Source organism: Schistocerca piceifrons, unplaced genomic scaffold (assembly GCF_021461385.2).
Source record: "Schistocerca piceifrons isolate TAMUIC-IGC-003096 unplaced genomic scaffold, iqSchPice1.1 HiC_scaffold_1886, whole genome shotgun sequence".
NCBI classification, from domain to species: domain Eukaryota; kingdom Metazoa; phylum Arthropoda; class Insecta; order Orthoptera; family Acrididae; genus Schistocerca; species Schistocerca piceifrons.
This window is the reverse complement of record NW_025727774.1, coordinates 244,038-388,216: the sequence shown is the minus strand read 5'-3', so window position 1 is coordinate 388,216 and position 144,179 is coordinate 244,038. Positions and strand designations below refer to the sequence as shown.

At 44.4% G+C, this 144,179-nt stretch overlaps 1 protein-coding gene across 1 annotated transcript; it reads right to left on the bottom strand.

The window, feature by feature from the left end:
* Positions 1-61,454: 61,454 nt before the first annotated feature.
* Positions 61,455-110,467, bottom strand: LOC124741227. The gene is made up of 5 exons (XM_047248723.1): positions 110,148-110,467; positions 93,386-93,552; positions 80,911-81,038; positions 61,595-61,770; positions 61,455-61,503 (listed from the first exon to the last, which is right to left on the bottom strand). The coding sequence occupies exons 1-5, from the start codon at positions 110,465-110,467 to the stop codon at positions 61,455-61,457; spliced, it is 840 nt and encodes a 279-aa protein (XP_047104679.1).
* Between the last annotated feature and the right edge of the window lie 33,712 nt (positions 110,468-144,179).

Genomic DNA, 144,179 nt, shown 5'->3' with positions numbered 1-144,179 from the left:
TGAATTCATTGAGGACAGCTTCACAATCTGAACACAGGGATTGTAATACATTTATTATTTTATGTACATGTGTAGCTGTAACTTAGAAATGTAAAATATAATGTAAACTTGTATTTCTCTTAAAAAAAGTGAAAAAAGTTTCTTTTGTAAATCTTGACATGTCTCCTGTACATCAAATCAAATGATTTGAAAATTGTATGTAATGAGATGAATAAACCACATAACATAACTGGTTAACAGCATTGCTGGCTCTAAGAACAATTCCAAAAACTTTGTGTGTGCACAAGTGGTGGTTTATGGACTTGCTATATTGTCCGCAAGACTCTTCGATGGTGATTGTGCACCTGCACAGTTGCAACAGATGGCTGCTAGCCGTTTCTACAAGGACTACAGTGGGTCTGCATCCGTGATGGCCCACCAATACCATAATCTCTACCAGGAATACAGTGGCTATGCTCTGTGATGACCTACCCACCAATATTCTTCAAAACTTCGACTGACTCTGCTGTGGGTTTGCTCTGTTGTGGCCCATTACCTATCTGCATGTCAAGAGCCAACACTGTCTTTCCATTGGAAGGACAACACTACTTCAAGACTGCATGGAAATCCACTACTTCCCTGTGCATTTCCTTTTACTGCTCAGACTTCGAAAAAAACACTGCAATTTTACTGTAATGAATGGTCAGGACTGTCTTTATGGACTGTGAGAAAATTTTAGCTTTTGACCAACATTGTATCAATAAGTGTGTGCATTTGATATCTTTGTTATTGTAATTATGAAAAATTTTTTCAAATCTGTATTGGCCACTACCCAAAACAATTTGTAAAATTTATTGTGGGGAGCATGGGGGCTATGTAAGTAGGCTGTTTAGGTTTTTATATTGGTAACGCCACGTAGCGCTCTGTGTGAAAATCACTGTACAGTCTGTGGCTGTGTGGCATTGTTGTAATATTCGCTATTGTAGTGTTGGGCTGTTGGCTGCCAAAGCGCGTAGCGTTGCGCAGTTTGAGGTGAGCCGCCAACAGTGGTGGATGTGGGGAAGTGAGATGGCGGATTTTTGAGAGCGGGTGATCTGGACGTGTGTCCATCAGAAACAGTACATTTGTAAGAAGGGATGTCATGAACTGCTGTATATATATTATGACTTTTGAACACTATTAAGGTAAATACATTGTTTGTTCTCTATCAAAATCTTTCATTTGCTAACTATGCCTATCAGTAGTTAGTGCCTTCAGTAGTTTGAATCTTTTATTTAGCTAACAGTATTGGCGCTCGCTGTATTGCAGTAGTTTGAGTAACAAAGATTTTTGTGAGTATTGATTTGTGAAAGGTATAAGTTAATTTAGTCAGGGCCATTCTCTTGTAGGGATTATTGAAAGTCAGATTGCGTTGTGCTAAAAAATATTGTGTGTCAGTTTACGCACAGTCATGTATAATTTTTCTAAGGGGACGTTTCAAAGTCTGAGCGTATTTCGCCTGTCTCATGCATCTTGCTCACTAAATAGTAGAGTTTTGTCAGGACTGGCTCTCCCAAGGCTGTCATTAGTTCTAATGGGATGTTGTCTAGTCCCGGGGCCTTGTTTCGACTTAGATCTTTCGGTGCTCTGTCGAACTCTTCACGCAGTATCATACCTCCCATTTCATCTTCATCTACATCCTCTTCCATTTCCATAATATTGTCCTCAAGTACATTACCGTTGTATAGACCCTCTATATACTCCTTCCACCTTTCTGCTTTCCCTTATTTGCTTAGAACTGGGTTTCCATCTGAGCTTTTGATATTCATACAAGTGGCTCTCTTTTCTCCGAAGGTCTCTTTAATTTTCCTGTAGGCAGGAATAATTTCTTTACCCCTAGTGAGATAAGCCTCTACATCCTTACATTTGTCCTCTAGCCATCCCTGCTTAGCCATTTTGCACTTCCTGTCGATCTCATTTTTGAGACGTTTGTATTCCTTTTTGCCTGCTTCATTTACCGCATTTTTATATTTTCTCCTTTCATCAATTAAATTCAATAGTTCTTCTGTTACCCAAGGATTTCTACCAGCCCTCTTGTTTTTACCTACTTGATTCTCTGCTGCCTTCACTACTTGATCCCTCAAAGCTACCCATTCTTCTTCTACTGTATTTCTTTCCACCATTATTTTCAATTGTTCCCTTATGGTCTCCCTGAAACTGTACAACCTCTGGTTTAGTCAGTTTATCCAGGTCCCATCTCCTTAAATTCCCACCTTTTTGCAGTTTCTTCAGTTTTAATCTACAGTTCATAACCAATAGATTGTGGTCAGAGTCCACATCTGCCCCTGGAAATGTCTTACAATTTAAAACCTAGTTCCTAAATCTCTGTCTTACCATTATGGAATCTATCTGAAACCTGTCAGTAGCTCCAGGATTCTTCCATGTATACAACCTTCTTTTATGATTCTTGAACCAAGTGTTAGCTATGATTCAGCTGTGCTCTGTGCAAAATTCTACCAGGCGGCTTCCTCTTTCATTTCTTAGCCCCAATCCATATTCACCTACTACGTTTCCTTCTCTCCCTTTTCCTACTACCAAATTCCAGTCACCCATGACTATTAAATTTTCGTCTCCCTATACTATCTGAATAATTTCTTTTATCTCATCATACCTTTCGTCAACCTCTTCGTCATCTGCGGAGCTAGTTCGTATATTAACTTTTACTATTGAGTTAGGTGTGGGCTTCATATCTATCTTGGCCACTACAATGCGCTCACTGTGCTGTTTGTAGTAGCTTACCCGCATTCCTATTCATTATTAAACCGACTCTTGCATTACCCCTATTTGATTTTGTATTTATAACCTTGTATTCACTGACCAGAAGTCTTGTTCCTCCTGCCACCGAACAGCAGTAATTCCCACTATACCTATCCACTTCCCTTTTAAAATTTTCTAATCGACCTGCCTGATTAAGTGATCTGACATTCCACACTCCGATCCATATCATGCCAGTTTTCTTTCTCCTGATAACAATGTCCTCCTGAGTAGTCCCCTCCCGCAGATCCGAATGGGGGACTATTTTACCTCCGGAATATTTTACCCAATAGGACGCCATCATCATTTAATCATACAGTAAAGCTGCATGCCCTCGGGAAAAATTACGGCTGTAGTTTCCCCTTGCTTTCAGCCGTTCGCAGTACCAGCACAGCAAGGCCGTTTTGGTTAGTGTTACAAGGCCAGATCAGTCAATCATCCAGACTGTTGCCCCTGTAACTACTGAAAAGGCTGCTGCCCCTCTTCAGGAACCATACGTTTGTCTGGCCTCTCAACAGATACCCCTCCGTTGTTGTTGCACCTACGGTATGGCTATCTGTATCGCTCAGGCATGCAAGCCTCCCCACCAATGGTATGTCCATGGTTCATGGGGGGATCAATTTATTGAAAGTGTATATTTATGTTTTCTTCTGACATTGTATCAATTCTGTTAGTATTAGAAGTTTCAATTCATTTTAAGCTACTTACATATCTTGACAGCTTCCTTACTAAAGATCAGTGAAATGGTTAAACTCTAGTGCTCTAAATATATTTGTGACATCACATTTTCTGACATATTCCACACCTACAACCTACGATGAAACCCTCATTTTTGGGTTTAGAGAATGAAAACATGAAGCTAATCCAATGCAAAAAAAATTTGGCCGCACCAGTCCTACATATTATTCCACAAGTCGACATTCCTTTTCTGCTATTGAGAGCTGTCGTTACAAATGTTTTTAAACCGGCTTCTGACACCTTGTACCGATTTTGCACAAAAAGTTACCATTTGTGGAAAATTTTAACACTAAAGAAACTTCACTATGGCACATAAAACAGCAATATGGGTGCCCAATTTCATATCTATGTATTACAAAGATAACTTTTTAATCACAAATAAGAGACGTGACTCCCTTTTCATGTTATCTTCTTACAGACACCATTTTATTTGTTTTGAAGTACTTATTAACTGGATAATGCATATAGAGCATCGTTATAGATACTAACAGTGGCTACTGTGGAGTCCATCCATTACCTCTGCCTGTCGTAGAAGCCGGCCCTCCTAAACAAATACACTTTCTGAAGCGACAAACACATTTTGTCATTGTCACCTCTGATTGCTATTACAGCCGAACGTGCTCACAGTGAAGGGCAAAGTGCCTTAGTGACATACCAGGTAACAAGTGAACACTATGTTGTTGCCTATACATTTGGCATTTATTTACTTCTTTGTATTTTAGATTCTTATTTCTCATTAAACTTCTCTTCAGCTACAGATAAATGTAAATATTGAATCGAAAAAGAGACATTACGAGCAGCTGATGACAGTGAAATACTGTCGTAAGCAGTAAATTATGTTTCTCCATCTGAACCTGCCGACACTGCTTACATCTGGGTTGGGTCGTTTGAGGGAAGAAACCAAAATTGCGAGGTCATTCATCTCATCCAATTAGAGAAGGACGGGGAAGGAAGCTGGCCGTGCCGTTTCAAAGGCCGTCCCGGCATTTGTCTGGAGCGTTTTAAGAAAATCGGGATGGCCGGACGCGGGATCGAACCGTCGTCCTCCCGAATGCGAGTCCAGTGTGCTGACCACTGCGCCACCTCGCTCGGCGTTTACATCTGGTCTCACTTTGAAGTTTTTACTCCCCACTCTTCCCTCCGTTTCTAAACTGACGATTCTGCGACGTCTCACAGTGTAGCCTATCTCCCGATCTTTCCTTTTATCCGAGCTATGCCACAAATTCATTTGTTCTGCTGTTTGACTCGATACCACCCCATTAATTATTCAATCTAGCCAGCTAATTTTCACCATTCTTCTGTAACGTCACATTTCAAAAGCTTCTATTCTCTTCTCGTCTGAAATATTTACTGTCCACGTTTCACTTCTCTACAAAGCTATACTTCGGGCAAATTCCTCCAAAAGAGACTTGCCAACACTTACTGTTACATTTGATGTTAACAGCAGAAGAGGAGCTCTGCAAGTTCTGGCAGGAATTTTGCTAAGATCAACATCAGAGCTCCTGGAATCGATGACACCAGCACTAAGCTTTTTTTCCCCCCTCTGAATTGCAACCGTCGGCATCTGCTGTTTGGGCGATGACACTTTTCCTGGAATTTCCTCCCCCTCCCCCCCTGTGGCCGATGGCAATACGCATTTATGCGGAAATGATGAGCAGACCTAGGGCAGTAATGCCGTGCAAACTCGCGACACGACCCTCCCCCTCCCACCCTCCGACTTTGAGCAGTTTTAATTTTTGTAATTTGATTCTATAGCTGTCTGTATTTTGAGGACGGAGGAGCTCCCGTGCTCTTCGTTCGACTCTGTGCTCGGGTTATTATTTATCGATCGTATGACGCCGCTCTCCATTCGTGACCTGAGCTCTGTAGTGAACGGATCGGGTGCCGTAGTGAGACGCAGAGAGGAAAAAAAAAATAATAATGGCGAGGTAAAATACTTTGATAGTGTAGAATAGTGATGTTATAATGTAATCTAGCAAAAATGTTAGTTGAGTGGCACCAAATCTGGAAATTGGTAAAAATCGGTAGGGTACGCTAAAATGCCGATGTATCGGCCAAATAAAAATTAAACACTTTATGCCGACACGTATATGTGCCTACCGTGTAAATACAGAAAAAAAATGCACGCAATTGAACTATTAGCTGCACAACGTCAAGCGTAGTTTTTCGCGCAGAACAGCACTCGAGCGAGAGTTAATCGCGTCCCGACGTGGCCCGCAATTAAAAATGTCGAGTTATTTGCCATTCGTGCGTTGTCATTCTCAGCTGACGGCTGTCGGGCTCCACTGCTCTCGGACAATTTGCTCTCCACTCTCGGTCTGTGCTCCGTAGTGAGAGGACGAGAAGAGACCACCGCAAGTGTCCGAAGAGAATCGGTCGCATCACGGCCTCATACATCTGTAGTCACGAGTAGTGTGTTCGGGAAGCGAGTGTGTAACTTCGGCTACAAAGATGACAGTGTGGCAAGTTTTAAGAAGAAGTTTAGATACACATCCACAACAGTTAGAGTCGCTACACGTTTTAAAGCCCGGTGACGACAGCATACGGTACAACTTTCTGAGTGAAGAGTTGCAGGAGGAAAGCAACTTTTGTGATTGTGTGGTGTTCACTGACGAGGCAACCTTTCACAGAGTGTTACGGTACATACTCGTAATGTTCACATCTGGGGCTGAAAACATCCTCACATACTTGCACAATATCAGAGACATACTCCAAAATTACTTTTCTGTGGCATGTCCGGACATCGAGTGCGGGGACCATTTATTTTTTTTGCACGCGAGTCGTTTACCTGGGTATGTTGCGAGAATGGCTCTTTTTACTAATTGGAAGGTAAGCCTGAAAACATCATTTGGCAATGAGACAGAGCCACCCACTCCCCAGTGGCATCTCTCTGTACCAAAGTGGAAGAACATCAGTGTCCCCAACTGTCGGATCAGTCGTAGCAGTTAGTACGACAGAACTCTCATCCTGCAAGTACCTAACAATTTGCCAGAATCGTGACACAGAATTCGAGAGGCTACTGCTTCCACTACTCCAGAATTTTTAACCAAATTGTAGGAAGAATTGGATTTTAGTTTGGGCACGTTCTGTGTAACTGCAGGTTCACATATCGAACGTCTGGCAGATTAAATGGGTTAGTTTACCTCCAATTTAATGTACGGTTTGTTGTAAATAGTCTTAATTAAACAGTTATAATGTACCACTGATACTGCGCATTCATTTACGGACTCCCAGAAACGAACAGAAGAGCCAGACTCATTTCGTACTCGTCGCTCCCCATTTCTCGGCAGCACACACACCGGTGTTTCTTTCCGTTCCGACGACATCCGAGGTGCGGTAAGAACAACTGCTCAGTCTCCACGATCCCTTCGGGAGCGGTACGGAGTGCACTGTAGAACGTCCTCGGGTTCCTCACTTACCGTAGCGGTTCTCGAAATTTCGTTCCGACTGCGGATTCTCGGTCCGTCGATTACGGTGCGTCGCTACTCGGCACGTGGTGACGGCGGCAGGTGGCAGCAGGGCACATTTAGAAGTAGGCTGCCCGACATTATTCTTCTCTTTTTGCAGGTGAAGACACACACACACACACAAACACAGGTTAGCTCACGTGCGTCCAGCGTCTTCAGAGAGTGCTGCAGCGTCACACATTCTTGCGTGCTAAATGGCGTGTGTAGACCAGGTAATATGCTAAATAATTTCAGGTTTGGGTTTAAATAAAGAGGCGAAAACATCATTTCAGGTATAGTTTACTTTGAAAACATCAGTATGTAGTAGTGATAACTAGTCGCAACACTTTCTTTCTTACAAATGAAATAACAGTGTCGGCAAATGGTAACATACTTAAGTACGAATGTCATCTGGAAAGCACACTATTGCAAATTAAGTTTCCGTGCAGTCTCGGGAGATTTTCACTTGTCGTAGTAGTTCCAAAACTGTAAACAATTTTTACAAGTGAGTTTTGGCCCCAGCCTGTCAATTCGACATTACAATTGGCAGTATAAATGACATTTTTAATAACAGAATCCCGAAGAGAAATTAATGAATTTTTTAGAACATTAAGGAGCTCTCCGAGACATAACATTTCCTTCCAAACTCTTTCCTGTACGTATCTGAATCAAATTCCGGAAGGTAAACCAATAATGTGTTTACGCCCCATCACAGTCTGAAATGCGTGTCCTCCGATGCTGGAGGGTGAAAATTTAAAAGCGATCCTCGTTTACAAAAATCTGTATTATTTACAGCTGTAGTCACAACACGTCCGAAATGTTTTCCCCACATCACATCTCGATCTATACACAGCATTATTAGAACAACATACAACAGATGATATATTTAGGATAAAAGTCCATCACTGAGTTATATTTCATCTATATAATACGTATACATATAAAAATGAACGTAAGTGACATTGCCTTTGTAGAAAATTAAAAAAAACTAGTACAAAACCAGTAGTCACATTTACCGTATTTGTGCATCATTTTATACATGTAAGTCAGCAGTTTGTTCTACTTATCGATGGCAGGAATTTCTTCTTCTACGATTCAGAAATACATCCAGAGTACTGAAAATTGTCTAGGGATGAGGAGGAGGAGGAGGAGGAGGAGGAGGAAATTTTCTGGGATACAAATTCACATCACTAAGAGAGAGGGTAAGGGAACGGGTACCACGTTTCTCTCGTTCAATGTGTGCGGTACACCTGGGTCCAGAGGAGAAACGCCTACTTAGCTACAATTTTTACACGAAAATATATCACAAAAGTTCCGATACAATCTACGCGTAAAAAGGTGTCATTGATCCGGTACTGTCTCTGTATCGACAGCTACCGATACAAATGGCGATCCTTTTAGACATACATGACGTGTGTACATACAAAAAGCGGATTCTACGGCAAAATTTAAATTTAAAGTTAGAAGCACCGTCGTTATAAAAAACAGACTAATAAAAAGTCTTGCTCAAGTACGAGGCCTGTACTACTGTCCATACATATACATATATATATATTTTATACAAACAACTGGAGATCATTACAGAAAGTTTCCCTCAACTAGAAGCACCCAAAACAGAGGCACGGGAGACGAGAGTCCGAACGCACCACCGACGTGTAGCGTGACACAATGTTTATGCAGACTACCCATATATGTAGAAAAAAAAAGTAAGTGCTCAGTTGGTTATTTCAGTTCGACCTCTCTTACACGTACGATTGTTTCTCAAATTCTCATTTCACGAAAGCAAACTGCACCAGAGGACGTCAAACGAAACACATTTGAACCGAGTTGACTGCACAAACCTGCACTCGGAACAAGAGAGTGTTTGCGTTCTTCAGCAGCACTGAAAGAAGATTCCGAGTCCACGACTCTTGAAGACACTGAGCGAATATTCCAGTTTATTACTATGTTAGTGTGTGTGTGTGTGTGTGTGTGTGTGTGTGTGTGTGTGTGAAAGAAAGAGAGAGAGAGAGAGAGAGAGAGAGAGAGAGAGAGAGAGAGAACTTATGACAGGACACACATGTTAGTGTGCATCATTCGCACGAACAGTCCAACTCATTCCACCTACTACTGAAAAACAGTTAACATAAGAATTTTCCACTAGGTAATACTGTTACTACTGGAACGGTTAGTGACGTCTTCTGAATGATTGCTGGATTTCTTTCATATCTATGAACAATGTTACAACTTCTTCAGAAAGAGTCTCTCTCTCTCTCTCTCTCTCTCTCTCTCTCTCTCTCTCTCTCTGCTCGCCAGTGCTGCTTCTTCCTCGCTCAGTGCCCCCCTCCGTGTGACAAACCGTCCGCCATGTGCCGGCCACCCCTTCCGCGCGATGCCCCGGCCGTGTCTCGTGGCGAGAATGTCCAGTTCCGGTGTGGTGTAGCAGCCTGCACCTCACGCTGGTCTCTCGTTGCAGCAGTACACACCGTTCACTTTCTCGGCTCACGGGGCAGCACTCCGAGATCGTGCGATCTGACCGGGGACGAAATTTATTCTGGCTGACGCGGGGGAATGGAATAACGCGCCTCGGCTCCCTACAGCTGACGTCCGGTGCAACAGAGACCCATCGTAGACGAGAATTACAGACCCGTTCGGCGAGCTATTACGGACAGAGAATTTGGAGCAATCGGGAAATGAAACCTCGACTGTATTCGATGAACACGGACACTGTTTTATTTCGCAAAATAAATCTTCTGTACCTACAACTGAATTCTTTTCTCAGTTATCTATTCAAAAGCAGAAAATATAGTGGCACAATCGTCGGCTTCGTATTCACGTTCGGCAGGCACAGCTCCGAACACTCGGAAATACGACATACGTGGCAGGCGGGAAAAGTATCCCACCTCTCGAGAGTGTCCGTTACTTCCTCGTAGACCGACAGTGGGATAGCTCGGTAAGAGTGGGTGGGGTCTACGTGTCACGAGCGTCAGATCGTTCTGTCGTAACCCGGTTCGAAGCCGAAGTTTCGGTATAAAATTATCACCGACATCACAATCGTCACCACGTCCGTGCAGTGTTCACTACTCGGCGGTCCCTCGAGGGCTGTACCGTGGCGAGAAGCGTCCGACGATGGGGCCTTTACCCTCAGAACAAATAGATAGAAACCCAAGTGAATTATAACAGAGGAAGATTTATTTCCCGGAATATCGTCGTCAACTGTCGATCGATGAATTTTCTTTCTCAGAAACTCTGAAGCTCATTAAAATACAATTCTGCTGGAAACTAGTATACCCATGTACATTTCTGCACTGCAAAATATTCGCAGTAAAAAGAAAATGTCGGACAAGATACCGCCGACCGTGAGAACCGTTCTCCCCGCACACTAGAGGTTTGGCCGCCTGCCGATCCGTAGCTGCGGCACAATATTTACAAAAAGTCACTCCGACACCGAGGGCTCGGTCCGACCGCCGTAGGGACGGTCCGACTACAGCTGTCGTGCGGTGGCGGGTCCCTCGGCCACCGTACGTGCGAAAAAACTTTGGCAAACGGTAGTGAGGTTACCGGAAAACCAGAGTGACCGCCCCGCAACTCGACCGTCGAGTCGTCCTGTTCGTCACAGTTTCCGAAGACCGCAGACGTAGAGACGGGCGTCCCTCCGAGGCGCGCACTTCCCGTGACCCCGGCGCGACCCCGCCGGCCGTCAGGTGAGTCCGCAAGGGTGGTGGCGGCGGCCGCGGGGACGGCCGGGGGCGCAGCAGCTCTACCGGCCGTGGGGGCGGCGTCAGCGCGAGGGGTGCGGCGGCGGGGGCGGCGGCAGGGGCGTCGTCAGCTGCGTCGTCTCCGAGCGCTTCGGGGGCGGCGGAGGCGGCCTCTTCTTGGCGGCGATGGCGGCCGCCACGCTGTTCTGACGGGAGAGCCGCGAGCCCGGAGCTGGACCTGCGGAAGGCGCGTGAAACGTCAGCCACTCCCAACTGCAGCTCTCGTGAAGAACTCCAACACGAGCACGCGTACTTCAATCTCGTAACTTGTCATTTTCGGGTTTTACCGACAATATATAATTCCGAATAGACAATTAGCATTTTTAAATAATAATCTGAGTATTTTATTTTTTTCTAGCATAACAAAATCAGCAAAGCTAAAATTGTGTGGTGCGAGCAAGCTAGTGGCAGGTACTTTATTGTTTTTACATCTGCTTGCAAAACCACAATTTCTCGTACAAAAATAAGGGAACGGTACGACGCAGAGTGTGTACGGTTACAGGGGGGTCAGTAACGAGAGGGGACGGTACTGACGATTCTGAACGTAAAACTTTGAGTGAACGTATGCCGTTTTCTTAACCGTATCCGACATTCGGCTGCTCGAATACCGCAGGCGTCGGTCACACTACGTACTGTCACCTTTACTGCCTCCCGCGACATCTCACGTACTTGCGGCACGACTTAGCTCCTACGCCTTCTGCACGGCCAGTGACACAGTACGTCACTGAAATGTATCCTGGGAATCTGATTTTGCCACTGTGGAGTCATTTCTAGGCCACCGAGGTCACCCGACCTCACTCCACCGTACTACCGTCTTCGGGGGTCAGTTCGAGAGCTACATCTGTGAGCACAGAGTTCCACAGAGGAGCAACTCCTCGCTCACATTGTACGTGCACGTGTTCGAGTAGAAGACTGTACGAAAGAACTTAGATCGGCAACAGAGCAGTTGCCTACGAGAGTAAACTGCCTACGAGAGCTGCAAAATGCATTGCAGTTGACGGTGGATTTAGTGAGGATATGTAGACAATCAAACAAAAGATTAGTTCACAATGTTTTGTTTACTATCACCTACATTTGTCCTGTTCCCCACTGTTTGAACTAGTTTCTTCAGAAACTGTTAGGATCAGGACATGTGTCGAAATTTCCTGGCAGATTAAAATTGTGTGCCGGACCGAGACTCGAACTCGGGACCTCCGCCGTCCGCGGGCAAGTGCTCTACCGACTGAGCTACCCGAGCACGACTTGCGCCTCGTCCTCACAGCTTCACTTTCGCCAGTACCTCGCCTCCTACGGTCCAAACTTCACAGAAGCTCTCTGGCGAAGCTTGCAGAACTAGCACTCCTGCGAGAAGGGCTATTGCGGAGACACACGTTAGCCACAGCCTGGGGGATGTTTCCAAAATGAGATTTTCACTCTGCAACAATACCGTTTCTTCCCGGGGTGCTACTTCTGTAAGGCTCAAAGGAGAGCTTCTGTGAACTTTGGAATGTAGGAGACGAGGTACTGGCAGAAGTAAAATTGTGAGGACGGGTCGCGGGTCACGCTCGTGTAACTCGGTAAGTAGAGCGTTCGCCCACAAAAGGTGAAGGTCCCGAGTTCGAGTCTCGGTCCGCCACGCAATTTTAATCTGCCGGGAAGTTTCTTATCAGAACGCACACTGCTGCAGAGTGAAAATTTCATTCGGGACATACGTTCGTATGACTTTTTTCATTAAGAATCACAAATACTATCACTCGTCCGAGGACATACCTTTCCTCCTGACTCTGTATGTAACGTAAGAAATATACAAGGACATTTGACGAGGCATAAGCTGAGCAACAAATTTCACAAAAGACCGACAATTTGTGGACTGTATGAAGAACATCACATTTTTGTATCAGAGAAGTTAAATTTGTAGAAGAAGGGATTCACAAATTTAGATAGAAACACTAAATAAACTGTCTGTTAAAATGGTTAGAGTGTGGTAAATCGAATTGTAATAGCTTTTAACAAAAGAAGAATTATATCAATTGTTGAAAGTTTATAAATAGGTACGCGGCTGTGAACTCGGATGCTCATTGTGGTCTTACTTTTACATATATATTTGTCAAGTGTAGTATTTTGTGTGTTCCACGATGTAATAAGTAATAAATTTTGAAGTTATTTGCGGCACAATTTTTTTTTTTTTTATTTATTTTATTTGCGTCTTAAGCAACGCACCAAGTTCCTGGGACGAAAAATCACTCCCTCGACTGAGCTAACTTTCTTATTAGCTTTTCGTGTGCTGCAATATAAATAAATTTAGTGACCTAGATCAGCAATTACTCAAATTTCACTAAAAAAAGCTGAATTTAAAAGTTCAGGATACAACTCTGCATACGTTACACAGGGAAGCTCGTTCACGAGACGTGTAACATGATACCGAACACGTAGGAGACAGACACGCCACATCTACTGGAGTTTCACAAATGGTGCAGGTATTACAATGAGACAGCCAGTGCCGAGTAATATTCCAGAACATGAAACACCAAACTACTGCACAACCAGATAATACATACATTTGATATTCATAGTACCTCTCTTCCATATTTTGATAAAATCTTGGCTTTGTATAGATAATTATTATTTTCCAGTGAATTTTTATTCATTTAAAACTGGAAAATGTTCATTAGCTACAGTATTAATGTGCACTGCTTGCACCACTGACTGGCAGCTTTGTCAGAAATTATATTTACTGTAAAATTAACAGGGTACTTGGAGTTATGTGAGTGTATTTTAAAGCCCGAAGTAATGAAAGGTGGGCACACGAGAGAGAGAGAGGACGAGAGAGAGAGAGAGAGAGAGAGAGAGAGAGAGAGAGAGAGAGAGGAATGTTGATGAATTAGTGTAACATGTTAGTTAACGAATGTGAAGCAATTTATTACAAGGAAACTGGAGTTGTAATTGTGTGTCTATCATTAATCTAATTACAACTGAAGTCAAGACAAACACATAAAATGAGTACACTGTCAAAGAGTTCTAAATGTCACCACTGCTGCAACCACGAGGGTTTCTGTCCCGCTCCGTGTGGCTACGTGTTTACACTGAGGTCACTTTGATACACAGTCCATCCTTTTATTACTAAAATGTCTTGTATTAGTGTACAGTTTGGTTCTTTTCTCCTGCTGCAACAAACAGAACACTTTAACCAGACTGTGTCTTTTTTTGTGTTGTAGAAACCCGAGACAACTCTAACAAATCAAAGAAATCAGGTAAATAGTCAAGTGGTCACTTCTAATGTCACTACTTCTGGTAACGAGGCCTGCCTATTTGCTACAAAAGTAAACCGGTTCACGAGAATTTTTGTTAAAGTAACTAATTTTCTATGTATGTCAGAGTAGTAATACACTAGAGTACATCGGAGCACACCCGTGTTTCTCGAGTGCACGACACGTCTCCGGCAGAAGCTGGCACCCACCTGCTCGGTAGTCCACAGCTGTCGGGGGCGGTGCCCCGTCCGGGTGCTGGTGCTGGGGGTGGGGGTGGTGACGGTACGGCAGGCAGTGCTGGCCGTTGACGGCGGGCGGCGCGTGGGCGGGTGACCCGCCGCCCCCCACCAGGTAGACGTTCTCGTAGAGGTTGTACTGGTGGGGCGCACCGCCCCCGCCGCCCCCGTAGTGCTCCTGCACCCAGTCCAGCACACTGTTCTCCCGCCGGACGTCCGGAGGCGGCAGCGGCGGGGGAGGCGCGTCGCGGAATCCGAGCACCTCGTGCGGTGTCGTCGACAGGTCCGCCTTGCACTTCTGTGCGACCTGCAGTGGACCGGCAGAAAAGTGTTACACTCTCACATTACGGCACGGTCGCATTACGTTCCCCGAAGGCATCCGTGGCATTTGTACGGGTCCCCCACTGAAATGTGAGTAAAATCCTTGGCAAAATATTCCTCGTTATTTGATTGTAAGTATTTTAAATGACACAAAGTCATACACACGGCAGGTTTTAATGAAAACGACACTGTCCCTCAACATTATACATTTGTGTGAGGAGCAGAATCACTGACGTATAATACAGGTGCGATGTATATTTCGTATTTGAACCTCCGATAACAAAAATATAACTTATATATAAAATTCTCCTCCTCTTTCTCGTGTTATTAGACATTTGCCTGTTAATCCATCTCTGTTCAAATTACAGATCTTTCCACCTTTTCTTAGCTCCTCCCAAACACTATCTGTCAACTGGGTAATAATTCGTCATAAACCCTCGAGCAAAATTGTTTTGCCTGTTCTGTTGTGGTTTTGCAACTGCAAGCACATACCTATTCCTTCACTATTGCTTCAGCTAACACAACGATAACTTGTGTTGTCTTACGTCCGAGTGAGTGGCAGCAATATAAAATAAAATGCGAGTCAGGTGAGACAAAATTTATGATTGGTGCACAATCTCAGTCATCTACGAGATAATTAGTTATCGAGTAAGTGGTTAATTCGGATCCGATGCAATTGCACCGTTATAATGCTTCGAGTGGGCCATTACTGCATATTAACACCTGTCTGTAGCGGCAGACTGATATAATGAAAGTTGATATCATTATTGTTTCATTAAATGGTGCGCCTGCTCGCAATACAAAATGCAGCGCATGCGTCGGGGCACCAATTTTAACACTGTGTCGTCTTTTACTCTATTGACACAGTTCTTCTGGTCGTTCCCATGTTTCTCGGTAAGCTAACTCGAGCTTTGCACTCCCATTTCTCCTCTGGTATCTGCATTCCCCCTCCTGTCACAGAGTGTGTACCCTGGTACTCTTCTTAGGAATCGCATCTCTGAGCTCCTAAGAAATACTTCCTATTTCCAGATTACTTTTTATTCCTCTGCCAATATCTGTCTCCTCGCCCCCGAAAGCCCCAACTTTAGGTTTCTTTGAAGATATTACTGGATTACATAACTCGGTTGTTGTGGATAAAACACGAGCACCTGTTTGCCATCAATACGAATTGTATCCTCGTCTTCTTCCAAACTTTGCCGGGTTGCAGATTTTCCATTTCCTGTGACAGGAATTTCTGATCCTCGGTACATACCATTTACTCGAAATTCTAATATCAAAAAATAAAAACCCACCCAGTCAGTCAGAGGGTGCCTTGCAGTTAGAAGTGGATTCTGAACCGCAGTGTAACTCGGCATTTTTCACACTGACGTACACTACAGGAAGTGAAAGAAGTGATAAATGACAGATGAAAATCCTAGGATCGAACCCAAGTCCTTAGGATTTTACCTCTTCACTACGATAGGGTCTACAGCTGTGACGAGTGCTGCCTTCGGCTGACATTTTCTCTATTCGATGTAGAATCGTACAATTTCGGCCTATGGCCATTTTCTAGAATCCAAAATGGAAGCATTACACATCAGATGCATTAGTATCACTTACAAATTTATGAAAGGAACAAGTCGTAAGCCAAGATACGCTAGGAGAATTATAACTTACTTTACAGTCGATTTTGAACGGTACATTATGCCGTGTTCGTCTTTTCTCCTACGGCAGGACGTAATTGTCACAAAATAAATTAGAAAAAGATTTCCTCGTTTTCGAGCAGTCATTGCCAAGCTCTTACATATAAGGTTGACATTTTTAATGTACGTACTTTAGGAAGATTATAATTATTTTAGAGAAATTTCTTAATTGAGCTCTATATGTCTTTGTTCTCAATTATATTTAATTATTGTTTGTGATCAGAGTAAAAATAACTGTATGTAATATCTTTAAAATAACTCGTATATATTTGTTCTACTGTTGTGTGAGTGTGCCATTTTTGGAAAGTCATTACAAAGATCTACATACAAAATCAATAACAGTACTCTAATGAAATAGTACTGAAAACCGTGAAAATCGAGTAAAATCTTTCACTACCTTTTTTACGGTTGCGGGATCTTTCGCATTACGCAGAACTGGTAGGCCTAAAAGTTGGCTAGAATTCCCAATTTTGCAGGTCGTTTTGTTCATTTAAAAGCGTATACTGTCTTTGAGATTGATGCACATTTCAATTTCTTTCTTCCAATCCGTCATTTTACCTTTCTGTAACGTACAAAATATTTGTAGTGATTTGTAAATAACAGGTATTTTGTAGCGGTCATCTCAAGTGTGTAGCAGAGTTGGACGGGCTACTGTGGATTACTGTCACACGTCCTTCAAATCGCGCGCCGCCTTTCCTCCGCGTTTATCACTCTGCCGGTGAGCCACACTTCACCTTTACATGAAAAGGAAGTTGTCAGTTAAAACACAGCTCCTAGCGGCACACACCTGCCACTTCTTCTTCATGACCCTCTGCAGGTCCTTCAGGAAGTCCTTCGGGGGTGGGGCCAGCTGCTGCGAAGCCGGCAGCGTCGTCAGCCGCGTCGACTCCGACCGGCGGGGCGGCGGCGGCTTGCGGGAGGCGGGGGGCGGCAGGGACCGCGTGCCGTCCGCCCCCGGGCTCTCTGCCGGGATGGCGAACGAGATCTTCTTCCCTGCACAGGTCCGCACTCCGGTCAGTCGGCCGCATTCCGTACAGTGTATCGTCGTTTACACCGGCAGGGATGGTGAGTGGAGTGTGTTCCCCCCCCCCCCCTCACACACACACACACACACACACACACAACACACACACACGCACACACAGTGCTCACTTCTGTGACTATTCTAGCGCATCGTAATTAATGGCAAAACGTGACACGGGCGAAAGTAATCTGATGCACAATTCCGTACGGATATGACAAGTTGCTTAGGCCAGTATTAAACTATCAAATTTCTTTGTCAAAGATTTGATCAAAGGTGTGATCAAATATTCTGTCAAATATATTGGACAAAGATCTTTGACATAGCGCTAGAAGGGGTATTACACTGTCATCAAATTTTTCGTCAAAGTTCAAGATGGCCGACAACAACTTGTTATTAACCGCAGCACTTGCACGTACCGCAATTGCATTGTGTGCACATGCGGAAAAGAAGTGGGGGAAAAAAAGGAACCGTACATACGAGGTTGACAGTCTTAAATTCCTGGGATTACAACTTGATAATAAACTCAGTTGGGAGGAGCACACCACAGAACTGCAGAGACGCCTCAAGAAATCTGTATTTGCAATTCGAGTGTTAGCTGACACAGGTGACATAACAAATGACAAAGCTTGCATACTTTGCCTACTTTCTTTCCATAATGTCATATGATATAATATTTTGGGGTAATCTTCAAGTCAAACAAAAGTTTTCAGAGTTCAAAAGCGCGTAATACGTATTATTTGTGGAGTAAATTCACAGACACCCTATAGAAACCTTTTCAAAGAATTGGGTATACTAACTACTGCCTCTCACTATATTTACTCCTTAATGAAATTTGTCCTAAATAATGTATCTCTTTTTCCAACAAACAGCTCAGTTCACACATACAATACCAGGAACAAAAATGATCTGCACAAAGACTTAAAAGCCCTTACTTTAGTTCAAAAAGCGGTCCACTACTCCGGAACACTCATCTTCAATAATTTGCCAACAAATATAAAAAATTTAGTTACAAATAAAGATCAGTTTAAAAGGGGCCTGCAAGACTTACTAGTGGCCAACTCCTTCTACTCCACTGACGAAATTTTTAATAGAAACAAATGATGTATTGTATTTATTCATACCATTAGTAGTGTTATTTAAGCTTTAAAAAAATGACATGTTCCACATCCACGAGGATCTCCTCAACACAGATCTATGGAACGAAAAATTAATCTAACCTGGGGGAAGTCGTGGGTTTTACGACAACACAATAAAAGCATTCAAAAACTTGTTACGTGAGCTTACAGTGCAAGACGTCAAGTAGTGCATTACATCAATTACTTAAGAATGGATGAGCATACATCTCTGTATGTGCTCAGTGAAGTGTATCCTCGTATCACAAAGCACAATATTCACTTAAGAACTGCTACATCTTCAGAAGACAGGCTCACTCCAACACTCCGATTCCTTGCTACAGGAGAGGGTTATGTTAGGTTAGGTCAGGTCAGGTCAGGTCAGGTCTCCAATCTTCTTAATCTATTTTTGTGTTCAGGGTGCCTCACGTTGTAGAGCGTCTCATCAGCTCCATACACCTCTATTAATTTTGTAGTTGTCGGCACACACCAATTGTATTTATCGGCAATGGTTATAAAAACACTACAGACGACAGAACGCTGCAGCGATACTAGCGCTCCATGCAGTGACATGTCACACTGCAGTGAACAGAAGACAAGCAACTTCTTTGATCAAATCTACAGCGAGGCCCTAGATTTGATCAAATATTGGACAACATTTGATTACTATTACACCATCAAATATCTTTCACAAAGATTTTTGACAAAGATATTTGAAAGTGTAATACCGGCCTTACATGTGTTGCCTAACAATATACACCTTTTTGGACCAAAACAAGTGACTTTAAATCTTTGCAACGATTATCCTTATTTTCAGTGTCGATTACATGAACTTAGACGTCAGTTTGAGAAAAGAGATATACTTTTAAGTGTCAAATTTTATTAAGTAGTAAATATATTTGTAAGTGGTAATTAATGTACCTAGTTCCTTAAACAGAGCTCTGCAGGATATGCTAGAGTTCAGACCACAAATAATTCTCATTACACGTTTCTGGACCCAGAAACTATAGCTCGGCTCAACGAGTAACCCAGAAAATAATCCCGTACGACATCACGGAACGAAAGTAAGCACGGTGTGCCACCTCTTTTATTTTTACGTCACCTGCGACCGACGGCATTCGTGCTGCAAATAGAGATTCGGTTTAGCCACTTCGGCAGTTCTCCTCCCCGTCAAATTTATTATCGAGATGTAATCCCGAGAATTTAACAGTCTCAGCTGCTTCTCTCCGTTCGTCGTCATACTTTAGGCACTGAGTGGTGGAAAACATCTGTGTGTGTGTGTGTGTGTGTGTGTGTGTGTGTGTGTGTGAATTACGAAACTAGAATGGGATGTACATACCAAGTTACAGATCTTTTACTTAAGAGTTCAAAACTGTGTAAATCTGGCACCACTCGGTTCTTCAAAAATTGATATTTTCACCTTTCACTTTATCGTGTGTTTACTGCTGTACTACATTCACATTCGGGCACCGACGGTTGAACCCGCCGGCCGGGTTAGGTCGAGGAGAGAGGGGAGGGGAAGGGAAGGGAAGGGAGTAGAAGTGGGATGCCGACTAACCGGCAGTGCGCGACCTGTGCTGCGTCTCGGCGAGCGGCACGGGGCTGCGAGGCGTCGCCGGGGGCGGCGTCGGAGGCGTCGGGGACCCGGGCCGCCTGCTCGCCAGCGGAGACCCCGGCTGGCCGCACGGCGCCGCACCCGCCGCCTTCAGCTCCGCCAGGTACGGAGGCGCCGAGTACACCTGCGACACGGGACGGGACCAACTCTGAGGTGGCGAGCAGTACCGTAGGATGCGATTCGAGGAACTGAGGTGTACGTACATTTTACGTCTGTAATCTCTCTCTTCGGTCTCTCCACGGTGTTAATTTTTCATAGCCAGTTTTCGAGTCCGATACCTCGTCAGAGCATTTTCCTTCATTTAAAAAATTGAATCTAGTTGCTGGCCGAACATATAGTGCCTCTCAAAAATAAGGACATACGGAACAGCCCACCGTTCACGTCAAGTAAATTTTGAGCCCTTAACTTATACCAGAATGCAGTCATTCGGTAAATTTCATCAACGTCGCCTTCTCGGGTTATCGACCAAGTCGCAGTGTCGTGTCGTCACGACGAGTTTACGAGTTTCCCGTCTGTCGGGTTCGTCTCCAGTTCGTCCGTCCGACGTGCCGAACAGTCGACTCCTCTGCCGAGGGCCCGACCCGTGTGGCAGTCGCGGTCTCACGACCGAAGGTGGCAGGTGGGCGGAGGGAGGTCCGGGTGTCAAATCTCAGAGCTGCTAGCCTATTTCGTCTGCGGCCTCTGCCCATTTCACATCGGACTCTCACCGACACATATTTGCCGACGCCACATCCCTCGCATAGCTCGGTCGTGAACTAATGTCCCAGGTGATGGCACCGTGTGCCGTTCGGTCGTCAGACAGGTCGTATAAATACGAGTACGCCACTATCTCGTCAACTCTGACAGTGTTTTCCGACTGAGATCCACACGGTACTCGGCATTAGCAAAAATACCTCCACAGCACCGGGATTCGACGCCCAGAACCCCCAGGCAGCCCCACCACCCCTCACCAGAAGTGACGTCCTCCGAAGGCACCCCACCGTCTACCCGTCCGACCCTCGACGGAGGAATCTGCTATCCACCGGCTACAGTAGGAACGTCGTGACGACGTGACACCGGGGCTCGGCAAATCGACTGAGAATATTTTATTTGTGAACAAAGTTGAAAGTTCATTTAGAGGCAAAATTAATTTAACATTCCAGCCTCCAAGCACCATTTATCACTACCCGAGAAATTTAAAAAATGGGCTCCCGAGTGGTTCCTGTCACCCCGATTTGACCCGAGTCACTTCTGCTCCATAAACATTCTACAGGTGAGATGGCACAAATATTTCCTTATTTAAAAGAACTTTTAATACACTTTGCTGTCATCTTCAGGTCTAAAACAATCTTTCCTTTACAAAATGTGTTCCTTTCATGTCTGACCTCGTTCCGAGTAGTCGTTCGGATAAAAAGAACAGCACATTATAAATGTTTCGTCATAACAAAAATATTCGAAAAACACCTCTCGCAAATGACTGCGTACGTACATCACTCGTCCGTTCTACTTCTACTCCTAGGCGACTCAGATCCCCCGGGTACTTACCGGAGGGGGGGGCAGCGAGCGGCCCCCGGCAGTCTGTCGGGGCGGAGACGTCCGAGGGCGGCGCGGGCGTCGGTGCCGGTGCCGGGGGCGGCGGGCGGTAAGGCGGAGGCGGCGGGGGCAGAGAGGCCAGGCTCAGCCGGCTGCCCGACAGCTCGGCCGGCTGCGGCGGCGGCGGGGGCGGCAGCGAGTCCAGGCTCAGCGTGCTCTCGAACATGTCCGGCGGGGGCGGCGGCAGCTCCTCCTCCACCTGCCAGCAGCGTAGTAGTAGTAGTACGCAGTGAACGTCAGTGCCAGAGACACGTTCTGAGGCTACGCAGATGTAGCTAGTTAGTTAAATTGTAAACTCGAACTGGGTCGGGCAGTCCAACAGTACGTGCGGAACGGTGCGTCCGTCGGGTTCCGACAGTGCCCGACCGTCTCTGAATTGTGCCACGGGGCTTCTACTGTACGAAGGGAAGAGTCGCTGTCCGCTCCGTTCGGCACACCCCGTCTGACAGACCGTGAACTTTCCGGCACTGACAGGTAACGATAATTTCGCTATCGTTGCCCGATAGCCTAATACCGGTACAAAAATGTTGTGTTCTATGCACAGCTGCTTACATTTAATGTGATCTGGGTAATTACTTAACACAAAACTATGTAAATCTTTCTTACAATAAATTTTGTTAAATTTATGTAAAAAATACGTATCAGTTAATCTAACCGATGTCTGTCAGTGACACAATCGATTAAACTCTGTGGCCTACAAATGTAATTGCATATAGAGAGAGGAGTAGTCGTGAGAGGGAGTCTCACAAATCGAGTCCAAATGGACGGACAAGTTTTGTGCAGACACAGTAAGCAGTTAGAATTTTGTAGCTCATTTGAGAGGATAAATATCGTATTATGTGGAAGATGGGTGTTGTATATTTTAGGATTTACAGATTCCTGGTTGAGAAACAAGCACTGACGAACAAGTTATTATTATTTCATAGTTGAAGTTACTCGACAAACCAAATGGTACTGGAAAATTACACATTTTTCCATGCAGGAAAATACTGAGACCGTTGTACCTCACAGAAGAAGGCAACAAAGCCAGCAAAAGAATCAGCTAAGTAATAAATTTTTGACTTTACCAGTTTCACACGAAAATGACAACGGTCCACACAGGAGTGGATACACCGTAATGGATAGATATTCAGCCAGCACAGTATGCAACTGGCCGCACTTCTGTTATTTGGTGAGTCATTACTGTTACTCCTAAACTATCTCTATGTAATACTCTTTCATCCCTGTTGAAGTGGTTCTCGAGTATTTCAATTTCTACAGCTCTTCTTCTCATCCTGGTACGGCAATGACAGCGTGTCGATGAGCCACACAGTCTGAACTGAAATTGGCGGATCCCTGGCCCCGGTGCATACCTCCTACTCTGTAACTGTCTGTGTAACATTATTAACGGACGTCAGCTGTGCGTAATAGCAGCTTACAGATGAGGGGCATTTATACTATTAATACACCCACTGTCATTGCAATACTTCATTTTTCCGTCTGTGTACAATGCATTTGAAAGCTACAACTTCGTTTTCAAATACTACAATTTTTGAGACTGCACCTCGTCCATGTCATCACCAGGCAGAAAATGTGTGACATAGCTGTTCCCCCCCCCCCCCCCTTCATCTTCAGAGAAATGTTTCTGTAACAATATTAATAAACCAGTAAAGCATTACATTCCTTATATCTTAATACATAAACAAAAATAATGTAATATTTGGTACTTTACTACACCTTTGAACCACAAATTGTGCCAATTTGATGACTTAATTTAGTCATAAACATTGTAAATCAGTTAAAGCGTAAGTAGGATTGGGCAAGCTTGCTAACCAATAGCAAAGACAATCCACTTATCAGCAAGTGAAAATAAAATTTCATTAATTAAAAATATACGAGACGGTTTTCTCATAAAACTGAGAAATACGTACTCCGTTTACTGCCAGGCCGTAAGCTGAAGCACGTACAGAGCCCAAAAAAAAAATCAGACAATACAGTCCCGGAAAGTGAACTCATAGCTCCAAAACGTGCCAGACTCTATCCCAAGTGCAAAATTTTGTGGCCTAGGGAACAAGTCCCTGACGTCTGCAAACGTAACTCGAGGAGGCTGGAAAATCGGCGAATGTGCGAAACGAACAGACCTCGAGCAATTTCAGAGTACTGTAGAAAAAGATAACCCAGATGGCAGATCTGCATCGGTAACTGTTCGATTACAGATTTGTTATCTCAACTACCTCAGCATCCGTAACCTCGGTCTGCCGACGCAATACGATAAACAAAACAAAATACGAGTTTGGAGGTAGGCACCTCAGGAGGTTTGCTCACGACGTTACCGTAATTTTTATTAGCCTGCAACTGCCAGTGCTAAATTTGTGCACTCTAATAATTTAGCAAGGCCAATGAAGTGATGCAATTTCAGTGAGTGGACAATGGGGAGGGGGGGGGGGGGGGAGGTATTATGGTGACTGGCTTTTGAGGGAGTAAACTTTGTGCTGATACCAGGATCTTTTATCAACCCGGACAGCCTTAACACACACACACACACACACACACACACACACACACACACAAAAAATCAGGGCTCTCTCTAGGACAGGGTGTGCTACGGTGTTATGCGACATAATGGTGGCAGGCAGATAAGCTGTGTGGGTGGCGGAGGAGGGGGAGGAAGCGAGGGCGACGCAGGTGGCAAACACTTTCAGGAAGACGGCAGTTGGAATCGCCGCCTGGCCCCGGTTCGCTGTAGATTCCCAAATCGCAAGAGGCAAATGCCAGGACAGTTGCTTCGGATACGGCACTACTTGCAGAAAGGTAGGTCATCACCTTTCTTACTCCATTCCGTAATTTGTTTGTGTCGGTCAGATGAAAATGGACCAGCAGAGCAGCCAACACCAGTTACATTTAAAATGTAACAGAAATTTTCTAATTTTGCCCGTCTTATTAGTCCGATTTGCGCACTTGATTCCTCGTTCTGTTAACACACGGGTCTTAGAGGTGTCTGTACAGTGTTACCCGGCCCGGCTATTTAGTCTGTCGTCAGCTGTCGAGAAGATAATACATGTTCTGACAGTAGCTGCAACTGTCTATTTAGCTTAAAAATGGATCAGAGAATATGTATTAAATTTTGGTGTAAAAATAGAATTAAACACAGAAAAGTCATAGAAATGTCAAACATTGCTATTGGTGATTCTGCTGCTAGGAATAACACAAGGGTTTATAAATGGCAGAAGCATTTCAGCAAAGGTCGTGAAGAAGTCGAAGGCAGCGACCGCCCGCGATGCCCTGCCACACTGTCGACCTGCGAAATTGTGGAAAAAAAGGAAAGAAATGACTACGAACAGTCACCGAGTCACAGCTGGAGAAATTACAGCTGATGTTGGCAAAAAAAACTCTCTTACCCAGTGATATTTATGGTGTATGAAGCATGTGACTTAATTTTCTTTTCTTTTTTTTTCCTCAAAATTGTTGAACTTCACATAAGAACAGCAATGAATGTGAGTTACTCAGAAGTCACTAGATGAAGTCAAAAACAATGCAGAACTGAAACACATCACAAAAGGTGACGAAATGAGGGCTCGCAAATACGTCACAACTGAGGCTCGGTCACTGCAGTGGAATCACCCCGGTTGGTGACACAAAAATTGAACGACAGGTGCTCTCAGATGTGAAGTTACACTCACTACGTCCATCGATTTTAACAGTTCAGTGTCCTACGAGATCGAACATTCGATAAGGACTACCACTGGCAAAGTTCGGCGATGTCAGTGAGGAAATAAAAACAGATTTGTGGCAAAACTACGCTGAGCTTTTGCACCACCCTAATGCATTTCATTGCCAGTTCGTGAAATTTTGGCCGAAACAGTACTGCACCGATGCTGCAGCCTATCCCTGTATGACATATTTCTGTTTCCAAAAATGAAGAGGAAAAGAAAAATCTGGAGCACAATGTAACGAAACTAAATTGTAAAATTTCACACACTTCTAATTTTATATAAATTATCATTAATGGCTTAAAAGGTTTCTGTCTCTTTATTGATGTAAAATATTATGAAACTGGTTTCCAACGGGGAGTTAATTTTAAAATGTAATTCAATTTTGTGTAGGTTTCGAAAAACCGTACCTTATATGAGCAAAGCAATAAGTTCCAGAAAGAAAGCATTTCATGTAAACTATACTTGATTAACATTAATTATATTTCAACAGACACTCTAAAACACTTCGTACACATAGTTTTTACTGCAGATCATTTTTCTTGGCCCAGATCCCTCTTCTTCTACTTACTCAGCCTTTTTTCCTTTCTGAGGACCTTGTAGCATAGCACGTAGTAATCCTGTCATGAAACATTAGTGTGTGAACCACAATAACACTGTAAGGAAGTTGCGTGTGGAGGGCATCGGATGAACTGCAAGAGTAAACTATAAGAGTTCTCAGTTTTTGATGTTGTTGAGCAACAGTCATTCAATAACTTTTAAATTAACACACCGCCATTTTACTGTATTGTTGTTTATTTAATTGCGACCTACATTCCAGCCTTTTATGCCATTTTCAAGTGATTGAGTTTATGTCATTAACATATTCTGCAGGACGTCAAGCTCAAAATTGTCGATAAATTAAGAAAAATATTTGCTCTCCATGAAATGCCAGATGTAAAATCATCATCTTGTAAAAAGTGGGAGCGTGAGAAATTTAATAAATATATAAATATAACGTGCGCCCACTATTATTTACTGATCTTTTTACAAGACGACCTCTCCTTTTTACAAGACGACCTCTCCGTATTCCGTCAGTGCGTCGACAGCGCTACTGCCGTCATTTTGACGAAACGTCTTTACGAGTGAAAACCCCACTCAACTCCTCCGGACCCGAGTCGACCGCCTACACCGACGCTCACGTTTTGACCCCGTGACGCCGTACTGATACCGGCACCTAACTGTGTCACCTCCTATTTTAGGCCCTCTCTCCTTCTCTTCTCTCTCTTCTCCTCTACCTCCTCCCTTAGTCGTACCGCGCGTATATCGCGGGGCATTCGACACGAAAAGGGAGGGAGAAAGGGGCCACATGTGTGCGGTCGATCACGGTGACGTAGTGCTACGTCTGAGCGTCACCCTTATCTCCGTTTTGAGAAGACTGGTGACTGGAGCAGAAACCTTCCTCTAAAAGAAACAGGTAAGTGCTCTCTTTGTGAAAAAAGGTAGATAGTAGTGTAGACTATAATGTCTACTGTTCTACCAAACTGAAGGAACACGACACAGTCTGTAAGGTTTCAACTTTGGATGAAGTTTATTGATACCAACGAGCATAAACAAAACTAGTCCGTTCCAAATGTACTTGACAGAAAGAGTAGTTAGTTTTCTGTTTGTGTGTGTGTGTGTGTGTGTGTGTGTGTGTGTGTGTGTGTGGTGGTGGTGGTCACTAATTACTGAAATGATCATTCCGGTAATTCTATCGCAATCTGTTTACGGGTCACTGAGCAACGTATCGACTACCTGACTATTCTGTGATTAATATCTGTTTTATTCAAACCGTAAATCGACTCACACTTTAAGCATCGCGAACACTTACTATCCCTTCCGATAATTCTTTGATAATTATTATTAAGTTAATGTCAATAAATCACAGTCGGTGTCACCCGATCCTTCACGCGACTATAACGTGCGACAGCCTACCGCGTACCTCAAACTTCGCGCCGATATTTCCAAGTCCGCGCGCGATTTGTTTGTAACGAAGTTTGGCCGTGGTTCCCTAGAATATTTTCTGAACCGACTCAGGGTTGTGGAGTATCAGTTCTATGTCCATTCCTAAAAATTACAGAGGACCCGCACTCGATTACGACTCGACCGCGCACTCGAGCAACTCTGAAAATAACGTCCCTCTCGAAGAGAAAAAATATCACACGTAAAGCACCATTGTGATCTGCTATGTCAAAACACATTTATATCCGTTCATAAACACTCATTACCTATTGATCCCAAAACGTATTGTACATAATTAAATTCTTTACTCCACAAATAACTTATAAAATTTAGAAATTATTTACACGTATACTGCATCAATCACAACAACAAAATCTCGACTTCACGGGTTACTACCTGTTTTGACTGTGCTGCTCACAAGGTTATCCGACTGTAATGGACATCCCTACAAGATTATTTCTTAAAGATTTTGAAGGCTACACAGACAATTACCCGTCGTGAGAGTAACACTACTGACAACACAGACCCTGGAGTGCACAGACTGATCGTCTTTCCTATAAAGTCGGATACCCGTACCGTAAACAGTTCTCTGCCTACCCTGGTTCGAGTAGCAGAAGTTTAATTATAACCATCCTGTACTTGTCAGGGTTTCATAATGTTAGGAAAAATGGAGGAGGAGGAAAAGAAAATTTTATACTGCCAACAGGGTCTCGGTACTCTACTGAACAACTGTCGACTTCAGACGTCGATATCGATCAAATCGGTGGTCGTTTTGACGTGACGTGTCAGTACGTTCGTTTGCAAACCCTGTATAATGAAAACTGTGAGCTCATCCACACGACTGCTAAAAGTAATCCATTTAACTTCGGCTACACGATAAATCGGTCAAATCCGAAGGCCGTAAATTCGACTAAATACCTGGGAATTACAGTTAAGAACAACTGAAACTGGAAAAAACACACAGAAAATGTTGTGGGGGAGGCGTATCGAAGACTGAGTTTTATTGACAACCTGGAGTACTCCCGCACAGTGTGGCATCCTTACCTAATGGGATCAGTAGAGTACATCGAAAGAGTTCAAAGAAGGGGAGCACGATTCCTATTACCGAGAACTAGGGGAGAAAGTGTTATCGACACGATACGGGATTTGGGTGGATATCATTGAATCAGAGGCTATTTTTGTTACGGCGGACAGAACCTTCTCACAAAATTTCAATCACCAACTTTCTCCACCGAATGCAAAAATATTTAATCGGTGCCGACGTACGTAGGGAGAAACGCTCGACGTAATAAAATAAGGGAAATCGGAGCTCGCACGGAAAGATATATAAATGTTCGTTTTTTCCACACACTGTTCGAGACTGGAAATAATAGAGAAGTATCGCAAAAGTGTTTCGACGAACCCTCTGCCGGGCACTCCAGTGCGATTTGCGTATCCGCAGAGGTGCAGACGTAGCATGCGAGGTACGCACCTGTGCGCAAGTTTCTCTTACCTCCGACTCTGCCGGCACAGGCAGCGGTGGGGGTGGCTCCCTGACGGGGGTGGACGAGCTGGACGAGGAGGCGGAGGCGGAGCTCCGGGCCGACCCGCCCCCGACGCTGTGGTGCCGTTTGAGGGTGCTCGAGTTGCTGCCGCCCCCGCCGTCCGGCGTCGACGGCGTCTGGCACGACCGCCGCCTCCGCACCGAACCTGCGAGACGGGCAGTCGAAATTCAGTTTTCTGACTGTGACGGACAGGAAAGAGGAAAGGTGGCCACTCGACGGGAGCCGAGAGACACGCGGTGCTCAGACAGAGTGGCAGCTACCGAGCTAATCGACAGTCGACGTCCGATGTCTCACCGTCACTGAACACCTGACACGGTCCTCACTGTGGGCTACACGAGTCGCGGTCGGCACTCGGTTGCCGATTACAGGCGACACGGGCAGATTTCAAACAAAAAAGAACGACTGGGAGAAAAACGAGAACAAATAAAAGAAGTCGACAGGACTACAAATGTTATACGGTACATTATTAGAAGTACAAGAATAATTGCATTTAAGCTGATTAATTGAATAAAAATAATAATAAAAGTCGTCCGATTAGATTTAAAAATAAAAAAATTTTGCTGCATCTGATGAGATTCGAACCTACAAGCTTCTACTTGTCAAGTTTATACCTTAACCACTTCACTAGGGGAGAATGTTACATTTATAGCTCTGGTGACCCAGTTGTAACGATGAACTGTGGTCTTCAAAAAATTCAGCTTCACACAATGTCGTGTGAAGCTTATCTGATGCGAGCCAATCTCTGTAACTACAATAACTGTACATGTGACACTGAATCGTGTCTTGGGCAGAAGGATCCAGTAGTGTTTGGTCAGTGCTGTGCATGAAACGTGTATTTCATTAGCTTTTGTGTGTGTGTGAGAACAAACCCAGACAAGAGACTGGAAGCAAAGTGATCAATTATTGTGGAAGTTCGGCAACAGCAAATGATTTGGGTGAGAGGCTGAGTGCTCAGATTGGAGGAAACCAGCTCTGGTGAGTGAAGTGTCAAGTATCATCTCATTTGAATCAGACTGTAGTGACAACCGTACTGTGTTACGTGTGCCTCTTTTAAGTACGTACCTGTCTTCCTTTCTTTTCTTTCCCCCCCTGCTTCCATTAGTTCTGTTATCATGTTTCAAGTTTTTTTGTACAACCACCAGATGGCAAATGAGATGTGACACCATTAGAGTTTAAAATTTTATCTAAGTTATTGTTAAAACAGTGACAGGTCAGAAACAGCTGCCGGCCGGTGTGGCCGAGCGGTTCTAGGCGCTCCAGTCCGGAACCGAGCAAGTGCTACGGTCGCAGCTTCGAATCCCGCCTCTGGCACGGGTGTGTGTGATGACCTTATATCTGCGGTGGTTCATTTACGGGGAAGTTTTTCACGATCAATTACTGCAAAACTTAGCATTCGGAAGAAGGTAACAGAGCAGCAATCCAGTTGTGTCACCTCCAATTCTGAGTCTAAGGTGTAACCCCCCAGCAACATTTGTTAGGTACGGAAACCCAATAGTGCACGAATACGAGAAATATTACGTCCGTGCGGCTCGTCACCAGATAAAATCGTGAGTCTCGGTAAGACGATAAAAACTGCCACTCTCGCTCCTATGCGACACTTACGGGAACGGGATACTGTACGCTAACTGGAAATATAAAAATAATGACGTGAAACCCGTCGAGAATTTGTGAAATTAGAACAGCGTGCCGGAGCGGGACTCAAACCCGGCACCTCCGCCCCTCGTGGGCGAGTGCTCCGCCGACCGAGCGCGACTTGCGACACGGCCTCACAGTACCTCCTCTCTCCCGTCTTACGTACTTCACACGAGTTCCTCGGCATTCCTTGCAAGACTAGCACTCCTGAAAGAAGGGACACTGCACTGAAACTGCTCAGCTGCAGCTGAGGGGATTTCCAGCCTGCTGGGGCCCGCGACACAGCGCTCGCGAGGGTCCGTCAGCTGTGAAAGGCAAAGATTGCAGGTTCGAGTCCCGGTCCGACATATGGTGTTCGTTCTGGTGCACAGTAAAAACTGGTTATCTGGGAACTTTGGTAAAAATTAAGATGGAAAATTCGTGACTTGCTGTGGTCAGTTAATACAAATTGTCACACAAACATGCATACCTTTTCTTTTTCTTTTTTTACAATCGTATTGACCAACTAGGATCACGTTGACAACTTCAGTTCCTCTTCTTCCTTTGTTGTTGTTTCCTATTTCTCCAGTATTCCCTCATGTTCTCCCCACGAAGTCTCTTCCTTTCTTCTGTCCACGTTGTTCCCGATTTTTTATTTCTTCTGCTTTGAAACCTTTCCAAATTTAGCATTTTGTTTTTAAAATGGTTTCTTTCTGCTATTTGTGATTCTTTGACATTGTTTCTTTCAAGATCTTTTCTTACTTCTGTAATCCACGCTACTGTTGATTTCTTCTTCCAGAAATATAGGAGTATTTGTTTTGTTAGTCTATTTCCATCCATTCGGTAGAGATGTCCAAAACAGGTTAATCTTCGTTTGGCCATTACTTCAGATATTTTCTCTATATTTTTGTAGATCTCCTCATTACTTATTTCCAACCATCTGTAGTTTTCATTGCACCCATTATTTTTCTAGTAATCCTTTTTACCAGTACCTCTAGTTCGTCCATCTTATAGTTCATTGTTAGGCATTCAGATCCGTGTAAACATTCTGGTCGTACCACTGTGGTGTAGTGTTTTAGTTTTGTTTTTCTAGATATACATTTCTTGTTGTAAATATTTTAGGTCAAACCATATGCTCGCCTTCCATTTTGTTAATTCTTACATCTATTGCAGATTTTTCTAGACCATTCTGTTGTATAGTGTCTCCAAGATATTTAAATTTATTTACTCGCTCTATTTTACCTATTTGTGTTTCTATGTATTTTGGTGCTTTTTTATATTTGTCATGAATTTTGTTTTTCAGCTGAAATTTTGAGACCAGTTCTGTTTGCTAACTTTGGGAATTCAGGGATGACCTTGGATTCCCTACTCTTTACAAACATGGTTACTAATTATTACAATTTGAAAAAAAAATATTATTAAAATTTTTTGTTATAATTACTGCTCAATCTACTTTATCATTATGCTCAGTGAAACTGAGACAATTTTTAATAAAAGTAAACCGTATTGGCCCAAAAATAAGTCACCACCACATGTAAACCACACCCCTAAATTCAGAGGTGGGGGGAAATAAAAATAAAAGATAAAAAAAATTGCACATAAATAAGCTGCACACTGATTGAGAGGAGAAAAATTACCAAACATTTATCTGTACATACTTGCAGGGCGCAAGTATTACCACAAACAATTGTCCTAGTATTTGATAGAACACCCTGGCGACATCCTTTGTCTTGTTAATATCATCGCTATCAGTTCTGGTATTCACTTCATCGCCCTCACTCCTACCACTCTCTTCACTCTCTTCCCTCAGTGCATCATCCTCATAGCTGTGCTGCACATTCGACAGGCGGCACCTGTCGAACCCCTCGGAGGTGGACTGACGATACCGAGGACTGCAGAGCGAGAATCCACTCGCACATAGCGGTGACCGGTGACTCCTTTAAGGGCACGGCCTACTTCCGGGAGGCAATCTGGATACATTTTTTAGAGGTTGCCCTCAAACGGCATTTTTACAGTCACATCTAGTAGCTGTAGTTTTCAAGTCATTCCTCCAGGTCTTTTGTCCAGCAAGTTTATCTTTTACTTCAGCAGCTAGACGTCCCCCCAAAAACATACAAAACTAATACGGCCCTCTTAGCGAGGGCTCCAGACGTGCGATTCCGAATGTCACACACCAGTTGACCGTCAGTAGCGTCATTATCCGGCCCTTTTCTTCGCAGCCTATCACTGAGCATTTAGTAAATTTTTCTCTGGACACAGTTTTTCTCTTCAGAATGACGTAACGGGGATAACCTCCTTCCATCAGCTGTAACAGCTATCATCACAGTTATCCCCCGCCCCCGCCACCCCACCTGTTCCCCTCAAGGAGATACTTTTTGCGCCTTTTACGTCTACTGTCGTATTGCTCGGCACGTTAAAAAATACTTGTGGCTCGTCAGCACCTCCAGTCCCATGAAAAGCGTACCCGTGACACCTTTGCAACTGTGTGACGTAACGCTCTAGCTCGATCAGCTTCTCCTCGACACCTGCCGGCTTCCTTCGTGCCAGTGCAGTACTTCGTCTGAGAGCGAGGCCATGTCTCGGCACAAACTGACGACACCCAGCGATACTCGCACCAAATTCTCATTGTGGCACGTTCGAGACTTTTGCGACTTCCGAGGCTTTCAGTTGGGTAATTTCTCGTCAGATAGGCACCCCATCTTTCCTCTTATCTTGCACATAGGAAAGAAACTTAGCTTCCAGTTCCAGATACTTGCCACATTACAGTTCCCTTAACAATTTTATCGACGAAACTGTCCCGTTTCATTTTCCTTCTGAAGAGAGACGACATTACACACGTTACGCTCGTCCAGTCCGTACCTTTTTCTGACCCCTCTTTCGGTCACAGTTTCGGCACGGTGCACAATTGTAAATCTGTAGCTCGTACCGTAACTGCGCCGAATTCCTCGGCTCGAAGGTGGTTTTTGCTCTACTCGGTCGTGCGTACTGTCACGAAATGGACTTTCTTAGCAGTATCCAAATGCAACTGAATTATAAACTAACAAAATAATACTGAAAGACCTACACAATGTTAATGTCAATCAAACACTGGTAAAAGTTTGCACTGTCGCGTAAAAGAATGCACCGTCACCTATTCGAGATACGGACACTAGTCGCACCGTCGCAAATGAGCTTCACATTTGTACGGCAAATGTTTGTAGGGAAACGAGGCAGCAGGTATAAGCCGCACCCTAACTTTTTGAGGATCAAATTCGGGTAAATAGTGTGTCATATATTCGAGTCGATGCAGTAACTAAATAAGTTAGATTGCACGCTCTAAGTGTCCGTATCAAATTTTGTGAGAAACTCAAAAGTAGATGAGGATAATAAAGTTTACAAACGGTAGAAGGTATTAGCGACCTGCTCTCTGGACAGTGCCCACGTTGACGTTCACAGAATCCGCCAGGTCGACCGACGGGGAGAAGACGGACGTGGGCGTGGTGGCCGCCGTCGAGGGAGAAGGCGTCGACGGGCTGCAGGCCACCGTCTCGCCCACCTCCTTCAGCTGTCGCGTGGTCGACGTCAGCGGCAGGCGGCAGCTTCGGGTTCACCGACGGCTTCCGCTTGATCGTGCCTGTCGTCGGGAAGTCGCACTCGAACCTGCGGGCGGAGGCAGGCGGTCAGAACACCGCGGTACTGGCAGGCGGGGATGCCGTGGGGCGTCGGAGTGTCCGACTTGTGATTTCCGAGTATACCTCGGCACAATTCTGTCAATCTGAACGAATTTTGTCGCAATATAGATTTGGTCAATTTTCTTAAAATAATGGAAACAAATTGTTTGCAGTGAATGGATAATTTGCTTAAATGAAGACGATTCATGCATCCCGAGAAAGTTATTTTTTTCTCAGTACTGCTGACGAGATAACAGTCGATCGTAAGTTTAGAATGCCAATAACTCGGAAATTGGTGGAACTCTAACAAAGGTGATACTGCTAGAAGACTAAAATAGGTAAGCAATTATTCCAGTGCACTCTTATTTTGCTTAGATTACTTTCTATCTACATATCGATTGCAGTCTTTGATGCAGGGACAAAATTTGGTTACAGAGCTGCTGACAGCAAAACTGGGAAGCTAAAGAAGGAGACAGAATTATTCTATACGGGCAGTCTTTGTCTCTGCATAATACAGTGAGAGTCGGCTGCCTGAAACTTCAATGGAGTGGGGGGTTACTGGGAGGGCAGGACGCAGGGAGGGGCGGGGGGCGGGGGGGGGGGGGGGGAACTGCTTGCACCTAAGATTAAATTTTCCTGCAGATACACATGCACAACATCAGTAATTATTTTCTCTTGTGAAAACATTCCCTTTGAAGTGCCAATGCAACATAACGCACAGCAAAGTTGTCTGCCCTCCGTTTTTATAGCTTTCCTCAACATTTTCCCTCCCTCGGCCCCCTGGAAGCAGTCTAATAGTATTGAAACCCAAACATGGCGTATTCACTTATCAATGTTTTCACTCGTCGAGGTCGGTACAGGGTAGTCACCTTTTATCTTTCTCGTGCGTATTTTCCTAACAACTTTCTTATAACAAGGGGACCTCACACACTGGCTCTCTCCAATTTTCTTTGTACTTACAAATTTGGCCGTAAGATTCCGGACGTGAATTTCATAAAGCAGCGCAGCAACACAATTCTAAAAAAGTCAGAATAAAACTGCCTTCGAAGAGTAGACGTTTGGGGTCCTGCCGTATACGAAACGGCTGAAACTCACTGACGGGACCTGCAGTAGCAGAGCATCGTGTAAACTTTTGCAATTGCGAAGTTGGCATTTCAGGTCTCAGTAGGGGCCACATTTATTACTTTTCTTTCAGTTCTTTATTTATTATCACACTGAAATGCTAAATAACAAACAACGAATGATATTTTTGATAAAAGTAACATTCTTATTTATAATTGCTAACTGCATAACAAGAAATGAAAACTTTGATAAGACACGCAAAATGTCTGCAGATTCCATTAATAACATTGAAATGTTTGAACTTAAGTGATCTTAACAATCTTCTAATTTTCAAAGTATCCACTTTCCTTTAAAAAAAATCCATAATGGTACTGCTCCAGAAAATTGAAAAGTGTCAGCCCGTAAGGTCCCCTCCGGAAAGTCGCTCTACTCGTCCCGAGCGCGGGCGCGATGGAACTGACGGAGCAGCAGCGCGCCTGCGCCAGCTGGTCCAGGTCGTCCTGCGCCAGCTCGTCGACCAGCGCCCGGTAGTTGTCCATCAGCTGGCGGCCAAACTGAAACAGACACGGCAGTCGTCCGTCAGGTGGCGGCCAAACTGAAACAGACACCGTACTTCTCCGTCAGTTGGTGGCCGAACTGAAACGAAACACACTAGTTGTCCATCAGCTGGCAGCCAAACAGTTTAACAGACAACAGTTTTCCACTAGCTGGCAGACAACCCGAAACAAAACACGGTAATCGTCCGTCGGCTGGCGACCGAACTGAAACGGTCGCCGTAGTCATCCGAACTGAGAGACCGAGGCGTCCGCTACCGAGTGGAGGGATGGCTCTTTTAGGGGCGGCACCTCTGCCTCGCCGCAGTGTCAGCTGGTACATTACGGATGTTTTAGATTCTAAAACCTGTGTGGGTAATGAACACAAAACAGAGAACTGCAGCCAGCTACTCGCTCGAAATACACTCCTGGAAATTGAAATAAGAACACCGTGAATTCATTGTCCCAGGAAGGGGAAACTTTATTGACACATTCCTGGGGTCAGATACATCACATGATCACACTGACAGAACCACAGGCACATAGACACAGGCAACAGAGCATGCACAATGTCGGCACTAGTACAGTGTATATCCACCTTTCGCAGCAATGCAGGCTGCTATTCTCCCATGGAGACGATCGTAGAGATGCTGGATGTAGTCCTGTGGAACGGCTTGCCATGCCATTTCCACCTGGCGCCTCAGTTGGACCAGCGTTCGTGCTGGACGTGCAGACCGCGTGAGACGACGCTTCATCCAGTCCCAAACATGCTCAATGGGGGACAGATCCGGAGATCTTGCTGGCCAGGGTAGTTGACTTACACCTTCTAGAGCACGTTGGGTGGCACGGGATACATGCGGACGTGCATTGTCCTGTTGGAACAGCAAGTTCCCTTGCTGGTCTAGGAATGGTAGAACGATGGGTTCGATGACGGTTTGGATGTACCGTGCACTATTCAGTGTCCCCTCGACGATCACCAGTGGTGTACGGCCAGTGTAGGAGATCGCTCCCCACACCACGATGCCGGGTGTTGGCCCTGTGTGCCTCGGTCGTATGCAGTCCTGATTGTGGCGCTCACCTGCACGGCGCCAAACACGCATACGACCATCATTGGCACCAAGGCAGAAGCGACTCTCATCGCTGAAGACGACACGTCTCCATTCGTCCCTCCATTCACGCCTGTCGCGACACCACTGGAGGCGGGCTGCACGATGTTGGGGCGTGAGCGGAAGACGGCCTAACGGTGTGCGGGACCGTAGCCCAGCTTCATGGAGACGGTTGCGAATGGTCCTCGCCGATACCCCAGGAGCAACAGTGTCCCTAATTTGCTGGGAAGTGGCGGTGCGGTCCCCTACGGCACTGCGTAGGATCCTACGGTCTTGGCGTGCATCCGTGCGTCGCTGCGGTCCGGTCCCAGGTCGACGGGCACGTGCACCTTCCGCCGACCACTGGCGACAACATCGATGTACTGTGGAGACCTCACGCCCCACGTGTTGAGCAATTCCGCGGTACGTCCACCCGGCATCCCGCATGCCCACTATACGCCCTCGCTCAAAGTCCGTCAACTGCACATACGTTTCACGTCCACGCTGTCGCGGCATGCTACCAGTGTTAAAGACTGCGATGGAGCTCCGTATGCCACGGCAAACTGGCTGACACTGACGGCGGCGGTGCACAAATGCTGCGCAGCTAGCGCCATTCGACGGCCAACAACGCGGTTCCTGGTGTGTCCGCTGTGCCGTGCGTGTGATCATTGCTTGTACAGCCCTCTCGCAGTGTCCGGAGCAAGTATGGTGGGTCTGACACACCGGTGTCAATGTGTTCTTTTTTCCATTTCCAGGAGTGTATGTAACACCACTGAAGCGAAGGGAACAGTTGATTCTGGGAAGCCCGCCATATTTCCAACATTTTCCCTCGTTTGATACTTGCCTGATCTGAGCGTAATATTTCGCTAAGCGTTGTACGGAAAAATATTTGGAGCACTGTTAAAACGAAATATCGAGGAATACACAGATTCCTTTCTATAAGAAAAGGGCTTTACTTTTTCTGTCATCATAGAGGCCGCACAGATCAGATTTCGCAAACATGATTTCAACCTGTACAGCGGCTGTTCTGCACAGCAGTTCGTCGAATCATCTGCTTCCCGACTTTGGGGAACAGCGTCGCAGACGTCGACACCTTGTCTGGCAGCACGGCGATGGTGATGCGGCGACGGAAAAAAAGGCGATGGACCTTTCTGAATTAATCCTGAACTGCTACTAAAGTTCATCTCGACAAGAAACACGACACGACGCCGCCACTCGGCTGATAACCCGAGGAGAATTCGTGGAGTGACCCCTCGGTTTCCGGGCTCGCGCCCCTCCGCCAGGCCCACCAGACTCAACTGTCTCAGCAAGCTGGAGAGAGCCTTTAATCTCCCCTGCACAGCCGACACAGCTGTAAGACTAGGCGACAGTGGTAAATGGGAGAATGGCGATGTTGAACAGCTGAAAAATTTTTTTTTGCCATAGTCTCTTTCATGGTTTCACACCACCGTTTCTCACTTCTCTTTCGCGCTGCATCTGTCATTTCCTCACTGACGCAAAATTTCCGCTCTAGTTTCCTGTTGCACTTTCTCGGGCCCGCTCTTTGGCCGGCTTGTGTCCTGATTCATTCACAGGACTGCAGAGTTTTACTTCTGATCATTCCAAGATGAGGTGCCACTCCCCCTTGCGCAGTACTCATTTATGCCCTTATTTATCTAAGATTGCTGTAATTTTTCAGGGAATCCAGCGTAACTGGACTGTCTGTGCATATTTCTCGTGAGTCGTCCTGAGCTTCTGTGCCTATATCTGGAACAAGCAGCATTTTCTAAAATATATTTTCCGGTTCCTAAAATTATTCTGTTCCACAGCTCGAAATGCCTCGATAATGCCCACGCGTAGCTCATACATGTCAACAGCCACAGTTACTTTCATCATTTCCACCGGAGGATAGCGATGGATTTGCAGGTATGTGTGCAAACTGAGGAAGTAACTTAATGAACCATGATCGCTGCACCTCAGAACTCTGACGATGCTGAAATGACGGTCGAGTGGAGGATGATTAAACTTTGCTATCAACACACGAGTGACTGGCCTTTTCCACTACCATAGACATATTCCTAAGGTACAAAGAACGAAATACAAAAGGACTGACACGTCAAAAAGAGCGAGAGGTAAACTATTTAGTGCTCGTTCCACAGTATCGAACGTGAAAAAGTGCTCATAGCTCATAAGGTATGCCTTTTAGAACTTCGTTTACTGGACCTTTTCTCTCTGATCGCCCTTTATAGAAGTGTCCTTCTTATTCTACTGAACTGGATAATGCGCTGTATTGCAGTATCAGTAGCTTCAGAGACATTTAAGCTTGCCTCTCCATTACTTCGTACTTACTTATTCCACTTTTTTGCGTATTGTTTCTTCCTGACTAATGTTTCAAACTTCAGTCTACTCTTCACCACTATTAAATTGTGAGCTGAGTCTATAACTGCTCCTGGGTATGCCTTACAATCCAATACCTGTTTTCGGAACCTCTGCCTGACTATAACGTAATGTAACTGGAATCCTCCTGTATCTCACGGCCAGCATGTTCTCCAGACATAAGCCCTATCGAACATGGCTGGGATAGATTGTAAAGGGCTGTTAATGTGCGACGTGACACACCAACCACTCTGAGGGATCTACGCCGAATCGCTGTTGAGGAGTGGGACAGTCTAGACCAACAGTGCCTTGATGAACTTGTGGATAGTATGCCACGATGAATACAGGCATGCATCATTGCAAGAGGACGTGCTACTGCGTATTAGAGATACCGTTGTGCACAGCAATGTAGACCACCACCTCTGAAGGTCTCGCTGTAAGGTGGAACAATATGCAATGTGTGGTTTTCATGACCAATAAAAAGAGCGGAAATTATGTTTATCTTGATTCTATTCCAGTTTTCTGTACAGGTTCTGGATCTCTCGGAACCGAGGTGATGTAATACATTTTGATGCGTGTATCTACAGGCAGATAGGATTTGCAAACCTTTTAGCATCAAATGCTAAGCATTGTCCTAACAGAAAGCCTGAAAGTAGTACTATTGGACCTCCACATACAAAGTCAATACCGTCTTCAGTTACTCATATCTCTGTTTTAAGTATGTGCAAGTAACTTGAACCCTTCTTAAGCTTTAAATGTGTGTTTATATCGTCGAAATTTTTTGACACTGTACCATACTGGCTCTATTTACTCAATGAGTGAATATATTTACTGTATGTATGATTGAGGGTTTGCAGAATAGTATAACGTATTTATCATATCTGTAAATATCTTGCATAATATTTGTTTTGCACTGGTGCTCTTTCAATGAAAGACAAATACACATTTTAAATAACTTTGTTTATTAACGTTTTATACATGCACAAAATAAAAAAAAACAATTGTTGACACATTTTTTATTATTCATTCTATCTTATATCCCTACATTATTCTTTAAATAATTGTTTTTTTTATGCTATAAATTCTGCTTCCATTGTGTTCAATCCAACAGGAGCGACGTCGTATCTCCGTTCTCTGTCTGTAAACCAGGCTCTACAGTTTCAATATTTATAGGATTATAGTAGCAGCCCTTGGTGCTGCAACCATACATATGTTTACATATTGTTCTAAATCATCTTGTATGCAACATTCACTTACATAACATACAACATCGTTTAGTAACGCTTTCACATATACTTGCCACCGTATTTGTCTGTTGCAATCCGTAGTGCACTGCATAACCAATACAACTTCACGACACTTTTATACAGGTCGATGATGGTTGCCTTATTGCTACAGATGTTCATGTGAAGAGGAAGTTGAAAAGGATCGTAGTCTGTTGTCATCAACTTCTCAGTGTGCTTCATCGGCAAACAATGCTCCCCCTAACTCATATCTGTAAATTGTGTTTTACATTACGACGGACATCCTCAGTTTCTACTATAACTTCACATTCACGATCTCATGCTAATCCTACATTTACATGTTTTGAACCATAAGCTAACATGTATGTACTGATAAATAGTAGCATTCTGAAACGAACTGATAATATCATAGAGCTGTATGGTTTATATACCTCTCTGCAGTATAGATGACCTCGAAATCCCAAGACTTAATGCAATAACATGCAAAAATTATATAGCACGACGACAGGGCAGTTAACACACTTTCTAAGCAGTGAAGACATAGTGAAAATGACACTGTGCCGCGACTCTCGTCGGTAAGTACTATTTCAGTATCCACAGTCCAGTTCACTTCAGGATACAGAGACCAAGACCATGGGAGAAGCATAACTGATAAATCATACGTAATTATTTGATGAAATTATGACGTACACCTCAGGATCCAGAAGACAGCCCCTGGGTAATAACATATCCTGATGATTAAGCATGTAAATAATCGAATCAGCACATGTGAGGATAAAGAGATCTCTGGAATTAGGACGATTTGATCATGTGACGTCACAGCAGCGGGCAGGACGTGCAGCTGCCTCAAGTATGTTGCAACATGTGACCCTGTTTCTGTTATGATAATACTGAGGCCATTGAAACTGGAATATTTAGAAAGCGACATTGAATTGTCTGTAAAAAGAGCACTCACCCCATGCTTGAGATAAGGACATCAGCCTTCTCCACTGCTAATCCATTTCAAGATCCTCTACTGATGTCTGGGGAGATCGAATCCTGTCTGCATGAATGGGTCCTTGACTAGATGCTTGTTGACTATTGGTGACGGATTCCACTGAATTTCCCGTAAACGGTTGACAATCAAAGAGAACACAACGAGGTTTTCTGCTGTGCATGATGAGGGTTTCCTTGATTTCAAGTGTTGATGTTCTGCCTGTGGAGCATCTCGATGACTGGCCAGCTGAGGATTCTTCAGAATGTTCTTCCAGACCTTTAGGAGAGCTGATTTCTTAGAGCTGGGGGTGGGATGATGCTGAGAACAGGAAGTCTTAGAGCGATTGTACTCTGAATACATTCCATAATACCTGATTCAGTTGGACATCTATCTTCTTAGTATGAGCACTATTGATCCTGGTCGAACAGTAAGCTTCAGCAACAGAGCACCTATGATAGGGTTAGAGCTGTGGATCTCAAAACACGAGCATTAGCTCCCCATAAGATACCACCAAATTTTTAAGACTGTTGTTTCTCGTTTTGAGTTCAGGTGCTACTTGTAAGTCAAGAGTTCTATCTAGCGCTGTTCCTATGTATTATCGTGTAATGCAGTACAACGAGACCTGGTCTCTGAATCTGTCTTCTGGTGTGCACTCTGACTGTCTTCTGCATAGATGTAATGTAGATACAATTATTTTCTGTGGATTTAGGTGGAGCCACTACTTCTTGATGTATACATCTAAGACTTCCATATCAGTGGATAAAGAGGTTTCAGCATCATAAACGTTGAGGCTCTGGGCCACCAAGCAAATGTCATCAGTATAAATCAATTTTTTTGAAGACTTTTGGTAAGCTGTGCATGTACAGACCAAAGAGGTAGTGGACTCAGAACAGACATTTGAAGTAAACTATCATTTGGTTTAATTACCCTGCATCTGTCATTGTGAGAATGGATATGAAATGCTCTATTGTTTAGCATGTTGTTAAGTAAGTCCTTAAATTTACGACACAATCGTGAATTTCTAAAGAAGTGCTTCTCACCAAGCAGTGTCGAGAACAGCTGATAGGGCCAAAAAGGCAGCTACACTTCCTGATTTCTGCTCATACTCATTTTCGATATAAGTAACTAGAGAGAGTGTCTCTTCCTTAAATTACTTTCGCTTCTTAAGCTGGGCTAGCGCATTTATTCTTAACGAAAGAGTGTGTTTCGATTGTTACTATATGTTGAGAGTTGCACTCTGTAACTTCGTTGGTGTAACCAATAGTCTATGGAAAATGTGGTTCATTAGTCAGCATGGGATGTTTTCATTATTTCTATTTTCTTAATTCTTTAATATCTGAAAACAGTTTACTATTCACATTCACCCAATAGGTACTTTCCAATTACTTACACAGTTCCAAGATATGCTATTAGATGATGGCGTTCAAGCCTACAGAATTCATAGCCACATTGCATTTACCATGATTGGCATATCATTACGCAATACTAAGTAACTTCCTTAAATCTGATTAAATCTAAGGCAATTCCCTGTTTATTGTTTCTTTTACAAGCTAACAATAGTTGATTGGCAACCAAAACGTGTAATGATTGGTAAAGCAATGTGGTTTTGCGAACAAGAAAATTCAAAGGTTTCGTAATTAAGTTTTAATGTTTCAGAAATACATAAGATCACTTATCTGCAGCACCTGATAAGTCAGGTCTTAATAACATGTCATTAATGTCAAGATCATTCGTCGACTACTTCAGATTGACTTTGTTAAAGAATGTCTGTTTCTCAGTTGCTGATCCCAATTAGAGTCACTGTTGACAGGGGAGAGGTGAAAATGAAAACGTTTAAGTTTAGTACAAGCAGCAATGTGCCTTACCAAACGTGTTACTCTTTGAACGGAAATGCACTTAAAGATGTGGTGACGGTGTTCATCTTTAATCTGACGCTCTTCTTTGGTTTTGACGCAGCGTGTAATCCTGGCGGATTGGAGAACGATGTTATTCTTACAGCTGAGTCCTGGCATTCGCCTTATGAGTGGGTTAAAACCTTACTTTAAAAAAGCAGCACCTGCGTTTATTTGTCCATCGTTAAGGCATTTTGTTTCCTGTTACATTGTATTGGTAGTCTTTAAGACAAATGCTTAGGAACTAAACTCTAGTATGATACGAAGGGATTTGTAAGATAACTTTGTAGGTCGGAGGTAAGTGCTATGTTATGTGGGAGAAACTGCTGTCTGAATGGTGTAGTGATCTATGTCTTTGTATAGTCAATAGCATAGCTACATCATATTTATAATTTCTGCTGTCATGACATTACATAGGTTTTGTTTTCAGCAAATGTAGTTATGTCAGTTATATCTCACTGAAGGTAATATTACAGATAGGGAAGTGGTCATGGATGTAGATGAGGTGGGAGATGTAACTGTGCGAGATCAAATTTGACAGTGTTCTGGAATATCCAAGTCGAAACGCGGCCCAGGGAGTAAACAGTCTTCTGGCAGGATTACAGGCAGCCTCGGGAGAGCCGGCCACGGCGGAGCTCTGCCACCTGTTGTGCCCGGCGTATGAGACAGGCGAAGCACCCACAGACCTTAAGAAGAATGTAACGTTATCAGTTCCAAAGAAAGCAGTTGCTGGCAGGTGTGAAAATTACTGAACTATCGGTTTAATAATTCGTCGTTGTAAAATACTAACACAAATTGTTTACAGAAGAATGAAAAAACTGGTACACGCCAACCTCAGGGAAGATAAGTTTGGGTTACTGAGAAACGTGGGAACATGCGAGGCGCAACCTGACCAAATGGAGGGGCGGTTAGTAGGACACGTTCCGAGACGTCGACAGGTAACCACTTTAGTTTTGAAGTGAAGTGTGGAGGGTAAAAATCGTAGAGGAAGACCAAGTGGTGAATACAGTAAGGAGATTGGGATGGATGTGGGCTGCAATATCTACTTGGAGATGAAGAGGCCTGCAAGTTATACAGTAGAATGGAGAGCTATTTTTAAAACCAGTCTTCACACTGAGGGGCGCAACAACATCTCTCTGTGTTATAACATCTTATTTTCCAGTTGGTGTATTTCTTCATTGTTTATAACTGACTGTCAGAGTACCTCTGAAGATGACGTGAGGAATACATATTTATTTAAAGTAGGGGTAGTTGAATATCACGGGTAGGTGATGAAGGATAGATTTCGTGGATCCACTGTATTTTAATCTACTCGACTTGCTTAGCGATGATTCCTGCTTGTTTGTGAAGGGGCTGACCTGCTCGTTAATTCTGCCGCATGTCGGGCCCTGACAACAGTACGCAGTGTCGTCTGTGTACAGGGCTGTTGTTTCGATCCTCGACCTTTAGCGATGTCAGCCGTGTTGTTGGTGTGTAGCACTGGAGACGTGACTGTCCCACGTGGCGTCGCTGCGGCTGGCGTAATACTTGTCCAATGGTGATCGCCAAGCAGCGCTTGTACTTACCTGTTTCCAGCAACGTTATTAGTAAGCTGCACACTTTGGCATGCGAAGTTCTAAAGTAACGTTTCAAAGAGCACTCCAGCATGCCACAACCAATGCAAGGCGCGTTCGCCGTCCACGAGAAAGCGTGCCGGCGTTGCGCCTGCCGTGTTGCGTTCAGCCTGCGTCGCTCTGCTGCTCAGTCCTGGGACCGGGTCACTTGTGCTGTGGTTGCCGCTGAACCCGGCTTGTTCTTGTGCCATTATGTTGCTCTATTCCTTGAACAATTTTGGTCTGTCTCGAAAGCTTTCCCTGTCACTGAGAGCACGGTAACCTGTGATTTGGTGTTGTTTTTTGGTCTTTCGGGTTGGGAAATCATCTTAATTTTAGCTTGCTTCTATTTTAGAGAGACTATTTTCAGTTTCATGGCCGCGATGAAGAAACGTCTGGTGTCTTGTGAAAGGAGTGATTTATTTTGTTATCTTCCAGTCTCTGAGCTGCTTTCTTTCCATTTCATATTCGTCAATCTTATAAAGTAGTGGATGTTAAGCGGTTGCATTCGGATTTTCGAATATTATTTCCTCGTCGGTTTCATCGAAATTTGGATACCACAGATGACCGTGAATGTTTTTTTAGCACTTTGAGGAACTTTTTTGAGGTCGTCAGTAATCAATGACATTCTCATCTGCTATTAAGGATGGCTGTTCGCAAATGGTGTGCTATGACCTGTTGGAACTTTTTTCCAAAAACTACTTCTATTGTGGGACCTAATTCTTGTGATTACCTCGCGCATCATTTGGTGGGTTTCTCTTCTTATTAGGTCACTGAAAACGTTGAAGCCAATCGTAGCATATCCATTTGGTTAGTGCCGTATGGTCTACAGAATTTCCCTACTGTTTAATTTTGTTTCTTATGTACGTCAGGAGTCTTAAGGAGTGGTTTGAATAGTTGATTGGTTAGGTTTTGTGTTAAAACGTATCAATCTGATTTTTTCGACTATCCGATTTCGCGAGTTTATGATCGTTTTAAGTTTTTTCCTAGTTTTTGTGATTCACAGCATAATAAATGATAGGTATTCGTTAGCTATGCAGTCGCCAAATTCAGTGTAGCTTCAGAATCTGGGTAGCTATGTTGTACGTAGTATATGTCCTAAGATAGAAGTGCCGTAGTGATTGATAAAAGGCGGCGAGTGATTTCTGAGTCTAGCGTGATTCAAAATGGCTACAACAAGTTTAATATCTTTCTTGTTCAATTTTTCAGCAAATATCGCAGATCTAACACTGAGTCTCCTGTTCCTTTAGCTGGGCACAATGAGGGTATATAATTAACGAGATCAGTTGGCGGTTCCTCGCCAGGATACATCGTTGTGGTGTTTTATGTGAAAGACTATGAAGCATCTATCTCAGCTTCTACTACGGTCTGGTTTGCGTGACAGATACAGTTATCTAGATTGATTTCTCTACCTGCTCATGAGGTATGTGCTGCGACTATAATACCAACTTCTTTTTCTCTTACTATGCCTTTAGGGAGTTTGTTTTTACAGCAGAAACCCAGTGTGTTGACAATGCAGATAGTGGGAACATCTTTCTTAGGCTTGAATGTGAAGGTTAATTCTTGTTTCCTGGTGTCTCAGGCTAGTTTGGGCATAGGCCTCCTTGTCTATCAATATGGCGAAATAGACGTGGATCCGTGTTCGCCAAAGAACGTAGTAGGAGCTTTTTAGAAGCTGCTGTTATTATTTCCCTTCTTTCAAATATCATGTAGTGAGGACTCAGAGTATGTTTTCCGTTTGATTGTTATCTTGACATTCTTGGACGAAGACCATAATAGTTTGATCAATGCGCTTAATGTTTTCAGTTTTGTTTGCTGAGATAGGCTGTTTCGGTCTTTCTTTGCGACTCTCATCACTATTAACGTTATCAGTGTTGCAGCTCCTGTATTTTGGTGCTTCTTGTTTCGGGTCTATTTTGCAATTAAAAATTCGGTGTGCTCGACTCGGTTCTTCACATTTCTCATTATATCGCAGCTTTTCGTCGCTTATTGGAAAGTGTTGCAATATGGACGTAGCTGTTATTGAGCAGGTAGTATCTAAATAGTCCAACCTTGTGAGGTACAGAGTGCATTCTGAAATGGTGAACAAGTAGCTTGTTAGTTGGTTCTTTGTAACTATAGATGACTGGAAGGAATAGCGGGGAATTTTGATTTAGTTTCCCGGTACCTTTAGATCCCCTTCAGTTTTTTCGTTTGTTGTATCACGGTCAAAATTGGTTATCACAAAGGCGAGCGTGAGTCTGCGTGGGTTCTCTTTTGCTTAGTGTTTGGCGTGCGGTGTGATTTCTCTTAGTGTTGCTTCAGATCGGTAAGTAACTCAAACTGTTCTCTCGGGTTCCGATATCTTATGGGTGTGTTGTGATGTTGGCAAATTTTTTCGGATTTTTTTGTGAACGACTTGGTGGCCGAGGCAACTGTTTTAGTGCAGGTTACAACGATTTGGCGGTTTCTTTGCCACCTTCTTAGTTTATAGTTTATTGCAGGGTTTGCTAATGTGGCATAAGCTGTGTTAGATGTGCTTTAATTCAATCTGCACCCAACCAGTTGTAAACCTTGTTCTTCGTGAGATGTATTTGGATGAGTGTAAACTTTTTGTAATTGGAGTATCGTGTCTGTGGCGGCTTTGCCTGTTTACTTCGGGTTTCTTGTCCGGGTTTTCGGCTAGTTCGCGTAGCGTTGCGTTTCTGGAGATCTGGTGGAGACAGAGTTCTCTACTTGAGTCTGGTGCGCTGAAAACTGTTGTTGCATATCGGAAACAGGACGCCCTGCTTGAGAACGCTCGCAGTCAGCGTTGAGTTCTGTGCCTTTAGCCTCGGCAGATGCGGGTTGGTCGTCCCTGTCTCAAGTGTGGCGGTTGTGCAGACTGCCGATCCCAAGTCTGAGTCGCTCTGACAATGCTGCATTTGACGGCAGTGGCGCGAGTTACGCATGATGCACTTTGCAGGGGACATCGTCTGAGTAACACGTGTGCTGTCGAACAACTACGTACATGTAACAACAGTTCAAGCAGTTTCGGCTGCGAGAATGCTTGTCCCCAGATATATCAGAGGAAAGCCCTTAATAGGTATATCGGTTGCAGAAGTTAATGCTTGATACAGCACGAGTGAAAGGGTTGTAACAGGTGATTCCCTGACCACCAATATCTGCTCGCTGGTTCGCCTTTTTGAAAACCAGAACGTGACATCAGCGGCTGTAAGCAGCAGCAGGGAGTGGCCAGTGGTGGGGCTTGCGGTCCTCTGCTGCTCCTGATTGGCTGAAAGGCCCACGTGTAGAAGGATTTCGTGGAGAGGCTCGGAGCTCGGGGAATCGAGAGCTGGCCGTCGGCGCCCGTGTGGCCGACGTGGCGGGTCGCGGGCTCTCTGGAGCGGAGTTCTGTGTCGCGACGCACAGCGGTCTCGAGTTTCCAAACGCGTTCTGTGTCGCGACGCACAGTGTTCTCGAGTTTCCAAACGCGTTCTCGTTTGCGCGCATCCGTTACCGCTTAAGAACTTTCCTGTCGTTATCTGCGAATGTTGAAATAGTAATTGGTGTGGGCGTTTACGGCGAATTGTAGCTCAGGGAAAACTCCGTGATGTTAGCGAATTGGTAGTGGTCCTCCGACTCAGACTGACTTGGCTGGGGTAATTGGATAGCGATAATCTCAGTTTGTTATCCAAATCTGGGAGTAATGTTTTTTGAGTGACCGTCTTCCTGTTGAGTTTGAACTGTGTATTTCGTACAGCCAGTCGAAAGTAATTTCCTGGACTCGGCTGTGAATGTTCCCAGTACTGCGGTCGAAACTCGGGATCTTGCCTGGGGGTAAGTAGGTAGCACGAGGGCCGTTACCTACTGGCTTTCGAGCGATGAGGTTTGATATTTTCCAACGGGTGGAGGCCCGGCTGGCGACCACTGTGTCGGACCGACTTTACGCGTGTCCCGGTGGTGCAGGACGCTTGTGTGGGTGGGCCGCTAAGCGCCCCCAGTGCGCCCCGTGTCGGCTCTGCCCACCACCACCTAAAGAGAAGGCCGCGGCGCGCTCTTGTGACGTCACGCAGAGCGGGCCAGGGTTGGCCTGGCGCTGCGCTGACAGAATCGAGGCGCACGGCCTGCAAATCTTCGTCAAACGGGTTTACAGAATGTGTTGAGCTGCCGGCGCCCCCCTGCGGCCAGCCGGGCTGCACCCGGCACCTGCCTCCCTCTGGTTCCACTGCGTCCAAACGGAAATCGCGGTTAACACTGCGGGTGCCTGCTAAGTGCGAAATTCACGAAAATCACTCCAGGTAGTACTATTTATCACAGGATTTTCAGTTGGGCTGGATACTAAATTCACACAGACACTCCTTTACTTTGCTCACTCAGGTTTTATTTGAACAAAATTGATTACGAATCACAACAATTTCGGCGTACTGTGTGCTTCTAGTGAAGCTGCTATGGCACATGTTTTCCAGGACTCACAGTACTTGCACAAGTTTATCCTTCCACAGTACTGTTTCTGTAAATACGCCTTTAAGTAATGTTCTTCCTTGCTCAAGAGTGGCACGTGGAACATTAACTTTTAACATCTGCCATAGTACCCTTACAAACCTCTAGCTTAACAAATCACCATCTTGTCTCACAAACCCAATAATGCTGATCTCATAACTCTGCCATTCGACACTTTGCGTTCACTTCAAGCCACATTTCCCACAACACGTGATGTGTTACTTTATTACTATACCTGTTTCAGCCACTCTATGTAATCGAACCACTAATAAGCTGAACAAACCCATTTACACTTTCATGCACACATTACTTCAGTCATTCGCCCCTCTCTTTTGATTGTATAAGTATCTGAATGTCTCTTGTCATGGTACTTGAATTACAAATCATGTAAAAGTACATCTTTCACACAAATATGGAAAATTTCTCTGTGTCAGACATAATATGATATATACTAATATCATACATTATACATTAATAAAATCGACAAACTGGAAAGAGAGATCCTCGACGGAAAATGGAGAAAAAACGTCATACGAACATGTGTCCAGAAATTCACCATCGCCACGGTAGATGACACTGACGAACGGGAATTCCTCCGACAACGTGCTGCGTTTTCCTTGTATATAACAGGCCGTGTGATTGACGCAGCCTATTGTATACACGAAGCATTTCCCAACAATTTTAGTGAGTAGTCTCAGTGCATTAGAATAGGTAGACAGAGCTACCACTCACAAATAAGCACACAGTTATAAATGAAGGAGACGTTAGGAAAGAGAAGTACTGGCTGTACGATATGAGATTTAATGACATTTAATATTGTCATACCAGGTAGAGTCCATTTTTATTGTTGGGCTTAATGCAGTGTAGTGTGGAGACAGTTATTTGCGAAAAATACTGAAGGAGGCTACAGCGAGGATTCTGAAAAGGGAGACTGTTCATTGTTTCTCCTGGCTAGATTCCTCTCGGCTGCCGAACACAGCTCTAGACCTGCAGGGATGTTGGTTGGGTTCCACCAAAGAAGTATCCTGTTCTTCAGTAGGGGGAGCGTCGTTCCATTGCAAACGAAACAGACGAAGAGCACTGGTCCTTGCACCATCGTAACTAGATGCATATAGTACACTACCTGCGCTATTCCCTGAGCCTGGTGGAACCCAATTCTAATAATAATTCCTGTTCCACTTAATATAATGGCCTTAACTGACATAAAAAGACACTCCTTCTTTGAGGCAAATTTCTTGTTATCAACAATTTCGAGTTGCCGCATGGAGCACCGATTACGTAGGTACATGTATCCAAGCAGTCCGAGACAAACGAAATTGAATCCCACAGACACTGAAATCCCTGCAAGGACTACTATGCGACTGTAGATCAGGTAATATTTACTCGTCTTTTCCAAAGCAACAGCTGCCACACACACTATACTCCACGGTATAAACACGCACAGCACCTCACGACGGAATAACTGGCTTACTTCAGCAGGTAGTAGCTGGTTAGGAAGCCTGAGATGGCGAACACAAGCGTACATGTGGTAGCAGAATGAGTTCAGACCAGAAACAGCTGAGAAGTGTGAGGGCGCTGTCTATCAGCACTGCTGTAGGTAAGTCAGGGACGCCTGCCATACGATACACGACCTCAGAACACAGGATCTGGACTATGCACGTGATCTGAAAGGACAAGAGTATCTTTCCAGGCAAGTTGCGCAACTGGGGAAGGTACGTGTATACTCCGGCAGTCGAAAAACGGAAAATGATATTTATCAGTATAAATGACATTTCTAAAGGCTTCAAGCTGTCAATTTTGAAATCCTTGTATTTCAAGGTGGCGTTGGTTAAACTGTTTTTGTAGCTCAGTGTTTGTTCTGTTAGCTTTTGATCCAGTATACTACTCGTACTATAGGCCCATAGAGATCCCAACGTACTGAACGAACAATTATGGGAAGTCTTAATGGAGGAAAAGTCGCGACACTTTAGCAACAGAATAGCTCTGGAAACAGAGCAGATGGCGTCTGTAGCGTTCGACTGCAGACACGATTGATCGTCAGGACTATCGAAATAGCAGCGAGCATCGTGCACGGACTGTATCATACTGAACGGGACGTCCTGACAAATGCCGTACGAGTTGACAGCCATCCAGGCCAGCAGACAGAGCTTGACGTTTGCCCTCTGCGTGTAGGCCAGGTAGCTGGTGACGGGTATGTGGGGCGACCTCTGCACCACGTCGTCCCACAGCTGCTCGCGGCACCGCTCGTGCTGCTTCACGGCTTCCAGTGGCAGGTCTTCCAGCGGACACGTGGGGTGGTCCAGGGCGTTCACCAACAGCTGCACGCAGTCAGTGCCCACGGAGAGCGTAGCGTGGCTTCTGTCCTCCAGCTGCCACTCCTCGTCTGCAAGAAAACGGCAGCAAGTAGGTGGTGGCCGTACACTGCAGGCAGCTGAATCCAAAGTCTTCTCTGGGTGACGAGCCTGGGCGTCGTTTACCCGCATTACCCTGGTTCAGTTACCCAGAACTATGTGAGGCGGCATGTCAACACAAAGTAAGAGTATTAACAAAGACAGGTATCATTGTTACTATGCACGTCTATTTCATCTACAGGGTGCCCAAGAAGTCCCTGCATCGCTCTTGACATAGTAAAAATAAGGAAGTAAATAGGTTTTATTGATAGTCCTGCACTGAAGATGTTAAAAAAAATAATGTTATCAGAATTATATTTTTGTTACAGCACTGCAGTCTTTGAGTTCCGAATCCATGGACCAACAGTTATCTTGTAAAGGAGAGATTAGTGGAGGATTCGTGGGTGCATGAACGTCCGCAGATAGGAAAAACTATGTAACGCATGATGAGACCATTTGCCTCAGTCCCCCTCGTAAAGTAGTCATGCCTGATTGAGATAAATGTCCAGTATTTTCAGGCTGTCTCAAAGACAGGCCACGTATTGGAAGCAATAAAAAGTGACAGGAAACGTGTGTCACCCACTCTTAATCAGATGAGCAGTCTCCAATGAAAATCATTTGCAAAAGAGTAGTTGGACTTCAAGCATCTTCTTCAACAATGCACGACCACACTGAAAAAATATGAATACGAAAGGATTTAGGCCCATGTTTGTTACTGAATTATCTGACAATGGTGTGGAGCAACGATTTGTAACCTACCGTACTTTGTTGTGGTGACTTCTGCCATGTCTCGCTCAAGAGTGTTGTTTACGAATAAATGTGCCATATACCACAGTTTGATCAGGAAAAAATTGTTTTCTTGTCTAAGGAAAGTACCGATATTACCAAGAGTTGGAAAGGAACCTACCTCACCTTATGTGGGATATTATGTAATCAGAATACCTGTTAGGACCACATTCTTTTGAAGCTTACATGAATGGGAATTTCATATTTCTCAGTACAACAGAAGTTTTTAGTATCTCAGCTCCATGACAAGGCAATCACGGATCTTGTGTGGTTGTAGAAGGAAGGAGCTTGAGTCTCGTTTTGTTGGTCAGATTAATGGATTTCTTAATGAACAACTTATTCTCGGATTGTATTTGGTTCTGCAGCATTTAAAGCCACATTAAGATCGTTACCACGAAATCCCAACATTACCACCTCAACAACCTTTTGAAATCGTCATGACAAACTTTTGATCTTACCACGCAAATAACAGAATATGAAGAATAATAAAGCCTCATGTGGCTCAACGTTGAAAGATTAATGGAAAATTGACACAAGTGTTGAGGAAGTCTTTCAAAGCAGAATTACTAGAACGATCCGTAATAAAGCAAGGGGGACAGCGAGACACATAGATATCTGAGGAAGGTGTGATCGTCCATACACTGATCCGTTGGATACGTATTTTTTTAAATATCTAACTACGTCCATATAGAATATACTCTTTTGACATAACTCCATAGGCGTCCTGTACAAAGAAATAGGATGCAGGCTGAATTCTCGTCTGTGTGATATTTCACTTTCCTCCGTGAACTTAGTGACCCCATCACGCAGCGTCAAAAAAAGTGATGGAGCATATTTGTCACCAGTTTGTTTCGTTAGCACGAGATTGTCGAGAAAAAGCACAACAAAATACAGTAACTGACGATTTAGGAAGTACCTTTACCACAATGAACGATTTACTGTTAATAGTCTGTTTGCATACATTCAAAAACACGCAGAAAAATGTAATTACTTCGTCTCACTGGTACCTTGTGTAATGATAATAACGCAGAAATAAATGCAATTGGGACATATATGCCTCAGCTGCTGAGTGGATGAATGTGGGATTGCAACTCCAGAGATTTGGGATTCAGGCATTGCTCCCGAGATTCCTTCTGTCACTTATCTCTTCTTTCACCTCTGACACTGATTTATGGGAAACGAAAATGATGGAACTGTAGAATTGTTCGGAGACCCAATAATTAACTGTGTCCCGCAATTATTAACTGGGTAAGTTAGTTCAAAAGTAGGAAGACGGCGAGTGACGACAACCTGCAGTAGGACAGCACTGTGGTGACCAAACCAGGCTTCAGCTTGATGACGGCTTTACCTACTGCATTCTGAGAAGTCCTGATGGTCGTTGTCCTCGAGCACTATTGCTGTTCAGAGTACAAATCAAAGGAGAGTGATACTGATATGCTACACGTCATCCAATGTATACCTCATTGGCGTGTTGAGCGCAAATGTATACCCAGTAAAACGAATAAGTTCTGAAAGATTCTTATACACAGGCACATCCTGTGGAAGGCCGAATGCACGACTTTATCGTAAACACTCCATTTTCTTTGTTATTCATTCCATTCCCACCACATTATCGTGTGGTGCGCAAGGTTCAGACACTTTGCTGCTTTTTGGGGAGAATGAATAAAATGGTAGGTTTCAAAAAAATAAAAGCCATAGCGTCTCTACATAAACACATGTACATTGAAGCTGATGATGGTGCTATGGTGAAGATAAGGCTCTTGCTTCTGGCAAGTCACTGGCAGTCAGTTCCCAATATCTACTACGAGGGTAATACAGTATGATGCAGGTGCCGGCCAGAAAGGGTGTATGTATTCAAGGTGTTGGAGTGGGCTGGGAAGTATGATTGACAAGTTGATGTGGGTAGAGGGAGGTGTGAGGGAGGAATGACAGTGGTCAGGAGGCTGGAAGCGGGATCATCTACATATTGAAGAGGTGTAGACGCTAGGATTATAGCTGGTTGGAGGAGTAAGTGTCTACATACTATTCTGGAACAGGGAGAACCAGCCAGCTGAAGTTCCGCTCGAATAGGATACAGAAGGGTGGCAAGTGGAGGGCGCACCAGAAGCCTAGGTATCCAGAGGATAGGCGAGAAAAATTGCTTTTGTTTCCCACGTTTATGGAACGTTTGCAATTTGTGACAAAGTTTGAGGAATCTCAGAAGAGAGGGCAATGTAATCAGCTGGTAGAGGTTGCGTCTGAGACTGCAAATATGATACAGAGTGCAAGGTGTTCTAAGACTGTAAGGAATGTTAAATTTTTGAGAGTGCTGAGATCCAAGCTATATTGGCGGAAGTAACACTGGGGCCACTAAGGCTTTTGGAAAGACGAAGGAAGAAACAAGATCAGGGGTTAACGTCCTGTTGGTGAAACAGCTATTAGAGCATAACCCAGAATAGGGAAGAACGGGGAAGCAGGACAGCTGCGTCCATCCATAGGAACCGTCGTGTCATTCACCCTACGCTGAGTAGGGACATCGCAGAGAAACTAAATTTGGTCGAAAATCAAGTTTGTAGCCACCAGCTTACCACAGCATCGCCTCGTTCAGTTGGTTTTTTCCAAGTACAGAGGATGGCTGGATGATGGAATCCCCACATTGTCGAGTTTGCTGTTTTCTTAATTTGAGTTTGTTGTAGGCTGTGGTTCCGTGATTATTCCAAGATATAAGAAAGTGAGAGTCCTCTGCCCATGTCAGCAGAGAGAAATGGAGCAACAGATCCGCGGCCTTACTGCGAGCGCTTATCTTCCTCCACGTAATTGGGCACTGTCCTTGCATTGTGAGAGAACTGTGACTCGGAGTTATCTATTGAATGTACATGACTGTAATGGATGCGTTAGGAACTTAACATCCACATCCGACACACATGTTGTTGTGTCTTGCTTTTAATAAATTTACAAGTACATAAATGAAACAGTCAAAAGAACGCCTTTTTGTTTGGAAAGCGATAAACTTATTTTTAGCTCCTCGCAGCTGTGACTGCAGGAGCACGTGTGGTATTAATTGGGGTTCAGATACACAGGAGCTGCTGAAAACACTGAGCGGCATTACAGTACAAGTCTGCAGATGATGAACACTGAACGTTTACTACAGTTGTGCCAAATATGTGTCTGTTGTGGGCCATCGACTCTCTGTATGTGCTTGCTTGGCCTAGGCTTCACTGAGTGACGTTACGCCGACACTGCACTCTGAAGGCAGAAATTCGTCGCTTCTCTGCAGTCGTCATGGAACTGTTGATACCCTCGTAGACAGAACAGAGGCTGGACTCTGGCAGAACTCGTACCAGGCACTGGCAGAGCTGGAAATACTTGTCGTGTGTGGTGCCTCGAAGCTACAGGAGGAGTGGCTTACTGCTTCTTTCTCATAGGTGGTGGCGATGCTGCTTACGTGTACAGCATCTCTGCGGTGGTCGATTGACGATTTGCTGCAGGCGATTGTCGTCGACACCACATGTGTCACCTTCAACAGTGTCACAGGCATCAGTGTATCATGATACACTGAGGAGAGCTAATGTAATGTAGAACACTGACACGAGGTCTGGTGATGAGAAACTTTATGCTTCAATTCCCCCTCCCATTACTGGGGAAATACCAGCAATGCAAATTTCTTCCATTACCTGGATTCGAACCAGCTTACCTTTGAAGAGAGTACCACCACACAGTCATGTTAATGTGTGCCATGGTGGAAGTTAGGGAGAGAGAAATGATTGGTGGTATTTATTGTAATAATTCCTTGGGTTTTTAACAAAAGTGTTTTTGATGTAGCAGAGGCTACACCAAGAGGTGAAGTTATCGAGGCAGATGGAGATATGCTGTTGAGTAAGATTTACAGTGACAAAAGAAGCATGGTGTGCCAGACAAGGAGCTATACAGTAAACATAATTCATTGGGACACCTGGCACTTGCCAGTTTCCTCCCAGAGATCTGAATGTGCGACTATTGCGGAATATTTCGCTAATGGAGGAGTCATCATACCACTTTTCAATTGTAGGCGACATGTCCTGTGGACAGACACCAGTGGTTCCCATTACCTTCTGCATTCTCATGCCTTTGAGCATTGCAGACTCTTCAGGGTTTTAGGAGCAGGGGAAAAAAGTGCCTTGAAGCTCTATCCTCCCATCCATCATTACTGACGATTTTTGTTCTAAATTTAAGCAGTAGCGAGGTTCGAACCTGGGTTTCATGACGTTTTGATTAGTATACAAAGACACTACCCTTAAATCGTAGGGGAGCCGTCGGATGTAAACTTGCGTACAGTATGATATCACACAACTTGACTAGAGCTAGTAGGAAATAACAGTTTTGCTTCTCTCTCTCTCTCTCTCTCTCTTTTTTTTAAGGAGGTCGAAAGTAATGGAGTCATGAGCAGCCTCTCATAAGAATTTCCTGAAATTGTAAGAAGTCGTGGTCTCCTTCATTGCTTCCATATTCCGCCCTCACAATCATATTCTGCACATCAAGGCGCTTCATTCGAGCCCAAACTCGATAAGATAAAGTCAGTATTGTATGAATTCATGTAAATGATATGCAAATAACTAATAAATCGCAAGTGCGCACCGTGGTTGAAATACCTGAGGCTGACGTACACACATACATTCCAGACTCGAGGGTCACAGGAGTTTCTAGCTGGAGAGAGGCAATTGCACCCCAGGAGGCCGGTCCCAAGCTATCTACGTCGGCCAGTGAGCGCCTGTAGAGCAGACAGCGTTAGCCCGAGTGAAAGGACGACCCCGTGTTCGGCTTAAAAGCAAATTCCACTACATTGTGTGGGAGCGGTTAGCCTACGCATTCTTTACACATAGAACGCAGTTTCAGAGATTTTCACAGGGAGACAGCAAACGCCAAACACCGATACTACCGATTTCCGGATTGGTCACCTTAAACAAAACGCCATTCTCCCGTTTTAGAAGAGCAATGCTGACTGGCAGATGATATTTCTGACGCCTTGAGCTGAAGGAGTAATGGAAGAGATCGAAAGATATACCCCTTCACGTCTGGCGTGCAGAGGGGCCGTTCCGTTGTCGCTCTTGGAGCGAGAACACGTAACGAGAGCGTGCGCGCTCGTACGTGTACTCAAAGAGCGAGGAACAAGTCTCTCCTCAGTACTTCACTGGGAGAGCACCTATGTCCAGAGCGAATCGAAGTGAAACTGTATATTGAGTCCTTGCGATTAAGCGTTGTTCACTGTGTTGGCCGCCACACCTATTGTGCCGTGTGAACGGACTGAGTTATAGTTAAACGCCTGCGAGCGAATTTTTGAGTGGCATCGCGGTGGACTGGTTACCTGACCGGTGTACCACGCCAATAGTTAGACTAGGGGCGAACAGGAGTTCTCGACTTCATCAAGGCGTAGGGAGAGTTTGATTGGCGAAGGTCAATCCAGATAGAACGAGAGTTGTCTTATTTGTCGGCAGCGAGCGGCGCAGACAGCAGTCATCGCAGCCACAGCTCTTGCGACCCCCACATTTCCTCCACAACAGTACCCTTCACTGCATATCACACATGACAGCCTCGACTGTACCTAGCAACATTCTAACCGATAATTATTCAAGTTGAGTAGGTGCGGCTCTCAGCCATTCTGCCAAGTCAATAACAATCTTAAACTTTGTATAGAAATTTCATTACCGAATCCTATCCTTAAGAGGTAACTTCACATTCTGAAAAGAACCCACAAATAACGTGTTCAATTCATAACTAAAAGTGCTATTGTGATTTCTCAGAATTTTTGCAAAATAAATAATAATTTTCGTTACTTTCATGTATATCTTACACTAACTAGCACTACTCCAGTACCCAAGTATCCCACTAGTTACGTAACACATTTTGTGAATTTTTATGTCATTTCCTTACATTGGACGACTCCGGAAGGTATTTATTGCTGAAAGTTATTCAGGCATTTCTCTTTAGAACTTTAGGAGTGTCTGTCTGACTTCTGTAGTAGTGTGGGGGTGGAAATTGCATCTTGCAGGGGCCAAAGGGTAAAGGGTACATCTCAGATTAATCTGTTGCGCAGAATGACAGAATAGCACCACCCCACACGCTCACAAAATGTGTGGCTTTATAGTCTTGTGTTGTAAATGCTATATTTAATTCGTTTTGTGGCGTTATAGACAGGTATTTTAAACTGGGACCAAGAGATATGGTGGTCGTATTTGTGTGACATTGTATGTACCGAATTGTCGAGCAGTCATTAGATACAGTGAGTATATCTTTAAGATATGAAGCACTGAGTCTGGCTTGTTGAGGTTGTTTGGTAACGTGTGGTTGTTATGGATGAGAGGAGAATGAATCCTTTTTCAATAGATTGTTCAGTTTATGGAAAATGTGGCAGTGTTTTTGTTCATGTGTATCACCAATCCCAGGGTTTCTGATCTGCAGAGTGAGGTGCTGGTATCAGGATGTCTCACAAGCACCCATTGGCAGTACCATCTGATTCTATGTTGTAGCAATTATCTGTGCTTTGTAGAGTGTATAGTGACTGGGACTGTGTTACGAAACTGTAACAATTTTCATTAAAGTATAGTTGTAGCATTGAGATTACATGTGACTGATGAAGATCCTGTTGGAGCTGAGGGAGCAGACATGTGGATGGAATGCTACGCTGCTGCTTTGTCTTGATGTTTTACGTGGCGAAACAAGGTTAGGTATAGGTTTTAAGCTGATGTTTTGGTGTGGCTGAAGATAAAGTTGGATTGCTTTTTGGAACAGGTAACTTGGATGTTAAAAGTGGAAGGTGACTGTTGGTGTTGTCGTCATCTGTTGGACGAGAGTAGAAGGCGAGTGAATGTTGTGGAAAAACTGGATGTCTTTCATGTTAGGGATGCGACACAAAAAACTGTTGAGATGATGACGGTGAGCTCGACTGATGGTGTAGAACACTGTGGATCTGAACTCAATATATTTGGTGGTGAGGATGCAATGCATGTAGTTGTTGGGATGCGGAATGTAAGTTTAGTGTCGTGAATAATGCGTTTACTTTATATTTATTAGATCATTCGAGTTGAGGCTGTGTAGATGATGCAGTTGTGCAAGGATTGTACATTTGGGCCCAGTTAACATGGGTGGTTTTACGAACTTCCAGTATGCTGCTGTAGTTTGGGTCAGCAACTTCTGGTAATCAGTGAACGAAAAACCGTTCCGAGGTTTTGTTCATTCGATGAGTTATCTGCATGCACTGTAAATGTTCATTGCACGTTTTTGACATCTTCGGAAATGCCATTTTCGACTATGTTATGGTGATTTGATAATGGGTCTCGGTCCGAAACAAATCATCGAATGAATAAAAAATAAAAATTTGCAACTTGGACTGGTCTTGTTTGTAATTGGGATAGGCCAGGTGGTTCTGCGATACCGGGTCAGATAGTCGTCACACAGGAAGTATTTTTGACATCTGTAGCCTCGGATTTGCGATTTAGTTGATTTTACACAATGGCAGCGACAGCAAATCAGGACTCAGTTCCTGATACGTTGGTCTGTTGTGGGCAAGCATCTAGTTCTGCTGGACAGTGATGCGTAAAACAGCCGACAGTAAAGCGCCACGGTTTTAATAGTGGCGAGGGCAACTCTTTCAGACAGGGCCGTTGTAGCAGCCTGCTGGATGTCGCAAGCCATCTCCAACATCGCCACGTGCTCAGAAGAGATTCGCACCCGTTTCTTCTTTCTCTCCCCCTCCCCCTCCCCCCCCCCTCCCTATCTCGACCGAACTGCCACGCCACGATCTCTCCGATCTCTCTGGATTATCATGACAACTTTCCCCTGAAGATATCTTCAATGTCGGGCTTAAAGTTAGCTTCCAGACAAACGGTTAGTTGTCCACAACTCTGTAAGGTCTTGTCGCTGCTCATTCTTTAATATCTTGTCGCCACTCGTGAGGAATTGAAACATCAACTACAGCTCACACGTTTGTTCTCGGTGTCCATAACAGTTTCAGTCATAGTTATAGAGTTGCTGCCGAGTGCAGCTGAGTCTAGAAACAGATGGGGTAAAAGTCTGCCTGTTTAGTAACTTGCTAACAATGCGTATTTCCGTTTATGTGCCACTATTATTCTTATGAGTGTCTGCAGTAAATTATCGGCTGCAGCAGAAATTTTGTAAACACCGTTCTTCGCAGTATTACAGTCCGTGGTTCTAATATACGCTTATTCTTATGATAACTTACTTCTTTATGTGTTGTAACCCTTTTCGACCACCTTAGTTTTTTAATTAGTTGGTTTACTACCAATTAGAACCCTGCAAGTTCGATTGCCTGAAGCGGTCAAGAGTGACAACGGCAGGCATAAATAATTTTTCCGCTGAGGGAGCACAAGCCCACTGTCTCCCCTTCCTCTCATTTAAGTGGAGTTACCCCCTACCGAACAAGAAGCTATCAGACAGTTACAAAGAAAGAAATGAATGGACGATTACAGCTCGTTTCATGTCTGGTGCAACGATAGATAGATGATCGAGTAAGAGATAAAGTCCAGCAACGAGAGCAAAATAATAAATTTAAAGAATATAGTGATTCGAACAAATAGAGTTGATTACCAGACAGGTTTGATAGCTGAAAATACAGTGTTTCCTCAGTCCTATTACAGTTCATAGTACTGACACTTCAAAGGATAATATTAACAGTGTACCTCATACAATTAACTGTTCTGTTACAAATCGAAATATTGTTCGTCAAAGAAAATTAGTAAATACGAACAGTATCATGCCAGGATCATAGACGAGAAATGTAGAACACTACACGTTACAGTATTGACTAAACATTAGCTTGTCTGAAGCCGTTAAGTTGCAGAAACCATTCGCCATTTTCAAAACAAGCCTTAGACTAGGTCTGAAAAGAAAAAAAAAAAAAACTACGTGTACAGAAGTTTAGAGCGTTTATAGAAGATAAGAAGGAACACTTTTTTATATGAGGCACGTGTCGCACATATATGAAGGTCTTATCTGCACTGGCGTTCAGAGACGGAGTTCAAAGTGCTGTGGGATGGGCCCTGTTTTAAGACACAATACGAATCAAAAAATCGAAGGCTAAGCGGAGTCAAAAAACTTTGTAAATCACGAGTTTCTGTAACCATGTCCTTCACTACTGTCTCTTAGTGCTAGTTCTTTACTCCATTTTGAATTAAATGATCCCTGTGTTTTCTATAACTGTAATGAATACTTTAATGGATAAAAGGGAGATAAACTCCAATAAACCATAGTGAGTGCGACAGACATTTGAGTGTACACTGGTCTATACCTGATTATCACGTGCCCTGGCCTGTCCTTGTCTTCTTCCACCTCGTAGTGCTCCACCTGTTTGCTGGCTAATTGCATGTCATGTACACATCCGGTTAATTTCGTGCGCAGCATGTCATTCACACGTTCCATGTCCTTAATCCAACCGTGGAGTTGCTGATCACTTGCGTGGTTACCCTGAGACACACAGAAAATAGTTGAAATTACTTTCATAATATCGACAAGCAGCAGCCTGTCTTAGTATACAGTTACATGTAGCACTATTACATGACACTGAAATTACTGCCAGCGCGTGAGTGTAGTACATTCAGTTTTGTGCAGGCATAAAAACATTAAATCACAGCAGATGCCTAGTGGGGTTTTATTAAATAAATACATTTCTCAAACTGTGACATCCGATAAGAGAGGTGCAGATATTTCTTGGTAGTTGACATTACAGACGTCTGAATGTATGAATGTATACTCCCGTGACGATGTATCCAACTGAAATGTTCTGGAGCTGCCAGCAGCGTCGAGTTCCTACGTGTAAAGCCACATGGCGTAGCTGGAACTCTGACGAGATTCTATTCAAACTTTTGAACGATTTTCGAAAATAGAATGGCCAGACTGTTGACAAATCCGTCAAAATCCTACTCGTTACCAACGCTGTGACAAACCTGAACACATGTTTTGACCTTCTACAAACGCAACGATAGACATCCGCCGCTCCATATCTGAAACATTGTCTGAGTTTATTGTGCACACACGAAATGTCAGTTTGACTCAAAATGTTGTAGCGTTTGTCTGTTGCCTGGCTGATCGCTTTTGCCGAAAATTTGCGTTTGTTGCTCGTCATCTAACACGATGTCGTCTGTATCTGAACACGTCTCGAATATTGCAGATTTGAAGGAATGTATTGACTGTCCGAGTGTTAAGATCATTTTTTCTGGACCATTTTCGGGTACGAAGTTCACATTTGTGTCACATATTAAGGTCTATGTTACTTTGGCGTTGTAAAAATCTTAAGCTTCTAAGTCAATGCAATAAAGATACGGCCATTTAAATTATATATTTTGATACTCGAAACATCACTCATAAAATCAATATGGTGCTTCCTGTTGATTTAGAATCATGACATTTTGAAAGAAGCCAGATTTCACAGTGCAAATAAATGAAAAAAATCTTAAAATCCATAATTGGTAACTATATAACTCTAGAAAATACTTTTCGTATTATTTTTTATCAGTCTGTCTATTTGTCTGTCCATCTGTTGGGAATCTTTTTCTCTGGATACGTTGTGGGTATCATGTTCAAATTATGTCACATACAAAGGTATACGGATCCTTGGCGGCGTAAAATCTGTAAGCTTATAACTGACTCCAGTCAACAGATACGGCCGTTTATGTCTCGTGTTTTGATAATCGAAAACTCAGTCATCGAAACCTATAGGGTGCTCTCCATTGACTTGGAATCGTGAGATTTGGCAACAACTAAGTTTTCCGGTACAAGTAGAGCAAAAAATCTGAAACTTGTTAATTTGTCATTATATCACATAAAAATGTCGTTTTCGATTTGGACATACATTGTATTCATGACCTGTTGAAAGTATAACATTCGAACATTACTGCATCCAAACATAAAATGTATGTTGTATTCATGATTTAGTACGTAAACGGAAATATGTTATTAAATCTTCTCTCCCTACATATGTAAACTAAAGTCCTCTGCTTGCTTGTTCTTGTTTGTTTGGGCTGGACTGAGGAAATAACGAAGAATTTCTGGACCGATCTTGGTATTGCTGGGAGCAGTGTCTTGCCAGTAAAGTTACAGAGTCTCGATAACAGGCAAAAATCATTGGGAATCTCGATTCCCAGGACGGGGAGTTTGTACAGAACCCTTAGTGCGTGAGTCCCTCTCGCACTTGCCCATTCTGTTTTCCTTTCTTCTATCTACCCTAGCATCACCCAGTATGTTGTTCTGGAAGGTGAGTGCTCACCACAGACATGGGTGCCGTCGGGAGAGTCTGATAGAAGTGGGACAGAACTGCTCTTGTTCTCTGTACGTGGGGTCCCCAATCCTTTTGGGTCACACTGAAACAGGTGACAGTGGTTCCACAATAGATTATATTGAGGTAGGGAACCAATACTCGAAAGTGCATATTTATTGTGTTAAGGACATACACAGCATACACCACCTAACAACAATGCAGCTCACAGCAATTCTTCAAAGTAACGACTGTCAGTCTGAATGAATGCATGTATTGCAATGATGCCTGCAGTTCTTCACACTCTGGCAAAGATCTCGGGTGTCCGTTGTGCACTCGAACAGTAGCAGCTGATAAACAGTGTAGACACCTGACCACCAAACGGACCTACTGTGCACAACTAGGCTCGTAGCACTCAAGCATCTCAGTGGCGCATTAACCTGTGCCGCAAGCACACCACTGACCCTGCTGTCAGCTTCCATTGCATCAGATAGCTTGTGTCGTGTTCATGGTGAGGTGTGTTGCTGTGTACAGTGCACAATGAGTAATCACAGATGAAATGTGCAAGCACTGCAACGAACGGATTTTGAGCCCTATGTCTGCTTGTGTCAATCCAGTATCGTTCACAGAGCTGTACTTTCCAACTTCATACAGTTCGTATTGTTTGCGGATGAGGCCTGATTCATCCGCGATGTTGTTTTCAAAAGCCAAACAGGCAGATCTAGAATGAGGACAACACCCACGCCACCCATATCGGAGGCCAACAGCAAAGATTCTCAGTCAAGGTATTTTAGGACATTATCCAAGATCATTCCACTTTGATGTTAATGTTTGCAAGCACCAAGCACCTGAAGAATACTCACACTCATTGTAGTACTGGATAGGGGGGGTCTTCTCTGATGGCCATGGGATCGCTGGATCTTACAACCCTGGACTTGATTCTCTGAGGTTATGCCAAGATGTGGGTGTACGAAACACCTGTAGATGCAGCTGAAGACCTGCTTGCCAGGGTCCAAGCTGCCCGCCTCCTGGGACAACATTGTTGCTCACGGGCGAGGGCTCCACGACGAGTGCGGCCGCTTCATGTGTCTCGACAAGTTTCTACACAGTTGTCACTTCTGCCCAGCTGCTCAGAACAATAAAGTGTGACATGTCTTGGAAGACAGTAGCGTGATTGACTCGATCTCACTATCGCAGTAGCCGCCACGATACAGGAATGACCTGTGAGGATATGCTGACGTCACTCCGAAACTGTGATCACAGAGAGAGCGTCATGCACGTCAAAGGTCGTGAGGTGGTGGCAAGAATGTGGGATATCTTCAAGAACACTGCCATCCTGAATTTGGAATCATTCAACTGTATGTCAGTCAGACACCTTAGGCAAGTGTACGGTGGTGGAGAGAAAAACGGATTTCCAGAATGAGATTTTCACTCTGCAGCGGAGTGTGCGCTGATATGATCTGCCAGGAAGTTTCAAAAACGGATTTACTTGTGTTGCAGATATGTGCAAATATTATTTTCTTAATAAAATTTTTGTATTTATTTAGATACTCCCGGGCTCATTTTTTACAGTTCTTTTGTCAGCTACGTTTATTTACCAGGTGACATCTACACTCTTTTTGGAGAACTGTCGAGATGATTTCCCAAGTTTCTGCAATGTGTCGCTCAAAAGTAGCCGATCAGCAGCTACTTGCAGCCAGCATATTCCATTTCGTGCGTTTCTGTCACAGCACAATCCCACTCGTTTAATATGTGGAAGTTCTTCTTCTTACGAGAAATAAACCCGTTTGTGCTGCCTTGCGTCCACACTTGGTAAGTAGTGAGAGTAGTACCGAGTTGAGAGAGGCGTGTTCAAATGTGTACCAACACGCTGGGCACTGTCGCAGTGCGCTGTGTGTAAGTAATGTTAGTGGGGAGAGAAGGAGCGTGATGGACTGCGACTTGAATTGCTGATCAGCGCACGTTGCGTGGCCGAAGGGGTTTGTAAACAGCCCTGCGGGGGGCGACCCGAGTCTTTCTCCCTCTCCGACTGCCAGCCAGCCCTGATATCGGAGTCAAGCGCTCGTGCGGTATCCGTGATGTTCTCAATGCGATTACCGCTGTTTTGACGCGACCACCAGCTACTAGTTCTTTTGCACCTGTGTTTTCGTTTGGGTTTGTCCGTATTCTTTCAGACACATTCCCCTGCCGACGTCATACACCTCCTCTAGATCCCATGCTGGATATGCCCTTAATGACAAACATGCCCACTGATGATGAGTTGCTGGAAGTGTATTCCAGTAATGAACACAACAACAGTTTTACGTGTAAGTACTCAGAATTTATTATTATTATTATACGAATACGGATTTTTATTTCTCCTTCCTTAGATACTTATCAACTGCGTCTCTTTCTCCTTCTTGTGTGCAGAGTTATTAGGAGTTGGACGTGTCGTTGAGGGGAAGAGCATTGTCCAAGTTAGGGGGAGAGCTGTCGTGACATCATGGGGTGAGTCGATACCAGAGCGGTCATACTGAGTCACTTTTCTGAGGTGCAGGAAAGGGAGTCCTGTAAGACACTCAGCTGTATACCCTGCCTTGATTTATGTTCATAAGATTTTGATCAACTTATTGTGGGGTCCAGTTACATCTCCGTTCAAAAGTATACATTGCTAAAAAAAAGCATGTCCTAATGCCCAGAATCTTGATGAGAGGAATTTAAATTGATTTCCATGGTTGCTTCTCGCTAGCGATAGAAATTACCCTAAAAAAACAGGGCATACAGATACACAACAAACACCAGATGTCCACTGACGTTCTAATTTCTCGTTTATGACCCGAATGTAGGAAAGCCATAAGAAGAAGACAAACATTAACACGCTGTGTGGTACATCGACAAAGAAGTCGAGTGTAAATTAGGTGGTCCCCTCTTCTTGTCCATATTAACCAAGAAACATCAAAAAAGTGTAGACCTGCTGCTAATCTCTGAAGGCGATAAGCAACACAGCGTTTGGATCAAATGCATGTCCCACCTACGTTCCTCTGAAATGAAAACAAAAAAGGTGCAAGACATTTTTGCTGTGGATGTCTCGTTTACCAAGAGCATGTATCTTGAAAGACACTTGATTGACTGCTAGAGCCAGGAAACAATAGGTGTGGAAATGCTTATCAAGGATAAACGGTTCTCGAAGTTTAAGAATGCCTCTCACCAACACTTCTGTCCCTTCGTCGTTTACGTCGATTTAGAGCGCCTCCTAGCTCCTGTGGTACAGTGTGAACGTGGTGCCTCTGCCTCCCATATCACTGTCACAAAATGATGCATACGATATGTGGCTAGCCATCAAGTTCTGTGCACTAAAATTAAAATCTTATGTCAAGGGGATAGTGCGAGATGGTTGCTCACTGAGCTTGAAAGTCTTGTACGGGATGTTTATAACATTTATAGTGAAAACGTCCTCATGACCAACGTGAAGGAGAATGATGCACTGTACAAGCAGGCAGCTGATCGTTATACCTGGGGACTTTGTGTAGACAGATGTGAGGAAGCTCCCTGTAGAGACTGTTGCCACGTAACGGGGAAGTCCCAGAGTGCAGCTGACAACCCGTGTAACCTTAAGTACCAACTGCCACAGCACACAGCCATCTTTTCCACAATTTCAGTGAGCATGATGCCCACTTTCTAGTTCAGCACTTTGACGAGTCTGGGTAGTAGGATGATGAGATCAGTGTCATTGCTGACACCGTTCACAAATACATGCCGCTTCCTGGATTCACAACGGTTCATGCTCACGTCTCTTTAGAAATTTGTTGAACCAACGCGTCCTGGAGATATTCTTAGCAAAGGGAGCCACTTATCTCGATGATGTAGAGTTTCAAGAGTTTCAACTTGTGACGGAGAAGGGGTCTTTCCATACGAATATCTGGATTCTCTAGTAAACTAAGAGGCATTTCCATAATGAATGGAAAGAACGGGCACTTGTTGAATGAACAGCAGGACTTCGGCATTGTGGGGCAGCGGATAAGTTTGAAACATTTACTGTTGTATCCTTGTTTGAATGTTGTAACATTTCCCGGCCGATGCACCATATGTGGGGCGGCGGATGATTTTGTAAAAACAATTATTAAATCTGATTGCTGGATAAACGCTTGCATGTTGAATCAGTTTCTGGCTTTCAGAATGTTGTTAATGCTGTCTTTCGCCGTTCTCAACACTGGCTCTCTATTTACTTCTTGGCACCCAGAAAGTGATTTAATAAAACATGGAGCCAGTAATTAGAGATCCTAGTGCCCACTTCAATTGAGATACCCTTATAGCTGCAGCTTATAGCTCTGAGGAATTAGGAGATTGTCCGGGATTTCTAATCAAAAACGGTTTTCCAAAATAGTTGAATATATTCTGAAATTCACTGATAAAAAAAACACAAGTATCCCTACAACCTAACTAACAGAGCAGTTCAGAGTCTAATGCGCTGATGCAACTATAAATGTCCGAATTAAATGTTAAAAGAATGCTCGCCATAATTTGATGAAAATACTTCATCAAACGCCACGCTAAATATTTGGTAGAATGTCTGTCCCGCGACGGCACGTGAAAATACGACAATACGCAAACTGAAGCTAGATAATGAAAATCATTCCAGAATTAACACTTCACATAAAATGTTTTAATGGTTCCGCGTATCTCTAGTAACTTAATACGGCACCCGAGGCTGTTTGTAGCAGTGACACTGATGCGATGCGGCTCCCGACACAGATGGCGTGTCATTCAGCGCTTGGAGAGAACTGGGGCCTTTTTTCCTCGCGCAGCATCCTTATATATAAACCCGCGGTGCGGACGGCGAAGGGAACGCCTGATCTTTTCGGCTCTCTCGACTAGCCGCTGGGCTAGTAACGCACCACTTCAAGTTACATAATAATTTATAGCTTCTTTTGCTGATGGCCGAAGAAGCTCTTAATTTAAACGTGCATTCAGCACGCAGGTAAGTATTGATAATAAAATTTTGACGTGGCTAAGTTAAATATTTTGGGCGAGAGAAATAATTAAATTACACTGCACGCAGTAGATGAGCTCTGAACTGGCCCTTTTGAGATCCGCTATCGCTATAATTTTATAGGTATTCAAAAGAAACTTTTCACATCTTCATAGTCATAGCGGACCTCCAACCTATTTAAATCTAAACATCCTAGCCTTATTTATTAACCTACTTAATCTATCTTGCTTCCTTCAGTTTTGAGACGAAAACCACAAAATCATGAATTTCCACTAAAATCTTAATTTGTGAAATCCAAAGTACTGTTTTTATTAAATCATTATGAAAGATGAATCTAAATATAAATTTTGAAGTCTCTAGCTCTTTTCTGTTGCGCCAATGATTTTTTTAGAAAAACGTCCAAATCTCGAAAATGACTGAAGTTATCGAACTGATATTTAACACACATTAATTTAGTATTATTCCTGACCTGCTACAAAAGTTTTAGGTCATTTGCTTGATTTTTTAAAGTATTGCGCAACATTTATGACGTCAGAGCTAGTTACAGCAGACTGGCTGGCACACAATGGAAACTGATGTGAATTTACTACAGCGTGAGTAGGCTGCTTCCCTACATCACCCTCTACTTAAATTTTTTGTTTATGAATGTTAATGAATGAAAAAAAAATTTAATTACAAAAAGGGAAGCAAGAGTACAGTTTAACTCCCTATGAGAAATCAAAATTGAAATATAAACCTGTAGAAACATTAAAGAAAACTGATTACCTACATTAATTATTTAAATTGTAGGCATGTTCACTGCCTTTTAAACAATGTCATTACTCAAAATTTTAAGCAAAGTCAATGAAATATTTTGGCATACATATTGCCTTAGACAAACAAACACATACAAATTGAAAAATTATGAAAATCTTAGATCCATTAAATACATTAAATACATTTTTACATACACAAATTCAAAGAAAATAACATGACACATAAACAGATGATTATCTCTTAGCAGTCTTTTCTAAACCTGAAAGAAAAGTTCACCAATAATTTTTACACACGTGGTTGTAGCCGCTTTGGCTGGCGTCCTACACTTCCATTCACAAGGGTAGAGGAGGGGAAGTTGCTATGGTGTGCGTCCTTCACGATCACTCTAAATTACATGGGGGAAAGGGGAGGGGTCACTGTGAGTTGTGTCCAAGTCACTCCACGCTTTCACGCAGCTACCAGGCTGCCATTATCTGGTTTGTCCTGTAGAACAAACAAAAAGAGTGCCTCAGACTCTGTTCACTTAATATCTATGGGTGGGTCACAATGAAATGGGGATATATACATTTTATCCTTCAATATTTTGCTGGAACAAAGTTAACAGAACTTTTTCAATTTTACTCTCGTGGTTACTTAACTGTAATAAAATCGGTAAACAAATGGCTCAAAACGCCTTTAGTCATGTATTAGAGAAAATTTATGCTCCTAAGGCATACAATCATAAATCATATTTAATCTGAATTTATTATTTCTGGGCCGGAACACTGAACCAATGCTCGGTACATTCCTGACAAATCTGCATTTTATTTACTTAACTGACTCATCTTTGATTACTTTATTCTTAGAGATAGTATGAGTGTGATTAGTGATTGTTTTGTCAGCTTCTTTGTACATGTGAGTAACTTTTGGTAATAGTACAGTTGTGAGTGTTCAAAACACACTACGTTTAGTTGACTACTAAATCCACTTATTGGTCCTCTACTGTTGTCAGTTCCACATCTGCAATTAGGTACTTACTTACTTACTTTGAAGTGTATTTATGCTGAGCTAAAATAATGTTTCACATCTGTCAGTATGTTATTTATTTATTTTGCTAGTGTATGTACTTATTTAACACTCACTCTATTAATATTTAAAGCATAGGATAGCACATTTATTTCATATTCATAGTGTATTGCAGCTGATTAGTTTGCTCACGTGGCAATCCATTTCCACTCGATCGGACGCTAAAACCTCCGGTAGTCTCTCTCAGACCTACCACTAAAGTGCATCAAGTAAATATGGACGAGCGTAATGCTAAATTCCTTAAACCTATAGGACACCATGAGCTGCTCTGTCTCATCTAACATAAGGGTACCTATGGTCGCATTCACGCCTCCAACTCATAACCTCAATATGTGTAGGTGTATCCTGTTACACACTACACTAAAATAATGGTCAGCTCCAACCTTATAAATACTTCAGGGACGTGTCCTTCACGTCTCAACCACAAACACTGCTCAATTCTATTACACTGCCTTTCCTTGCTACACCAGGTGAGTGTAATCTTACAACTTATCTGCATATTTTTCCTAACACTAAGCAATCTCTTTTACTATTTCTTAGTTAGCTCTAACGCATACACTAGGTTTCACTACCACTTCAGATCCTGCTTGTACATGAATTCATATATCTTTTTAAATTACTGTTGGTGGACCATTTCCAATACAACAACACTTTGTAGTTACTACATTACCAGGGTACTATACATAATTGTTACTCAAATACATTTCATATCTTAATTACGTCATACTTCTCTATTGTTTGTCACTATTAGGTTTGTCACATTAGGTATTTTTCTTCACTAAATGGTAGATAGAATGGTTACATAACTCATGGCTTGATAGTCATAACGGAAAATTTTAGTATTTGGAAAGAAAAGGTCGAAATTTTTGTAGATAGGAAAGAGGAAGAATGAGTGAGACCTGAAAGGGAAAGAAGATCTCACACAGCTGGGACTGCACAGCTGCCACACTGTGTAGAGGTTACAGAACAACCTCCTCCCTACAGCATTCATTGGTTTAATGCTGTAAAGAAGAGTTAGAAATTTTAGGTGGATAGAAAAGATGAAGAGTGAGTGAGCCCTGAAAAGGAAAGAAGATCTCACACAGCTGGGACTGCACAGCTGCCACACTGTGTAGAGGTTACAGAACAACCTCCTCCCTACAGCATTCATTGGTTTAATGCTGTAAAGAAGAGTTAGAAATTTTAGGTGGATAGAAAAGATGAAGAGTGAGTGAGCCCTGAAAAGGAAAGAAGATCTCACACAGCTGGGACTGCACAGCTGCCACACTGTGTAGAGGTTACAGAACAACCTCCTCCCTACAGCATTCATTGGTTTAATGCTGTAAAGAAGAGTTAGAAATTTTAGGTGGATAGAAAAGATGAAGAGTGAGTGAGACCTGAAAAGGGAAAGAAGATCTCACACAGCTGGGACTGCACAGCTGCCACACTGTGTAGAGGTTACATAACAACCTCCTCCCTACAGCATTCATTCACTACCTATGAATTTCTTTAGGTCGATCACGTTCCTGAGACCTAATAGCTTCTTACTTTTAGGGTAGCCTATATGCATTGGTATGTGGTTTTCCTATGATCCTGAAAGGTCCTTGGTATACGTACATGAATTTCTTTGTTTCTGCATTTACTTTCTTTGATTTTTCTTTGGTTTTAACAAGGACTAATTGACCTATTTCAAAGCTAGTAGGTACAGCTTTTGCGTCATGACGCTTCTTCCTTTCCAACGCTCTTTTTCTCATATTAGCCCTAGCCTTTAGTTTCTTCTCGTCTGTGGATATTTGCGTTAGAATAGGGAATTCTACCATATCTGCAATCACATTGTGCGGTTCTTGGCCAAACATCAATTCGCAAGGTGCAAAACCAGTTGCATCATGTCTTAAGTTGTTAATTACATTCTCAAAATACTTAATGTGCTCTGCCCAACTTGAGTGTTTCCGAGCACAATAAGTTCTGCAAAGCCTATTCAATTCCCTCATAATACGTTCACTCATATTTCCTTGGGGGAAATACGCAGATATTTTCAGATGTTTCACGCCGGCCTTATCTAGACATTCCTTAAATCTATCAGAAATAAATTGAGGTCCATTATCTGACAGCAAATTCTTCGGAACGCCAACGTTCACGAAGAAATCTTTTTCCAACTTTTCAACCAATGTTTTTGCATTTGCTCTTTTAATTGGGTATAGTTTAACATATTTACTGAATCCATCCACCACAACAAAAACATGGGTGCAACCACCTCTCGAAACAGGAAGAGGGCCAAACAAATCACAAGCCAGTAATTCTAGGGTTTCAGTTGGCTCTACTGAATGCATATCTCCTTGTATTCTGGTGTTGGAAGCACGGACTTTCTGGCACACTACACACGATGCTAGACGCTTGGCCACACGGCGGTACATGTTGTCAAACACAACCTTCTCTTGTAATTTTGCAATGCACTTCTTTGCACCGTAGTGCCCATACCTCAGGTGTACATAGTCGATTAGTAAGTCTACATGTTGTGAGGGAAAGCACAGCTTCCACTCAGAAACACCTAACTTCTTCCTTCTAAACAGAATACCTTTATGCAGGCAATAGTATTGTGAGACCTTAGGATAGTTCGCATTTCCTAAATAGCTCTTCACTAATTTCAGTTGGTCATCTGCATTCTGCTTTACTAAAGGGGTCTCTATTATTGAATCATTGCCCCTTCGCACACTACTGTCAGGAGACAATACTTCATATTTCACTTTAACATTACTACTTCCATGCATATTTACACTCGAACCGTTGTCTGGATTTACAGTTCCCTCAACAGACATAGGTTCTGATATAAGTTTAACCTCAGTTTCTTTTGGCGGTTCCATCGCCGACAGTCGTTTAGTGCAGGTTAGTAAAATTTTTAACAGCTTTTCACTTAACTTAGTTCCTTCTGCACGACGTATGGCGTTGCCGGCTCGGCGTACCAGGATTCCTGATGCGACGTGGCACGTTGAACTGCAGACGGCTCTCCGACGGCTGTTGTGTGTTTGCGTGGCCCGCAATTGCAGGCGCTGCGTCGGCTGCTCCAGCGGACGACTGCGGTGCAGCGAGACTGGCTTCTCGCGATGCCGGCAGCACCGCTAGACTCAGTGCCAGCTCCGTCAATCCAGATGCGTTGTTAATCCAATAGCGTCGTCCACATGCACACGTAACACATTCACTGTTCTATACTCAGTTGCATGTCGCATTCCACTTGCGAATCCGAATAGCTAAAAATCACTTTCACCTAGTTGATTTCCCGGCCGATGCACCATATGTGGGGCGGCGGATAAGTTTGAAACATTTACTGTTGTATCCTTGTTTGAATGTTGTAACATTTCCCGGCCGATGCACCATATGTGGGGCGGCGGATGATTTTGTAAAAACAATTATTAAATCTGATTGCTGGATAAACGCTTGCATGTTGAATCAGTTTCTGGCTTTTAGAATGTTGTTAATGCTGTCTTTCGCCGTTCTCAACACTGGCTCTCTATTTACTTCTTGGCACCCAGAAAGTGATTTAATAAAACATGGAGCCAGTAATTAGAGATCCTAGTGCCCACTTCAATTGAGATACCCTTATAGCTGCAGCTTATAGCTCTGAGGAATTAGGAGATTGTCCGGGATTTCTAATCAAAAACGGTTTTCCAAAATAGTTGAATATATTCTGAAATTCACTGATAAAAAAAACACAAGTATCCCTACAACCTAACTAACAGAGCAGTTCAGAGTCTAATGCGCTGATGCAACTATAAATGTCCGAATTAAATGTTAAAAGAATGCTCGCCATAATTTGATGAAAATACTTCATCAAACGCCACGCTAAATATTTGGTAGAATGTCTGTCCCGCGACGGCACGTGAAAATACGACAATACGCAAACTGAAGCTAGATAATGAAAATCATTCCAGAATTAACACTTCACATAAAATGTTTTAATGGTTCCGCGTATCTCTAGTAACTTAATACGGCACCCGAGGCTGTTTGTAGCAGTGACACTGATGTGATGCGGCTCCCGACACAGATGGCGTGTCATTCAGCGCTTGGAGAGAACTGGGGCCTTTTTTCCTCGCGCAGCATCCTTATATATAAACCCGTGGTGCGGACGGCGAAGGGAACGCCTGATCTTTTCGGCTAGCCGCTGGGCTAGTAACGCACCACTTCAAGTTACATAATAATTTATAGCTTCTTTTGCTGATGGCCGAAGAAGCTCTTAATTTAAACGTGCATTCAGCACGCAGGTAAGTATTGATAATAAAATTTTGACGTGGCGAAGTTAAATATTTTGGGCGAGAGAAATAATTAAATTACACTGCACGCAGTAGATGAGCTCTGAACTGGCCCTTTTGAGATCCGCTATCGCTATAATTTTATAGGTATTCAAAAGAAACTTTTCACATCTTCATAGTCATAGCGGACCTCCAACCTATTTAAATCTAAACATCCTAGCCTTATTTATTAACCTACTTAATCTATCTCGCTTCCTTCAGTTTTGAGACGAAAACCACAAAATCATGAATTTCCACTAAAATCTTAATTTGTGAAATCCAAAGTACTGTTTTTATTAAATCATTATGAAAGATGAATCTAAATATAAATTTTGAAGTCTCTAGCTCTTTTCTGTTGCGCCAATGATTTTTTTAGAAAAACGTCCAAATCTCGAAAATGACTGAAGTTATCGAACTGATATTTAACACACATTAATTTAGTATTATTCCTGACCTGCTACAAAAGTTTTAGGTCATTTGCTTGATTTTTTAAAGTATTGCGCAACATTTATGACGTCAGAGCTAGTTACAGCAGACTGGCTGGCACACAATGGAAACTGATGTGAATTTACTACAGCGTGAGTAGGCTGCTTCCCTACAGCATCTCTGATTTATCAGAACATGTAAAATGATGAACACGAATGTACATCTGAGCGGCAACATCTTCGAGAAGTTCTGTAGCATATGGCTGAGATTTCGTGGGATGCCATGTTAAGAAAGACACAAGCCAGCAGCGAATTCTTGACCAACGTTGAGATGCATGTCTTCCTGGAACATGCGGTCCACAAGTGACTTTGCCAATGTGTGCGCAGGTATGCCAAGGCAAATAACTTGCAAATAATCGAGGGGGAGTACAGGTTGTCTGACGATTTCAGTTTCATCCTTTACCTGGATGTAAACTGTCTCTCAAAGCAAACCATGCAACAAAGTCTCCCTTTTCAAGGGCTCTCATGGATGTCCAAAGCGGAAATCACCAGACTGAGGAAAGAGATCAAATATGTGGCTGCTGGTGCTGTTGAGGGATATGTCCTAGAGGTAGAGCTGGACTATCCCACAAGTCTGCATGACAGACACGGTGATTTTCACAGCCTGAAAGACTTTCACGTTCAGGGACTTCAACAGGTGCCTCCTCTAGGACATTGGCGCTGCGCCACAAATGCTTATCAGGAGACATTTCGATTGAGGTTATATACTGAGGTATATACTGCAATTCCAGCTGGAAGCAAGGGTGTCCTATCACGATCACAAGTGGTTCATCGTGGGGCATAAGTGTGGAAATCTGCTGCACCCAGACTATTTACTGATGTGTCTGGGTAGGTTTATTTGTTAGTAAAAAGGTAAAAAGGTGTTCCATTTGACTGGGTGTGTGTGGACTACTTTGATGAGCTGTTTGTCACAGTTCTGAGTGTATGTTTGAGATTATGAATGTTTCATTGCACACTGCGTGCGTCCATGTGTGTGTGTGTGTGTGTGTGTGTGTGTGTGTGTGAGAGAGAGAGAGAGAGAGAGAGAGAGAGAGAGAGAGAGACAGAGACAGAGTATATATTTCGTGTGGAACATGTACAATATGTTTATGGTGCGTGTGTGTGTGTGTGTGTGTGTGTGTGTGTGTGTGTGTGTGTGTGTGTGTGTGTGTGTGTATTGTTTTTGAGCTGCCATTGCTGTTGCTGTTCTAAGTACAGGGTGTTTCAAAAATGACCGGTATATTTGAAACGGCAATAAAAACTAAACGAGCAGCGATAGAAATCCACCGTTTGTTGCAATATGCTTGGGACAACAGTACATTTTCAGGCAGACAAACTTTCGAAATTACAGTAGTTACAATTTTCAACAACAGATGGCGCTGCGGTCTGGGAAACTCTATAGTACAATATTTTCCACATATCCACCATGCGTAGCAATAATATGGCGTAGTCTCTGAATGAAATTACCCGAAACCTTTGACAACGTGTCTGGCGGAATGGCTTCACATACAGATGAGATGCACTGCTTCAGCTGTTCAATTGTTTCTGGATTCTGGCGGTACACCTGGTCTTTCAAGTGTCCCCACAGAAAGAAGTCACAGGGGTTCATGTCTGGCGAATAGGGAGGCCAATCCACGCCGCCTCCTGTATGTTTCGGATAGCCCAAAGCAATCACACGATCATCGAAATATTCATTCAGGAAATTAAAGACGTCGGCCGTGCGATGTGGCCGGGCACCATCTTGCATAAACCAGAAGGTGTTCGCAGTGTCGTCTAAGGCAGTTTGTACCGCCACAATTTCACGAAGAATGTCCAGACAGCGTGATGCAGTACTCGTTTCAGATCTGAAAAATGGGCCAATGATTCCTTTGGAAGAAATGGCGGCCCAGACCAGTACTTTTTGAGGATGCAGGGACGATGGGACTGCAACATGGGGCTTTTCGGTTCCCCATATGCGCCAGTTCTGTTTATTGACGAAGCTGTCCAGGTAAAAATAAGCTTCGTCAGTAAACCAAATGCTGCCCACATGCATATGGCCATCATCAATCCTGTGCACTATATCGTTAGCGAATGTCTCTCGTGCAGCAATGGTAGCGCCGCTGAGGGGTTGCCGCGTTTGAATTTTGTACGGATAGAGGTGTAAACTCTGGCACACGAGACGATACGTGGACGTTGGCGTCATTTGGACCGCAGCTGCAACACGGCGAACGGAAACCCAAGGCCGCTGTCGGATCACCTGCTGCACTAGCTGCGCGTTGCCCTCTGTGGTTGCCGTATGCAGTCGCCCTACCTTTCCAGCACGTTCATCCGTCACGTTACCAGTCCGTTGAAATTTTTCAAACAGATCCTTTATTGTATCGCTTTTCGGTCCTTTGGTTACATTAAACCTCCGTTGAAAACTTCGTTTTGTTGCAACAACACTGTGTTCTAGGCGGTGGAATTCCAACACCAGAAAAATCCTCTGTTCTAAGGAAGAAACCATGTTGTCTACAGCACACTTGCACGTTGTGAACAGCACACGCTTACAGCAGAAAGACGACGTACAGAATGGCGCACCCACAGACTGCCTTGTCTTCTATATCTTTCACATCACTTGCAGCGCCATCTGTTGTTGAAAATTGTAACCACTGTAATTTCTAAAGTTTGTCCGCCTGAAAATGTACTGTTGTCCCAAGCATATTGCAACAAACGGTGTATTTCTATCGCTGCTCGTTTAGTTTTTATTGCCGTTTCAAATATACCGGTCATTTTTGAAACACCCTGTATGTACACACTGAAAACTTCTCTCTCTCTCTCTCTCTCTCTATGAGTTATTAATAAGTGTTTAATAGACATTGGAAATTAAAAAATTACCTTATTCACAAAAGAATGTGTATATTGTAATGAATCAATTACGCAATAACAAAACTGTTACGTATATAACAAATACGAGAAAAAATGGAAATTAAAAAGCTTTCAGTTGTTTTCACAATACAGTTGTTCTTCTTTTTCATATTTTTTGAATGAAATATCTCCTTTATCAGTTTTATATTGATGGCAGGAGCCAGAGAAAAATAAATCCTTTTCGAATACAATATTTTTTAAATTTACATACACACATACATGGCCGACCGGTTCTAGACGGGGTCGCGATTTATCGCCTCCAATTCGTATTTGCGTAAGTTGAGCTTTGCGGATGTGCGCCGGGAATACTGCACGCGTTTACGTGTGTGTGTGTGTGTGTGGGACGTGCGTCACGTCCTCGCAGTGACAGCATGCGGTTAGCGGTCAGCGGGCAGCTAACATCCCGTTTGCGGTCTGAGCCGCTTCGCGCTTCCGACAGCCCGGCTGTGGGCGTCACAGCAACACAGGGCGAGGGAGGCCAGCGAGAGACACGGGCCGAGTCCACACAGTAGGGGGCCCGGCGTACGGACAAACCCAAAATCACTGTAGTGGTGACACGTGGCTGCAGTCGACTCTTACCCGTACGTCGATAAGCAGTACAGAAAACGAAAAATAAAATTCAGAATTTCCCTCGTTGTGCAGGAGCAGTGAATTGGAAGGTGGTGCACACTTTTGAATCGGCACCTTCCAATACGTTGAATCCGTCGTCCTTGCCATGGCGCCACTGCGCTTTCTGCCATCTAGACCTAATCTATGCCGGCCGGTGTGGCCAAGCGGTTCTAAACGCTTCAGTCTGGAACCGCGTGACTGCTACGGTCGCAGGTTCGAATCCTGCCTCGGGCATGGATGTGTGTGATGTCCTTAGGTTAGTTAGGTTTAAGTAGTTCTAAGTTCTAGGGGACTGATGACCTCAGAAGTTAAGTCCCATAGTGCTCAGAGACATTTGAACTATTCTGACCATACATACATACATATTTGTGCACAGTATTATGTGAGAGCCCAGTTACCAGGGGCACAGGGTCAAAATCGTCAGCTGCGTCCTTACCTGGGGCACAGCACGCCCTGCCGTACTACTCTGCAGGGCTGTAGTGAAGAACCACGAGAGGAATTATCTCGAATACGAATACCTCGAGACTGCTGCAGCTGTCTGAAGACTCAAGTTTCATTCAGAAAGCAAAGTGTGTCTTTAAATCGAAACTATCTGTACAACATTGGTTTCACGGAATAACTTTTCGCAATTACACTTTTCCTAAGCAGGTGCAGTGTATGATCAACGAAGCGTATCTGCACCGCAAATGTAATAAAGAAGTCGTCCTTTAAACATTCTCGCAAGCTGTGAGGTACTAACTCTACAAAATATTGGATACGTATCAGGTAAATTGCCTTTCCTGCAGTGAAATGCATAGATGATGGTAACGAAAACAAGATGCAATGACAGGACATGACACGATGTCGGCAGAAACCATCCTTAAATGCGGAACCCGCAACTATCAATCTTTGAAATTACCATCCAGCAAACATCCGTAATATTTATAGGAAAAAGATTTAATCTACTCAGAACCTTTTCAGTTCACTAAAACAGGTATCGCCTAATTCTCTTCTCAAACGATCGAAATTGAGGCTCACACGATACTTTAGGGACTGGCACGTTGCTACATACGCCACAAAAAGTTACACAAAGACACAGATCATACTGCGTCCTTTTACTTGCCATGTATACTACTGTCAGAATCCAAACAGTCATAATGCACAGTGGCCATTCTATGTGTTAAGGCTGGGTTGTTTGGGGAAGGAGACCAGACAGCGAGGTCATCGGTCTCATCGGATTAGGGAAGGCTGGGGAATGAAGTCGGCCGTGCCCTAAATCAGAATGGCCGGACACGGGATTGAACCGTCGTCCTCCCGAATGCGAGTCCAGTGTATGTGTTAAGAGCACATAGCTTTTACTCTCGGCAGTGGGAACATCACTGGTGGTGGTGTTCATAAATCATAGACAGAGAATTCAGACTCGATAATGGTTCGAGTTAGGCCACGAGACACGTGCAGAAAAGCTAACGACTGAGATGGATGCTCTCAGAAAGCAGCATCCGGTTTCAGGTTAGTCTGACAGAGATTTTCATTGGCCATGACATATTCATAAAATGTTCTGGTTGTGACTGTGGTAGCACAGTGCCTTTAACAAAGCCACTCGCAGACGCAACACGCGCCACCTGGTGGACCCCAGCTGCAGGGTTTCGTTATTGACGCGCGTCCTCTGTGGCTGCGGCGCCTGGCGCATTGCCGTGCTGGCTGGCAGTGGTGAGCACAGGGGGCCGCCAATGGCGTCGAGCCACAAGTGTGAGCTGCGCTATCGTCTGGCCATGGAGTCGTGGGAAATGGTCACGTGAATGTTAAGGTGGGAAGACGTTGAACAGTTGCGTCGAAATGTATGAATTATGTGGTATGTATACAGGTTCATTACGAGATTTGAAGTTGACGAACCTCCATGTTGAGAGAAGTAATTTTATAGGCCTTCCATATGGAGTAAGATTCTTAGGAAGAGAAGATGCTGATGGAGACTTGAAAAGCCACACTGAGACTCTAGACCACTCTCCACTAAATATGAAGCTAACATGCTTCAGCTTGTAAAGCAGGATTGGATGCAAAGTTATCTGAATCTGTAAGAGAAGTAGCTAGCAAATACGAGAAAAGAAAGATACAGACGATTATCTTCGATCTCTAACCATTCCGAGCTTAGCCTCCCTGTATCATAGCCCCAAAAGGCTCACAGAAGTAGAGGTTGGTTCAGAATTCTTCCAGATGGCTAGTATTAGAACTGGAGAGCCAAAGATAGCTACAGTGTGAAGAAGGTAAACTGGGAAACAGTCTCCAAGAACTGACCAGGTGGTGTGTGTCATTTTCTCACCCCCTGTACGTATAATACAGTTTATAAGAGGAGGAAAAAACTCCACTTACCATTCGTTCGAATGCGAGGGGAACCAACAGCTGCGAGGCGTGCGTCGCACCGAGTGAGAGCAGCTGCGCCAAGTCCCGCCAGCAGCTGGAGAGTCGTTCCCGGAAAACAGCCGCCTGGGCCTGCAGCTCTGCACAAGACGGGAGACGACGGACTGGTGAACAAGCCAGTGGATCAGACTTCTGTAGGAAGCACAGCTTTCACTTTCTGCCCCCACAAAGTCTATGCAGGTAGCATTTACCTTTTGAAACTAGATCAATATACAGTGTCAGTAATCGTATGAGTTACACCGTGGACACCTTGACCGGACGTTACAAAGCTCATATTCCAGCGACAAATTTAAAGAGCACATCAAGCAAAGAGAGAGGAGTACCATCACCTAACGTAGATCCGGTAATAAAAATTAACCTATTGGTAGAAGTATCAAAATACCTGAAGAAGTGGAAATGTAGAACTGTTTCAAAAATCACCCACACAGCTTGCCCAACAATAAGACAGATTTAAGAAATAAGAGACCTCGAGATAAATTCCAGACAGTTTTACGTGCTAATAATAGAAAGTAACATAAATGAGAATGTATAGTTTGGCTATTTGACTTTGACTTACTGACAAGCATAGGACGTAACGATTTGCACAGAATCGTGTTTATGCTGGCTTTACAATATGAGTAGTCTTTACTGTGTTTCCCGTGAGTTGTATGATATGTATGGAAATGAGGAAGAATTATGTCCACTCATACACGTTTTTATATTTAGGATGTATTTATTTTAACATAAGTAATATATTTTATTAATTCAGTAAAAAATTGAATAAGGTGTTTTGCAAGTGTAGCTGAAAAAGCCATTCTCGGCCTAAACTTTCTAAGGAGCATGGAAATGTATGACTACATTTGTACTGGTACAGGACCTTACATATTAACAGTACATTTTACAATTACATGATGATACACATAACGTTCTGTAATGTGTGACATGTATCCCATCACATGTTTTTATCTCTTTTTTGTACTCCTTTTTCTTTTTATTTGTCCACCGGATCAATTCATGTACGAAAGTTGTTGTGAATGCGATTTATACCTTTGTGATGTTAATGTGCTACAAAGAATACACATGTAAAATTATATATATATATATATATATATATATATATATATATATATGATTATTACTGCCATGTTTTTATGAGCAGCCAAACTAATGTAAGCCTTTGACGATGGATACCATATGTGCTATTACGCACTATCACAATAAAGAAATGTCTTATCCTTTTTCTTTATGCCAAATGCTTGTATCGTAAACAGAATGCCAAATTTTGTCAACAAATGTAAACACGATATTAAGATACTCTGGTATAAAACGTTTACTGTGGCATGTACAATCACTGCTAAGGGCAAAGAAGAAACGACTTGTGAATATGTTCCCCACCAACCGCCTCAGTTGTCGTATAAACATCATGAACAGTGATTTGAGGAGATTCATGTTAGTGATGTTAACGTCAGTAACAATAAATTTACCTTTGCCATTGCTATGATCCTTACGCTCATCTAAAGTTGATGTACACTCTGAGTTAGGAGACTCAACATACAGAGACAACAGTGAGATATACACACGTCAGAAGATTTGTAAATTTTGACACCTCCAGTGGCCCGGTGCAAGTGATGTGCTGCTTTTAGCATTTTTTGTAATATAACTGCCTCATGTATGGGATGATAATGGCGTTCCATACATGCCATCTGCACTTCACCTTTCGGTTATTGCTGTATACCTGTATAAAGGGCACAGGATCGAAAATGTAGTTGTGAAAACAAATAATGTTACAGTTAATGGCAGACACAACGTCTTTAAGAAAAATACTGCATTATTTTAATGCCCGTGCCAGATTTTTGGCATTTCGTTCTTATGCGAGCCTATTTTCAGTACAAAAAAGACATTGCTACAGATGGAGAATGATGTGTGTACACGATGTTTGTTCTGTTCCTAATGCTATTGGAATTACTCAGCGCAAATCGCAAAAGAGAAAGTCCAAAGAACGTGCATCTTAATGACTTTGTAAAAAAAACGAATCATCGGCATGAGGGACTTGAGAGCATCGTACCGACACATTACACTGGCATCTGGCTGTAGGGCAACGACTGCCAGAATGTATAGCCACGGGTTGGGAGAAGTTCACCAGCCATCACAGACAGACCGGTGTAACCTGGGTTGAGATCTGTGGCTACCACAAGCAGCATAGTGTAGGGCGCTCTGTGGTGTTCAGCGGCGGGAGTCGCTTTTGCCTGTGGCGGTCAGGTCGACGCTGCTCTGTCCTCAGGGGGCCCTCGTGAGACTTCACGGGAAGCAGCGGCCGTCGAGATGCCTACCTCTCCAGCCCACAGAAACAAACAGGGGTCAGGAAGATCAAATCATGTGGAAGGCATGTGGAAGAGTTCTTAGGAATTTCGAAAATTGTTCAGAAATTTGGAAGCCAAATTATTATTCGAACTGGTTCTCCAGATAAACAATCAGTATCTCTTGAAAATATCATTCACATAGTTCTGTATGTTCAAGGACAGACAAGTGCGAGGACATCCGCACAATTACCTAAAGAGCTCTCACACTCAAGTTGCTCTCAAGAATATGTATATAAGAGGAAAAAGAAGATTGAGAAAGTGCTAGATGACGATCAATTTGGTTTTAGGAAAGATAAAGGCATCAGCGAAGGACTTCTCAGTTGGCGATTGATGATTAAAGCGAGGCTTAAGGAAAATCTAGGCATGTCCGTAGGATTTGTAGTTAGATGAAAATCGTACGATAATTTAAAATGTTGCAGGATTTCCGAAACTCTAAGGAAAATGGGTATAACCTCTAGGGAAAGAAGGGTTACGTGCAATTTGTACATCAAACAAGAGCATAAAGTAGGAAGACCAATAACAAACAGATTAGGTTAGGAAAGGTAAAAGACATACATCTAATCGCCCCTACGATTCAATCTGTACATCGAAGAAGCAATGACGGAATTAAAAATGGGGTTCAGAAATGGAATTAAAATTCATGTTGAAAGGTTATCAGTGACAGGAATAGCTGATGTCATTGCTGTTCTCAATGGAAGTCAGAGGTAACAGTAGGAGATGTTGAGTAGAATGAACAATCTAATGGGTAGACTCTATGAATTAAGACTAAACCAAAAAAAGATTAAATTAATGAAGTCTAGCAGAAATTAGATCAGTGTTCAGCTTGTCAGAATTGTAGACGAGGATCAAGACGAACTGAAAGAATTCTGCTACCTTGAGGAAAAGTAGTCAGCTGAAGTGGCCGTGCGGTTCTAGGCGGTGCAGTCTGGAACCGCGAGACTGCTACGGTCGCAGGTTCGAATCCTGCCTCGGGCATGGATGTGTGTGATGTCCTTAGGTTAGTTAGGTTTAACTAGTTCTAAGTTCTAGGGGACTAACGAACTCAGAAGTTGAGTCCCATAGTGCTCAGAGCCATTTTAACCAAGGACAAACTAACTCATAATGGAAAAATGAAAGAGAACATAAAAGAGTAGAGAAGAACATTCAAAGAGGATGTTCACGGCCAAACGAAGTCAACTAACATCAACTGTCAGTTTTGTAACAACGAAATCAAACAATCATTGATAAAATTATTTAATAGGATAGATAAAAGAATCGACTCACGAAGCAGCGGCAGAACACACATAGAAACTGTTGTGATTGGCAAGCTTTCGGAGCCAGTGGCTCCTTCTGCAGGTAAAAGGGTTGAAACGGAAGGAAGAAGGGTTAAGGAAAAGGACTGGCCAGGTCTAGGAAAAGGGGGAAAAGGGGTAGATTTTGGGAAAGTCACCCAGAACCGCGGGTAAGAGGAGACTTACCGTACAAGATGAGAAGGAATGTTGGGGATCGCATCCAGGGAGCTTAAAGGTGTAAGATAGGTTAATATACAAGACAGAGGTTACTGCTGAAACATTGATCTCGAGTTAACAAGAGTGTGTCCTCCTATAATAGCCCTGTAACTGGCAAAACATATTCTATCAAAGGGAGAGCCAGCTGCGAAAAGATACAAGTCATATTCCAGCTACTACGTAAACACTGTTTAGCCTTCTACATAGGCATGACTACCGTCACATTATCAATTAGGATGAATGGCCATAGGCTGAGGGTATATACTGGTAACTCACAATATCCTGTTGCAGAGCATGGTCTACGACGTGACATTCGTGACACCAGCGCCTGTTTCACCACCTGGATTCCTCCCCCAGACACCAGTATCTCAGGACTCCGTAGGTGAGAACTAACTCTACAACGTGTCCTTGGTTCTCGCCATCCAGCTTTTTATCACTGTAACTACTCTTTGATTCACTCCGTTTCAGTTTCCTGCATCTTTCAATGTCATTCCCATCTATTTTTCACCGCCCCATCCCACCTCTGTTTCGTACAATGTGCTTACCTTCTCACTCTTAATAACTTGTGATCAATGTTTTAGCAGTAATCTCTGTCGTGCATATCACCTTGTCTTAAGCCCTTAGGTTTTCAAATCTCGTCCGATGCAGTCCTCAACAATTAGTCTTCCCTTCTCATCTCGTACAGTAAGTTTCCCCTGACCCACAGTTCTGGGTGACTTTCCCAAAATCTACCCCTTAAGTTTTGAGCACAGTATTCTGTGAAAGTGAAACATGGACAGTGGGAAAACCGGGACGGAAGAGAATCGAAGCGTTTGAGATGTGGTGCTAGAGAAGAATGTCCAAAATTAGATGGACTCATAAAAGAAAAAATGATGAGGTTCTCAGCAGAATCGGTGAAGAATGGAACATACCAAACGCTTTGGTAGGAAGATGGGACAGTATTTTGTTCTTGGTCATGCAACCTTATTGTTTCCTCTTGGTTCTTGTACGTATTACCCGTCTTTCTTTGCAACTTACTCTTATTTTTCTCAATATTCCGAACATTTTGCAGAATTTTACATTTCCGGATGCTTTTCCTTTCAGGGCCTATGAATGTGTCCATTTTATTTTCCAAGTTTTGCTTCCCGCATCAGTTACAATGTCAGACGTGCCGCCCTCTTGTGCTATTAGCCTTCTGACAGTCAAAATGATCGTCATCTATCATATCCTCTATTATCTTTTCCATTCCTCTGTATATATTATTCCTGTCGACAAATTCCATACATGAGGTGTTATGCTCATTGTGCGGTAGGCCTCGCAAGTATCTGCTTATATCTTCAGGGTTGTATCTAATGCTATAGCGCCATTCTCGTATATTCTAGACGCCAACTTCAATAATTCTTGGTTGACACTTTCGCCAATGATTTGCTGATCAATTGCTGTGTTTTTTTCTGTTTCCCAAGGTTTCTTTTCCGTTAGCTCCTTATATCTATCTTTGTTTGTGCAATTCCTACGATGCCCTTTTCATAGGTGTCCATATCTGTTCGAATGAAATGCCTGTGTGGTATTCATCAACGTAATATCTACAGCCCAAGAGAAATTCAAATGAAGTTCGTGATTACTTTGCACTTTAGTGTCCCACTCCTTTCCGCATTTTGTTCTTCCAGACCATTCTCTTAAACTTCAATCCACCCTTGATCGCAATTCAACTGACATCTGAGCTTATGTCTGGCCCTAGGTGTGCCACACAGTCGAAGAGCAGGATTTACAAAACGATAGATTTCGACTTCTAGACACAGATAATCGGACAATTCTTCCCCTAAATACAGATGTACGAGTATTAAGAAGAGTCTCGCCAGGACGTAACCTCAGATGGAACTTTCCTGTTCCTCCATCCTTTTCGAAGCATACCTCCCGTGGGGAAGCGAGAGTTTTCTGTAGCTACCGACGGCTGCGAGTTAAAACAAAGAGCGACAGAGGGAGAGAGAAAGCGACTCCCCTCTCTTCCACTCTGCGGCGGCAGTGCTCGCTCGAAGCCAGGCCCTAAGCGGCCTTCGAGGTGACCACTTCTATCATCTTCCTTTTCTTACGATGGCACTTATTCACTGGAATATTCGCAGCATTCGCTCCAACCGAGAGGACTTGAAGTTGCTGCTCCGCTTGCACCGTCCGCTCGTCGTAGCCCTCCAGGAAACGAAGCTATGCCCATGCGATCAAATTGCCTTGGCACACTACACCTCTGTGCGTTTTGACCTACCCCCTGTGGTAGGTATCCCAGCTCATGGAGGGGTTATGTTGCTGATCCGGGATGATATTTACTACGATCCCATCACGTTGCACACCGGCCTGCAGGCAGTTGCCATCCGCATTACTCTCCCCACTTTTACGTTTTCCTTTTGTACCGTTTGCACTCCATCGTCATCTGCCGTTACCAGGGCAGACGTGATGCAACTTATTGCTCACCTACCTGCACCATTTTTGTTAACTGGAGACTTCAATGCCCACCATCCCCTTTGGGGCTCTCCAGCATCCTGCCCGAGGGGCTCCTTGTTAGCACACCTTTTCAACCAGCTCGATCTTGTCTGCCTCAATACTGGCGCCCCTACTTTTCTTTCGGACACATCTCACACCTATTCCCATTTAGACCTCTCTATATGTACTCCCCAACTTGCACGCCGGTTTGAGTGGTATGCACTTTCTGATACATATTCGAGCGACCACTTCCCGTGTGTTATCCACCTCCTGCAGCATACCCCCTCTCCGTGCTTCTCTAATTGGACCATCTCCAAGGCAGACTGGGGGCTCTTCTCTTCCAGGGCGACCTTTCAGGATCAAACCTTCACAAGCTGCGATCGTCAGGTCGCACACCTCACGGAAGTCATTCTCGCTGCTGCTGAATATTCCATCCCTCACCCTACTTCTTCTCCACGTCGCGTACCGGTCCCCTGGTGGACTGCAGCATGTAGAGACGCTTTACGTGCTCGTCGACGTGTTTTACGCACCTTTAAACGCCACCCTACAGTGGCGAATTGTATCAATTATAAACGATTAAGTGCTCAGTGTCGTCGTATTATCAAAGAAAGCAAGAAAGCCAGCTGGGCTGCTTTCACAAGCACCTTCAACAGTTTTACTCCTTCTTCTGTTGTCTGGGGTAGCCTGCGCCGGCTCTCTGGCACTAAGGTCCACTCACCAGTTTCTGGCTTGAAGGTCGCGCATGACGTCCTTGTGGCCCCTGAGGCTGTCTCCAATGCCTTCGGCCGCTTTTTCGCAGAGGTTTCGAGCTCCGCTCATTACCACCCTGCCTTCCTCCCCCGCAAACAGGCAGAGGAGGCTAGGCCACCTAACTTCCGCTCCTCGAATTGTGAAAGTTATAATGCCCCATTCACCATGCGGGAACTCGAAAACGCACTTGGCCGATCACGGTCCTCCGCTCTAGGGCCAGATTCTATTCATATTCAGATGCTGAAGAACCTTTCTCCTGCGGGTAAAGGTTTTCTTCTTCGTACATACAATCGCATCTCGATTGAGGGACATGTTCCCGCATGCTGGCGCGAGTCTATTGTTGTCCCGATTCCTAAGCCGGGGAAGGACAAGAACTTGCCTTCCAGTTATCGACCTATCTCGCTTACCAGCTGTGTCTGTAAAGTGATGGAGCGAATGGTTAACTCTCGATTGGTTTGGCTGCTCGAGTCTCGACGCCTACTTACCAATGTACAATGTGGATTTCGTAGGCGCCGCTCTGCTGTTGACCATCTGGTTACCTTGTCGACCTTCATTATGAATAACTTCTTGCGGAAGCGCCCGACCGCGGCTGTGTTCTTTGATTTGGAGAAGGCTTACGACACCTGTTGGAGGGCGGGCATTCTCCGCACCATGCATACATGGGGCCTTCGCGGTCGCCTCCCTCTTTTTATTCGTTCCTTTTTAATGGATCGACAGTTCAGGGTACGTGTGGGTTCTGTCCTGTCCGACACCTTTCGCCAGGAGAATGGGGTGCCACAGGGCTCAGTTTTGAGCGTCGCTCTCTTCGCCATCGCGATCAATCCAATAATGGATTGCCTCCCAGCTGATGTATCAGGCTCCCTTTTCGTGGACGATTTTACCATCTATTGCAGCGCGCAGTGTACACGTGTCCTGGAGCGCTGTCTTCAGCGTTCTCTTGACCGTCTTTACTCCTGGAGTGTCGCCAATGGCTTCCGTTTTTCTGCCGAGAAGACGGTCTGTATTAACTTCTGGCGCTACAAAGAGTTTCTCCCACCGTCCTTACGACTCGGTCCCGTTGCTCTCCCAATCGTGGAGACAACCAAATTTTTAGGCCTTACATTTGACAGGAAACTTAGCTGGTCTCCACATGTGTCATATTTAGCCGCCCGTTGTACCCGTTCTTTAAATGTCCTCCGTGTTCTCAGTGGTATGTCGTGGGGAGCGGATCGAACCGTCCTACTTCGTCTATATCGGTCGATCGTCCGCTCCAAGCTGGATTATGGGAGCTTCGTATACTCCTCTGCACGGCCATCCATCTTACGCCGTCTCAACTCCATACAACATCGTGGTTTACGACTTGCGATCGGAGCATTTTATACTAGTCCCGTAGAGAGTCTTCATGCTGACGCTGGCGAATTGCCACTCACCTACCGGCGCGATATACTGCTTTGTCGGTATGCCTGTCGGCTACTGTCAATGCCCGAACACCCGTCTTATCGTTCCTTTTTTGACGACTCTCGCGACCGACAATACGGGTTGTATGTCTCTGCCCTGCTACCCCCTGGAGTTCGCTTCCGTCGCCTCCTTCAACACCTTTATTTTTCACTCCCTGCAACCTTTCGAGTGGGCGAGAGCCGCACGCCACCTTGGCTCCAGGCTCAGGTCCGCATTCACCTTGACCTCAGCTCGCTCCCAAAAGAGGTCACCCCCGGTTTGGTCTACCACTCCCGTTTTTTGGAACTTCGTTCGAAGTTCATCAACATGACTTTCATTTATACAGATGGCTCTAAGACCAATGACGGGGTCGGGTGTTCCTTTACTGTCGGGGCACAAAGTTTCAAATACCGGCTCCATGGCCATTGTTCGGTCTTCACAGCTGAGCTCTTTGCCCTCTACCAGGCTGTTCTTTACATCTGCCGCCACCGACATTCTGCTTATGTCATCTGCTCAGTTTCCCTGAGCGCCATCCAGAGCCTCAGTGATCCGTACCCGGTTCACCCTTTCGTACACCGGATCCAACGCTCTCTTCAGCAGCTGGTGGACGTCGGTTCTCCAGTTAGCTTTATGTGGGTTCCTGGCCATGTCGGTATCCCTGGGAACGAAGCTGCAGATGCCGCGGCCAAGGCTGCGCTCCTCCAGCCTCGGACAGCTTCTTGTTGTGTTCCTTCGTCCGATTTTAGCAGGGTCATTTGTCGGCGCATCTTATCGCTGTGGCATGCCGATTGGGCTGCACTTACCGACAACAAGCTTCGGGCCTTAAAACCTCTTCCCGTGGCTTGGACGTCCTCCTCACGCCCTTCTCGGCGGGAGGAGGTCGTTTTAGCAAGGTTAAGAATTGGACACTGCCGGTTCAGCCATCGCCATCTGCTGACGGCTGCGCCGGCGCCGTTCTGCCCATGTGGGCACTTGCTGACGGTTAGACACATTTTAATGTCCTGTCCAGATCTTAACACACTGCGCCTCGATCTTAACCTGCCAAATACTTTCGATGCCATTTTAGCGGATGACCCGCGAGCAGCTGCTCGTGTTCTTCGTTTTATCAATTTGACAAACCTCGCTAAGGACATTTGATGATGCTGTTTTTTAATCCTATGCCTGTCAGTCTGTCTTTTCTCGTGTTTTCCCTTTTAGTTGTTGTGGTCAACTTGTGCCTCGCGGTGCATTCTTAGAGTAGTCAGGGCGCTAATGACCATTGAAGTTGTGCGCCCTAAAACCACAAAAAAAAAAAAAAAAAAAAAAATCTCTTCCACTCTGCTCCAAGGCCAAACGTCGTGTGCAATCATGACTGTTTGTACTGAAGCAATAATGTTGTGTAATTGCAATACGTAAAGTTTTGATGTTTTTATCATTATGTAATTTGTTAAAAGAAAGGCGAACAAACATGTAAAAGTAATGCATCCACAGTTTGAAACAGTTACACTGTTTTACATCTAAGTCAACTTAAAGATGCAGAGCTACAATTTTTGTAGTATGTGTATTCTGATATAAAGCATAACATGCTACAGTTGCAAAATTGTGCATCAGCAGTTGATTTTATCACTGGGATGTGTATCAACAGTTGTGCATGTCCCATCAAGAGAAACGTGTGTTCTTATGTGTCTCCATTGTTGTTGTTGTTGTTGTTTTTAGCAGAAGTAGTATAATTATCACTACCGTGTGCTGCTCGTGTACCTCGCATGTCGTAATGTTGACCCATTGAGATGTCAGGTTATATATAAGAGAGTGGACTAATGCCTTAATTTTATCAGGTGGAATAAACGCATTAAGAAGTAAATAAATGTACACAATGTGCCAAATTCCGCTACTTTTTATAACGCACTTTACATTATTTCTAAGGACACGGGCTCTGTCGTTTCTTGCAACTCTTAGTGTCTGTTTTGCTGGGGTTGGCATCGTGTAGTGGATCCCCGTACACTCTGTAGCATATGGCATTAAAGGTCTAAAAATTTCGTAAAAGTTACAGTACCTTCCTGCACTGTCACTTTTATCGCAACAACAATGAACGGGAGTCTTAAAACGTCACGTGTCAGAGATCTGTGCTGAAGTTTAGTGAGCGAGCAGTCTGGATCGCATCACATCGCATAGTGATTTTTTAATCGGGACCTGTGCGCTACCTTCATGCTGAGTGCCCTGGGGACGCTCCCAAGACAGCAGCCGTGTTCACAGGGCCACGTGGACACGCTCCTGGCTGGACGGCCGAACACTCAGCCGTCCTGCCGCATCACGACATGGCCGCTAAGCCATCCAGTCTCAGCCTCACAGCAAATGTCTGCGACCAGCGTGTGGACAGCGGCGGTCTCAACGTCGCTGCGGTCTGGCGGCTCTACGGGACCTGTTGAGTGACGTCAGCTGAACACGACACAGCTGGAGAGACTCGTGGACTCTCTTTGTCGGCCAACTCAGGCCCTTGTCGAGGCTAGAGGCGGTGTGCTCTACTCCTGTGTCAGCATGATCTCTCCTTATCTGACATCGAATGAAATCTGTCCTCAACCTTCATGTTTACTACTTGTAACCGTCCACATAAACATAACTAACTGGACCTTGTGTTGTAAGGAGAAAAACGTACACTTGCGAGATCTCAACCCTAGATACCAAACACCCGCCCTCTCTTAAAATAAATGGCCATACTTATGATATAACTCATTTCAGACGTCTTGAATGCAGAGTTTTTAAAGTTCTGTAGGTGCGGGTTGCCTGCCACTGGCTGCGCCCCACTGCAGCTGCCTGATGCACGAGTGCAGAGTACTGTGCAGCGGTGTGAGGTCCAGAGCCCTCAGACCCGCTTCACGTCGCAAGTGTGGGAAGACGTGCGTGGAGCCGGTCACGTCTGCCCCATGTGTTTCGAAACTTTGTTCTTCAAGTAGAACACACGTTATTTAACATGAGAAACGGGTAAGCAATATGAGCAGATAATATTTCAATGCCATGCGCATGCATGGTCAACACTGTTTGGCAATATTTTAGGACATATTCTGCAGCAGTTTTTTATAAAACACACGCACACACACACACAGATCTCTGTTACAAAGGCAAGGTGAAACCTGACAATATTACTTCTTCAAAGCAAGCTTCCTAAACAGTCAGTTGGTGATTTTACGTCTCCGTCGCGTTGTGCCAATGAAGTTGTTTGACGAAAATGATCGTGGTGAAAGGGTATCGTCATCATTGTCACCGCCATCCTCTCATAAAGAATAGTCTAACGTCAATCAACTATTCTTCTCTCCATTTAACGGGTCTTCTGTATGACTGCCGCAACTAAATCGCAAGGTACAAATAGTAGCACAAAGAAACGCTGATAGAGTTTCTTTTGCCTCGTGTAAGAGTTAGTCGAATAGCCACATATAACGGCGCTTACCGGTCACAACTGTCGCGAGCTTTGACGTTTAAACGTGGCAATTTGACCGTCACTGTATACTGCTCCTCGACGTGCCACACTGTCGCTTGTCGGTTTACCGGCACTGTAAACACGAACCTCTTACTCACCGTACCGCACAGTAGTTCGAGCTCCGACAATGGGCGAACGCAGTGGAGCGTGCCAGAAACAAGTGGTACACGAGCGTGGAAAAGCTATGTGTTCAGAAGGTCTTAACTGCGTACAATCGTCCAAATCTCCGCGCGACATAGACAGCTGGGGCTCACACCTTGCAAGTGTGCGTTTTGTATGTGAGACCAGGTTGGTCATCTTCTCTTGTTAGATGCAATCGGTTGTGATTAGGTAAGTGTTTCTTTTCTTCAGTGTGATTATTATTTAGTTCTTATGTTTTTATTTCTGTGCACTTTAATTAGGACAGAATTTTCAAATGTGGTGCAGCTCCATCACCATGCGTTGATTAACTTGGACGAGAGATTTTATAGAAAACCTAAATGAGCACATTACGCTTTATTTAACAATAACGAACTTCCAAATAATATACTCACCAGGTTTATCCCTCCACTCAAACTGAACATGACGCCACCACTCACACTTCACTCTGTTGGCAATGGCTTTTGTGATGCGTCGAACAGCACGCGCTGACTGGGACAGGATATGATGCCTGAGATCAGCCGCTTGCAGCGTTGTCATGTTCCATTCCATGTTGTTCAACCTTTCAAAATAAAATGGAGTCAGCTTATGTGACAGATGATATTATGAAACTTTACTGTATTTTGTAGAATAGAATAGTGAAAACTAAACTCAACTTGCACTTCTCCAGCTTTCACGTTTCCCATTGATAGAGGTCGCCAGCCCATTAGAGACGAATCGAGGTGTCAGGAATTATGGCGTACATTACGGCTGGTATGCGAGTCTGCTAACATATTCTGGCGAATTGATCGTTTCTGATGAAATACAAGAACTCACATACAAACATGCAGCCAGAACTATGATTGGACAAGCACAGCAGACTGCCTTCAAAGGCATGGAGTGGGCGCTCCCCCACAACATGGCTCACCGTCTGCTCCTTGGCGCCATAGTCACGAGCAGCACTTCCACTATAATACTACGTTTTCAAGACGTTGCCATGTCTCTCTTGTGCCGTTTGGATGAGGTTGAATCTTTATCTTTCGTGACAAGAAAGACCATACTGCGCTACCTTACTCGGTTGGACTGAATTCTTATAGCACTCTGTCTTAGGAATTAGCACCTTGGCATCCTTGATTGTGAGATTAACAGGGACAAAATTTGACAGAACATGCAACCCCTAAGTGGGAGCTGTTGTAGCAATGTCATTAATAGTCAACATGGGTCCTTACGTCTTAACTGTATGAGTGCCATTCTCCCACGCTTTAGCACAATATGCGACAGCTCAATAACCAAGAGAAATTGCAGCGTTGTTTTGTTTGTCTACATTTGCTCCACAGTTTTTTGCAGGAATGTAGTGCAGTTGATTTAGAATAGAACCAAACGACTTTCACAGGTCCGCGCAGTGCTGCATAAATGACAGTGACAGGAAGAGGGAGACACCAAGGTAATTAAGGAAGTAGCTGCAGGAAATTTTGGTCCTATCCAGGGGCACATATGACTGCCTGTGTGCCTCTGTATCATGGAGGTAGAACTCTGTGGGCTCAGTTCCGCTTGTGTTTTGCAGGAGTCTCTATTTCTAAAAGTGCTCCCTCTGTTTGATGTCAACTCGGAGGCTCGTCGGCACAGTCAGTAAGTAGCCAGTTCCACTAGATGAATGTGGTCACTAGGCGACCAATACGAACAACAATAAACAACTACCTGGGACCTAGGAGTGCGAAGAAATTGGCTAAGGGGACACGTGAAACAGTACTTGGATCAGTGGAGTGGGCTTGTGTTCACCGGCGAGTACAGGTTTCGAATGTCGACTGGGGATCCTCGTGCAAGGCTGTGTAGGTGACCAGACACCGGTGCACGTCTCTATCCATGGGTTCTGCTGCGGGGCGGGACTGTCGTATTTTGGGCTACTATTATGGTAATATCAACAGTAGCAGGAAACAGTATAACGGGGGTAGGATTCTTTAGGAAGGTAGAGCAGAGAGTGTGTTACAGTGAACAGTTCAGTGATACAGTTAAGCTTATCACAATCGACAGCAAACCAATACCCACAACGATAGTTCAGATAGTACATGCCGACGTCGGAAGCTTAAGATGACAGAAAAAGTATATGAAGGTATTGAAAGGGTAATACAGTACGTAAAGGGAGATGAAACTCCATTACTCGTGGGAGACTGGAATGCAGTTGTAGGAGAAAACGTGGAAGAAATGGTTACTGGAGAATATGGGGTTGGGACAGGGAATGAGAGAGAAGAAAGACTAACTCAGTCCTGTAATAAACTTCGGCTAGTAATAGCGAATACTCTTAATCACAAGAGGAGGATGTATAATTGGAAAAGGCCGGGTGATATGGGGAACAACAGTTAGATTACATCATGGTCCGAAGGAGATTCTGAAAGGATATAGTGGATTGTAAGGCATACGCAGGAGCAGATATAGACTCATATCACAATGTAGTAATGATAAACAGTACGCTGCAGTTTAAGAGATAAGTCAGAAAGAATCTAAACGCAAATGTGTCAGTTACAGAAGTACTAAGGAATGACGAGATACTCTTGAAGATCTTCAAGGCTATGGATACAGCAACAAGGAATATCCCAGTAGGCAGTCCACTTGAAGAGGAATGGATATCTCTGAAAATGACAATAACAAAAGTTGGAAAGAAAAACATAAGTACAAAGAAAGCAACTGCGAAGAAACCATTTCAATTATAATATTATTACCCATGATGAAAGAGGGAAGTTCAAAAATGTTCAGGGAAATTCAGGAATACAACAACCTTAACAGAAAGAAGGATGAGAGAAATTAGACTAGTTGCTGACCTCAGTGCTGAATACAGAAACCAGCGCCAAGTGTTCCCCGGCAGAAGCTCGACAACACACGCACTCGTGACTCTGCGCTCTTAAGCAGCCGTCTGATGACGTCACAGGGATCCGGACAAACAGTTCAGCTTGTAGAGTTTATAGAAGTTTCAAACTGCTGCCTGAGCCTTTATAGCCTCTGAAGATATCTCCAGCATTTGGAGACGAAACGTTAGAGACCTTTCGTTGTTTTATTCATTTATTTTTTTTTTGAGTCATAAGTCTTCTGATTCTTTTGATGTGGTCCACCACGAATTCCTCTCCTATGCCAACCTCTTCATCTCAGTGCAGCACTTGCGACCTACGTCCTCAATTATTTGCTGGATGTATTCTCTAATTTCGTTAAGCAGTCTGTTCGATAATTGTCGCACTTGTCAGCTCTTGCAGTCTTAGAAATTGTGTGGATGATATTTTTCCGAAAACTAGATGATATGTCGGCGGACTCATACATTTTACACACCAACGTGAATAGTCGCTTTGTCGCCAGTTCCCCCCAATGATTTTAGACATCCTGATGTAAAATTATCTATCCCTTCTGCCTTATTTGGTATTAAGTCATCCAAAGCTCTTTTAAATTCTGATTCTATTACTGGATCTTCTAAATCGACTCTTCTTTCTTCTTCATCAGACAAATCTTCCCTCCTCATGGAGGCCTTCAATGTACTCTTTCCATATATCCACTTCCTCCTCCTTTTTTGACGGTGAAATTCCCACTGCACTCTTCATGTTACCACCCTTTGCTAACAATTTCACTCAAGGTTGCTTTAACATTCTTATGCGCTCACTCAGTCCTTCCAACAATCATTTCTTTTTCGATTTCTTCACATTTTTCAGGCAGGCATTTCGTCTTAGCTTTCCTACCCATCCTGTCTATTTCATCCCTCAGGACTTGCATTTCTGCCTCGATGGTCATGGTATACCAATCTTACTGTCGTCCGCCATATGGTCTGACAACCTCGAGTGATGGTGTGGGGTGTCATTTTTTTTCACAGCAGGACTTCTTTGGTATTAATCTGTGGTACCCTTACAGCACAGCAGTTCGTCTGTGCTGTTCTACACCCCGTTTTGCTGCATTCAAGGTAAGCCATTCTTGGCTAACTTTTTTTTGCAAAATAACGCCCTCTCGCATATGGGGAGAGTTTTTACTATTTGTTTTTAGACTTGCCAAACCCTACCTTGGCCAGCAAGGACGCCAAAATGGAAAATATTGAAATAAACGATATCGGAATTGAAAAACAACTGCTATCACTTAGTAGCGGAAAAGCATCCGGACCAGACGAGATACCCTTAAGATTCTACAGTGATTATGCTAAAGAACTTGCCCCCTTTCTATCAGCAATTTATCGTAGATCGCTGGAAGAACGTAAAGTACCTAGCGACTGGAAGAAAGCGCAGGTCGTTCCCATTTTCAAGAAGGGTCATAAATCAGATGCGAATAATTATAGGCCTATTTCGCTTACGTCAATCTGTTGTAGAATAATGGAACATGTTTTGTGTTCTCGTATTATGACGTTCTTAGATAATACAAATCTCCTTCATCATAACCAACATGGATTCCGCAAACAGAGATCATGTGAAACTCAGCTCGCCCTATTTGCCCAAGAAATTCACAGTGCCGTAGACACTGGGGAGCAGATTGATGCCGTATTCCTGGACTTCAGGAAGGCATTTGATACGGTTCCGCACTTACGTTTAGTGAAAAAAATACGAGCTTACGGAATATCGGACCAGGTTTGTGATTGGATTCAGGATTTCCTAGAAGAAAGAACACAACATGTCATTCTTAACGGTTCAAAATCTGCAGATGTAGAGGTAATTTCGGGAGTACCGCAGGGAAGCGTGATAGGACCTTTATTGTTTACAATATACATAAATGACTTAGTTGACAACATCGGTAGCTCCGTGAGGCTATTTGCAGATGACACGGTTGTCTACAAGAAAGTAGCAACATCAGAAGACTCGTACGTACTCCAGGAGGACCTGCAGAGGATTAATGCATGGTGCGACAGTTGGCAGCTTTCCCTAAACGTAGATAAATGTAATATAATGCGCATACATAGGGGCAGAAATCCATTCCAGTACGATTATGCCATAGGTGGTAAATCATTGGAAGCGGTAACGACCGTAAAATACTTAGGAGTTACTATCCGGAGCGATCTGAAGTGGAATGATCACATAAAACAAATAGTGGGAAAAGCAGGCGCCAGGTTGAGATTCATAGGAAGAATTCTAAGAAAATGTGACTCATCGACGAAAGAAGTAGCTTACAAAACGCTTGTTCGTCCGATTCTTGAGTATTGCTCATCAGTATGGGACCCTTACCAGGTTGGATTAATAGAAGAGATAGACATGATCCAGCGAAAAGCAGCGCGATTCGTCATGGGGACATTTAGTCAGCGCGAGAGCGTTACGGAGATGCTGAACAAGCTCCAGTGGCGGACACTTCAAGAAAGGCGTTACGCAATACGGAGAGGTTTATTATCGAAATTACGAGAGAGCACATTCCGGGAAGAGATGGGCAACATATTACTACCGCCCACATATATCTCGCGTAATGATCACAACGAAAAGATCCGAGAAATTAGAGCAAATACGGAGACTTACAAGCAGTCGTTCTTTCCACGCACAATTCGTGAATGGAACAGGGAAGGGGGGATCAGATAGTGGTACAATAAGTACCCTCCGCCACACACCGTAAGGTGGCTCGCGGAGTATAGATGTAGATGTAGATGTAGATGTAGGTTGCCAGACTTCTTCGCAATTGAGAATAATTGGAGCGTTATAGGCAGGGACGTCCTACCAGGTCGGGATTTTGACGATCTAGCGCAGCATTTGGACATAATATGGCATGATGTTCCTCAGGGAGGCATCCAACAACTCTGTCAATCAATGTCAAGATGAAAAATTGCTTACATAAGGACGCATTATTGACTTACTTAACTTGTTAAGCTTCCCTCTTGAATAAGTCATCCACTCGTTTGTCTGCTCATGTACAGCACAACTACTACTTTCTGTATCTTTCGAATATTTCCTTCACGGAGTGTTCCTTTTTTTGTCTAAGAGTGTAATTTCCATATGTGACATCGTTTTATTAAGAGTAACTATAGTAAGCAGTAATAGAATGTCTAAATGGGCTAATATCTGATGGACATGAGGTATTCTATTTTTTTATAATGAACTGAACCTTTTATACGTCTTTTTTTGCTACAGAGGTCTGTAGAAGACTGTCCAGGTATTTGGCTGTCACGCTTGTCGAACAGTCCATAGCGCTAACAACTGGTCTTAATGGAATGACGGGTTTGTGAATTTTTGGTATACCACACAATCTTGATGGGACCAGTTCTGATTTAGTAAGACACTTCTAGTTGGTGAGAAAAATCAAAGAGGCTTTTACTAGCTGATCCGTTACCCTAAGTACTGATCTTGAGAGATTGCTTTTAATCTCACTGTACCTTCGTGGTTGTAATACAACGCAAGTTTTTCTGCAGTAGGTTCATTATTTCATGAGCATTGTAGCGTTGCCCTTATCTGCTGGAAGCTCTAGAATACATCAGAATTGAAATCTCGGATAGGTGTCTTTCCACAAGTTAGTGTTGTGTCATTCTTTATTGCCTCTGGTGGTGTCTCTGGTGGTGCCTCCACATTTAGGAGACGAAGACTTAGGCACACAAATAAGCCATGGACAGTGGCCTAATACCCATTAAGCAAAATTCACCAGTAGGTTGTATTTAAATTAGTTATCAGTACGAGTACAGGTGTTAGTGTTTGTAGGAATTACAAATGAAATGAGGAGTGTAGAAATGGGGAGGCCAAGACATCGGCTCACGGGCCATGCCCAGGCACAAGTGCATTTGGCCCATTATTTACATCTCCCCAATTAACATTTCTTAAATTTTCTCTGAAGTGCTGGGTTGAGCAACCTTACAGTTTTATTTCATGGTTTCTGAACTGTACACTTTGCTGTGTTTTCTAATTTAATCAATTGTACATCATGGGCTGATAATCCATTTATCAATGCAAAAGCATGTGTTAGTTTTACACCCTCTTGCTGTACAAATACATTACCTATTAGAGCGCTACTGCCTTGAGCTACATGTGTAGGGAAATTGATAGCTGATTCTATGTTATATGCAATTAATAACACTTACACTTTTCCCATGTGAACTGGTTAGAAAGTTTACATAGAAATCATCACTGATTAACAACTTCCTGTTATTGTCTGACAGACAGCGTAATAGGTCACCTACATATGCTAACAGATCATCTACTTTATTTTTTATTCCCCTGATATTCTGATGAGGTAAGTTGATACTACCCTTAGCTTCATCCCTATTTACTGTACATGAAGCTTCTGTTAATCTATTTTTCTTGAGTGTTGCCTGTTTGGACTTTGACCTTGACATACAAAACCTGTCTGCCTGGTGCCATTAACCACAGGGGTCACCCTCGTGTGACTGAGGTTCCCCCTTACAGTGTCAGCTGACTTATCTTCCCCCTTCCTATTTAGGTGCAGGCCATGCGTAGTGTATCCTCACCTACCAGTAGTGTCAACAGGAACATCGCGTGTGTGAGGTTTTGGGGGTATCTGGAACATCCCGTTCCTCCACTACTTCAGATAGCAAGCCAGAGTGTTAACACGCCTTACAGCAGTGTTCACGCAGGACCGAACACGGCGCTGAAAGACCTCCACAGACACCACATTTGTGTGGCCAGTTCATGCTCCTATTTCATCCAAGTCTCTCGCAATAGTACAGCTTGGATTCATACCGCAGGCTGTTTCCTGCTGCCCCAACTGTAATTACCTCATCTCCCTAGCATTTGTTTTCACAAAACTTGTGAGCCGGTACGCTGCACCTAACTCCTCCTGAAGGTCCTGGCCTTGACTGTTAACTAGAAGGCCGGATATATGTTCGTTTCATATATTCCAGGAAAAAGATGTCCATTTTTACAAGTGACAAACAGCAAGCGTGTAAAACACAATGCATCAGAATAACACATATTAAAAGCATAATATTACCAAGGAATACAGCAGTATCAAGAGCCATCAACTAGAGATAATCAGAGAGAACACTGCAATATATTGAGAAATGTCATTAGACCAGCTGATTGTATCAGCTGTGTGAGTACATATCTGAGAATAACATCAAAATAAGCTGGTATATGTGGTTCAAATGGCTCTGAGCACTATGGGACTCAACTGCTGAGGTCATTAGTCCCCTAGAACTTAGAACTAGTTAAACCTAACTAACCTAAGGACATCACACACATCCATGTGCGAGGCAGGATTCGAACCTGCGACCGTAGCGGTCTCGCGGTTCCAGACTGCAGCGCCTAGAACCGCACGGCCACTTCGGCCGGCCAGCTGGTATATAACGAGGACAACGGCAGGCGAGCAACGGAAATCCTCGGTTATCTGTTTACTGAATGTCGTAGTGTGAAGACGTTACTAACGTTAACGGGATTTGCAAACGTTTAAATAATAAAGTCTTGTACGTCGAAGAATGTTCAAACTCCTGCGCCTCACTCACTCAAATTGCTTGTTACTCCATTTTTAATGTGGGCAACTAAAGGTAAAGCTGAAGGATGCAAACTGTAAGGAAATGGAAGCAATAATTATACAATAAATAAGGGTGCATCTGCTTGAGATCATATATTATTTGGGACAATATACTTTTCTATATCATGCACTACCGCTTTTGCGTCAGTCACCTAGCTCGTGAAATTTATTTTTTCGTGTGCGAAAGTAAATATTCAGTCATAAGGCTGTAAACATAACATGTTGGGAATATCCTAATCAACTTCCACTTCCATACTCCACAAACCCCTGCGAAGTGCGAGGTAGAGGGTTTTTCCTGCAGTAGCTCATACTGGACCGTCTCCCTGGCCACTTCGCTCCTGTGCGCCCTGTAATTAGTGTGACCTCGTCTTTGCCAGCCCTACGAGAGCGACAGCCAGGCGTCCGTCTTGTATCCTCAGGTTCTTCGCTTCATACAGCTTCTTGGAATGTTGTGAGTAGGTATTCATCTTGAGGTGATTTCTCTACATGAAATCTCATTTTTTTAAATCTCGTCATTGATTTAAGAACAAAAATTTGAAAAGATTCAACCTTGAAAAAACACGGTTTCTTCTCTTTTTACCGATACGTATTTAAGCCATATTTCATTATCACCAGCGGGTTTCCTTTATTCTTCTGCAGAGTAAAGAGTAAAATATCGCATTGGGATAGGCATATTTTTGGGAATGTGTTATTTTTGCTCAGAACGTTATAACAGACATGTAAACCATAGTAGCACATGCAGTTGTTAATGTCGCTGCACGTCATCTGCAATATCGAGATACCAGCCAAACTGGAAATAGCAGACACGGACATCAGCAACAGCATGTGCCATTAACGCATACATACTTCTAATACGTTTCCAATGCAAATGTACAATTCTAAAATTATACGTTTCCCCGTGTAACAATATATTCTTTCTAGACTCAAATTTTCTCTCTACAGCGGAGTGTGCGCTGATATGAAACTTCCTGGCACATTAAAACTCGAACTCGCGACATTTGCCTTTTGCAGGCAAGTGCTCTACCAACTGAGCTACCAAAGGACGACCCGCGCCCCGTCCTCACAGCTTTAATTCCGCCAGTACCTCGTCTCCTACCTTCCGAACTTCACAGAAGCTCTCCTGCGAACATTGCAGAACTAGCACTCCTGGAAGAAAGAATATTGCTGAGACATGGCTTACCCACAGCCTGGGGGATGTTTCTAGAATGAAATTTTCACTCTACAGCCGAGTGTGCGCTGATATGAAACTTCCTGGCGGAGTAAAACTGTGTGCCGGACCGAGACTCGAACTCGGGACTTGCCTTTCGCGGGCAAGTGCTCTATCAACTTTTTTTCTTTTTTTTTTATGAAGAGGAAAAGAAAATTTTTCGCATCCACCCACGCGCGAACCCATGACCTTCCGTATTCTATTCCCGCGCGCTAACTACTTTTTTTTATTTCTTTTAGGAAGGTCACAGGGCGTGGTACACTCCGCACTAGCAGTGGGGTCTCTTCACGGCAATGCGGGTGCGTCGAGGCCCAAAACCCTCCCACCCCTTTTTTCATGTCCCCAGTAGGGTCATAGCACTAAGTGTGCAGAAATATTAACACAAAATTCCCATTCTCCGATGTAAGAAAGACAAAGAAACCTCTTCTCTGAGTAGAAACTGATCACTGACAAAAACTTAACAATTCTTCTTGAATCACACAAATACTTTGGAAATCGAACACGAGTAATTCTGAAAATTTTGAAAAATCTCTTCGTGTAAAATAGAAATAAATAACAATAAGAAAACAAGTCACTTTTAATTTTCTTCTGTTCGTTCTCGTCCAAGGTGTTGTAGTGGTTCCACATATTTAACCGACACCCATTCTTTCAAAAATGATCTCCAGCATGTTGCCGTAGTGCTTCTTGTGGTTGCGATACGTGCTGATTTTTGCGTATTCACACTCCATGTAAACGCGGAATTCTATCTCGTTGTCCGACCCAAGTTTGTTGATGACATAACTAACACATTTTCCCAGTAACCAGCTAATGGCGTTGGTTTTTAATTTCGGAATGTATGTCATGTCTGGTCTCAGGAGGAGCGATGGCGTTATATATTCGGTCGAGGATCGGTGAGAAAGGCGCTTTGTTGCCTGATCCGATTCCAGTTATTCACACTGCCGCCACAGGTGAATCTGTGGATGAGTGTATCCACCAGATTGCGTTTTCCACAAAGGTGTGTCTGGTTTAAACCGATCCCAAACAGTCTCTCGTTGGTGCCGATGACATTGTTAACTGTTTTGTACCATGCGGAAATAGCGTCTGCAGATAGCCCGGCATAGTTGATGTTCCGCCATACAGCTTTCCAGTCACAATTAGGGAATTTCTTTTCAGTTTTGTTTCTGCCCTCATTTAACTTCCTTTCAAGTATGATGTCGCGCGCTGTGGTACGTGTGTTGCTTCTGATTTCGTCACTAAGGTAACTTGCTTCGAGGAAAAAGTTCCTCACATACTGCAGACGGGCATTGATCATTCGCACATCAATCGGTGCTTGCAGGCTATGGGGTGTCACAGCCTGAAAGAGCTTTGCGGTTATACATTGTGGAAGTTCTCTGAGTATATGGAAAGCCCGTTTGAGGAACAGAGCAGACGCTTTATTTCGAATGCCCACCAAACCGAGGCCCCCGTTTCTGACATCCAGTATAACGGTAGTCGCACCAACCCTGAGTATGTCTCCTCGCCATAGATAATTGGTAGCAGTGGACATGATCCTATTCGCTACTAGTTTGGGGATTGGAAATACCTGTGCAGTGAAATACGTTTTAGACAAAATGCAGGAGTTCATCAATCTGACTTATCGCACCTGGTCCACAGTTCGATGGATGTTCTCCATTACAACACCATGAACTTTCCTCCTAGCTTCCGTACAGTTAAAAGCAGCCACCCTCATCGGACATGCCATTAAGGTTATTCCCAAAGTTTTGTGTTTGTTGTCTTGTTTTGCCCATGACAGTCGGAGGTGATCTAGGCCCCGCAGATTCAATATTTTACTTTTGTTTTCATTGGTTGTCGCTCCCGACGCTAGACAATACTTTTGGATTTCTCTTTCCAGTGTAACTATCTCCTCCTTATTCCTTATTACAACACCCACGTCATCAGCATAAGCTCGTATGACGGTTTTCTCACCACTCAATGTTATGCCTGTTAGTCTTGCGTGGACAGTGCGGAGAAAGGGCTCTAAAGATACGGAAAATAAAAACATAGATAAGGGACTGCCCTGTGGAACCCCTCGCCTTATCTGTATAGGCTTAGATGTTTGGCCATTGATTGCTATATTCGCATTTATACCTGTTGCAATATTTCTTAGCGTGCTGACAATCTGAGGGTGGAGAGCCATTCTTGACAGCGTCGCAAAGAGGTATCTATGACTAACGCGGTCAAAAGCTTTGTTGAAATCTATAAAGATTAAAGCACATTTTGTACTTGCCACTGACGTAATTGCAATGACGTCTCTGTATGCAGATAGACTTTTGAACATCGTTCTGGTTGGAGAACAAGATTAATGATGACTCAATATTTTGTTGGAAAAGGCACGGAGTCTTTTGTTGATAATACGCGAAATTATTTTGTAATCAGAATTTAGTAGCGAAAGAGGCCGAAAATTGTTTAAGTTGGTTTTGCCTTTACTCGTAGGAATCAGTACTATTTTACTTTCCTTAAACTCTGCAGGGACCGCTTTTCCGGTCAGGACCTCGTTCGCCATGGGAGTGATCTTGTCCCCAATTACAGACCAGTAGCGGGCATAAAAATCCACAGGGAGGCCACCAAGTCCCGGAGATTTTTTGAGAGGTGAGTTACGCACTGCCTCATGCACTTCATCTTTAGTAATAGGTGACAGGATGTCAGCGTTTTCTGTTCCCGACAACTGTGGACCTAAAATAGTGAGAAAGTCCTCGAGAGCTGCATCATCCACTGTTGTAGGGGCATATAAGTTGTCATAGTACCTGTGGACTTTGTCCAGTATTTCTTTCTGGCATGTGAACCTTGTACCAGCGTGCGTGTGGACTTCATCAATAAAAGTTTGACGTCTGTTTTCAGCATGCCGCACCAAGTGATACAGAGAAGCAGTTTCACCAGCTGCTACTGATGTGGCTTTCTATTTAATTTTTAGTCCCTCCATCTGTTGCTGTTTAATGCTTAATAACTTGGCTTTTGTTTTTTGATATCATTCAGACGAATTACGTCATCATTTGCCTCTTGATAAAAGTCTCTTAAAACTTTATAATAAAACTCCATTGTATTCCTCAACTCCCTGCGCCTCGCTACACTATACTGCACGACAACTTTCAGCAACCTTGGTTTAGCCCTCCTAGTCCACCAGTCAGTGACTGTTGGGTGCTTGTCTGCTGTGCGGAGGCACATAGTCCACGCTACTCTTATTTTCTGTTCCAGTTCTTCGTCAGTTAAAACAGACATATTCAAATTCCATTGCCCTCTGAATCGACGGGTTGGCTGTACACTTAAATTAAAGCAAGTTAAAAGTGTACTGTGATCGCTAAAATACACGGGAACAGTTTCAACGTTTAATAAAAAATTTTGCAAATTTGGTGACACGTAAATTCTATCTAGTCTGCTGCGGGAGTGGCTGGTTATATACGTGAAGTCGACGGATGTCGGGTGCTGAAGTTCCTATACATCTTTGAGTTGTAGATCACTTACTAACTTTTTTAACTGTGGCGAGTAGCTGAAATTGGGTTGTTGATCTTTCTGGTTTAAAACACAGTTAATATGTCCACCTAATATAAGAGAACACGGATTTTTCCGCAATAAATAAATTAGTTCATCTTGAAAAAACATCGCACCATCCAGTTTATGGGAATTTCCTGATGGGGCGTAAAGGTTAAGCACGGTCATATCGAAAATTTTTATGCCTACGGCTCTTCCTGATTCTAGTCGTTCGATTTCAGTCACCGGAATGCCTTCCCTTATAAGAATGGCTGTACCGATATGGCTTCCGTAGAAACACTAACAATTCCAAAAAAGCCTGGGATCCGAAATGCCGTCATCGCAACTTCTTGTAGCAACGCGATATCTGTCCCAGACTAGTACAAGAATTCTTCTGATCCTGCCAATTTGAAGGGTGACTGTATTTTATTAATGTTAATAGTAGTAGTGCTATAAACTTGCATCACAGACATACCAGAAGAAGCTATTCGGGATGAGGATCGGTATGATTATAGCAGCAACGACCTTCTCTCCAAGTCACGATCCTTACAAGCTGTGTGCCCATTACATGCACTAACTTCATAGAAAAAATTTTACTGCTTTTAAACAAAGTGCTTGCTTGAAAAGAAAATTATCCTGAAATCCTGACAATGCATTGCTATAAGTCACTGTGGTCTTTCTCTTTCTCCTCGTCAGTGTTGGCCCTGATGACTTCATATTTAATATTCTTTTTCTTGACGTCTTTCTTCTGTGGTGTGGTTTTCGCTCGATGACGCGTGACAGCAAGACCTTGTTTCGGTCGCAGCCTCCGACGGTGGCCGTCTTGCGCAACGGCTGTGGCTTGCGAGTCGTCAATATTTGGCTCCGGGGTGTTGTCAGATGCGTTGTCTTGCTGGCGAGGCGGTGATGCGCTTCGGAGCCAGCAGGTTGTTTACTTGGTACTTCCTCGTACTGTTCGCACTGTATGGGCTGTGCACTCGATGCGGTTATTGCAGCTGTGACCTCAGGCTCAGGGTCACATTTCCGTGAAAGGCCACTACCAGCTGCGTCACTATCTGCTCGTGGCGGTGTAAGTCCTTGTGCGGGAGTGGGAGCCACATCGAACTGCATTTCATCTCCTTTTACCACTTCCAACAGGACTTGGCTTCGGCTTCCTGGCAACGGGTGTTTCTCAGGAAGAGTCCTCATCAACATTTTTTTCAGTGTCCTCTAGAGGACGCTTTTTAGTGGGAGTCTCGCTGTCACGGGACGGAATTTCAGCAGATAATGCAGGTTTTGAAGGCGGAAAGTCATTAACATTAAGTGCAACATTTTCAGAGGTAGTAACAGGATCCACGACAGCCGCCGCCTCTGTTGTATTACTGGCTGGCAACAAATCGTTGAGTGTTAATTTCCGGCGTTGCGTAAGGTTATTTGTTAGCACAAAAACACGGCGAGGGCAGTCCTGACGGAGGTGACCAAACTCGTTACATACATAACATGTAGGGGTTTGCCCTGAGTAAATAACATGCGCCTTGTGCCCGTCAACAAAGATGTGGGAGGGAATGTTTGCCTTCACTTCCATCTCCACGGAGCGAATGCCGTTAAAGCACTGCAGCTTGAAATGCGAAGCCCACCTTTCGTTGACTATTTGCCTGATAACCCCACACTTTGAAAGGACATCTTTAATTTTCGAGTTGTCTACTTCTATCGGAATATTCAAAACCCTAACATTTCTAATTACAAACTCGTAATTCCTGAGTTTTACAGTACTTGTAGTACCATCACGGTGTATAAATTCCGTTTCATAACCAAATTTTTCCAGAATGCGGTCTACACTCACGGAATCGTTAAACTTTACAAACATGCAGCATTCATCAGAGTCTAGCTGCATGGTATGAGCAGATTCAGGATGAAGCCCAAATACCTCGGTAATCTAGTCGTGTATTTCCAGTGCAGAGGGCTGTACTCGAGGGGTGTACTTGTCGAAGGTGAAAATCACGCTGTTTTTTCTCACGGAGTTTGCCACGGTGTTCTGCAGCGAAGAAATTTCGGACAACGCCGAAATCCCAACAGCACTACGTAGAAAGACAACATGAACGAAGACCAATAGCCAATAAACAGTCACGAAACACGAAAACACTGGCGTAAACACTGAACGTTCACGGAGCAAACTCGAGGAGCGTGCGACCGCGGCGACAGCTAAAGCCAGACTGCTGGCTTACACGATCTGTTGGTCTACCAATGTGGACTGTCCAAGTATCTGCAACGAATGGTGAACCACTCGTAGTGATGTGAGGCAGTGGCGTAAAAAGATCCTAGCCGACAGGGCTGTTGACGAGTGTCACTCCAAGTGACTGGCGATCGCTTTCAAACCAGACGCAAACTGCCGATGCCTGGCAAAGCAGCTCCATCTGAACCAGCCGCCTAGCAATCGTTCGGAAGGCGGCTGCACAGACTCGACATTTGGAGTCGGCGGCCGTCGTTCACACAGACACACACAGCTGCGCGTCTTGCGTGGGCCAAACCACACAGAGACGGACAGTGGCCGGGTGGAGGTGCGTCACACGAGTCGCGCGATTTCGCCTCTTCTGAAATTATGGAGGTGGCGATGGGACCGACGGCCTATAGGGGATGCAGTTCAAGCCACTGGTGGTTGCATGGTGTCATAGGGCTGTTTCTGTCGCCGTGACTTGGATTCAGTCACCAAGGTTAATGTGAACCTGAAGCAGCACGTTTATTTCAACATTGTCGGTGACGAAGTGTTGCCCTATTCTCTGGACACTTGCGTTGTAGAAGATGACACACACAGTCGTGTTCCCAGGGCTGCGTGCATACACTCCCGGTTTCACGACCACTCGGGCGCCCTGCAGCACCTCGAGGCGACCTCTAGACATCCCGGTCTCAGAGCCGCAGACGTTGTACGGTACTGTCTCGAACAGCGGCTGAGACGTGGCAGCCGACGTCCCCACACACTGGTAGCTCTGCGGGATCTGATGCGTCAGTGGGGGGCCTCGGGCAGATGCTGCGTATCTGAAGAAACTTCCGGAACTCTCTTCCCCGCCGAGTTGACGAAGTCTTCGAGGCTAGAGGCGGTAATACCGTGATGCCATTTCATGATCCTTGAAGCAAAAGTTGGCTTGAATGTGACTGTCTTACTATAAGTTAATGACGTACGGAAAGAATGGGAATCATGCACCAGCTAGTTGTACTTGACAAGTTTATTCGAATCCTTACCTAGGTTTAAACGGATATAAGCCTTTCTTCCTTGGAAGAAGTAGTAACGTGTGTAAACTTATTGTGCGAATAGAGAAAACAGGTCATAAAGCTCAGTCAAGACTAAAATGACCCATATAAATGCTAAGGTATAGCCACGTGGCTTAATGAACAGTAAAGCAAGGTAAAAGTGTGAATAAACATCTGACGTGCCACTGGTTGGCTGTTCGATTCCTATGGCTTCCATAGTTTTACTGTTGTTGACTGCTGCCATGTTAGAGATTTTAATTATGTATGTACAGCAAATGTTGTGGAGTATTACTGTAATCTGGTGGTGCTGGGTGTTGACTCTATAATTGCTTCTTTCGAAAAGTAATTAATTTAGCCACTTGCAGTCTTTATTGTTCACTTTTGAACTAATTTACAACTAACAACGATACCGAGCTACAGCTGTTGTCATCTCAAACGACGCTGTACTTTTATTGATTTTTTGATAATACGGTTGGGAAATAGGAATATAAATTCAATTTTAGTAAGGCAAGCAGTCTCGATGAAAAGCTTTTTTTGTTCGTTACCGCTTTCAGTCTGTGACTGTCATCATCAGATGATTTACTGTCTGCTGTAGCGACATGCGGAGACAGAGAGCGGAGAGAGACGTTTGCCACGAGGCACATTCCATTGACTGCTCGGTGGAAAGTGTCAACAGAAGAGGCGGCGGCAGAAGGTATTAGCGCGCTTCCTCTTTTGGTCTCACAAATGTGCCCTTATTGACAGATAGTTAGTATCGCAAAATAGGAAAAGTAGGTGACAGCATTGAGAATAAATTTATGGAAAGAAGTAGTTGTACGGTTAGTAGTAATGGCGTCGAGTGGTCTACATACCTCGGTACAGAGCGGGAGTCGAGACAGTCGTCAGCCATGCAGCAGTCGAGCTCCTCGAGGAGTTGCAAGTATTGGCGCCGCGTGAGGCGGCGGAGCTGCGCCAGGGCGCCGGCGCACCCCCCTCCCTCCGCCGCTCCAGCTGCCGGCGGCGGCGGCAGTGCGGAGTCCCAGAGGCGGTCTGCCAGGCGCTGCGCAGCTGAGACCGCGGCGGACGGCTCCCAGCTGTCGCACGTTGAGAACCGCGGTGGCGAATCTGCAAAACGTTCTTCAGTCACCTCGAGGTCTGCACTCTGACTCACGAGCTTCCACGGGCTACTCATATGCTCATCACTACTAGCAGCTACTGAAAGTGAAACACTAAGAGAACTGCAGCCAACGATAATGGACACGGCGAGAGGTGTGCTGCACACTTCTACAAGCAAAAGGTCAACAAGTCAGCCGACCGTCAGCACGGCGGCCACTGCTGCGGCTCCCCTTGGCGAGGGAGCGGGCAGAGCTGCGCCGACAGTACAACACTGGACACTGTGCCGTCATTCCGTATGAGCCCAAGTTCTGACTGCAGCAGCGGTGTGGGCGGTCCGTGCATCGAAGCCCTGAGCAGAGCGGAGAATGCCACGTTGCACTCTCGCCCATCTCACGGGGAGCCACTCGGTATACAATACGTGATTGGTTACACTGGTCGCAGCTTTTACGTTTCTGAGTCCTTGAGGCAGCTCGCTTGCGATACTTTCGACATCCTTTCAACAAAATAATTTAATGTCGCATGTCAGCCATGCTGTTCTGCCCCAGCTTGACAGAGTTAGCATCGCTAGCACAGGAACGTGTGATGTACCTGGCTAGGCGCAGACAGTAATATTTAAGTCGAAATCACACTTAGCGTTAACTGGTTTGATTGGCGAGATTGGGAATAAGACATATGGTCTCACGTTGGTGTCAGAGCTGGCAGTGCGGGGCTGGAGAGGAGACTCCAGGCTGGCCGAGAGGCAGCTGGGCTGCAGGCGGCAGGGTGCTCCAGACTGGAGCGGCAGCCGGTGGGAGCCTTTCCTGGTGACTTCAGATCTCCAGTCCAGGCTGGGCCGTGAATGACGACCCCGGGCATTCTGTACTCTCATCTCCTGGAGCGCCGCACACTTGGCCTGTCTCATCACAGACTACCCGCCAAGTACTGCGTCACAGTCAAGTAACTGCAACCTGAAAAGCTGGAATTCCCAATGATGTAATCGGCACACCACTCTCTTCTCGCTTTAATCTCTGGGATCCGCCTCTGAGCTGTATTTTCCTCTTAGCTGTAGCCGTGTTTACCCAGGGTATCTCGTTAGGTAAGCAGCAGAGGCGCTGCCATTCGTTGTTCTGAACACTTCCGAGGCCGTAGTTGCACTTCTGTCTCTTTGTACTTGTGTGGGAACGTTCAGCGCTTACGGAGCAGGGAGAAAACAAATCTAATAGCTAAGTACTCATCAAATGTTGAGATCCTTTTAGAAATAATCGAACTTAAATTGTCGACCGATATGCAAGTGCGGTTGACATACGGTTCCTCGCCGCAGATAAAGCAGCAATGAAGGCACTGAGTGGCGGAGAGCGGCTTTGCACTAAAAAGCGCTGATCTGTTCTCACCTGCCAGAAAGGTTACGGCAGAATCTCTGGACACACAAAACATATTCTGCCTGCTCATTCCCTCACGAGGGACTCACGTCTTTTTCAGCAAATGCGTGATAAAACCCGCAGTGAGTTCAAAATGAAGCAAAAGGAAAGAAGAAAGCGTAATGTCTCTGTGAAGGAACAGACGGTCAGCCCGCGCACCTACACTCGTCAGATCCGCTTCGCTAAGGCAGCCCAGCTGAGGTTACCTCGGCGGTGAGCTGACCTCGCCGGTAAACATTCTGAAAGTTCCGTACCTGCCCTGATGACGTCACTCACCGTCGGTGTGGCTACCGGGCTGTAAACATACAAACAGTGGCTTCTGATGGGACTGCGGGCAGCTGCTACTGTTACCCGAAAAATCGGGATGCCATTGCTGTATGCCACTTGTAATTAACCACTGCGAATGTTCGAGTAATGCATACCTGATATCAATGAACGTAATTGACTCGTACAGAGGGAAGTCCACGCTCCTGGCACAACACGGAGACCTCCGCCTCGTCGTGTCTGAGGGCCGACTGACTCACTTGGCGGTCTCCGTAACCTGCGACGTACAATTGTATGACTCGGTGTTTCTCGTATATTCTCGCGAGAGCCTGTCCCCGCCAACTGTGTAGCGATACCTGAAGCTTCCCGTACTGGAATAATGCCTCAGTTACGGCCAATGCCTCAGGGACTTTCCCCGACAATCACTGTAACCAAAGGAAACTACCCCCGTTACCATTAAGTGTGTTTACGGCCGACTGGCGCGCCTCCTCCACGTACTCCCCGACCTGTGTGTCTGGCTGCAGGCAGGCCGGCCTCCCACGCAGCGAGCCACGGCCCCCACCCCCGCGCTGGGCGACTCGCGTTCTCCGGCCGTGGGAACACACTCCAGCCACAGCCAGGAACCTCTAAAGTCTGGAAACTCTACATGCCCCAGAAAAGCGCTAGTTGTGCAGATTATAAATATATGTAATGAAACAATCGTACTTCGATTCTGCCTCGTACGTGATCATTTTTTCTTCATCTTTAGTTTTTATCGTGTGATATTTTATCTTGTTCAAATAGCAAGTGTATGACTGAAACCATTACGCGGGGACTGTTAAGGTTCACTTTGTCTTCTCAACCTCCGCGAGGAAGTTTATGGGCATTCCTACAGCAGACAGGAGTGATGGGAAAGATCGCCAGTAATATACTGGCGGAAAAAAATAGCAGCGCAAAAAATATAATTAGTGTGAAGTAATGAAATTGCGGGAGTACACATCTCTAGATGAAACACCTTAAAGCTTCGAAGGGAATTATGAAATTCAGAGGCCGCCGCCTCAGCTCGAGTTAAGGCAACCGTAAACAAGCCGAGGTAAGGCATCCTCCAGGCGTGTTAATGTACGTAAATGGACGTAAAAGCAACATTTGCATTGCCTGCTTCACTCCTACCAATAGCCCATTTTGTTTTCCGTGTTTGCTGTTAGCTAAGGGTAAAGGCACGAGCTGTACATGCGTTGGCATGTCAGATCTAACGCCATTCGACGCCCCACATTTTGCCTCCCGTGCTAACACAACACTGGCTGCAGATGCCAACAGAGGGAGGGACTGGAGCTATCAAATGCTGTCGACAGCACGAGGCTACGGAGCGTAGCTGAACTGCTTAGTCGACGAGTAACTCACGGTAGTGCTACAGTGCTAATGGTGTTGATACAAAGCAGAGCAATGGCAACGATAAACAAAGCAAACATTGCGTTATATCTCCAGTAACAGTAGCCCAAGTTGAGATTCCGTCAGAAAGAAACCCAAGAAATTTCGCTGAGTGAGAAAGAGGTGCCGGATGAGGGATTTGCCTTTCTGGAAATGAGTCAGTGGAATGGGTGGTGTCGTGCGAACAATGTACAAAAGGCATATAGTGTTGATGATACGTGCACGGCAATAGAAAGAAAGTGTTACTGAAACAGGTGTGGCGCACTTCATCGACGCTGTCGGACAGAGAGCCCCAGTTGCCGTTTCCAGTGAAACGTACTAAAGGACAGTCGCTGTCCTAGGAGTTGGTACTAAACGTAATTTTGTATTTGGAAAATCATCCGTGGCATACGAAAACAACAATCACGAATATACACTACTGGCCATTAAAATTGCTACACCAAGAAGAAATGCAGATGATAAACGGGTATTCACTGGACAAATACACTCCTGGAAATAGAAAAAAAAAAAAAACACATTGACACCGCTGCGTCACACCCACCACACTTGCTCCGGAAACTGCGAGAGGGCTGTACAAGCAATGATCACACGCACGGCACAGCGGACACACCAGGAACCGCGGTGTTGGCCGTCGAATGGCGCTAGCTGCGCAGCATTTGTGCACCGCCGCCGTCAGTGTCAGCCAGTTTGCCGTGGCATACGGAGCTCCATCGCAGTCTTTAACACTGGTAGCATGCCGCGACAGCGTGGACGTGAACCGTATGTGCAGTTGACGGACTTTGAGCGAGGGCGTATAGTGGGTATGCGGGAGGCCGGGTGGACGTACCGCCGAATTGCTCAACACGTGGGGCGTGAGGTCTCCACAGTACATCGATGTTGTCGCCAGTGGTCGGCGGAAGGTGCACGTGCCCGTCGACCTGGGACCGGACCGCAGCGACGCACGGATGCGCGCCAAGACCGTAGGATCCTACGCAGTGCCGTAGGGGACCGCAGCGCCACTTCCCAGCAAATTAGGGACACTGTTGCTCCTGGGGTATCGGCGAGGACCATTCGCAACCGTCTCCATGAAGCTGGGCTACGGTCCCGCACACCGTTAGGCCGTCTTCCGCTCACGCCCCAACATCGTGCAGCCCGCCTCCAGTGGTGTCGCGACAGGCGTGAATGGAGGGACGAATGGAGACGTGTCGTCTTCAGCGATGAGAGTCGCTTCTGCCTTGGTGCCAATGATGGTCGTATGCGTGTTTGGCGCCGTGCAGGTGAGCGCCACAATCAGGACTGCATACGACCGAGGCACACAGGGCCAACACCCGGCATCATGGTGTGGGGAGCGATCTCCTACACTGGCCGTACACCACTGGTGATCGTCGAGGGGACACTGAATAGTGCACGGTACATCCAAACCGTCATCGAACCCATCGTTCTACCATTCCTAGACCGGCAAGGGAACTTGCTGTTCCAACAGGACAATGCACGTCCGCATGTATCCCGTGCCACCCAACGTGCTCTAGAAGGTGTACGTCAACTACCCTGGCCAGCAAGATCTCCGGATCTGTCCCCCATTGAGCATGTTTGGGACTGGATGAAGCGTCGTCTCACGCGGTCTGCACGTCCAGCACGAACGCTGGTCCAACTGAGGCGCCAGGTGGAAATGGCATGGCAAGCCGTTCCACAGGACTACATCCAGCATCTCTACGATCGTCTCCATGGGAGAATAGCAGCCTGCATTGCTGCGAAAGGTGGATATACACTGTACTAGTGCCGACATTGTGCATGCTCTGTTGCCTGTGTCTATGTGCCTGTGGTTCTGTCAGTGTGGTCATGTGATGTATCTGACCCCAGGAACGTGTCAATAAAGTTTCCCCTTCCTGGGACAATGAATTCACGGTGTTCTTATTTCAATTTGCAGGAGTGTAGATTATACTAGAACTGACAGTGATTACATTTTCACGGAATCTCTGTGCATAGATCCTGAGAAATCAGTACCCAGAAAAACCACCTCTGGCCGTAATAACGGCCTCGATACACCTGGGCATTGAGTCAAACAGAGGCCGTGTTGCTCTCTCTCGCACAGCAATGCCTCTGCGACGTGGTTACCGTCGTCGCTGGCGGCGCAGCGTTCCTGTTTATCGTCCTCTGAAGGCGATAGACATTGATCTTGCTGGGCAATTCAATAAACAACAACTGATTGGTGGTCCAAATGTGTTTCGAGGACTGAAATTGAACTTCACATGTGATGTACAAGCCGTGTTTGGAGGGAGTACGTGGCTCACACTTGCAGTTGTGTGGGGCAATCATTGTGATTATGGCGGCCTTGAAGCCTTCCCAGATGCAATATATAGATGAGTAGTTATTATGCCCACAGCAATTCATTTTTGGCGGTAAGAGATGTGTGTAGGAAGTTTGGTTGAAATCGGTTCAGGAGGGGATGTGGTACATCTGCAAACCACACACACACACACACACACACACACACACACACACACACACACACACATCCATTTTTATAATATGTATGTATGCCCTACGTGAACATCTAGTACAGCCAATTCCAAAAATATACCACTGGTCGCGTCTCATTCCGAAACGAAATTTTTAAAATTAGAGACAATGTTAATGATATCACAGAAGAAACAGCCACTTGTTGCCCTCTAATTTACTCAAACACCGCTTCTTTCTTTCATTGAAAAATTAGTGTCCTGAAAATGTGCTATCTGCTGTTACGCAGTCCTATCAATTTTTTAAGTAAAGCTGAGTTAAAAACAGAGCTACAGACCATTTATTCTCGAGGAGCCCTTATAAAGTTTGTCATTGAACCTTTTGGCGGCGTCAGGAATCTGCTGAAATTAGCGGCTGCTGTCCCATGAGAAGCTGTGAAGCAGAGACGTGTTTCCGCACGTTGTCGCGGATCAAACAGTTTCTTAGAAGTACCAGAGATGAAGATAGGCTGTCTCATCTTGCCATCCTATCTATTGGAAAGAAAACGATTCACAGGTTTCGAAATTTCAACGACAGAGTCATAGATCCATCACGAAAAAGGAAAGGAGGATGGTCTTTTTCTATACGTCTACAGGCGATTCAACCCTACGAACGTTGTCAGGCTCATTGTAAGGTAATTTTACAACTACAAAAATATTTTACTTAATTTAGGAAATTAAACAGTGCAGTGAAGGAAGTGAACTCCGTCCCAGCCACTTCAGGCGTCAGCCACCGATGTCTGTGCTGTACCGCTAACGATACGTCATCTGCACCGCGATGACACAACGGCGAATGTTAGTTCCTGAAGCGCAGAATGCAGCCCACCGTTTTCTCTTATCACTCGGAACTTTCCACTCCTCATTGTGCTTAGCAACGATCGAAATTTTGTTCTTAGTTTGTATTTCATTTTCTTTCTTATCGATGTATCGCTGTAGTTAAGATCCGTTTGACATCACTATATTCATTGTGAATTGTTTTTTTATTGTAATATCAATGTCCACGATTATGTAGAATACAGAACTACGGAAAATACGTAAAGGGTGCTATTATGACGAGGTACAGCAGAAATTATGCAAGAAGGTGCTTTGGTTTTAAAGAATCTACTCGTTGTATTTCACAACATCTTACTTCTATCTATTCTCACACATATGAAAAACGTTTTGGGCTCAATTCGCAAATGTAGATGCTTAATTTACCGTCTTTCCAAATCGTACTTTATGATATTTTTCACATGCAAAAGGTTATTACAAAGTACATTGACCGAAAAGGGTGAAAATGAAGTGCAATTTGTCCCCAAGGCGGTCCTTCACTGTCAGGGAGAAAACGTATAACCTTTGATAAGAGCATATGAAAGCCAAGGCGCCTGTGCGTGAGTGAAAACTGCCCTGTGCATAACGTCTTGTCAGTCTGTACTGCACGAAAAAGCACTTACATATATCAGCACAGTAGTTCCATCGCACCAAAACTTCAGCGGGGCTCAATTGATAGATTCTGCCAGAGTCAGTAACATTGATGAGGTGCCGGCAGACGCACTCCAGCACCGACGTCCCGTTTGCTGCAAGCAGAGCTGCCACTGTGGCAATTACGCCCGCCGGCTGCATTGTCCGCTGTCGACGCTGGGGAGCAAACAGAAGCAGTGCGCGCCGCAGGGAGCGCGCGCTCAATATGACGGCGCGCGCAGCGGAAGTCTGCCGCAGGGCGGCCAAACCACGGGAAGCGTGGCGTGACGCCTCTCCTCCGGATGACCGCCGTATTCCTGTTTGCCTGGTGAGAGTTCGCGAAAGTCGTCGAGTAAAACAAGGAAGTGTTGTAGTCATTGTGCTGTTCCTAATCTATAAAAACGATTTAGGAGGCAATCTGAGCAGCCATTGTTTGCAGATGATGCTGTCTTTTACCATCTACTAAAGTCATCAGAAGATCAAAGCAACAGCAAAATGATTTAGAGAATTTATCGGTGAGGTACGCAAAGAGGCAGTTGAACATTAATTTTTTTTAATTAAATTTGTGGTAAGAACTTGTGCGATCAAACTGCTGATGTCATCGGTCCCTAAGTTTACAAACTACTTAACCCAACTTAAACTAACTTATGATAAGGACAACACACACACCAATGCCCGAGGGAGGACTCGAACCTCCGACAGGGGGAGCCGCGCGAACAGTGACAAGATGCCACAGACCGTGCAGCAACCCCGCGCGGCTGTGGCAGCTGATTCTAAACAATGAAAAGTCTTGTGTCACCCACATACGAACTAGAAGGACTCCGTTATATTTCTTTTGCTCGATGAGTCACACAAATTCAAAGGGAGCCATTTCAGCTAATGCCAAGGGATTAGAATTAGGGCCAACTTAAATAGGAACGATCAAGCAGAAAATCTTGAGTGGAAGACGAGCCAAAGTCTGTATTTTGTTTGCAGGACACCTAGAAGATGCAACAAGTCCACTAAAGAGACTGTCAGCTAGGGGTGCTAGAAGCACGCTCCGTCACACACCACTTGCTGGCATCCTGAGCATTGTTGTGGATTTACATGAACATCTCCCTATACTCGCAATAAGTCACAATATGGTGCATGGCGGAAGCTGCCTTCCACCACTACTAGTCATTTCCTCTCCTGTTACGCTCTTAAATACGGCAAGCGAAAAACGACTGTATATTTGCCCCCACGGACACCCTAATTTCTCTGTATTAGTGCTTCTTGCGCAAATGGACGTTGATGCCCGTGAAATCATTCTGCAGTCAGCTACGAATATCGGTTCTCTAAATTTTTATGCAGTGTTCCTCGAAAATAACATTGTCTTCCTTACAGGGGTCCCTATTTGGGTTCACAAACCATCTCTACAACATGTGAGTGTTGTTCGAATCTACAGGTAACAAATCTAGCTGCACACCTATCAATTGCTTCGATGTCTTTCTTTAATAGGACCTGGTGCGGATCCAAAACACTCAAACAGCACTCAAGAATGGGTTGTACTATTGTCCTATATTCTGTCTTCTACAGATTAACACTACGTTCCTAAAATTCTCCCACTCGAAGTCGTGCATTCACCTTCTCTGCTCCATTCTTAAATGCTCATTCCATTTCATATCGCTTTGCAACCTTACACAGAGATATTTCATCGATGTGACTGCTAATGCTGTATTCCACTATTTCTACGCTTAGATCCAACTACCATTCATCTCACCATCTAGAAATTTTGTGTAAGTCAACTTGTACCGTCCCACAGTCACTCAAGAATTACATCTCCCCGTACACCACAGCATCATCAGTTCATCCTGTCTGTCAGATTATGTTCTGCAGCACGCCAAGCTGTCTCGAGTGCAATGTAAGAGGTTCTGTTATCAAGAAATTTTTCTACCACTCACATATCTAGAAACCTATTGTATACGCTCGTCCATTCGTTAACAGACTGTACTGAGGCACCTTAGCACTTAATCACTGTGGACTGCGAGCCAAATCGCTGCCTCAGGATCTGTCAGTACTTTTCTTCCGGTGTCGTATTACAGCAGACGTGCGCTCACCCTTCCCTCCCCACCCCAATCCCCCTCCATTCCCCTCCGCCACACTGCTCTCGCCCCATTAAGGATCGCTTCAGGTCTGTATACAGTAGTGAAAAGAACGTTGCGAAGTGCTATCATCAGGGATGGGCCAAAAACCAAATATATTCGATTACACCTATGTGTTTTTTCAGCAGGGTAACAAACTCCAGCTGAAATGTATCAACAGGCCACAGACTACCTTCCAGATTTATCAGACCTGCAGTCTTTCTATTCAAAATGGTTCAAATGGCTCTGGGTACTATGGGACTTAACATCTGAGGTCATCAATCCCCTAGAACTTAAAATCACTGAAACCTAACTAATCTAAGGAGATCACACACATCCATGCCCGAGGCAGGATTCGAACCTGCGACCGTAGCGGTCGCGCGATTCCAGACTGAAGCAATTATTCAGAAACAGTCTTAATAGCATTTATTATTATTATATCGCCAATCGGTTTCAAGCTGACGTAGGGGTCATCTTCTGGGCGTCTACACCGTGAAATTATAGATATCCGTCAGAAAGACTCCATTATACAACAACTGAAATTACGTAAATTTTAACACGTTACCCATTGGTCCACTGCTGGTGGTGTCACTCCTGTCTATATAACTGAGGAAACTATGCGAGACTAACCCTTCGTATGGGCTTAAATAGCGTGCTGAGGTCACGTGAACAGATGGTAACACCCCCAGCGGCGACCAACGGCAATAAATACAGTTTATTATATGTAAATACTAGTCACCTTGGTTTAACATAAATGTGACAGTAAATAACAGAAAACGGAACCATTGCATTTAAAAAGAGTTACAATTATACTGTTAATCATAAAATAATAACATATGTTCAGTAGTCAACTCGTAAAATTCGTAAAACTATATTACATTAAGTGCCATAATATAAAGTAAAACAATTTGTGACACACAAAAACTGGTGTCGTCTTGTATTATAATATATCTATTCCATAGATGTGCGTAGAAAGCATTTGAGTCAATTACTAAAACGGCCAATACGGATGGACTACAGAGCCCTCTACTCCTTGTGGTGAGGACGCCGTTGCCATGGATTACAAAGCGTATATCAGGCACCCTCTGCAGCGAGGACGCCGTCGTCATGGTAGCAGTGGGTGTGCATATATGGTGTTATCTTCGCCCTGGTCACGGCGTCCGTTGCCATGGTAGAGGTATGTCATGGCTCTTCATTCACAGAGAAGTTGTCACCTATTTGAGATTATGGAAATATCGACAATCAAGGATAACCTAAAAAATCTAAAGATAGGATAAAAGTTTATGGTACGTTTGTAGTACCGATCAAAGGAATTAAATTATTGAAATAATAAAAGGAAAAGTATCATCATTGTGTACAAATACTATTTTCGAATAGCTCGAAATTTTTTTTATCGTGGCTCTATTTTTTCTTTCAGCATCGCTGCCGGATTCCGTTTATTATGTATAAAAATTTCCAGACTCTCTAGAATATCCTTCATAGGACCTTTTCGAGTTACATGCAGTATCTTCAGATTATCCCTTATATTGATTTCTGCATGTTTTTCCATATCTAAATGCTGTCCAAAGAGTGACTTATTACGTGCTGTTCCAGTGGTATGTTCTTCAAATCTGGTATTAAAACTTCTCCCTGTTTGCCCGATGTAAATTTTGCTACAGTCTTTACAAGTCAACTTATAAATTCCTGATTTAGGAAGCATCTTGTTTTTAACATCTCCTATACTATGCCTAAGACTATTAGCTAGAACCGCTCGGCCACAGCGGCCGGCAGTCTTTCTATTATTATACTCAGACATCAGAGCTTCCTCAACTCACCAAGTCTCGGTTAAGTTGTAGAAGTGTATCGCTTTTCACCAACACATATAATTTGACTGTTAGTCTATCTAAACCCGTGAATGTAGATCCAGAACCCGGCAGTGACTTTGGGATGGCTGTAGAAGTAGAAAACTTTCCAAGTGTTTTTGGCACGAAAGGACTATCTGTGAAGCATGAGGGAGTATTCGAAGAAGTAGATGACAACAGAGTGTGGTGCATTTAAACCACCAACCGACATTGAAATGTATGGGAGGAGAGTTTTAATAGTGGATATATAATAGGAAGCTATGATTGAATTAACTTCAGGGGATATGCGAATTTAAATAAAACATTTGGGTGTGGGGAATTTGGGTGCTTTATAATACGTGTTAGCGACTGCTAGAGACGGGCTAACATGCTGGTATCTGAATGTGGGAGGAGCAGGTTATAACTTCATGTACTCTCCCTGTGCCAGGAGAGGCCATTAGTATCAAGTCCATTGAAGCGGAGTTTAGGGATGGTATATCTACTCATATATGTGCTACTTTCTGGACTGAACACTGTACAAGCTGAATTTAACGCTAATATAAAGCAATTTCCCGGAAAACAATGCTCAACACAACGAGTGTAGAATGTATAAATGTAAGTAAAGAAAATACAGAATAAATTGTTCTTCCTGCCTCACTGCGTACCAATCCTCACCATTGTACTGTACACAAACGTGCCATGAGCCAGTGCTTACTCGGGAGTCTGCAGCAGTGTGCGCGAGACGCCTCTGTGGCGCACGTGTCGGCCGGGCAGTGCTGTGGCAGCTGCCGCCGCGGGCCCCACGTGGCCACTGGCTGGCTGGGAGGGGAGCCGCCAGCCCGCCTACCAGCCCGCCTCCACAGGAGACCTGCAGGGGCGCGGCCGCAGCCAGCCAGCCACGGCCTCCACAGCAGTGCTGGCGCCGCAGCTGGTGAGGCCAGCCAGAGGGGTCGCACGCCACAGCGTGTGGCCCGCAGCAGTCAGCACTTTAATGTTCATGATGAATTACGTGTAGTTACTGTAACTCAGCGGCAGTGTTTTATGAAGCAGCTGTGACTGTACATGATATTATTAATTCCTATTGTTTTACCTTGAAGTTTACTTTGTGCTGATATGTAAGCTGTCTATTTTTGAAGAAAAGACATGTGTAATGCAGCACACTGTAAATAAGTAGCCACATCTTACAATATTGATTTAAGGAAATCCTCCTTTTTCATCATTTACATCTGGCTAGTCATTTGTAGTGATTAGGTTCTTTTCTATGAAATAACAATGATATTGTTAAGAATCTTTTTTTGTAAAAAAAAAGATCGATGTGTATTTTTTACTATATTCAATTTCTATACCATTTAAGCCAGCCGGTGTGGCCGAACGGTTCTGGCGCTTCAGTCTGAAACCGCGCGACCGCTATGGTCGCAGATTCGAGTCCTGCCTCGGGCATGGATGTGTGTGATGTCCTTAGGTTAGTTAGGTTTAGGTAGTTCTAAGTTCTAGGGGACTGATGTCCACATATGTTAAGTCCCATAGTGCTCAGAGTGATTTCAACCATTTATACCATTTAATCACATATATAATTTCACATTTAATTCCATATACATTTTTAAATTAATAAACTATCTGCTTTTTCCGTTTAATTATGTGCCATATTTACTTTTAATTCCATGTACAAATTAAAAACTAATAATAAGCACTCTGTTTTGCCAGTCAACCACTTTTTCGTTTCTAATTCGTTTTTGCCTGTACATAATATGCGTAGGTGAAAAAAGAACCATACATATACACGTGCACACATGTAGGCACTGAAGAGTAAAAGAAATTGGTTCATGTGCCACAGACTTGACTAATGTCTGAAGTAGTGCTGGAGGGAGCTGACACCTTCAATCCTGCAGGACTGTCCGTAAATCCGTAAGAGAACCAGAGGGTGGACATCTCTTCTGAACAGCACGTTGCAGGGCGTCCAACATATGTTCAATAATGCTCACGTCTGGGGAGTTTGGTGACTAGCGGAATTTTTTAAATTCAGAAGAAACTTCCTGGAGTCACTCTGTAATAATTCTGGACATGTGGGTTGCCGCATTGCCCCGCGCTGGAATTGCCCGAATCAGTCGGACTTTACAATGGACATGAATGGATGCAGATGATGAAACAGGATGCTTATGTACGTGTCAGCTATCAGAATTGTATATAGACATATCAGGAGTCCCATGTCACTGCAACCGAAAACGCTCCACGCCATTCCCGAGCCTCCAGCCCCTCGAACGGTCGGTCCCCTGCTGACATGTATTCATGAGGTTGTCTCCATACCATTAAATAGTCTTGTTTGAGGCACAGGTCAATGTCCTAACGGATTATCAGAAGAAATTATATAACTTTTGGCGCCAAAGGTAACTCCATGTTTATGTCTCGTTTATAATCGATGTCTAGAAATTGGCCATGGAAAATCGTGGAGGTAGTTATAATCAAGGAAGTCAGATAGATCTAGTTGGTTGCTGGCTGTTCTGTAAAAAGCATCTGAAAAGCTGGGTGGCGCCAGAAGTCGTCTCACCGGCTTCTGAGCGGTACAAACTACTGGCAGCTCGCTTTCCGTGCAGGGAAGGCCACTAAGAATGCCGCAAATGCAGTACAACAACTTGTCTGTGCAGCCGCGTGAAAACACGTGGTGGGCGGCCGAGTGGGAGCCTCGGAGGCTGACGGCAGCTGACGGTGGCGGCCGGCGCTGTCCTCTCAGGCAGTGGGGGCTGACCGCTCACTGCCGAGGTAGCCGCCACGGCTGCGGCATCGTGCTAAGCGTCCTGGAAAACCGGCGCGAGTGACTCCAGCAAAGGCTGCACTTTCTTCCTTTTGCGAGCCTGCATTTGCACAGCCGGGGTCCGCCGTCTGATAACTTTCTGCGGACCTCAGTGCTCCCTCCACTCAGTGCCCTCGGCCCCCGCCTCAGCGCGGTGTCTGGCTGCGCAGCTGACGTCACGGGCAGCGCTGCCCGTGCACTGCCGCGTGGAGGTCTTTTGTCATTTTTTGTATAAGACACAGCTGTAATCACTTCTCGAAATTATAATACATCAAATTTCCAAATCGAAAATTATAAAATTTTTGACTTTTGAGAAGAGAGAAAATGCAAAGTAGGGATGATTGTTAGTTGTGGCCTCAACAACGCTGGTGAGGAATGTGGTCTCAGATCGTGTCCTCGAACCCGACCTCCCTGGGCGGCGCCTCCCATTATAAGTTTACCACATGAGATATTTCACGCCTCGAATGTCACGAGGCCAGTCATCTCTGGCATAGCTGTTCTAATGTCTAAATGTAGTCCAAGGAAGGACAGAAAAGACGATAGAAAGAAGCACAGAATGTGGCAAGGTATCCAGAATTACTTAGCCTCCAAGGTCGGCTTGATGGTATTACTTGCGGTAATTAACATGCACCACTTTGCCCATTGCTCACAAGCCACACTGGAGAACGTAGTTCATGTTTTCCATTTGAATTGATCACACAGCACTAAGCAAACTTTCCACAGCCAACAACTCCCACTTGTTCTGCAGGGTGTAAACAAACCAAAGAGTGTGGCTGAGGCTAAGGTTCAAAGATGTTGCATTAGGACGGAGTTTATTTTTGGTCAACAGTAGGATTCTGGAAAACTGCGTACTGATGACGCTAAAAATAAAGAGCTTGTCAAAAAGGACACTGTAGCTTTGGAAATACATAAATATATTGAGATAACTTACAGAGTCGATTGACGTGTTATTTTGTAGTAAAGAACCTAAAATTTCTTATAAAAGTGTCATTTCGTTTCGATGTGAATACCAATTATGATGTGGGACACATGCCACTGGTACTCAAATTCCCCATCCCACGTTCCTTGCGGAAAATCGGGTGAAAGTTGAGCAACCGCAGCGCAGATTAAATTTTTCAGGTCGGCCGAATTGTTTGGTACCGGAGGAACATACGCGCGGTCTTTAATGAAACCACCGAACAGTTATTGCAGAGTTCGTTTCATGGCACCAGGACACACAGCGGGCACGCTCCACCCCAGTGAAAGCAGCCATCTTAACTGTGCACAACGCTGGCGTTCCTGGTGGTGGAATGGGGCACTGATGGACTGATGTACATGCAGGTTGTTTGCTGCATAATCATACACCTACCGATTCTGTAAGTTATCTCAATACATCTCTATATCATTCTAAAGTAGCAAATTCCTTTTTGATTCGCCCTGTACATCTCTGTTTGGATTACATTCATTATAATTAAAGTCACATCTATTGGATTACGTGGCACAGAGAGAGTCTTGTAGCTTTAAATGATGAAGTGTTCTGATTCGAAAACTTTATTTGCGGAAATCACAATTGATCGTACAGTGATGACTAGTTTCGGCAAATTTGAACTGCCATGTTCTAAATATTCTTCCTTAATACATATTAATTATAAACTAGACGTCTGGGCTTGTAACTCCACACCCTGTATGAGTTGCAAGCCATTGTCACCACATCGGTAGTAGAGCTAGAACAAGCCTACAGGGCTTCCACCGACACTTCTGTGTGAAGTTATCTATTTTAACTACAAGTTACTCGTGATTTAATGTGTATGGCGAGCGTGGACTAGAGGTAAAAGATGGACGCTGATGATCTCACAGTATAGGATTATTGTCTGCAAATGTTGCCGCTCATGGTTGCTAATACACTGGCAGAAAAAAATTAGGTGTTTTTGGAGGTTAATAGGTCACTCAAGATTTATTGTTGCAATGGTGCATATGGAGTACGTGAAGTGGTAACACATACAGTCGAATAGCACACGCGGTTTGGACGAACCAGGCATCGACCCAACCTGAGACATCCATACTAGCACGTGGCGTAGCCACCACGGGCGGCAACACAGGCGCTGACTCTGTGATCCAGTGGGTCGTACAGCTGGCGAATACGGCCCTGGGATACGTGATGTCACGTAGTTGTGTAAGAGTCCTCGCTTGCCACGTCGCACCTGTCACTTGTCGTCCCATCATAGCCCACACCTGCTGGACTGCAGAGGAGTCCAGAGATCTTGCCAGCCAGGGAAGTTGCCACACGTCTTGCAGGGCCATTGAGTTGGATGAGCAGTATGTGGACGAGCATTATCCTCTTGGAACAACGCACCATCTTTCTGTTACAAGAAAATCAAAAGAACAGGTTTAACAACATTTGCATGTCCTCTCCAGGAACGGCACAGTAAGGCCAGTGTGTTTCGGAAGAGCACACTCTTTGAGGTAGCACTCACCAGCTCTTCGTCGTATGCACAAACGGCCGTCACTTGGATGCAGGCAGTATCTGCTGCCGTCGCTGAAGACCAGGGCGCGCCATTCCTTCTTCGAGGCGAAGCAAGCTCTGGCGGCAGCAGTCGACCTCTCCACGTCGATGCTGTGGTGTGTTTAGGAGGGGGGGAGGGGAAAGGAGCTAGAAGTGTGGGTGCCCACAGTCTCACTGCTAATAGGTGGTTCGCAACAGTTTGTGTCTGGTCTCACGAGCTCTGTTACCTGTGCTGTGGTAGCTGTACGCCCTGTCGCCGCTGCCCCTGGAATAAGACGATTCTGGCGGGCGTCAGGGCTGCGTGGGCGTGCAGGAGCTCGTCTGCGAGTGCGAGAGTGATCACGTGACCACTGACAGCCGCACAGAGTGGCGCAGCACGTGCAGCTTATGCGGCAGTTCTGTAAAAGGACGACAATTTGACCCCTTCCAGGTGTACTAATATATGAAATAGTTATGAACATGATTGGGGATAAATTGAGTTTTGTGAAAAGAATATAAGATTTTTGGTTGGTTAATATTACGAAACATCCTGGTCTGGTAAAAAAAAAGCAAGATATAGTCAACAGACAGTCAGGCAGAAATTATCTAGCTGACTAGTTAGATTCAAGGCTGACTGTAGAGGAAATATTTGGACTCCACAACGAAAATATTTGACCTTGATTTGTCCTATGAACATTCTAATGAAAATATTCGTTTTGATTACTTGAAGAGCATTAGTCTGTCCTTTCTGTCTTTCATAGGTACTGAATTCGGTGTTGAGTAAGTTTCATCAAGTGAACAGCGTCAATACAATCTTGCAAAGTTTAAAAGTACGTGGCGGAAGGGCATTTATGTCTGACTGATTCTAAGTTCCAAAAGGAAAGAAATGATAGCTGTTCAGATATTTAGTCCCAATACGGGGTTGATGCCTCAATTCAGTATTATTTTCACCTTATTTCCTTACTGTATTAGTGAAGGAAGCAGTACAGAAAACGAAAAATGGAATTCAGAATTTCCATCGTTGTGCAGGAGCAGTGAATTGGAAGGTGCTGCACACTTTTGAATCGGCACCTTCCAAAACGCGGAATCCGTCGTCCTTGCCATGCCCCCACTGCGCTCTCTGCCATGTAGACCTAAATCTATGGCCGGCTGGTGTCGCCGAGCGGCTCTAGGCGCTTCAATCTGGAACTGAGCGACTGCTGCGGTCGCAGGTTCGAATCCTGTCTCGGGCATGGATGTGTGTGATGTCCTTAGGTTAGTTACGTTTAAGTAGTTCTATGTTCTACGGCACTGATGACCTCAGATGTTAAGTGCCATAGTGCTCAGAGCGATTTTGAACCTAAATGTATGGCGTGACACGCTTTGTCACTTACATCATGCCAAACACCAACAAATAATCTGAAATAAATTTCGTCTGTTCCGAATAGCTACACCCATTGGTAACCGCTTCATTAGGTTTTAACTGTATATCTACAGATATAAATAACTGATTTATAAATTTTATATAAGAATATAAGGAGAAGATTAAATCGATTAAGTAGACATATAGATATCGGAGTAGCAAATTTTACCTGATGATTATCAGTACAACGGAGAATACAGAGAATCTGTGGTACCCTCATGTCGTTTATGTACGAAGTAAAATATTCGACAATGTACACTAATTAACTCCAATGCCTCCTCCGCCTACACTGTTTGGCGGAAAGACCCTCGCCGCCGTGGGGTGGCGTGCGTGCCTCAGTGATGCAGACAGCCGTACTGCAGATCCAACAACGCGGAAGGGGCGTCTAAGCAGGAGCCAGACCAACATATGGTTCCCGTAGAGGGGCAGCAGCCTACACAGAATAATGCTGAAGGTATGATGGGTAAATTCAGTTCTTAACGAAAAGTTACATAATCGAATGGATGAAACATATAGAAGGAATCGACTGACAGCAAACGTCTTCAAGTATCGAGGAATCGTTGGTCAGGTAACGGAACAAAGTGTGCGGTAGTACAGAAAAAGCAAGCAACCTAACAGTGAATGGTTGGAGCTATCAGGAATTCTTTACGTCATTAGCTACAATTGAAAACATTACTTACAGATATTAGCATCCATAAGTTTAGTACTGATTCGCAGGGCAATTTGAGACACATTGCCCATGATATCCACTCGTGTACATTACGAACGACTGTGCAAAGAGTATTACTAAAATAATGGTCAAAGTTTTGCTTCGGGACAGAGATTTTCTTCGGTCAGTCCCCTACTATTCTACCTGTGTTCTTCAGAAGTACAGTGCAATGTTCTTTCGGACATGCATACATATATGCACGCTTGCATGTCCGAAGAAACATTGCGTCGTATTTCTGAACAACACAGGCACTGCAGCATCGCATTCATCCGCCGATACCGGGCAAGCGACTGTCAGTTAACATGTCTCCAAATCAAATGGCTCTGAGCACTATGGGACTTAACTTCTAAGGTCATCAGAACTTAGAACTACTTAAACCTAACTAACCTAAGGACATCACACACATCCGTGCCCGAGGCAGGATTCGACCCTGCGACCGTAGCTATCGCGCGGTTCCAGACTGTAGCGCCTAGAACCGCTCGGCCACCCCGGCCGGCAACATGTCTCCCCTGTACGGGAATATACATAATGTATCTAAGAGTGCAGGGGTAGCAGACACGTGGTTGACGACATGTGGAAATCGTGGTCTGGTCTTGAAGAAATGCAGGTGAAATTACGCTAATGCGCATGAATTTATGCGCCATCTCGCCACGTAAGTCTTCTAATGTCAATTATGTAGGTGGTGCAACACTTGCATTTTTTCCTGGGTTTGTTGGAGAGCTAAAGTTTTCATTTTCTTCATTTCTTTCCCCGAGTGACCAGCTCGTACTTCGTGTTCCACTTTCTGCTGAACGTGAATGTGGCGTTCCACGTTCGCTCCAAAAACTAAACGCAAGCACACACTCTCAGATGAGAACAGCAGACAGTAGAGCGGTGTACCATCCGCAGTTCGATAGAAACACAACACATTGACAAAGAAAGAAATAAAGAACTATTTACCCATTGTGTGATAATGCAATGACTGCTGTAGCGATGAAAATTAATACATTGCGCTGGGTGAGAGCAGTAACAGGCGGTAGTGTTCTGTCTATACCAGTGGTATGGGCACCAGTCCATGCCCCTGTGCATACACACACTGACACACACACACACACACACACACACACACACATAGTCAGAAGGTTAAGAGCTGCAAAGACAACGAATTTGTTCTTATTGAGGTAGTGGATAAGTTGCAGAACATAGTCGATGAAGGAGAAGTTCCAAGTGAACCCCACTCTTATTGACAAGAAGATGTACTGGTTATGGAAACATTAAATGCAGCCGTGTTCAGAGGTCCATTCCCTCCAATGTGTTGACCACCCCAGCTCAATCATGTGCAAACAGACACACCTTGACTCTAGCCATTCCTAGACCCACGCAATTTTATAAAACAAACAACCACTTTTCAAACTCGTAACTACAGCCTTAAGAAACCATCCTATCCAATTTACTAACTTATTAAAATACCCAAGACTAACCTTAGACTGTACACTAATGTGAAAGCTGCACATACAGACTATACAAGGAAAGTGTACAACATAAGAATACTTCTGTAGCTACTTACTGATCAAACATGAGAATTGCATCCTTCTACTGCACTCCACAACTACAAACCTGGGAATTGACTTGTCTCATTTTCCAGAGCCTGGAGTGTCGCTGGTATGTTCTATGACGCCCCCTGTGGACATCAAATGAATGACTACTGTCGATTGCCTAGCGCCGTAAGACGAGGCTCCAACCCACTGCAACTACATTTTCGTGATATTGACAGAGAACAGGCGAGTAGCGAATTACTATAGAATGCATCAGACGTAAATTAACGGTTAAGACGGAGGTGAACGTTGTTGGATACGAATGCATTTTAACGAAAATGAGATCGTCGTTAGCATCAGCTAACATGTCTGCACACACACATACATAACCTAGGGTTTTTTGAATGTAGTCTCTGCACGAGCCCTAACTGATATACGGATCACTGTCTGTTGCTTTTTCAGCAAAACCGTACTGAACATTCAAGTTTTCGCAGGAAGCGGCGAGTTCTGCTCTCGAAGAATAGGAGGAATGTTTAAAGTTTCAACTCGTCTTGACGTCGAGACCATTCGAGTAGGGACATGTACTCTCACTACAGAAGAATGAGGGCAGAAATCAACAGTACCCGTTACCTCTGTACCACAGCTTTTCCTGTACATTTTTGGTTTCTGCTGGCGTTCCGTGTATGGCCACAGCGTGGGGATGTCAGGCACTCCAGCTGTACACATCACGTGGAACACGCACACAAATGCGCACAAAGTGAGTATCTGTCGAATAATGTTCAGAGAAATTTGTTGCCAAAGCATTCGTCTGCCGCATTCTATAGACAAGTTGCGTAATCAGTCACTCAAGAATTCGTGTTCCAATGGAGCATAGTGTCCAGCGGGATCTGAGTTGGAAGTGTGACGTCATAAGGTATAGATTCTTCTACGATATTTCTGCAGCCGTGGTCCAGGGGTAGTTCCGCATCGAGCGCCGACTGGGAGGGTCGCCAGTTTACTGCCTCACCACAGTACGCGCATGCCTGGACAGCTTTCCCTCAGTGTTTTCGTGACCTCGTGTGTAACACATCGTCTTGGCCAGAAGAGTTTACTTTGGTCTCTTAGAGTGATGTGACGGGTATACGATGTGAACGCCATTCCACTCAATACCCATCGCAGACTTAGGATCCATTCAGTGGAGATGGTAGTGAAATACAACACTCCTTCCCATCTACAGTTTTGTGCGTACCGCATTCATACATCATATTATGAGGAACTAGCGACGTGCTTTCTCATCAGCTAAAGTGGCCACCTATTAACTAATTGCTAGTGGAGGATATTTGTGTTGATCTCGTTTCTACTGCTCACGAGATTGTTGCCACGTCTTGGGCAGGTGCAATGGAGCAACAGAGGGAAGCGCATCTACCTGCTCCTGACTTTTCAGTTTGATCTTAGTTGCAGGGTCGTGAAACTGTTGTTAGCAGACTCGCTGCGTCCGGCTGTTAGAGGTAGCATGGCTCAGTACTTCTGGAGGGGACTTCCAATGACTTGCTGAGGCCATGCCACATAAAGTTGCTGTACTACACTGGCAAAAGCAGGCCCCACACGGTGTAATGAGGTATCCCACCTCATTGTGTATCTCGCGTTGGTAGAATGAGGATAAGATGAGAGAGGTTAGTCTGCGTATGGTGGCTTACGGACAGTCATTTTTACGTGAATGGGGTATGGAAGGAAATAAATAGTACAGACACGATTTTCCCTACGCCATGCACCGCCTTACTCAGTAATTATTACGTGTAGATGTAGGGAATGTTGCCCAGCGGAAAGTAAATCAGCTAAGCAGTTGGTTTCCACTTACCATTAGTAACACTCATGGGGCAGCTCCTAATGTCGTGCCGGACCTCCTCTTGCCTGGCGTAGTCCGACGAGTCGACGTGGCGGGACTCAGCAGGACGTAGGAAGCCCCTGCACTACTACTGAGGCATGGTGTTCCCAGCACAGGATTTTGTGCACGGAGTGATTTCGTCCCATAAATGTTGGGCGGGACGCCTGTCGGGCTGTGCGGGTGGCCAAATCATCCGCTCTAACTGTCCAGGTTGTTCTTCAAATCCGTAGCGAACACTTGTGTTCTGGTGACATGACGCATTGTTGTTTGGGAAGATAAAGTCCATTGAATGGCTGCAAATGTTCACGAAATACCCGAGCATTAGCATCTCTAGCCTCGATTGATCCAGCTGGGCCAGAGGACCCAGTCTGTTCCATTGAAGACAGCCCACACCAAGACGGAGCCACCACTTCTATTGGTGGACGGCCGAAATGCCACTCAGCTGCTCTGTTTCCATGTTCTTCTGCATACGCTATATACTTTCAGTTTATAGCCCACATCATATGAATACCTTTTATTTTTTCCATTAACAAACTATCTGAACACCTGGCTGAAAATGATTCACAAGTTCGTGGCACCCTCCATCGGTAATGGTGGAATTAAATATGGTATTAGCCCTTCCTTAGCCTTGATGACACCTCTCGCAGCCAAACGTTCAATCACGTGCCGCAACGTTTCTTGGGGAATGGCAGCCCATTCTTCACGCAGTGCTGCACTGAGGAGAGGTGTCGATGTCGGTCGGTGAGGCCTGGCACGAAGTCGGCGTTCCAAAACATCCCAAAGGTGTTCTGTAGGATTCAGGTCAGGACTCTGTCCAGGCCAGTCCATTACACGGATGTTACTGTCAGGTAAGCACTCTGCCACAGGCCGGGCATTATGAACAGGTGCTCGATCGTGTTGAAAGATGCGATCACCATCCCCGAATTGCTCTTCAACATTGGGAAGCAAGAAGGTGCTTGAAACATCAATGTAGGCCTGTGCTATGATAGTACCAGGCAGAAGAAGAAGACGTGCAAGCCCCACTCATGGAAAACACGACCGCACCATAACACCACCGCCTCCGAATTTTACTGTCGGCACTACACACGCCGGCCTATGACGTTCACCGGGCATACGCCATACCCACACCCTGCCATCGGATCGCCACATTCTGTGCCGTGATACGTCACTCCATACAGCATGTTTCCACTCTTCAATCATCCAGTGTTTACTTGACAGGATTCGTGACAAAACAGTCTTCTTTTGAGTGTAGTAAATCAGCTGCGGGATGTAGTCGAGAGTTGTTTCCCTGTTTCTAAAATTTCAGATGCTACTCAACTGCGTTGAACTGAATGTTTCCAGATCGTAAACAATGTGATAGGAGAGAGCCATAACAACGTAGAATGAAGTTCCAAGAAAACTGGGACACACTGAATTCAGTGTTCTCGCTGATGAGTCAACAGATGTAGAATATGTTAAAACCTCGTGTGTTCTGGTTTGATATTTTGATAAGGACACAAATAAAACTGACAGTAATTTTGGAACCTTTGTGAAATTTTAAAACATGGTGAATATGGTAAGGTGCAAGAAGTAAAAATATTTATAGTAATATAATGCTTCCATTTTCTGAGGACAATGTTTCTCAAAACAATCTTATAAGATTTACTTGTGCTGATTGCAATTATATGACGCGATCAAGAAACACTGTTACTACTTGCTTAACTGAACAATGTCCTGGACTAATTATACTCAAGTGCATATTTCATATTTCCACATATGTGTCAGTGAAGCTGTAAATGACTTTCCAAACCTAGCTAGAAATATTCATAACCATTTTAAAGCTAGTGTTACGTGTCAGGATGTGCTACACACAGGTCTCCGTACAGTATAGACGCACTTGCCGTTTAAGGACATGTTTATCCTTTAGTGGGAAGCCACTGACGCAGGAACGCATATTTGCGTAACGAGATCATTGCAGATGTGCGCCAGGAATACTCCAGCTTCTTACGTGCGTGTGTGTGGGAAGAGCAGGCAAGAGTGCTGGCGTTATATCCCGGCTGTGACCGCAGGCGGCTAGCGGTTTGCGGTCAGCTGAAATCCTGTCTGTGCCCCAAACTGAGTCCCGGTTGCGACAGCGCGGCTGTGGGCGTTATAATGCAGGGCGTGGGAGGCCAGCGACACGGACCGGGTCCGTACAGTTTGGGGCCCACCGTACGGGCCAACCCAAAATCACTACAGCGGTGACACATGACTGCAGCTAACATTTACCAGTACATTGATAAGCATTACAGAGAATGTAAAATTAACTTCAGAATTTCCATCGTTACGCAAGAGCTGCGAATCGGAAGCCGCTGCACACTTTAGAATCAGCACCTCCCAAAACGTTGAATCCGTCGTCCTTGCCACGACGGTAGTGCGTTTCCTGCCCGCTAGAGTTCTGGCCCTGACACCAACTCATTTCTTTTCCAGGGGTTATGTGAAATACCTACGTCTAAAACCATTACACAATACAAATCGCTCATTTCTGATGCGACAATTCATCCACAGACGCATCTAAATGTATGATACGAAATGTTCTCGCTTACATACTGTCTGTGTCGACAAGGGCTTCATACAAAATACCTATAATGAATCTAAAATAAATTTGCTCCGTACGGAATATCTACAGCCACTGGTAATAGCTTCATTCTGTTTTATCTGTATACCTAGAGATAGAAATACATAATTTATAAATTTTACATAAGAATATGAAGAAAGACTCAGAAGACTAAAAGGATTCAGTAGACGTCTAGACAATCTTACCCGACGATTATCAGTGCAAGGGACAATATAGAGAGCCTGTGATACCCCCATGTCATTTACGAACCAAGGAAAATATTGGAGAGCGTAGACTACAATACTCCACTCCCACCTCCACCTCCACTGTTTAGCAGCAAGGCTATGCAGGACTGGGGTGGCCTGCGTTCCTCAGTGATGCAGACAGCCATACTGCAGGTGCAACAACGTGGAAGGGGCGTCTATACAGCAGCCAGACCAACATATGGTTCACGGAGAGGGGGGCAGCCTGTTCTTGAGTTGGAGGGGACCAGTCCAGATGAGTGTCAGAAGGTCTGGCCCTGCAACATTAGCCCACCGGCCATCCATACGTTGGTGTTATGGGCGGATGATGGCAACCAGAAAATACAAGTGTCATGCTCCCATCGTAGCAGAATCTGAAATGCGATACAGAATAATTCTGAAGATAAGGTGGTGAAATAGAATATATAATGAAGAGGTACAGGATCGAACTGATAGGAAACAATAGAGCCACTGTCTGACTAATAGAAGGAATCGACTGACAGGATACATCCTCAGATATCAAGGAATCGTTAAGTAGGTAACCGAAGGATGTGTGAGGTAGTGCAAAAAAATCGGAAAAGCAAGCAATGAATGGTTGGAGGTATCAGAAATTCCTTACGTCACTAGGTACACCTGAAAGCATTACATACAGATATTAGCATCCATACGTTACACGCTGGTGCGCAAGTCAATTTGCGAAACATTGTTCATAATTTCCAGTTCTGCTAATGACAAAGAACTATACAGACTTTCCCTCAGACCACAACTCATACATGTCCTACGGACGTAAACAAACTAAAGAGTGTGACTAAAATATTGGTCAACATTTTTGCTTCGCACGAGAGCTTTTCGTGGGCCAGTACTATACTGCTCCACCTGTGTTCTTCAGAAGTACACTGTAATGTCCTTTCGGACATGCATGCAAATACGGACGCATGCACCTCCGAGGAAACATTCCATCGTATTTATGAACAACACAGGAACTGCAGTATTGCATTTATCCGCCAATACCGGACAATCGATTGTCAATTAACATGTCTCACCTGTTGGGGAATATATTTAGTCTAAGTACGAGTGCAAGGGGTTGCAGACATATGGTTGACGACATATGGAAATCATGGTCTGGTCTTGAAGAAAAACACGTGAATTTACGCTAGTGGACAAGATTTTATGCGCCATATCTTTCATAACTATTTGAATGTCAATTAAATAGTTGGTAGGACACTGGCATTTATTCCTGTGTTTGTTTGTGACTGAAGCTTCACATTTTTTTCATTTCTTTCCCTGTGCGACTAGCTCGTACTTCCTGTTCCACTCACACACACACACATAGTCAGAAGGTTAAGAGCTGCAAAGACGACAAATTTGTTCTTATTGAGGTAGTGGATAAGTTGCAGAACATAGTCAATTAAGGAGAAGTTCCAAGTGAACCCTACTCTTATTGACAAGAAGATGTACTGTTTATGGAAACATTAGGAGCGGCCGGGTTCAGACATCCTGTCCATTTCCTCCAATGTGTTGACCATCCCACCTCAACCATGCTAACCAGACACACCTTGAATCTAGCCATTCCAAAACACAGGCAATTGTATAAGACAAACAACCACTTTTCATCCTCATAACTACTGCCTCATGGAAATATGCTAACCAAATTACTAACTCACTAAAATACACAGAACTACCCCTCGACTGTAAAGAAACGTGAAAACTGCAAGTAAAAATCATACAAGAAAAGTGTACAACAGAAAGATACTTCTGTAGCTACTTACTGACCAAACATGGGAATTGTATCCCTCTAATGTAATCCACACCTCCAAACCTGGGAATTGACTTGTCTCATTTTCCAGAGCTGGTATTTTCTGTGAACGCCGCCTGTGAACATCAAATGAATGACTACTGTCGAATAATGTTCAGAGAAATTTGTTGCCAACACATTCGTCTGCCTCATTCTACAGACAAGTTGCGTAAATAGTCACTCAGAAATTCGTGAACAGTTCCAATGCAACACACTGACAAGAGAAATCTGATTTGCAAATACGACATCATTCTTCTATGTTATTTCTGCAGCTGTGGTCCAAGGGTGCATCGAGCATCAGGTGGGGGCGTCGCCAGTTTACTGCCTCACCACAGAACGTGCATACCTGGACAGCTTCCCCTCAGCGTTTTCGTGTCCTCGTGTGTAACAACAGTTTGGTCTCTTAGAGTGATGTGAGGGGTATACAATGTGAACGCTAGTCCACTCAATACCCTTCACAGAGTTACAGTAGGATCCGTTCAGTAGAGATGGTAGTAAAGAAGAACACTCCTTCCCATCTACAGTTTTGTGAGTACCGCATTCATACAACATATAATGAGGAAGTAGCGACGTTCTTTATCATCACCTAAAGTGTGGCTGGTGTGTGTCCTAGCATCTTCCAGAAACATACAGGCGTGGGGCAGTCGTTGGGACTTCTGGTGTTGCAATGATTAAACAACAGAAAAACTGAGACGCCTCTAAATTTGTCTGTTCCGTTTAAGTCACCCTTTCCTACGACCTCTTACCGACTTTCTCCTGTTACTGCCATTAAGCCGATTGGTGGCCAGGATGTCCTCCCTCTTTATCCAGATGTGATGCCTGACTCCTCTCATGTGTGCCGATCAGCATTGCAAGACAGAGCGTCTGGTTCAAATTGCTCTTCAGAAAATCTGGCTAATGTTCAAGAACAACCTACGTATCTGACAGCACTCGCTCTATTGCCTCATAGTCGCTATAAGCAACGCATCTACCCTGAGCGGGTGGTAACTCGTAAAAGGAAGATAATGGGTCCTGGCTCCAAACTAGCTATCAAGTGAATAAAAAAGTGAAATATCCCACATTGTCTGGTTTCTTGTTGCACTGATATTTTGTATCAGCCAGTATGTTGCTAAAAACGTCCTTAATTTAAGTATTTTTGTCAGGGTCTTCCAGGAAGCCGAAGAATACCTCGCATCTAATGACTTAACTAGTGTCATAAGCTTAGTATTATCAACCAAAGAAAATGAAAGGTAAGAGTTGTATCGAGCGGATGGACGTGTACGGGTATAGAGGCAACCTCATGAATCCGAGGACTCTGCATGTCAGCAGGGGCTGTTCATGCTGGTGGAGGCTCTGTAATGGTGTTGGGTGTGTGCCGTTTTTGGCTGATATGGGACCCCTGATGCGTCTAGATTCGACTCTGACAGGTGACACGTACATAAGCCTTGCAACGTGCTGTTCAGAAGAGATCTCCAGCTGCTCGTACTCTCACAGATTTATGGACAGCCCTGCAGGATTCATGGTGTTATTTCCCCCCAGAACTCATTCAGACATGAGTCGTGTTGCGGCGCTTCTGTGAGCTCACGGGGGCCCCACATGATATTGGGCCGGTGTAGCAGTTTCTTTGGCTCTTCAGTGTATAACGTAACAATTCAGAAATGTAATGGGGATGATACAGAAATGCACGACGTTTCAGTGTACAGATATGCTGATTTTGAACGCCAGGAAGAACCTGAACCTGAATGTGGATGTTCAAGGAGTGTACGCCGACCTACATATGAAGAAACGATCACCATAATAAAATAAGGGAAATCAGAGGTCGCACGGAAATATATGAGCGCTGTTTTTTCCACGCTCTATACTTGATTGAAATAACAGAGAATTGTGAAGGTGGTTCCATGAACCCTCCGACAGGCACTTAAATGGGATTTTCAGAGTATCCATGTAGGTGTAGATGTAGATGTAGACTGCTGCTGCAGCACCTGGAGACCTGGTCAAGTCGGCATGACAGCGGGTGTGGAGCAAAATCAGAAAGAGTGCTAGGACTGAGCATACGCAGAAGTAACAGAGGTGGTTATGGCATTCAAACCGGAGTGTTTGGCAGAAGGACGAAGTTGCTTTCGTGAAATTCTCAAAAAAAATGGTTCAAGTGGCTCTCAGCAGTATGAGACAACATCTGAGGTCATCAGTCTCCTAGACTGAGAAGTATTTAAACCTAACCAAGTTAAGGACATCACACACATCCATGCCCGAGACAGGATTAGAACCTGCGACCGTAGCAGCACCGCGGTTCGGGACTGAAGCGGCTAGAACCACTCGGCCACAGCGGCTGGCGTGAAATTCTATTAGGTAAATTTACAGAAAAGGAATTCGAGGCAAAATGTGCTACATTTACGTTGAAACTATTGCACGTCTCAAGTAGGAACCTCGAGAACGAAGTAAGAGAGATTAATGTGCGTACAATGGTATCTATTCTGTCACACACACTCGCTAAATATGGCAAAGAAACAGTGGATACATTCGTTAAGGATGTTACAAAGTACCATTGACCATGCTGTACTATTCATTGATGAATCGTCAGTGGTTGTTTGCTTAATGGTTCCTCTAAAACATGATACTCAAAAATAAGGCTTGCATGTCACTGCCAGGGGAGCTGATGGACATCAGAACAACTTGTGCCACTTATCGCAGAAAGCGACGGAAAGGTCGGTGTTCTTGTGGAACATGGTCTCCTACTCACCCAGCAGAGGCAGGACAACGCTCTGGACACCTGCAGAGTTGAGTAATTCCTCAGACACAGGAGGATCGTTTCATGTTAAAGTTCCCCAAGCCGCGAGACTGAGAGTGTATCTGATTCGTCACTTCCGAGGGAACTGATTACGTTTTGGAGAGTGACGCTGCGCTAAAAGGGTATAAATGTCTTGTCCTGGTGTAAGATCACCCCCAAAAGTAGCACAATAGTACAGCTTGGAGGAATCCAGCACAGTTTAGTGTTCCCTCACAGAACAACATGGGTTATTTTAAGTTACAGTTGGCCACAAAGGATATTTATAAAGTGATCCTTTAACCAGTAATACAAGATATGAGAAACATCTGCGCTAGAGCAGCTGTGTGATTCAGGAAGTTAGTCAATAAGAGCTGCCCTGCTGAAACATCACATCCCAGCATAGTTGTGCAAAAGGCAGCAGACCAGGCTTGTTGTATCCAGCAAATTCTGTGTTTTCCGACCAAACACCACTGGTTATTTTGGCTTATTATTCTGTCCAGCATGAAACGCCAATAAATCAGCCTGTCTGCGACAGGTGAGCTGAGGAACACCCTGCAGTGGTGATCCCTGTAACACAATAACTGAGTAGATGGGTGTCGTTCTGAGCAAAGGTTAAATCAGCTGGTTTTGTAGGAACAGGTCTGGTGTATACTGCTGTCATCAGGGTGCCGTGAACAGGCCTCAGGGGCCACTTTCGGCCACAACAGAACACTACATGCTACCTGGATTAGCTCTTAGATGACACAACCAGGTTGGTTGAGCTACTTCAGCACGACTGGAGCTATGAGTGAGGCGCATTGTCGTGCTGGTAGATACCAGTGTTGCAGGGTCAGTGCAGGCTAACGCTTCTCATGTTCTCCACAGTTCAGCGTCTCCTTAACAAACACCGGGTTTCGTTTCACCCTACGTTTCCGCACAGCAGGATATATTAATCTGGTCTTGCATGTCTTCATGGTGGGACATAATGTGTATCACTTCAACTGTATCACTGTAACACAGCATGGAAGGTGAGGTAATGCTGATATTGTACGAACGGCAGCAGAGCAGGCTGCATGCTCCTACTAACTTCCGTTTTACCTCCACAACCACGATATGTGGTCTGCTGTAAACTCGTAATATTCACTCTCGCCTTTAAAGTTATCTTTCACATCAGACTCTATAACGTTTCCACGTAAAACATGCTTTATAACTATGAAACTACAATTTTATTTATGTATATACAGGCACTGATTACGTGTGTGAGCTCTGAATAATAATAGAATAGAGACAATTATGATACATTTTGTATTTGTAAAGGATTAAGTAGTGGATTCGTGAAATAATGTCTGTGTCGCCGAGTTCTGAAATCGCCACAGAAAAGAAGTAATGAAGAAAAACTCAAAGGTTTCATGACAATCAGCCATTTTATAAGTAGTAGTGTAAGAATAATATTGTCGTTGTCGTCTTCTTGGAGTCACATAGAGAGGAGGAACCTGTGACGCTATGTTTAACACGTAGGTAGCTTTCATTTGTCAACATTGTAAGCAGGACGCTATTGGGCGCTGAGTATAAAGAATGGTGTGTGAACTTGTTATTCGAGTTTTAAGTGTAGTTGTTTAATGAGAATTCGTATGGTACTATTAGAAAGCTTGCCTGGTATTTTACACATCTATTTGCGACACTTTCAGCTTTTTAAGTCGTGTCCGCGGTGCAGAGCTGAGACACGGCGGAGCGAGCCGCCGCCGCGGCAGATTCAGATCTGATAATAAGGGCAACCATACGGCAATAAGCGGTCAGGCGAAAAGTGCATTTAAAATTGTTTCTCACAGCAGTTCGAGATCGGAGTACAAAGCAGCAGATTTTACGTTGTGCTTCACAGGCGGACGCGGGCTGCTAATATTGTAAACTTTAACAGTATCAAAGTTAAAATAGTTTCATGTTTCAAAAGGATACCTTGCTATGCAAAAATTATGGGCTCGTAAAAGTTATAGAGAAATCATTTTCCGGTTAATAATGATAGTCTTACGCTCTAGTGTTAGCCATGGCACTGATTATTAATTAATGTTGACGAAAAATCCACTGCAAGGTTTGAGGTTCTTTAAGCATTCCGTACGGTAACTTCATTATTTTTGATAACAGAAATAATTTCAGAACGTTTTTACAATAACTGTAGCAGTGGTGGATATGTTGTGCCGTCTACTGAGTTACAGTAACAAAACTGTTCATTTAATAAGAAGACAGTTCCAGTATAATAACAATTAATCTCATTTGTTCGCAACATACAATTAACCAAAAAAAAAACTTGTGTACAGAAAAAATAACTGGAGCGCGAAAACTCACGCAACGAATTTTGGCAATAATATCCCACGTACTAGCAAAAGTATGGCAACTAACAAATCTGGACCTGCGGTGGGGGGAGACACAGTAATACGGTGTGACCTTCAGAACTGGAACCTGGGGGAGGAAATCGACATAAAACTGCAGTCTCCATATGTCCATCTCTCAGTCACTCGACATGAATTTCCAACTGTTGCATCTCACTTCATCCTCAGGCCGCGAGTTAACGTCATTCCATTCCAGTCTGGGCATCATACGTGAAATGCAAGCAAACCCTGTAATATACAGGCAGGGGCAAATTAAAATAGCAAGGACGAATGGATACGATTGGACGTGAATGTGTGCACATAACCGTAACAACACGCTGTGACGTATATGCCGGCCACGTGATCCAGACCAGATAAGAGCGCAGTGCGAGTGGAGCAGTGCAAAGGAGGCGACGGCGCTCACAGAGGAGCAGCGGGTGTCCGTTGTGGAAAGTAACGTCACAAAAAGGCATTGGAATGGTGTGGTTACTTGTTTGTCCAGAAGTTTAATGGTGTCAAAGTGCCGGCAAGAAACACCACGCAACGCTTAGTCCAAAAATGGCCTCAGACAGTATCTGTTTTGAACAAGTCAAAAAACATTCCAAAACGTGCCTGGACTCGAGAAAATGTAAATGGAGCTCACCAGAAAATGCTTTAATGTCCTATCAAATCAGTCCGACGCCTGTTGCAAAAAACTCGAATGACACGTCGATCATGCTGACGAATATAGCTGGGCCTGCACTTGCATCCCTACTGAGTGTCTGTTGTTCGGGCATTAAAACCAGCAGAGGTCCCTTAGTGCCTCCAGTTTTGTGATTAGCTACTTCGTGTCTACTTGAGTGGTTATGTCAACTCACAGAATCACAGGTTCTGTGCAGCGGAGAATCCATATAATTTCCACAAAACAAAGCTGCATTATCGCAACGATGGGGTTAGGTGTGCAGTGTCTGCACACCACGTTATTGGCCCCATCTGCTTTCATCAGAGTCTGACTTCGGGGCGTTACATTGCCAACATTTTGAAGTCATTTCTGGCAGCACTAACGGAGGAGGTAAACGCCTACAGTTAGTTTCAACAGGATGGAGCAGCTGCCCATACAGCCAGCCAAATCTAGGAGTCACGTGTGACAGAGGTGTTAGCGGAGGTCAGTCTGGTCACGACCGTAGCTGGCCAGCCATTACACCTGATCTGTCACTGTGCAATCATTTTGTGTGGGGAGCTCTCATATCTAGGGTGGATCACAACAACCCTCATAGCCTTCAAGGACTGCAGCAGAGCATTTGGGATGAGACTGCATCAATCCCAGCGGTCCAGCTTCGATCCACGTTCAGCAGCTGGCTGACCAGGACCCACAAGTGCCAAGAGATGGACGGTGGTCACTCACGACATCTGATACAGACAGGTCAGTACTGTATTTCCTTCACCCTGCTGAGTTCCTTCGTACCCTGGAACTCTGTCCTCTGGGACACTTTTATTTGCCCCACCATATAAACTGGCGAGCTATATTGAAGGCTAAATTCATCATCAAGTCTCATCATAACCACATTTATCCTCAGATCATTAGTTTGTAACTCGACAGCATGACATAGCTAGCAATTAAGGAGATGCAACATTGATGGTGTGCCACGAAAATTTCTCTGGGCCACAAACATCGTTACAGCATGGAACTAAGTTTCTGGTGATGACGTTCTTATGTCGTATGTTCTCGAAATTCCTTCCGTGTTGAATATGAACAAAAAGTTCAAGTTCACAAGAAATATTTCCATCGTCGTTATCAAAAGCAACAGATTACCACTGGGATACCAGACAAGGGGGTTGGTGGCGGCCCCACCGTATACATTGCCGAGCTATATCGAATGCTGTTTTCTCAAGTTTTGATGTAAATAATTTGGCGAGTCACTTTATAGTCTCCTAGGGGTAAGATAATGACCGTCATTCCGGTGAAAGCCAAAGCCCTACATTCTGATGTCTACAGCCTCTTACACAGCAGAAAATGTAAGATATGAATGGCGTGTCGCATTTTTTATTGAACAAAACATCCATGTCCGTCTTCCGAGATTTACCTGCTCCTTTCTCTTCATTTGTATTAAATATATTTTAGTTTTCTAACATTCTGTACTTTTTTCTGTGGTTTGGTAAACAGTTCCATCACACACAGTGCCGAAAACTCACCGTGGCGTAACCAGCGTCGGACAGACACACGCAGACGTAAAAAGCACCTGCCGTAGAAAAGGTGGGGGAGGGGATGAGGTCGTAGAGGATGCTCGTGGGGGACGGAAGGCGGATGTGGAAGGCGAGGTGGAGTGCAAGGCGTTCGAGGATTTGGAGGGCATTATAGAACCGGGGAGGGGCGGAAATCCAAGCTACACTGGTATAACAGAGGATTGGGTGGATCAAGGATTTGTAGGTGTGAAGGATGGTGGAAGGATGCAGACCCCACGTCCGG

Coding starts and splice junctions, on each gene's coding strand:
- LOC124741227 (XM_047248723.1), bottom strand. CDS start 110,467: ATGAGTAGCCCGTGGAAGCTCGTGAGTCAGAGTGCAGACCTCGAGGTG. Junction 93,553..110,147: donor GACTCCCGCTCTGTACCGAG/GTATGTAGACCA, acceptor TTATTTTGAAAG/GTTGAACAACATGGAATGGA. Junction 61,771..80,910: donor CCCTCGCATTCGAACGAATG/GTAAGTGGAGTT, acceptor TGTGTGTCTCAG/GGTAACCACGCAAGTGATCA.